The sequence below is a fragment of the Diadema antillarum genome, unplaced genomic scaffold (assembly GCF_040938485.1).
Source record: "Diadema antillarum isolate AM-2024a unplaced genomic scaffold, OU_Dant_1.0 seq00000636_RagTag, whole genome shotgun sequence".
In the NCBI taxonomy this organism is placed as follows: Eukaryota; Metazoa; Echinodermata; class Echinoidea; order Diadematoida; family Diadematidae; genus Diadema; species Diadema antillarum.
The window spans coordinates 6090-150268 of NW_027271553.1; the positions used below are offsets into that span (position 1 = coordinate 6090).

The following is a 144179-nucleotide window of genomic DNA, read 5'->3' on the forward strand; positions in this document are numbered from 1 at the left end:
TGTTACCTGACCCATGAGAGATGCTCTTTGTATATTTGTTCTGCGATGCAGTTTCGTAGGCAATCCGCATTTCATTATAACTAAGCACATTTCTTTTGTTTTTCCATATAATAATAATACATTTATAAAGCACATAATAAGCACATGCTTTTCTAGGCGCTGTACAATTCAGATGCAAAATACAAGCAAAATCTAATGACTAACAAGTATCACAATCAGCATGATAGATAAGATAATTAACAAAAGGGGTAATGAATGTTAATCTTAGTCAAGGCAGATGGAAAGGGTGGATTTGAAATTTGCAAAATTGGGTACACGTCGAATGTTTTGTAGGAGATTGTTCCAAAGAGTAGGTCCAGCAACTGCAAAAGATCTGCCCCCGTATGATGTGTTGGATGTGGGTGTGTGAGAAGCGCTTGGGTGCTTGAGCAAAGGTTACGAGGAGGGTGATACTGCTTGAGCAAATCTGCCAGATATGTTGGGGAAGAACTATGTTGTGCCTTGTAGGCAACAGGAGTTTGAACATTATGCATTTGTCAACAGGTAGCCAGTGTAATTCTTATATATCGATAGCACTTTGAAATTACTTTATTATATAGGGAAAATTTTGCCATAACCATGTTTTTTTGTACCGTAACGACTTTTGCACCACAGACTTTAATGACGATAATTTTGGGACCTGAATTTTTACTTTGTTATTACAAATTCTTGTTATAACTGTGTTCATTGTATCGGGTGTGTGCCGTACATACATACATACATACACACTGTACATACATATGTAACGTCAGTTCATACATAGATAAACACATATCTATTGAAGTCTGAAGGTAAAGACAAAATACAGGCAGGCAGAGGTAATTTCACCTGAAAAGCATGACTCAAAGATCAGAGGAAGAAGGGGAAAAACACAGAGCATTTTGGTGGCTGTAACACTGCTTAGAACCTTTGCAAGCTCATTCTCTCATCTCCACTCTAAAAAAAAAAAAAAACAGAAATGAAAGCTGCTATTTTTATGTTGATCCTTCTGAGTTGGTTTCTAGGTTATTATGATGATGTACCTGTTTGTACATGTATGCATTTTGTTTTTCACTGCCTGTTTTGTACGGTCTGTAAGTTTGCTGAACTGCAGTAATCACAATTGGTTTTGAAGAAGAAACATTATGCAAGTCAACCATGCATACAGATCTTGAGGCAATCTAGAAGTAACAGTTTTTATGCTTCCGCCACAAAGTGTCGCTAGAGGCATTATGTCTTCAGGTTGTCTGTCCATCAGTCCGTCCGTCTGTCCATAATCGATTTTGTGGACAGCGTAATGTGAGAAGATATCCAGATGAAATTTGGCATACCTCGCAGAAGTCAAGATGGTGTCGGAGGAAGTAGTTGTTATTTTGTGAAATAATGTATGTGACATGAACTAAACATGTGCAAAATATGGGGGTGATAGGGGCTGTTTTTCTTGAGTTATTGCAAAGAAAGTTGCAGAAAGAAAGAAATATCTCAATACATCGAGGATAAGCTTTAACTTCTACCAAGTTTTTTCACGTAATCCCGACATCGTAAGAAAAAACGCAGGGCACATATTCCATAGCGCAAAGTCTCAGCTACAACATAAATCTGGGAGAAATTCACCAAAGGGTAAGTGAGCTAGTGCTCGATATAATGTTGGCTCAATCTACAATATTTTGTATGATTTCCATTCAAAAATATATTAACAACGGCAACCCATGATTCAACACTGACAAAGATTAAACTTGCAAATCTACATACTATTAGAGTCAGATTGAGTTTATTAACAACGAAACATGTTTACAGGAGAAATGAATACATACATGTAATGTACATATTTTTTGCATGAGCATGCGAGTACAGTGCACTCCCGTTATAACGAACGAGGTTAAAATGAAATTCTGGTTACAACTAAATAGAAATCCAGGTCGCAAATTTATCAGCTATATGCTTTTGTATTGTTTTTTTGTTTGGTCATAACGAAATTCCGATACGATGAAAGAAATCTGCCAGTCCCGATGACTTTGTTATAGCGGGAGTCCACTGTATGACAATATGAATACAATAAACATAGATTTATGTACAAGTATATACATCTGTAAATGCCAAACAACCATAATTAATACAATGTACAGTAGTCACTGCATAATAGGGTATGCCTTAATCGGGTACAAAGACACACAATGTGCTGTAAGCATAAAAGGTAGCTATTACTTGCAAGCAATATAGCTTCAAGCACAAGCACAATCTTGTCAAGCAAAATATCAAGCTCAAGCAAAATTTTGCTTAAATCCAAATGCAGCTATTAACCTTTTGCTTGTATTTTAATTCAAAACCTTTTGCCTGAAACGCACAAGCAGTTGCTTGCAATTTCAATAAAAGGGACGTCATGCCTCTGCGAACACAAGAACAAAGGTGGGTTTGATAGATGTATTTGAAAGGGCATGTGTGTGCGGAAACATTTCCTGACATAGCAGAAGAACTATAAAATGACACTCAAAATGCACACACACAGACACATACATTGTACATACTGGCTGATTCCCATCATGAGTACTGCTTACAGCAGCCCGGATTTACCAGGTGTCTGTGCTCTCTGCAAATGCCAGACATCCTACCCATTTAATTCTCATCACATTTTGCATGCTAACCACTGAAAATTCCCCTCGTTGAAACCGAAAAGTTTTGGATACATCTTATTAGAAATTTCTTGTTGTTTTCTTGTTGATTCATACCACTCCTGCACAACTTTGGCCTTTCTTTTACAAATACGAAAATGATGCTTAAAAGTGAATGTCTCAGTTAAACAAAAGCTCAAGCTCTTTTTTGCCCGCCAAAGCTTTTGCTTGCAAGCAATTGCTTGTTTTTATGCATACAGATTCAAGCAAAAGGCTAGCACAAGCAATTGCTATTTATGCATAGGTCCTATACAGCTCAAAGTGAATAGACAGTTCCAATGCATGTTAAATATTTAAAGGATAATTGGGTTGGCATTTGATTGAATGGGTAAAAATCTTCAAGACAAAGCCTCATCTATTCTCAGTTTCCCACGGTTAGTCTTTGAAATGTGTGTGTAAATATAGATTCTGAAGAAATTGTGAGGTGCTGTGAGGCGGCAGATGGCTATGGGTTTACAGTTTAACATGTTTAATGTGCAGTAAACGATCAATTTACCTTATCACTATGTGAAAGGCATTTACACATGATGTGTAAAAAGCATTCACCAGCACCACACCACTAACCTAATCACACACACACAGTGACACACTAATCACTATATATGCATGTGCCTAGCCAGTTCTTGATAAAAACAAAGAATAAGCTTGTTCCACTGTAGCCTTTAGTCAAAGTCCTCTTGCGGTATGGTGAAGAGAGACCAGCCGAGTAGGGTTGCGCAAGTGCCTTTTGAGGTTTGCTTCATATCCTTTTGTTAGCCCTTTTACCGACTTTTGCTCCCCCGATTTCAGAAGCAGAATTCGACCAATCAGTGTGTTTGTCTGCCCAAGCCCGATTTGTATGCGGTGAATGTATGCCATGTGCAGACATCCACAGGTGGTCAGTAATGCATGCAAACAGGCTAGACAATGCCAAGACGAAGGATGTGGGGAGTGCGTCATTCCATTGGTTGACCGGAACCCGCTAATGTGACTATTCAGTAGGGTTCATGTGCATGTGAATAATGTGTGAAGCAGATCTCAAAAGGCCCTTGCGCTGTCGCGCTCGGCTGGGCTCGCTTCGCTTGCCCATTACAGCAAGAGCGCCTTGACAAAAGGCTAGCTCCACTGAGACTCTAGCCTCTCTTTGAAATGTTCGTGAAAAATGGCTACACGCAAAGTTTATGATGTCAAATTGCATTTACCATGTCATGTTAGTATATACTGTAAAACATGATATATTCGCGGCATGAATTTTTCGCGAACTGGAACCGACAGCCTTTTTCGTGGCATGAAATTTTCGCGAAGTGCCACTGGCGTTCAATGCATATAGTGTAAACAAGGACTTTCGCGTGCATTTTAATTTCGCGAATCTTGGCGCTCGCGAAATTCGCGAAATTAAAGTGCACGCGAAAATTCCTCGTTTTACAGTATATGCGAGTTTCAAGGGAACATCATGGAAGAAGCAGAACGAGATCATGACCAAAATGTGTGCAGCCTCTTGGAGAGATGCCGTGAAGTGAATCCAAATTTGAACAAGGATATGGCCAAGCTGATAGTATCACAGTTTCCCTTCATTATCTCCACCAAGGAGGTTATGAGTTTGTCGGCATTGGTTTGTTTGTCTGTGTGCAAAGTAACTCAAAAAGTTGTGAACGGATTTGGAGGAAACTTGCAGGGAAAGTTGATAATGACACAGGAAACAAATGATTAAATTCTGGCAGTGATGTGGGAAATTTTATGAATTTTTGAAAGATTTTTAAATCATTTGGCAAATAGGGTCTTTTGTTTTCGATAAGTATACATGATGTATGTATTACCCATTTTCTTTTTTCTTCTCTTTCAAGGCTGTCATATCTTCAAGCTATATGCTTATTTGACGACAGTCTTCTGCATTCACACTCCCAATACATGCGCCATAATTCAGTCAGATCATTTGATTCACCATATCCTGCGTGGTTCCCAATTGACATGTTTTTTTATTCTTTTTTTTTTAAATCTGTACACGTATATCTCAGTTATGTTCGGATGTACAGTATACCTGGTACACACTGTATGCTTTATTATCTTGAAAATAAAAAGAAATGACTGTATTTCATTTGTAATATATATTCAATGCAGAAAATTCCTAATAAGTTCATTTGAATCAAATTGAAATTGAAGAACTTATAGGGAGTTCAACTGCACGTATTTGAGCTTTGCATACATGCATAAAAAGAGCGTGCTCTGCTCCAGAGGAGGTGCCGCACAACATGCAGGAAGCTGATGAGTTACTAGCTAAATACAAGGCTTCTTTATCATAAGTGTGGTTCATACCTCAATCGTTATCCCACTATTTTGTATGTGTGAATGCGGCTGTAGGTAAATTGGACGATTTTTAGCATGCGTACATGGATGGAAATGAGCTGCTTGGAGAAGGTTGGTGCTCTTAGAGTGCTTTTCTAGCTGGTCATGTGGTGACATCACAAGGACTGAAACTGGACCCCAGCAAAGTGATAGCAGTCTTAAACATGCCAAACCCAACTGACATCAAAGGAGTTCAGAGATTCAATGGTTTTGTGAACTGTATACCTAAGCAAGTTTCTCCCAGGCTTGAGTGACAAGTGCAAGCTACTCAGGATATTGACTGAGAAGGAAGTTCACTGATGGTGGTCAGATGAACATGACAGAACAGTCCAAGAAATCAAAGAGTTTATAACCGCTGATCCAGTCTGAAAGTACTATGACCCAAAGAAAGAGCTCACCGTTCAAGCTGATTCTTCAGATGTGGGTCTGGGTGCACCACTGCTGCAAGAGGGTCAGCCAATTGCCTACCTGTACTCAAGCAATGCCCTCACAGATGCTGAGACAAAGCATACACACACAGACGATACTGTAGATAAGAAGGAAGCGTTCGGCAAGATGGTTAACAGAAGTACAAAATAAACAAACACGAACCCGGACAAATAGTGGTTAATTTGTCATTTATTTGGACTCGATCCTGTCAGATATATTGTCACGTGAGTGGTGACGAGGACATTATTTTCGTACTGTCAGAGACCGCTAAGCAGAGGAAATTAAGGCTCAAATTGACATTCCCGCCGTATTGAATTTTGATCCGCATGATTCCTTGGTTAGCTCACAAAGCTGGAACAAGTGGCTACAAGCATTTGAGCTGTATGCTGCGGGGAGAGGGGTGCGTGACAGACAACAAGCAGAAAAGGGCATCCTTGTTGCACTGTGCAGGCACTGCCATGCAGGACATTTTAATGGGCAAGGACAAAGTGGAGCTCGTGCTTACAGTACTGGTAGGAAACCGGGATCCAGTGGTAGTAGATTTTGTTGTTTATGTTGTGGAAGAAGGTCACATTGCAATGAAGTAACATTACAAGTGTGGTAAGATAGGGCATTTTCACAGTGTTGTAAGTCACAGAATTATGTGATAGGAAAACCACATGGAGTGAAGAGTCAGCAATCAGATAAACAAGCATAACACCAGAGAAAAGGACAGATTCACAATGTACAGTACATGAAAATAGAAAGGAAGAGGATTCAAATAGAAATGACTCTGACAATGAAAAAGACATCGCATGTTAATTATGACTCAAATGATGACGTGCTTACATCTTGTGCCAATAATATACAGTGCATTCCCGTTGTACTAAACACGGTTATAACGAAATTTTGGTAACAACAAAATAAAAAGCCAGGTCACAAATTATCAGCTCTATGTTTTTGTATTGTTTATTTGTTAGCTTATAACGAAAGTTCAGTAAAACAAAAGAAATCTGCTTGTCCCGAGGACTTTGTTATAATGGGGTACATGCACATGACTTGGTTAGTGTACAAATAGAGAAACAGGTTGTTGAAATTATTGTAGATAGTGGTGAAACAGTAACTAGTCACCAAAACTTTGTCTTCATGTTCTACAGCTCTAAGTACATCTGCATGTACTTGTACTTCTTCCATTGGGAAGGGAGCCAGTGTGAGTGATGTGACCAAAAGTACCAAAGTTGGATCAGGAAAGGATAAATCTCCAAGTGCTAGAATGACAACCCTAAGTTCAAGTGCATTCCATCATCAAAGAAGACAAGTCAACTGTTTGCAGGCACAAAGCATGCTGTGAGCAAGACACCTCAAGAAGTCACTGTAACGTCTAAAGCAGGTGCTATCTGTGACAAACTGACAAATGATGAGAACAAACTCTATTGCTTGTTTCTCCAGCACAACATTCTTTTGTTCACCAGACTGAATTTAGAACTGCAAGAAGAATCACCTAAAATTCATATCCTACTGGATAGACCGCAGGCCTTTCTTCAAAGTGTTCTGACAAGTTTTGTTAAGCCTACAGTGCAGATGGCATCACCAAAAGTTGAAGAGTGTGATTACACAAGTGCTGAAAATCAATGTGAGGATGAAGACCTAGTGATTGATTCCAAAGTGCGCGAGTTATTAGGAAAAACTGAAGAAGAGCATGATGCCATCCTACACAACCTGATGCGAGTATCCAGTAAACATGGACTTGTGTTCAATTGGAGAAAGTGCACGATCAAGCAAGAGAGCATTTGCTTCCACGGTTTAGAGTTTGACAAACTCGAAGCTTACCCCGACCCTCAGAGTAGCAGCAGTGCAAGCTATCCAAGCACCGACATGTCAGAGAGAACTACAAGAGTTCCTAGGCATAGTGACCTATATGTTGCCCTTCATCCCATTACATTCCAATGGTCACCTTCACACCAGAAGGTATTTGAAAAGACCAAAGCTGCAATATGCTGAGATTTCACCCTGGCATACTTTGACCCAAAGAAGGAAGTAGTGCTCGAGGTGGATGCTTCTTCAAGAGGTCTTGGAGCAGCACTCACACAGCAAGGAGGACCTATAGCATTTACATCCAAGTCATTGACAGACACAGAACAATGCTATGCAAACATAGAAAGAGAGATGTTGATGGTGGTCTACACTTGTGGAAAGTTTCACAGCCAAGTATGTGGAAGAAGCTTCACCGTCCTTTTCGACCATAAACGCTCGGAGATGATAACACTGAAGAATCTCAGAGCAGCACCCCCAAGGCTGCAGAGATTACTCCTCCGACTGCAAGGATACGATATGGTAGTCAGGTACAAGCCAGGCAAAAACATGCTCCTCTCTGATGCCATGTCCAGACTACATCCACTTCCAGATGCAGGAACAGAAGAGCCAATCCAGATCAATTCTGTGATGTTCTCAGACCAGAAGTTGACAAAGATACGTCAATCCACATCACAAGATCCAGAGCTTTGTGCTCTTTGAGATTAAATCATCCAATTTTGTGTTTGTGAGTGCTGGTTACTCAGACATAATGAGACACACGTCTGCACTCGGTGACTGGCTGATTGCAAGCGTTCTTTATTCTCAATCCATCAGTGTTGGTCAGTCTTTTGACCATCTTGATTTATTACAATGTATATGTACAATCACCAGGGCCTGTTTGGTGCGAATGATGCCCTGATGCGATTCGTGGGTAATGGCTAGCGTTCGAACCAAACAGGTTCTTCGCTCGAAAGTCTGGTGGTGCGACACTGATTCCAATGTCAAAGTGCTCTTAAAGCAGTGCAAAGCATGCCAGATTAAGGCACCCCCACCCCCAGTGGAGCCCCTACGCCCGTCTCCCATGCCCCATGCCTTATGGAGTCGCGTTACCATCGATCTTTGTGGTCCCTTACCCACACGGGCGAGACTCTCCTCGTGATCATCGACGCTGCATTGCGATGGTCCGAAGTTGAGATTCTACACGCCACGACGACTACGTCGATAATCAACAGGCTAGAGCGCATCTTCGCACAGCACGGATTCCCCAATATCATCGTCTTCGACAACAGCCCCCAGTTCGTGTTGCAAGAGTTCAGTGAATATCTATCTTCCATCGGCGTGGAATATCACCGTGTGACCCCCTACCATCCCAAAGTCAATGAGGAGGTTGAGCAGTTTAACACGGTTGTCATTAAAGCGATTCGCACAGCTTGCAACAGTGGCCCAGATTGGGGAAGGGCGATCTCCAACTTCCTCCTCACCAATCGCTCAACAGCGCATCCAGCGACGATGTCAACCGCTAAGCTACTACTGAATCACGAGCTGAAGACAAAGCTACCCTCATAACGCCCGCCTTTGTGATCATATGTGAGAGCAAAGAAGCACGACAACAACCACAAGAATGCCATGAAATCGACGTACAACAGCGAGAAGCGACATTACAGTCTTGTACTGCACCCTGGAGACTAAGTGATCGCAAAACAGCGAAAACGCGACAAGTTCTTGTCGAGATATGACCCCGAGTTCTTGTCGAGATATGACCCCCATCCCTTGATCATTGTATCTTCAAAGTTTGGTAGCATGAAGCTACAAAGGGGCTGATGGCAAGTGTATTTTATTCTCGATCCATCGGTGTCGGTCGGTCTTTTAACCACCTTGATTTATTTTTGTATATGTACAAACAGTTCACGTGGAATATGAGAAACTCAGGATAGGAAGTGATAGGATTACTGGACCAGATTGTGTTTACATCATAGGTCGTAAAATGTGTCTAGGTGGCTGACCAGATGACTTCGGGCTATGGAACATGAGAAGGGATAATTAAGAGAGGAGGTGATGGAAAGATGATAGGGAAATGGTTTCTACAGTGGTCAGTAATCTACACCGTACATAATACACATAGTCTTGTTCACAAACACAGTATCCAAGGATGGTCAGATAAAAGACGTGAAGTGAGTCAGAATCTTCGAATGTAATGGCCACATAGAGGCGAGTTATCCATTGAGAATGGTATACTGCTCAAGGGATCCAGACTGATCATCCTGGAAGGATTGAGAGCAGAATACTTGACCAAAATACACAAGGCCCATCAAGGAGTGTCTGCTGCGGGCCAAATCCTGCATTATCTGGAACGGAATGAACAGGGACGTTGAAGAACTAGTTGGCAAGTGTCCAATCTGCCAGAAATACAGCAACTCACAACTCACAATGCCCCATGAGATACCATCAAGACCTTGGCAAGTTGTTGCAGCTAACATCTTTATGCTTGAAGGAACAGAATACCTTCTGATAGCAGACATGCACTCGAAGTACCCTCTAGTACGGAAGATGCCTATCCATCCAACAAGCACAGCTGTCATTAACACCTGCTGATCACCTGCTGAGCTGATGTTTGGCAGGAAAATTTGTACAAACTTACCCGTTTACATTCGTAATCAGGACACCAGAAGAGTTGAAGTGAAACGTTTGATGGAGAGACAGGAGAGGCAGAAAGCAGACTTTGACAAAAGTACCAAACCACTCCCACCACTTCACCCAGGATAAAGTGCCCGTGTTCAGAACCAAGAAACCAGGAAGTGGGAAGAAGGCCACATCATCCACAAGTGGTCTGAGCCTAGATCATATGATGTAGATACCCATAGTGGTCACATGCTATGCAGAAACCGCAGACACATCGGTCAAAATTCGAGCTACATACAAACAACCCCAACCATACTCAGACGCAGACAGCTATGTGTACAACACTCCACATAGGCAGAACGCAAATGCAGATAAACCAAAACACCAGGACACACAGACACCAACACTCAGTACACTACTCAGTATGGACGCCATATTCACAAACCAGAAAGATACCATGACTCTGTGTGAGATTTGCATAAATACATGTCCTTACACTGAAGTAGGTGGAATAATGTTGGGAGTAATTACGGAATAGCAAGAAGTGTTCAACGTATTAATAAATATACTGTAGGTCGTTGTTCTTAAATCGAAAGGATAAGATGGTATGTGTTGTAGGTGAGCATATGCACATGTATGTGTATGTCCAGTAATTTCTGATAAGAAGAGATAGTACGCAACACATACAAGATGACAAGAAATGTATTTTGAACTAAGGTTTATTTCACAACATGCCTGTTTGGAAAACATAACCACACCTAAGCAAGTGTTATCAGAATGGATATTCCTTTTTTTAGAAAGGAAGGAGGTTGTAGTATGATGTCATTGCATACATTGGTGTTATATTTCATGCGCTCATGAACATCATGCATTATGTTGCAGTTCATCATCCCAATAAAAGAGCAGTAACCATGCTGCTCATTTTCTCAGTATTCGCGTCCTAAAATGGGTGATTTTGTGGTCTCGACTATCAGTGGAACATACATGTAACACAGAAAAGAAGTTTTTTCTCATCTGTAAGACAGTACTATGTGTCAGTCTGCACACCATATTTTAAAACCAAATTTCCAATAAAGGATCCACTAATATGCATGCTTGAGTGGCCAAGTTTAAGAGGCAACAGGAAACACCCTTTGGCCCGAATTCACGAAGGTGGTACAAATGAAACCATAGTTTAAACCATGGACAAAAACCATGGAGCGCCAAGTGTCGCACGGAATATTTCGTTCCGAAATTGGTCATTTCGTAGACAAAATGACTGTTTCGTTAACGAAATTATCATTTGGTGGACGAAATGTTCGTATAGTTACAAAATGTTGTCATTTTGTTACAATATAATCATTTCATCGACGAAATGACTGATTGAATACTGTTGATACCACTGATAACGTGCACAACAATGACTGCAAGTCTATCGTACCCCGTATTGACTGGAGTGATCCAGACAGGCCGAATGATATCAATATCTTTCATCTACTGTGTGAGCTTTACTTTTCAGTGAAGTATGTTGCACCTAACAAACAGGTGGACCATATTTTGCTTTTTGTGAAAGCTACAGGTCTAAAACTTTAGAACACATGGAGCCTCCCTGACATGGAGAAAGAGAATGCTATTACAAGTGGTGGGGAGCAAGTTTGAAACGCAATTCTAACCGAAAACTTCAGAGTAGACAGATTGTACCTCCAGCGATACATTCAACAGGCGAATGAGACAGCCGATCATTTTGTCACGATTGAAATTACAGTGTACAAGCCTACAGGTGTGATTTTTTGTGATGAAACTGAGCTTCAGGAGCAATTCTTATTGAGCAATTCATTGCTGGTACCCCGTACCAGGTATACAGAACTCCAGAAAGAACTACAAGGGAAAGACAAACCCTGTCACTCAACAAGACCTTGGCAATAGCAAGGACATTTGAAGCATCGCAAATCCTAGTGGCACAGCTAACTTGTGTGCAACCCGACAGTGCTGCCATTAACGCAATGTCACTACCCAGAAAGTAACATCAAAGAGCTGAGAGCTTTTCTGGGGACGCTGAACTACTGCAGCTAATTTCTGCCAAACCTTCATACCACATTGGAACCTCTACTCCTTCTCCTTCGTAGAACACGATCATGTGGATGTGTTCGCACGAGCAAAAGAAATGTTCAAATCAGCGAGTGTTTCATCACATTTTGATCTGAAAAAGGAGTTGATTTTGTGTTGTAATGCCAGCCCATATGGCATTGGGGCTGTATTAGCCCATTGGATAAACTTTGCATACCTTGAATCAAGTGGAACGTGATTATCCGAATTATATACTCTTTCATATATTGTAAGAAGTTTCTTATTACCTTACACACACACACACACACAAAAGCTGGAATCCTGAAGCCCCACCTCAACTTAAACTATACCATCCCTTTAAGATCAACTTAAGTTCTTTGTGAAACACCCCACTGGTACACTACAGACAAGCCACCCGCACATGCAGACACAGTTCAGCACACATATCCTGCAATTCCTAGATTTCTTTTCATTTCGTTGCTGTTAATGAATCTGTAAGAAAGTCTCTCATAAGAAAAATCAAAATGTGCAATAAAAAAAAGATAGCCCATTTCCATTCCATTAAAGGACAAGGTCACTTTATATACATTAGGATTGGGAGAATGCAGAAATATTAGTAGAACACATCAGTAAATGTTTGAGGAAAATCTTGCAATCCGTTAAAAAGTTAAGAATTTTTTATGCTTTGGTGCCGCCACTGATGGATGAGAAGACTATTGAAACTTTTGCTGGTGATGTCACCTGCGAAGACCAATGTACACAAAAGTGTGAAGAAAATTCAACACATTTTTACTTTTCTTGCATAATAGAAGAGCACTTGACTTACCTCTTTCAGAAGACTGGGGGAGTAATATTTCCCTTAACATACGTCAGCAACAAGTCTAGGGAATGTGTACTTCTTCAAAAAAATTAATTTTGTGGAATTCTCTTTATATTTTCCTCATATTGTTCTATGCATGTGACATCATAGACTGCAGAAGTCTTCTCATCCAGCAGTGACCGTGCAGAAACTTAAAAAATTCTAAACATTTCAACGGATTGTCTCAGTTTCCTCAAGCATTCACTGATGTGCTTTACTAATATTGCTGCATTCACTCAATCCACATGTAGAACTTGACCTTTACTTAAAATTTAAGTTAATTTACAACTAAACATATAAGCAATTGGCATTACATTTACACACACACTTTTCTGTACAGCAACAAGATGTTTAACACTGAATAAAACCAGGCAAATTTGAAGTATGGGCACGGTGAAGTTTAAACCATTTTCACAAGTCCTAACGGATTTGAGTATAAAATGAGCCTGGTTGATTGTTCTTGGGCCTGACTATGACACATTTTAATTTCTCCTTGGTTCATGTAGCTGAAGCTGCACTCTTGTTATGGCTTGGCTTTATAATACCAGTATGCAAGCGCATATGTGACCCTGCATCACAAAACCAACAAAAAGTCACCAGACATGGATTGTTAGTTACGGGTAGATTCTGAAAGAGCAGACCCTAAGCTTCAAAATGATGTATAACTCAATTCAAATGGACTCTCCTCACCTATCTAAATATTGGAAAGAAAGCACACACTCTGGAAAAGTGTGAACTGAGAAAAGAGGCTCTGAAGTACAGGGTCTATTCAAGTGCTTTAATCTTCACGAAACCTTGCTAGCTGTGCGATGAATGAGACAAAAAAATACAATGTAAACCAGCACAGCAACAACAAAGAAGGGATGATCAGATTAAGCTGAAATTAGGCATGCTCTATCAACACATTCTGTCCATGATTAATGCCAACTTTCAAAGCAGTAGCATTATCCTTTCAAATGTCATTAGAGTTGAAAGTGAAGAGTGTGCAACAGATTTTCAAGAAATGAAAAGGGGCTTCTAAGACATACTTGATCTCACTACTTTATATATAAAAAAAAGGTTGTAGAAAAACTGCTGAAAACACACTTTCCCATTCATTTTGTGATTCCAAACTTAGGAATAATGTAGAAGGAAAGCTCTTTCGGAACATATGAAAAACACAAGATTGACTTGGTTGACCAGTTTCATCTTTTTTGAGTCCTCATGTAAAATCAAGGGGTGTGACTTTCTGTTTGTTTTGTGATGCATGGTCACATATACAAGTGCTTGATGAATACCGCTCCAAAATACCTCATCCCACCTACTAACCACCCCTACGGTCTCTAGATATTAACTCCAGTCAGAATGACAAAACATTACTTCAAATCCAACGAGCAAACACCAAGGCAATTGAACGCACATTCTCATGTATGGTGGATCTGTTGTCTTGAACACTCTACCACAACAAACCTATGTGTCTCAGAAGAAATTTTTAAAAGGAAACTTAAGACTATACTGATTGAATTTTGATTGTATTGTTTGTATACTTCATGAATGTTGTATGTTAATTGTACAGTGCTTTGATCAGGTCCCTATAAAAAGTGCTACATAAGAAAGAGTTATTATCATTATTTACTGTTTAATATGAACAGGCAGCATCAGCACAATCACTGTATTCCTTCATCATGTTTGACGTCCTCACTTTAACACATGAACAAATCTCCCCATCACTGTCAGAAAAGCCAATATCATCACTTTCCTCCTCCTAAGAATAACTCTTTATTCATACTATTTAAGTTGAAAGTTAACTGGCATCCAGTAAATTAGTGTTCATATGTGATTGTGAAATTCAAATTGGTATTTTGAAACAAAGAGACACAGAAACACTTAAAGTGCCTGAAGCCAAAGTGACTTTATTCAGCATCCATCATTTAAAACTGCGAAATCACTTACTTGTCAAAAATCCAATTTGAAAAGAATTGTCAATTTGGAAATACCACTTTAATTTCTAGGTTTGCTTCAGCAGTTTTCCAAAGAGGGTCATGTAAACTACATAAAGCCATTGCATTTGGAATCCCCCAAGTCCCCCACCTCTGTTCACTGTCATGTAGAGTTGGCTCATGGCAGTAGTTGACATGAACTAAAAAGTCATGGACTTTGTATAACTACAATGCAGTTCTTGTCCACAGGCCCTGCATTTACCTGTGGTTGATATTTCAGTATTTTGTCGTTATATCTAAATTGTATGCTGTATGCATTCCTTGAAGCTAGTCTTCCTTACATGCGTAAAGTGAAAGTCTTTATGACCCATCAATATACTGAACACACTGTGCATGTTTGTATGGCATTAATCTTTTTAGTGTGCGGCATATTACTTATACACTTTCACCCCATCTTTTAATTGCTTTTGGTTTTTCAATTACCATACTGTTTCAAAGTATAGCACAAAGACTCACCTGTATCTATTTGAAGCAAATACATAATGGAATATTCAGATTGACATGAATCTCAAGCTAAGATCGAAAAGAATTGCCACCTACTGTGGTGATCATAGACCTTCATTCAATGCTGTGGAAGTGGGGTGAAACAGCATCAAAAGCCATGTGTTAACTACCTTTGGCAATTGCATTTTTTTCTCATCGGCGTAGGCTGATAGGAGATGCCATATATCCTTAACTACAAGAATAATATATGTTTTCACCCCATGATCAGGGTGCATCAAAATTGTCTATTCAGTGCCTTTACACGAAAGAAAACCCATGCAGCAGACCAGGTTCAGCTTCCAGCAGAGACCAGTAAGGCGTACCTTCAGAAACTCCAGGCTGGAGTTTTAAATGTAAAACTCACTCCAGCTGATACTGTTGCTTCAACTGAGTCTCACATCCATGCAGCTCCCTTACAGGAACATCAAGGTTCTTTCAGCATCTGCATGTTGGTCACTGGTTGATAGCATTCACTGCTGAAGAGCACTGAAGAGAGGCACTTTCTACTAGAATGTCCGCAGATCATGTATCACAAAGTACTGAAGAATATCTTTCCTGTGTTTTCATACAGAGCTTCGGAGAGTTCTTGCAGGTCATCACCTCTGCATGCTGCCATCACCTCTAAGACTTGACTGTGAAGGCAACCAACACATGCACAAAATTCCAAAATAACAAACTTTAATCTCAGTAAAAGTATATCACCAGATTGAAAAATTAAACTCTACTTTATCCTCAAAAAGGACAGTCCAAGTAAGGGAGAACTACATACTGTACAAGTGGATATTTTTGCGCAACTAATTTTTCGTGCTTGGCCGGGTGAGAAGAGGTTTGCGTGCTTTTAATTCCGCTGAATCAAGACATCACGCACAGGAACATATGGCAAGCAAAAATATTTGCGTGCTTTTATTTTTGCGCTAGTTTCTGGTTACGCAAAATGCGCAAAAATTTCAACACCGCAAAAATTTCCACTTTTACAGTATCCCAATACTATCACAATTCTGACTTCAAATTTGGGTGCAATGTCAAGGCCTCTTGGTATCCAGTTGCTATTGATTGTAACTTTATTCAGTGCATAGCCTGCCATGGAATACACACTGTTGCCATGTTTATAATCAATTGTAACATTGTCATAAAAATGGTCAAGTAAAGATTCAGAGTGGGAACAACAACTTTCTCAACGACAAGCACAGACTAAACTAGAAATGTCGCTATGGCGACTGGTATGCCTCTGCCATAATGCATGATTCTCCTAATAGGTCTAAATAGTACATGTGGACAATGTGTGATTACATTTTCACATAATTGGCAAAATATTAAAATGACAAGTTTATCACAAATGTGTTGAATGTTCACCTGCCTTGTCCTGGTTTAATTGGATGAATAGGAGAGCATGTATCAGGGATTTAAGGACTTTAACTTGACTTTGACCCATTCATACATTTATGCATTGAGTAATTTTCAAGGTATGGAGAAAAAGTGCAATTTCTGTATTGAATAGTAAATTGCTACCATTTTCATCTGGCCTTTTACCCTGAAATTGATAAGATAATCACTGTCAGGCAGAACATGCATACATATGTAGTAAGTTTCAAGATAACTTGAGCCACTTCCAAAATATGGAGGAAAAACTTAGTTCAGCATTTTCACTTGATCTTTGACCTTTTGACCTTTGAGGCAAAAACAAAAGAAAAAAAAAAAACTTTCCAGAGAATTTCTATTAGGTTATACATGTATACACCAAGTGTTAAAAAAAAAAATCCTGCTGGCATTGCATAAACATGAGGGAAATAGTAAAAGTTTGAAGTGTTGCCCTCGACCTTTGACCCGTGACCTTTGACCCCATGAACCCATAACTCTAAATAATTACTGCCAGTCAGTACATGTATACCATACTATGTTCCATGAAGATACCCTGAACAATTTCCAAGGTACGGAGAAAAAAAGTGAAGTTTTAATATATTTACTTGACCTTTTGACCTTTGACCTTTGACCTCATGACTCAAACTTTCCCTAGAGAATTTTAATTGGGTAATACATATATACACTAAGTTTCAAGAAAATATCTTCAGGCATTGCATAGATATGGTGGAAATAGTGAAATTCTATGTATTTGACCTTGACCTTTTGACCTTTGACCTTGAGCATGTGCACCCAAAAGTTGATAGGCACAACTTCACTCCCTAATACACATACATGCCAAGTTTCATTAAGATACCTCAAAAGGTTTTGATAGTTAACCTGTCCACAAAATTCATTACAGACGGACGGACAACCCGAAAACATAATACCTCCGGCACCACTTCGTGGCGGAGGCATAAAAATAAGCTACTACTTACAGCTAAAGTCAATTTATGACTTTAGTTACAGATATGACAACAGCTTTGCTTTCAAGTAGCCAAATTGTGACTTATGATTTCATAAGTTTACTGTAATTGCTTCCAATTGTATAATTTGTTCATCTGAACATCTGGTATTCCAGCTGCCAATATGAAACCAGGAAAAAAGAAAGTAAAACATCATGTTACCAGATAAAACACAATTCATGAAAGAAGAGGCACCTCACATATCAGCAAATATACTCACATGATGTGGCATGGTTCATTTCTCCCTTTGACACAATGATCCTTTTCCCATCGTTCCTTTTTTTTAGTTGGAAATTTCGTCTGCACGTGCTTGAACCCAGCATGAGTCGGCTTAACTTCACACCATGGGGCATCTGGCAGTGAGAGAATTTACATTATCAGTGAACGGTAGGAAAAACTACTATTCTCATGTCACATCATAAGGATAGAAGTCAAAATTTCTACGATCACATCATAGGCCCTAACTGACATCAGTATTTTGTTTTAGATAATGATTAAAAAAAAAAGAAAATCACACAGAACAAGTGAGAAATGAGATAAGCTGCTATTAACATGTTCACCATGACTCAGGCAGAGTGGTTGCCTCTCGATTCTGCACAAGCTACAATGTGTAAGATACACACATTCATGATAAACATGTGTCCTATAGATTAGGCATAGAGAACACAATAAACACACACACACACACACACTAATATTCAAAATACTAGAAAGCAACTTTCTTCTTATTTATTTATTCATTCATTTATTTATTTATTCATTTATCTATTCATTTATCGATGTTTGGCTTATTTTAATCTTTTTCTGGCATGTCATGCCATACAAAACACAAGCAAAATCCTAACAAAATCACATAAAGCATTTTCTTGAAGAACTAAAACAAAACTTACAAAAGCAGCTGACACTAACAAATATGTAGCCTGCAAGCTATCCCAAGTAAATTTTTTAACTTCTGACATCACTTTAAGTCAGTTTTTGTGAAGACACAAACAAGAAAAGACATTGGCTGTTATTGCAAATACCTACGCAAAGCAAAATGAAAACTAGAAATGTCGCTACGGCGACTGGTGTATGCCTCCGCAATAATGCATGGTTCTCCTAATAGGTCTATAGTACAATGTCCTGACAATGTGTGATGACAGTTTCACACAATTGGCAAAATATTAAAATGACAGGTTTGCCACAAATGTGCTGAATGTTCACTTTCCTAGAACTAGGTTCAATTGGATGAATGATTAAAACGTCAGAGTGCAGGTATTTGGGGGAACTGATGATTTTTACTTGACTTTTGACCCTTTTATAAGTTTATGCATTGAGTAATTTTCAAGATATTGAGAACTAGATATATCGCTACGGCTACTGATATGCCTCCGCCATAATGCATGGTTCTCCTAATAGGTCTATAGTACAATGTCTTGACAATGTGTGATGACAGTTTCACACAATTGGCAAAATATTAAAATGACAGGTTTGACACAAATGTGCTGAATGTTCACTTTTTCTAGAACTAGGTTCAATTGGATGAATGATTAAAATGTCAGAGTGCAGGTATTTGGGGAACTGATGATTTTTACTTGACTTTTGACCCTTCTATAAGTATATGCATTGAGTAATTTTCAAGGTATTGAGAAAAAGCATAATTTCAGTATCAAATGGGAAAATAGCATTATCTAAACCTGGCCTTTGACCTTTGACCTCACAGTTCCAAAGAGAATCACTGTTAGGTTGAACATGCATAAATATGTAAGTTTCATGACGATACCTTGAGTTACTTTCGAGATATGGAGGAAAAAGTGCAATTTAGCACTTTCACTTGACCTTTTACCTTTTGACCTTTGACCTTTTGGCAAGAAACTTCCCCAAAAATATATATTGGGTAATACATGCCATACATCAAGTTTGAAAAAAAAAACCCTTCAGGCATATTGCATTTTAAGGAAAGTAGTGATATTTTGAGGAGTTGACTTTGACCTTTGACCCCCTGACCTTTGACCCATGACCCCAACTTCCCTAGATAATCACTGCCCATCGGTACAAGCATATATACTAAGTTCCATGAAGCTACCTTGAACCATTAGCGAGATATGGAGAAAAACATGAAATTTCAAATTTTTTTTCACAAAATAACCTGTGACCTTTGACCTTTGACCCTGTGACCTTAAAATCCACACAAAGTATCATCCCCCAAGGATATACCCTCGTACCAAGTTTGATGTAAAACCACCACACGGTTCTTGAGATATCGACAAAAACAAAACGGGACGGACGGACGGACGACCCGAAAACATAATGCCTCCGGCCACTTCGTTGCGGAGGCATAAAAAGTATAATTTCAGTATCAAATGGTAAAATAGTATTATCTAAACCTGGCCTTTGACCTTTGACCTCACAGTTCCAAAGAGAATCACTGTTAGGTAGAACATGCATAAACATGTAAGTTTCATGATAATACCTTGAGTTACTTTTGAGATACTGTAAACCATGATATATTCGCGGCATGAAATTTTCGCGAATTGGAGCCAACAGCCCTTTTCGTGGCATGAAATTTTCGCGAATTGCCACTGGTGTTCAATGCATGTAGTGTAGACAAAAACTTTCGCGTGTATTTTAATTTCGCGAATTTTGGCGCTCGCGAAATCAAAATGCACGCGAAAATTTCTCGTTTTACAGTATGGAGGAAGAAGTGCAATTTAGCACTTTCACTTGACCTTTGACCTTTTGGCAAGAAACTTCCCACAGAATATATATTGGGTTATATATATGCATACATCAAGTTAAAAAAAAAAATCCTTCAGGCATTGCATAAATATATAAGGAAAGTAGTGATATTTTGAGGAGTCGACCTTCACCTTTGACCCATGACCCCCAACTTCCCTAGATAATCACTGCCCATTGGTACATGCATATATACTAAGTTCCATGAAGATACCTTGAACCATTTGCGAGATATAGAGAAAAACATGAAATTTCAACCTTTTTTTCACAAACTAACCTGTGACCTTTGACCTTTGACCCCGTGACCCTAAAATCTTAACAAAGTATTATCCCCCCAGGTTATACCCTCATACCAAGTTTGATGTAAAACCACCACACGGTTCTTGAGATATCGACAAAAACAAAACGGGACGGACGTACGGACGGACGGACGGGACGGACGGACGACCCGAAAACATAATGCCTCCGGCCACTTCGTTGGCGGAGGCATAAAAATATTTTCACTGTCTTCGTCAGTATTCAATAGCATACATTTGCTACCATACCTGTCTCAATCATAAGTCTGTCCATTGGTATTGTACACATGGCATCAATGTTCTCCTGGGTTTTCAGCGAACTAGCATAAGACACAAGAAACAACATAAACTTGTACATGAAGTTTCACATACATAACAAAATTTACTTGAATTTGTCAATCACATCTTCATCAACATTCTTTTCTTTACACTGTTTTATCATGAACAATTTCTATTACAGCGTTCTCATGAATGGGAAGAGTGTTGAGAGCCTGTCTTCTTTGGTTAACACTCCTACAACTACAGTAAACCTCGCTTAAGTCGACATCGCATAAGTGGACAACTCGCTTAAGTCGACACGATAAAAAAGTCCCAATTTTTGCCTTTGTTAATCCTTGAAAATTTCTTCAACTTAGTCGACATTTATAAGTCGACAACTCGCATAAGTCGACCTGATTTTTGAGAGCCAACTGAGCTGAAATACATGTTAATTCCCTCGTCTAAGTCGACATAATTTTTTCGGTCAAAATCTTATCATCATTCTCTGAAAAAGAATTGTTATTCCGCTCCAATTCGCAGCATTTCTACTCGGTAATTCGCTAGTGTACGGCGCGGTAGTGTTCGCACCATCCGTCCATTGTTTTGTACGCCGGAATAGAAAGGGCATACACTCATTTACATTGGAGAATTACATGTGTAGTACCCAAAGCAGTTCACTTTCCCCCTTTTCTCCTTGTCATTATTCTCAAAACGCACAAATTCTGTACACCTATAGGTCCTAGTAGAGAGTCATTATCAGAACATGAAATAGGTGTCTCGTTTATCCGAATATTCTAACGTTAATCATTCCGAAGCAGTATTAGAAACCTGGGCCCGTTTTTAGAAAATTAATTAAAATGCAACTACATGTAATTAAATGGAACTAAAAATCAAATGCAGGTGTATCAAACCACTAGCAACTTTGCACATAAACGTAAGTGCGTTGCTGAAAAGGTTTGCGTGTGATAATCATATGAAACTAGAAAAGAGTTGTATGAACCTGAAACTCAATTGCGTTTTATAAACGCAACTCTAAAAATCAAATGAAGTCCATCAAATCACGCACAACGCTGTATTTAAACGCAAGAGCGTTGCAGACGAGAAGACTTGCAGTTTTTGTAAGAAACTAGAAACTGTGTTTAACAGCATCTCTTAACATCTACGGAGGTGCGTTATTGTTGAAAAGTCTTGCATTATCTTTTATTTCGTACGAATAATCAAAAATTGAACGCAACTCTGAAAATCAAATGCAATTGCAAGTCCATCATATCACACGGAACGCTTTTAAAAAGACTTGCTTTTGATAACCATACGAAACTAGAAAATTGTAGGGAACTTTTTTTAAAAAACTCAATTGCGTTTAAACACAACTCTGAAAATCAAATGAAGTCCATCAAATAACGCGCAACGCTGTATTCAAACGCAAGAGCATTGCAGAGGCTTGCTGTTTTCGTAAGAAACTATAAGAAACTGCATTAAAAGCATCTCTAAACATCTATGGAAGTGCGTAAGTATTGAAAAGACTTGTGTTATTTTTATTTCGTACACAAAATTAAAAATCAAACGCAACTCTGAAAATCAAATGCAAGTCCATCAAATCACACAGAACGCTGAAAAGACTTGCGTTTGATAATCATCCGAAACTAGAAAACTGTCAAAAACTTAAACTCAATTGCGTTTATTCTAAAAATCAAATACAAGTCCATCAAATCACAAGCAACTCTGTTGCAGAAAAGACTTGCGGGTTTTGTACGAAACTAGAAACTGCGTTTAAACGCATAAAATCTATATGGAAGAGTGTTATTGTTGAAAAGACTTGTATTATATTTTATTTCGTGACGGAACTTTCGCCGTGATCGAACTTAGTTTGCACTAGCAGGGGAAAGACACCGCAACATTTACACGTTTCAAACTACCGAAACGCATGCTGCTTCACGAAATGTCAATGAAAAAATAGTAGCAAATTATTGTTACAGTTCGCTATGCCGAAGGTTTAAATCTCAGTCCAAAGTTAAATTAGTCCGACGATGGAAAGAGATTTGTTTTTACGAAAGTTAGTTATTTGAAAAATGTCATTTTTGGATTAACAAACTTTTCTTCTTCTTTCTATTTCAGACTGGCCCGTGCCGTATACAGAGCGGTGGTATTGTTGCGAATTGGAGCGCGAGAACAATTCATTTTCAGAGTATGGCAATAGAAATTTAAGCAAAACAAACATGGCGACTATGGAAAGGAAAATCACACATCCTATTTCAACTCGGTCGGCACTGAAAAATTATCTCGACAGAATCATACACATTCACACGCATATCTTCGCAGCAATGCACTTGAATTTAAATCGCAAAGTTGCATGCAATTTGGGGAATATGCATTTGATATTTCAAATCAAATTTAAAACGTACAGTGTCTAGAAACGGGCCCAGGTTTCCAATCCCGCTCTCTCAAAATCTCTCAAGGGATTTGGGAATTGTGCGTTGTCGTTACGAGTCTGCGCAAGATTTATGCATGAACTAAAACATAATTGTTGCTAATGTCAGTAGGTATGTTTTGGCGGCAAAAGGAGTAAGATTTGGGTAGCGATCCGCATCATTATCTTACTCTGTATAGGGGAAATTAGTTTTCATTTATAAGTCGACAAAATGTCGACTTCCGCGTAAGTCGACTTTCGCGTATAGTCGACGTGTTTTTCTCAGTCCCGATTATGTTGACTTACGCGAGGTTGACTGTATGTATGCATGTAAAAATCATATATGAGACTGAGCAAGAGTACAAAAGGGAGGGAAAAAGAAGCACTACATTTATGCACTACATGACAAAGAAGTCATACTTTATCCCCACTCCCAATGGTAGGATTTGAAGTTTGAAGGTATTGCTTTTAAAGCTTTCATAATACAGAAAGAAATAAAGCTGCAGTGTTCACCAAGAAAAGAAAGTTGGATAATTACCAGCCATTGATGCCTATGTGGAAGCCAAGTTCCAACAATTCTGAAACCTCCTTCTGAGTACCAGTAAAAGAATGCACCTGTAACAAAATAAATAGATAAAGGGAAAAAGTGTTACAATGCCAGTACACAATTGCAACTGTAAAAAGACTCTTTCATTTCAAGGGGGGGGGGGGGGGGGGGAGAGAAATCATTTATCACAATCCCACTAAAATTTTTCAAGTTCAAGTTCAAGTTTAAGTTGATTTATTTCACTTCCAACAAACAAATAAGAAATACAAAGAAACGCTCATATACACAGACGTCATGAAATCAGTACCACAATGCGATGAACAGAATAACATTGTAAGAAAAATATAGGTAAATTATCAACAGAGATACAAATAACTGTTACGTCACTGTGGTAAATGCATAACAATATTGCTGGAAATGGAGGGGACTGCTAAAAAGCAGAGCTTGTAGAATGCAGTCCCCTCATAGAGAAAAAAAATTGCAAAAAACAACAACAACAAATTTCCCTAAGCAGTAGCAAAAAACAAACAAACAAACAAACAAACTAAAAAGACAGAGTAATACACACATACATGCACACATACGGACGCACATTAACAAACACATGGTGGTTCTCTTGTAAGGAAAATATTGATGAGAGGATAGAAAGATATAAAGATATAGTAGTGAAGAAGGTAGTAAGTCCAAGGTGGACAAGGGGGGGGGGGGGAGGAGGGGAGAGGAGAGGAAAATGGTGGGTCATAACCAGGGCACTGGAGGCACAGAAGCACAGGCTCGCTGATGAAGAAAGAGTAGTGAGAATAACGAAGCAACAGCAACTTTGAAAATCAAAAGTAAAAAAAAAAATGAATTATGCTGCGTACGAAGTTTTTAGATGATTCTTTAACTTTAAAGAAAATGTATATAAACTTAAAGCTTCTTTTATATCATTATCCAGAGAATTCCAGAATTTTGGTCCAGAAAAGGAGAATAAAGATTTTGCGAAAACCGTCCTAGTCAAAGGCAAATGATATTCATGGGATTGACGGGTTGGATATGCATGAACAGTTTCATTCTTTAAAAACATGGAATCAAACACAAGGGGGAGAGAATGGTTGGTGAGTTTATACATGAATTGTCCTAATTGCAAACGATAAAGATCATGAATTTTCAAAATATTATTTTCGTGGAATAAATTATTAGTATGACTTCTCCACGATTCGTGACAAATGATACGAAGAGCTTTTTTCTGTAATAATAATATTCTTTCTGTATAAGTAGAAAAAGTGTTTCCCCACACAACACTGTATGATTCGTGTGGAAACCTAATAAATGAAATGAAATGAAAATGAAAGTTTTATCTTTATCTCTCTTTTTTTTTTAACTAAAACTAATCTGAAAACTGGTAAAATAAGTAGCCATCTGCCTTTCTCCTATGGAAATAGCAGCCAAACAGATTCAAAATTTGACAAAGTAGACATCAAAGGCACAACAGAAGAAAGTATTTTGAAAGATCAGGGCCCCATTTCATAAAAGATGTTATGATAGCAACTCTTGCTGGAATGGCAACTTCCAATAGCAACAGCCAATCAGGAAGCTGGATTCTTGCCATTACATTGTACAAGTACCATGACAATTGCCATTCCAGCAAGAGTTGCTATCATATCAACTCTTTATGAAATGGGGCCCTGAAGATGTTGAAAACATGAACATTTAACATGAACATGTATGGCATTATGTTTCTGATACTACTTGTGCTAACTTACTTGAGGGTACACTAATATCTGGATATCTGAAGGCTCAGTGCCTCATAGACTGGTTTGCGTTTGTGTGTTTGCTCCTAATTGAAGGAAGGACTTTTGTTTCTGCTCTTTCTGCATTTTATACTAGATGTGTGACAAATATAGTACATGAATGAATATCAATACTCAACAAAAAATTATATAAATTAACTTGAACTGTGCTTGCAGTATGGGAGAAAATAGATATGGATTATATATAGCAGCTAGAAAATTCAAATAGCCACTATGTCAAGCATTGCTTGAAGTTTCGGTGCAGCAGCTTTACCGTGCAGAGGACATTGTTCTTCATGCACATCAATGACACGTCTAACAGTACACATTTAAAGGGAACGTAAACCCAAAGAGCAATGTGGATTCCAGTGAAAGCAGCAGCCTAAGTAGAGCACATCAGTGAAAGTTTGAGGAAAATCGGACAATCGATGCAAAAGTTATGAATTCTAACATTTTGGTGTTGGAACTGCTGGATGAGGAGAATACTAGAGTTTATGACGTATGAGTGGACAACAATACAAAGAAAGTATAAAGAAAATTCAACAAAAATTCACTTTTCTAGCATTATGAAAGAGCACTTGACTTACCGCTTTCAGAAGGCAATGGGGATAATTGCTACGTAACCCTTAATATGTCAGCATCAAGTTGATGGAATTTGTAATTTTCATGAAAAATGAATTTTTGTGGAATTTTCTTTATATTTTCTTTATATTGTTGTCCACTCATACGTCATAATCTCTAGTAGTCTCCTCACCCAGCGGTTCGAACACCAAAACTTTAAAAATTAATAATTTTTGCATCGATTGTCTGATTTTCCTCAAACTTTCACTGATGTGTTCTACTAATGTTGCTGCTTTCACTCAATCCACATTGCTCTTTGGGTTTACGTTCCCTTTAAACTCTTGACCGAAATCTGGTTAATACTACAGGCAACCTCGCCTAATGTACAGTTATGTTACATGTACAGTTATCTCGACAATCTGCTGTTGTGTGAACGGCTGCCAAGAAACATCAATGTTTTGATCGCAATTATTGGTATTCAGTAGAATTCTGGCCCCCTTGAATAGTGATTTTAGAAATGAGACTGGGAATGCGATACAAATCCCACTCCTTCTGTCATTGGAATGCAACTACTGTATCGTAGCAGTGATCAAGTTCACGCATAAATAAAGTAGGAACAGATTAACATTGAAAACAAACCAAAAGTTAAATAGAGGAACGGGAACAGAGAAAGAATCAAGACTGACAAGATTGAAAAACTGGAACTCTGAGTGTACGCATAGCACAGCTCTTTCCCATGTGTGTGCTAGAGTTTTCCCATGACCAAATCGCAGGGAAAGACAATGCAACATTTACATGTATTGCAATGCAACTTCAAGAACATGAAAATGTGGGAACTAACAAACAATTGCAATTCCTTGTTCTGAAAATTCACTATCTTGAAGGGCTCGTCAATAAGAAAATTAAATAAAGGTTCATTATTTCAAAGGTTTGCTGATCCCAAAATGAAGAAAAAGAAAAAGGTTTGATATTTTCCAGGTTTGTAAATCCAAAAACAAAATATGAGATTTGTTATTCTGAAGGAGAGTTAGTGGACACTTTCTTTTTTGGACTTAAAGGGGCCTTATTTAATTGTCAGATCAATGAACCTTCAGAATAACGCTGCACATATGTGGATTAATGAAACCTTATTTCATTTTCTCATTAAGGAACATCAAAGTATGCAGAATTTGAGTGTTTCAGAATAACAAACCTTATTTGATAGTCAAATTGACGAACCTTCCGAATATGGAATATCACCCGTAACAAACACGTGTCTGCAAAGTGCATGGACAAAGGATGAGCTGGGGCATTATCATATGTGTTATAAGACAAATGGTATGCATAACTGACTGCCACAACACAGAGTATGTTTTGGATATCGCTTAGAAGGCAAGTATAATAGTATAAAGCATGTAATTTTTAGCGACCACACAAAAATAAATCTAGAAAATTTTGTTTAAGAACAATTTCCCGCTGTATAGTATACTCATGTTTTTTGCCCTTACACAGCGCGAACCACACCATACGATTGCAAGTCCGCAAGTGGTAATGCTGGGAATCAGAGTGCCAGAACAATTGTTTTTCAGAGTATGGCAATAGGAAATTTGAGCAAAGAATTATGTTGACCTAGGCAAGAGAATTTACACAGATTTCAACTCAGTTGACACTAAATGAGAATCAAATCAACACATAAAGTGAGTTGTCGACTTACAAATGCCAACTACAATGTAAAATTTTCAAGGGATGATAAAGGGAAAATCAGGACTTCTTTGCCGTGTTGACTTACGCGAGTTGTAGACTTACGCAGTGTTGACCTCTGCGAGGTTGACTGTACTATTTGTCAGCAGTAATACACAATGTGCCGCATCATGTACACTGTGATATCTAAATGCTCTATAACTATGAAAAAACCTGTACATGATTTGGCCAAGCAATACCCATCAGATTCTAACAAACAAGGCTGCAGTCATATCACAACATTCTTCACTATTGCAGCCAAAGCTAAAAATTCTCTTTCACTCTTTTTAGTAGACAGGATGTTAAATAAAAAACAAACAAACAAACAAACAAAAAACACAAGTAATTCCTTCATACTTACCACTCCTCCCTTGATCTTCTCTCTGTTTCTCCTCACAATATCTGAAAGTACACACACATACAGAAGAAAGGATACTGAAAGCTTGATAACCCCCACATTTGCCTCTATTAATTGTAAAAAAGGATACATTATCTTAAAGACAGCCAATCCCTTTTGCATGCAAATTTTTGAAAAATTGGTGAGAACACTTAGGTATTGAAGAAAACACTACTTGGAAACCTATAAATTTTGAACTCAAGAGGGTCTTTATTTGTTTAGTTAAATTGACCGTTAAGATCTGAATAATTTTTGCGAACTTCGCAAAAATTACAAATCTAAATACTAGTCTAGTTCTACAGACCTGTGTGATGCACTTAGTTGTACATGTAGTTCATGTAAATGGTGTGTTGTTATTTGCCATTGATAACAAAGTAAGAGAAGCTAGTGAATTCTTCTTTTCTGACAGCTTTGCGAAGTTCGCAAAAATTACAAATCTAAATACTAGTCTAGTTCTACAGACCTGTGTGATGCACTTAGTTGTACATGTAGTTCATGTAAATGGTGTGTTGTTATTTGCCATTGATAACAAAGTAAGAGAAGCTAGTGAATTCTTCTTTTCTGACAGCTTTAACATGCATATCTGTTGTTCGAAGTATAAGTATCGTATTACGACCACAGGAGGATTAATGTATGCAGCTGTGCCTAGTACACAGAATACGTTACGGTGAGCGTTTGGTGCATTATTTGAATTTCAACGGCTAACAACCTTCAAATATCACACAAATGTTATAGATTTACAATAGTCTTGTCATTCTGGTGGAATATATCATGTTCTGTGCTATTTGGGAAGGAATGCAAAAGGGAAGGGCCATCTTTAAGACAGGTATCTTGAAGACTTGATAGATTTGGGGTTATCAGACGACAGACTTTGGTCGACAAAAGTCTACTTTCTGAGCACAAGAACATTAATGTTGTATACACTTGTAAATGCAAAGTACACATGTAAATGAACCTGTACCAAATGCAAGTGTTTTAATTATGATATTATTAATGCACTGATTATCTAGACCCCCCCCCCAAAAAAAAGAAAAATTATGAGATGATCTGAGTATAATTTCTGGTATTTTGTTGCAGCCTTAATGTAATGGACTAACTGCACAAAATTATTTTCTACAGTTGCAGCGGACGACTATAATTAACTCCCCTGAAACCCACGAAACGTTTTGAATTTTCAATCGTCATCGAGGCAGTGCGAATCGGGCGTTCTCATTTTCACAAAAATTTCACCTTCTCATATTTCCGCTATACATTGACCAAAATCGCTCAAACTTTCAGTATCAATGCAAAATGATGATTTCTATCCACATACGAAAAATCACGAGAAACGATTGAGAACTTTTAAAGTTATTTAACATTTCATGTTTCGCTGTCTCGGAAAACTACCCTCTGATTATTTCCAGACACATCTGGTCGCACCACTAAATATTCATGAAACTCAACATACATATTCATTAGACATGGGCGGACGTTATCAGAGGGATGTTCGCTTGGACGATGACCTATTTTTGAAGTTACAAGTGAAAATAAATGAAATATCTTGTCAGAAATCTCAAATTTAGCGGGAGCAGCAAACTAGAATAATGACGTCATATTCTAAGAAAAACTGATTTGCGCTTGCGCAATGAATGGACTTTCCCATGCTGCTTCGATCCAGTGAGCTGATTGGTCGATGCAGTGTACTGTACCACACTGTGCTGTGCATGTGCGATGCGAGGTGGCTGCTGCGGATGCCTAGTAGTACACTGTACATGCTATAAGAGTGGGCCGCGGGGTGTCGATGATAAGTAGCAGTGTGCTGCAGGGGACTTCGCCACCTCAAAAACAAACTACGCACTTACGTTATCAGAACTGGCCTATTAAAAAGAAAGTAGCAAAAATTTGAATACCTACCAGCTATGATACCACTTGCAAATTCATGACATTGGATTATTCGGACTTTACGCAGATTTTACTGCACTAGTCAAAGTAACATTTTAACTACAAATTCCCGGTACAAGTTACGATCAGAGTACGGCAGTGCCGTACGGCACTGAAGTACAGGTGACGTGAGCGCCACAAAGATGTGGGTACGTGGGACTGTACCCTGTCTTCCCGTGTGTGAATGACTATGAAATTTCGTGTTCGGAACGAAGGTAGAAAGTCTTTCGATTATTTCCAGACATATCCAGACGCATGACTTCTCGAATGCGATATTTTAGAGTTCCATAAAGAAAAACATACTTAGTAATATACTTGAAAGTTTTTTGTTGTTCACGAAGTCAAAATGTGAAATTTTAGCAGATTTCTGACAATTATTTTCCGTTTTGAGAGTGAAGCTATGCTCCATTTTGGAATATTTTATCGTCATTATTTAAAAAAAGTAACATAATGGCAGGTTGAAATGAGGTTTTTACTATTCATAACTGTTTGGATAATTAAAAAATATGAATGAATAGTAAAGTTACTGCAGTTTTGCTGCGACACTTTCCTAGCGGTTTTCGTGCGAAACGTGTTCATTCAAGAGGAAAGCGAGGTCACGTCAAAATGAAAACAGCAAGTTAATTGCACCCGTCCGCTGCGACTGTCTAGTTTCCCATCCCTACCTTTTGTTAAAGATCTAAAAATTCAGTGTGATGGATATTATTAGACTGAATATTCAAGTCAGAAACCAGAGTTTGGGCATTAGGCGTTACTCTGCAGAACAATATGTCTACCACAACAGTTAGAAATGTTCATTGACTTGTCTTTGACCTTGTTTCTGAAATGATTTTTTTTTTGGGGGGGGGGGGGTTGCATATTTCATTACACTTACTCCCATTGTGACAGGTATACATGTATTCAGTTTTACAGTCACTTTACATAATCGTTTCCGATGGGCATAAAAAAGTTTATGCTGCTTCATATTTGTTTGGTATTGATAACTACTTTGCAAATCTCAAAATGCCTTCTCACTGACAGGCTTGGTCATTGCTCTCCTCGCACATGACTGTAAGTGTTCAAATGACTGGAACAAGCATTTATTGTGTATAGATACACCAGTTGACAACAGTAGCCTCGTCAGAAACAACTGCAGTCCCAAAATGGACACTTGAAAACACAAACTGAGAAAGGAATGGTCCCCTTCAACAAGAAAAATGTGAGCAGTATAACAGTAAATCTTACCTACAAAATCTGTATGTGATGCTCTGCAATGTAGAAACAATGGTAGGTTGGTTTCTTCTGCAAGCGTCATTTGTTTCTCAAAGTATCTGGAATGCCAAAAATTAACATCTTCATGAAATAGACCATTTCTGTAATTCATTACAATTTACGCATGTTTCTTTTCCTACATCCTAGTAATGAAGTACTTCATTCACCTACTCCCTCCCATTAAGTTCCATAGGTAGGAATTCATCTAAATTTTGCTAGGTAGGACAAGCCTCCATCAAGCTTTGTGGTTGTTAAAGGCTACTTTTGTGAACAAAGCATGCATAAATCTGAATACATTATTACAGAACTGGTCTATTGAGAAATTGTTATAAAATACCAACATAACTTTATCATACCAACACTGGAGTGCATTCTAGGAATGTCAATTGGTCTACGCATGGTTGACCAATTAATGTATGATGCATGATATGTTTTAAGCATATTTCATCAATGCATGAAATATTCCTCGGGAAGCTTTGTGATATGATCACTACATGTACTTGCCTTGCTTTCACTTAAGTCGTTATTAGAAAGTATTGTCTTCACAAGGATTGATTATAGCCCCTATCTTCCACTCTGTGGTCTCAGCTCTGGCAATACAGCACACCATGTATGACATGTCTATCACAGACACACAATATTATAAGGATCAAATTTTGTACAGTGGCTAGCTTCTCTGACATGGAGCTAATGCAGGAGACACACACAAGAGCAGAAAGTGTTACAAAACAAACGCATACAAGAATGTGCAGTTATTAAAATCAAGGCCAGATAGACTGATAGCATTGCATGAACAACTGTTGAATGTGCAAATTTCATGTCATTGCATTGCTGCCGTGAGTACCAATTTTTACTATTTACATGGTTTGTTTTTTGTTTTGTTTTTAACAGTGCATGAGGAGCTAGTACATTTACAATGACATGCACAGCAAGATACTTACTTTAGTTGAACATCTTTTGGGCAGAAATGTAATCTGTCATAATCTGAAAGAAAAAAAAAAATGCATAACACAAACCAGGGAGGTGTTAGAAAAGGAGTGGAATGATCCATGAATCTCTATCCAACGCGTGTAGATTAATGCATAGGTTCTACAGATTGACAACTAAATGCTTAGCATTCCACTGGCTTTGATGTTCCATGCTCCAAACCACTCTTCCCTAAAGTTTTGAAATGGAGATCTAATAAGAGGTTCTTGATTTCAAAAATTTTAAGGTGTATTTCCAACAGAAATGCTCAGCGAAATCCTGCCCTCTGTGTGTGAAACGTTTTGGTTATATCTCATGAAACAGACCCTTTCAGTTTTTCTTAAAAGCTTCTTGTATCAATACCCTATGACTGAAAAACTGGAACATTAGTTTCTCATTAAAAGTTAGTATTTAGCTATCTTGCGCACATTTGTGCATACTTGTTTGCCAGGTTTAGTACCTAAATGTGAAATCTTTCAGATTAAAAAATTGGCTTATGTGTGTTTTCACATGATTAATTATATTTTGCAGCCAAAGTACAACTGATCTTTGTTTGCATGTCATGTTCTCTACACACTCAATAGGCGTTTTCACATCAGCCCGACGTTTCGAAATAGCGCGCTATTTTCTGACTTGGGAAATTAACCCGATCACGAAATAGCATGCTATTTGATAATGTGAATACAAATGAGCGCGCTAATTTTATCGCTCTGATCGAGAAAATTTCTCAAGTCCAACTCGGGAAATTTCCGAAATAGCGGGATAATTTGCGAATTAGCGCGCTATTTGATAATAGTGAAATCGTCTCAAGAAATTAGCGCGATGCATCCCATCATACCAAGCATGTGTGACCTGCTAAAGAGCATGTTTTACTGGTACACCCGACACTGTTTGCGCATGCTCAGCTGTCAAATTAGTTCGGGCTAATTCTCTTCAGGCTGATGTGAATAGGAAATGAAATGGCACGCTAATTTGCTATCGCGAAAAATATCTTGAGCTTGGATTTTTATTGGGTTGATGTGAAAACGCCTATTGCTGCCAAAAATATTGAAAGGGACAGCAAGCTTGCTTGCTGGGTTTGTTGTGAATGAGGAAAGATGCATATAAGTAGAAATGCTGTCTTTTGTCGAAACAATTCATTAACACCTGCAACAGGGCGCATAATTTCTTGGCAGCACGGAGCATGGGCACAAAGGAGAGATTCTTATTTCTTCTCCTTCTCTAACACCTCTCTGCACAAACTTCTATCAAATTTCATAATTGTTCCTAATTACCCTTACTGACTCTGGTGTAATGACTGTTTTGGTAATACATGCACATTTGTACTAACGTCAACGACATGACAAACTTAAACCACAGGAGCAAAAGTACAATCCACCTAATAAAATGACGTGGTCACTGGCTCAAACACATGAATCTTTACTTCATTCAATTTGACCATTATCATGTACTGCTAGTACTATATAAAAACAGTGTAGACACTGCCCTTTTTCACATGTAGTAAATAAGTATGTGGACGAAAACAGGTGGACTAATTCCCTTGGAAATGTTCAATAATCTGGAGGAGTAATTTTTTTTTTTCATATCATGCCTGCATGGATTATTGCATTGAACTGCTTTAACACATTCAATACCCGCTGTGCTGCCACTTTGGAAATATCACATTGTGCTTTGTTGTTTCTGATAAATACTACTGTTCCATGGAACCATGTGGAGTTGATTTCTTTTCGTTGGATACTACCAGCTGTATAAAATAAAGTTTGAATCAGGTACAATAATGAAATGTCATTCTGATCTGAAATCTGAGATACAGATAATTAAAGGAAATTCACACATCAAACTATATGAGCTACCTACATACCCCTCACAGATACTTTCATCCACATTCTCAGATCTTGTATGAGACCCCGTTTACAGTGAGTGAAAGAGCCCGGCCTTCATTTCACTGTAAATGCTCAAAAGGTCAAATGCGGTACTAAAATCCGCCACACATTTGGCCAAGCTCTGGAGGTAGACCCCGTTCTAATACAGTGAGTGAAAAGGCCGGGCTCGGCCGCAGCTCGGCCCGGTCCTGCACTGTAAACCCACATTCCCCAACTAAGATGATAAGATTCATGCGTATATCACTTACCTAACCCACATTCCCCAACTGCCACCACCTTCTGTCTATTGTTTTGTATTAAGTCAAGAAGGTCTTGTAGGTAACTATCAGGGCCTGAAGAGTGTTTGTCAAACTCTGAGCATCGTGTTGGGTGACAACCAGCAGTGCTGAACAACATGTCTGTAGATCAATGAAAAATATGCATAAGATTCAAACAGAACCACTGTAAAGGTGGAAATTTTTGTGGATATTACCTGACGAGCAACTAGCGTGAAAATAAAAGCATGCAAATATTTTCTGCAGGAGTATTTAGAAACATTTGTTGCTATGGCGACTCGTATGCCTCCGTCATGAAGCATGCTTGTCCTAATAGGTCTGTAGTATGTCTTCACAATGTGTGACAACAGTTTCACACATAAAAATTCCACATAATTTTTTTTGGTTATTTTAATGAAAAGTACATGCGTACACATTCCTTTGAATTGCTACTGATATGTGGTAAAGGTAATATTATTTCCTCACCTTTCAATATGATAGAAAAAAAGAAGAAAGATGTTGAATTTTCTCTAAATTTTCTTTATACAATTTTCCATGTGATGTCAATAAGTGTTGTAGTCTTCTCATCCAGTAATGGCTGTACCAAAATTTTATAAATTCATAACTTTTCAATGGATTGTTTGATTTTCCTTAAACTTTGCTGATGTTTTTACTGACATTGCTACATTCAATATATATTCAATATATATTTGGATTTCATTCTCATATAAGAGCAAACTTTAGAGGACTCATACCTCATGATATCTTCAATGTGTGACACAGATATCCAGTATTCAAAATGTCAATATGGCATACACAATGACCTGTGAGGATAGGACACACATTGAGAATATCATAATTAAGGTATGAATTTTTACAAGTTTACTCTTAGAAGTGAAGAGAAGTTCTGTGGAGTTCTCACAGGTCATTGTGTACATCATCTTTATATTTTCTATACAGGATAACTCAGCTGATGGACTGAACAAAGACATTGTCCTCTTACCATTTGACTTTGCTAGTTCCAGTGCTTCTTTGCTGTCTCCCAGCGATCCCCCAGTGACCATCATCTGCATATTGCACAGTAAAATTGAAGGTGTATGGATAACCCCACTGCCGCTTTATCAGCTCAAACACCTACAATTTTAAGTAATTACCCTGGCTTTATTGTGTGCAATATCATGGTCATTCATCTACTTTCACTTTCTACTTGCGATATCACTATCTATCCTCACTACTGACATACAAGTGTATCTGCTCGTAACATCACTAAATCACTATCTACATTCAGCACATCAAAATACTGTTGTTGAGACCATATTTGCTTTTAATATTTATGCCTGAACATTTCTTGCCACACATTTGTACTTTTAAATCACATGGGTTTCAAAACAAATAAATGTAACACACAAGGTCAAAAATGATGAAAGGCTGTATTTACAAAGAACAGTTAAATATAGAAGGACCATAGTGCCTAGAGTAATGTATTTTCACAAATGGTGTAAAAAAACATCTGTTAGAGCAAATGAACACATCTTGATCTCTCATGTTAATCCTATGTTTGAGATTATTCCCTTTCATTAAATGTATTGTTAATATTGTAGGATTACCCCCTCTGCCAAACTGCATACGTTGCTGCTGTAGTGTTTATGCTATCACCTATGATATGGTGATGGCCTATATCACTGTGAAAGCACTTCTTCCACTTTTTATGTAATGTGAAAATATAAACAGATTGTTCATCATTACTACCAACAGCTCAAGATGACTAAAGAAGAGAAATCATCAGTTTCACTGTAATTTACCAGCCCTATGAATACTGCCTACTTGCTATCTCCCATGTTGAAAGATCAAATTTGGCTTGCATATGTTGCTCAAGTCAAAAGTCATAGCATTTTCAGGAGCAGGAAATGTGAATTTTTGAATATTATTGACTTATAATTGGATCATTTTGTGCAAGAGCTGACATTCTTAGCAAGAGAGAGAGAGAGAGAGGGAAAATAATGGGTTCATTCATGACAGAGTACCAACCTTTTTCATTCCTACATTCACAGCTCTTTGTATGACAGCTTGGAAGTCATCTGCAATAAAATAATATTCTCAAAAAGAATTGTTGACCCTCTTCTTATCATGTCTGCTGACTTAGTATCTGATACATGAACATTGTATACGCCACATATTTGGTGAGTCTAATTTTTCGCGAATCGAGACTTCCTGACCATTCTGTGAGTAGTTAAATTCGCTATTGCAAAGCACTGAAATGAGAACTGTCAATGTGGAGGCAACATTCATGTCGGGATCAGATTTAAAATTTTCATGTTTTTAAATTTGCGAATAGCATCCAACTCACAAAATAAACCTCATGAAAAACTCAGCTTATACTGTACAATAAAGGTGTCGCAACAAATAGATTGCAATGCACCATAATACACCTTCACAGTAGCTTGCCTCTTCTTGAAAAACAAACAAAAAGCAAAAAACAACCCACTACATATCCTATTTGCTGTTTATTGTGAACATGCACATCTAAAATTTAACATCTTGAACCATTTCAATCAGTACAAATATCAAACAAAACACAAACTTAGAAACTTACAAATGGAAGATGCATTTTATTCACATGTATGTAATGATATTCAAGGTTAATATCATGCAACACAACAAACAAAATGAATTGACTTCTGAAGTAAAGGATGAAGCATCCTAGAACTCTTCTTTTCCCACATGCCACTCCCTTTTTTCAACTCACCTTCATGTTTCTGTGATCGATGGTATAATCCTCTGAACATTCCATCTGTTGCAGAAAAAAAAAATCATGATGCTGAATGATGAAACAAAATAGAATGTTTTCCAGGTAAAAATTATTTTACACTGAGGTTCCTGAAGGATATTAGTCTTTGATTTCCAAATATTACATCAATATAAGATCTAATGGTCGAGATGACTTGAATATCACTTTCATATGCTGTCCAACCAGCCTCACAATTGACAAGCATTAATTTTGAATGAATGCCATTTACTAACAGATCCATATTCTTAATATGCTTTGTAAAACAATAATTCAAATCGAACTCTTAAATTCTTTTGTCTATGAAACAAACCTATGACATGCAGATATATTGCACAGTATGCGGCAACTGGTTTTGGCCCCTAGTATACCCTGGGTACATAAGATACTAGTGACATAAGCTTTGGTACAAGTTAGCGTCTATGTACCAAGCTGGGTCATCTTTGCTCAACTCATCCAAACAAGGAAAAGATAGATGCAGGAACTTTTTAGTTTGCACATATATCAATGGTGTACAGATGCCAAGTCTAATTCAAACTGGATGTCAATTTGCCTGTTTTTCTTTTCTTTTTTAATTTTTAATTCAACAAAACACTGTTGATAAACATTGTGTTGTTGTTCCTTCAGTTTTCACATCCACATGGAAATGTGTGTGGGTTAACTTATTGGTGATAGACCATGGTATCATTTATGAAGAATGTCAACATATAGCTGGTCATTGTCAGCCTGTCAATATATTATTTTACCTACAAGACTCGAAGCTGAATTTGCTGTCTGTTTATATTGAAAATCTTAGTGGAGGACAAGGCAAGTGCCATAATGTGTCTCGCCCGTTCACGTACAAGAAATTGTACGTGAATGGGATATAAAAGATTAAAAAAAGAGATTTTTCAGATAAAAAGAGATATAAAAGGGTAAAAATCTATGGCAAAAAGAAACGTGCCATAAAAACTTAATGTTGGGCCCTTAAACTTCGTTGACCCCTGCCTGTGACCTTTGACCTTGTGACCATCCACTCCCCAAGGGACATCTACCATCCAAGTTTGGTCACAAACGGACATATGGATCAAAAGTTATGACCCACAATAGAAACGCGCCATAAAAACTTAACATTGGGCTCTAAAAGTTCGTTAACCCGTGCTTGTGACCATTGACCTTGTAGTGACCATCCACTCCCCAAGGGGACATCTACCATCCAAGTTTAGTCACAAATGGAGTTATGGATCAGAAGTTATGACCCATAATAGAAATGCCCCATAAAAACTTAACATTGGGCTCTAAAAGTTCATTGACCCCTGCTTGTGACCTTTGACCTTGTGGTGATCATCCACTCCCCAAGGGACATCTACCATCCAAGTTTAGTCACAAACATACCAATGGATCAAAAGCTATGACCCATAATAGAAACGCGCCATAAAAACTAAACATTGGGCTCTAAAAGTTTGTTGACCCCTGCTTGTGACCTTTGACCTTGTGGTGATCATCCACTCCCCAAGGGACATCTACCATCCAAGTTTGGTCACAAATGGAGTTATGGATCAAAAGTTATGACCCATAATAGAAACGCACCATAAAAACTTAACATTGGGCCCTAAAGTTCATTGACCCCTGCCTGTGAACTTTGATCTTGATGTGACCTTCATGTACGGTAAAATGTGAAACTTTGTACAACCCCTCTTCCCTCGAAGTTTGATTGCAATTGAAATCCAGAGTAAAGAGTTACTGAAGTTTTTGTAGCGTTACGGACAGCGGACGGAAGGACGAGGGATGGACAGACGCCGCAGGCGATCCCTTAGTCTCCCCTCACTTCTGGTGGGCTCGACAAAAACCAAATGCAATTGAAGGAGCTCAAAACATCAACAATTCATGTCATACCATCCAACAACTATATATGTCACAATTTCACCATCAACTAATGAATGATAAATGTATGCATGACCTCTATGTAATTGCGTACAGATGTAACATGTCCAAACTGTCCATATTTCCTCAACTTATATAAAAATTTATATTCATCCAAGTTAACAGAATTTCTCTGGTCCTACGTGTATGCCAACTTAAATAAGGAATACTGTTTGTATATCAAATACACAAAAATTTGTTCATCAAACACTTTCTTTTTTTCAACAGTATTTAACCTCTTAAAAAATCACATCCTGAATTTTTAACACATTCAAACATCAATAGGAAGATTTTTGCTGCTTTTCATAATTTGCATTCATAGCCTCACTGCCATGTTTCCTCCAGCTTCAGAGACTAAAATGCATCAATGAAGCCAATCCACAATCATGCTTCTTGTGTACCTCTTTAAATAGATTTATTAATTTGATTTAATTTTTCTTTTCTTTTCTAATGACATGAATAACCAAAACAAAAGCTTACAGAAGCTGGGGTGCTTACCTGTCAGGTTGGCTCCTATATCTGTAAAGGAGAGGGAGAGAGAGGGAGAGGGAGGGAGAGAGAGAGAGAGAGGAGACTTTCACTAGCCTGATATTAGCATATAGCACAGGATTATGAAAAGCAAATACACTGTACCAACAGATGCTGAATGATTCCCACAAAACATTATTTTTGCTTTTCTTTCATTTTGGTCACCATAAATTCCATGTATTGGCTATGGAACCAGAGGGTGGGGGGCAGGGGACTGCAGTCCTCAACACTTTTGGCAAACCTTCCCCCTTCCCAAAGCTAAATCTTAACCCGTTGAGGACGAGTCCCGAGTATACTCTGGCAGGTGTCTATGGGAAATGCATGTTGTAGGAAAATCAGTCCATCCTCAATGGCTACACAGTACTCTTCACTCAATCGGGTACTCTGCTTTAAAATTATTATTAAAGGAAATCTCCAGATGATTTTTGAACAAGCATTTATAAATTAATTATAATGAGTACAGAGTTTTGGAATTTATAGTGACTGGAATGAAGGATAAGAATGTTTTCCAAATTTATAACAAATTGCAATGAACAAGGATGATAAAATGGCAGCCTCACCATAAGAATGCATGAGTTGGGGCTCAAGAAAGCATAACAAAAGAAGAAGGTACACATAGATTAGACACAGGTGAACTTGTTAAGCACACTGCATTGTAATGAAATCACACTGCTACATTTCTGAAATATGTGAGCCTCCTACGCGTATGTCATCATTATTGTTCAGTGTAATTTGTTCAAGGTTCTTCAAAGTATTGGTTTTTCTTCTCAAGGACCACAATAAATTCTACAAATCTATACATGGAGCTGTCAATTTATGTACTACATGATGTGAAATTCTGAAAATCGTCTAGAATGCCCCTTTAACTGACTTAAAAAGTGAAAAACATTTCCTGATGTGTGTTATATTTACCGGATAAATGGGTAAGAAATTTCCCGATTAACCCAGTCTACTTGAACCATGGTATCCTGCAGAAAACCTTTAGAATTTGTGTAAATATAAATTATGAAGAAACTGTGAGGTGCTGAAAGTTGGTAGAGATCTTAAGTTGACAGTTTAACATGTTGAATGTGCAGTGTACAAACGGCTGGCGGACGTACGACCGGTACAATTAACACGTTTTTGCATGCTGTGTACGTAACCTTGCATCGGCGCTACACACACTACCCAACATACTGACACTAACACACACACACAGTGACACACTGATCACTATACATGTGATTATGAGCTAAGGGTAGCTCTTGAGCATGGATCTACATGGTCCCTATAATCCTATGAAGAGAATGAGAAGAGGATTGATGAAAATCCCAAATCAGCTTGCTTTTCATGGCAAATTTTCGTCTGTTGGCGTGGTACGTGTAGCAGCCCTGATAGTCCGTGTAAACAGTGTTATCTGCTGTTATAAAATGGGTTCAAGAATGTAGCCAATTGGAAGCGATGAAATGAGTCATGTGTGCCTGCATTAAAGGGTGTGTACAGTTCTGGTCGAGGTGAGTATTTAGCTTTAAATATTTTACGAGATATTCAGAAGCAACTCTATGAGATGTCAAAGAGCATGCAATTTTAAGGTGCTACCTGAATGAACGAAAGTCTCCGTACTCAGTCGCCACGTCTGCACTCAAGCATTGCCGCGCCTGGCGACACTCACGCCAGTAATCGCTCGCATTTCAGCATTCGCATGGGTCGTTTGACATCGCATTTAAATCCATGATTTTAGATGATGCCTCGAACCGATTTTGCTCAAATTTCGTGAGTAACTAGGAAACTTGTGAAGCTTTATGGACATAATCAAGCGAATTGCCGCAGTCCTTTCATTTTCGCGTTGCATTGCAAAAAAGCGTGGAGATTCCTTATAAGGGGTGCCCCGGGGGTTACTTATAAGGGGGACGGGGTTACTTAAAGGGGGACGGGTTACTTATAAGGAGGGGCCCCCCTTGTGAGTGGGTTTCCCGAACTGATGTGTGTGAAGCGCAAAGTTCCTAGGGTTCATGTTCTCTGGTGATATCCGAGGCTTATTTTTTCAACATACGATAGCAATAAGTAAGAAATCCTTTCCACCGGGAGACACAGAGCCAGGGCGGGAGAAATCAAATCTCAAGCGGGAGAACGGGAGATTTTGCAAAAATGGGCTTTCGACGGGAGATCTTCCGTCGAAAACGGGAGAGTTGGAGTCTCTGCGAATACATGATGCAAGGGCCTAGCGTTACGAAGGAGAGGAAGGAAGGGACAATTACGGAACGCACTCCGAAGAATTTCTGTTTGAAGCAGTAAAAAGAAAAGTTAATTGTCATAGTATTAGTAATTAGTATGTAAAGTACAAAGTATTTGTCATACCGATAAAACGACGTGCTGTTCCTGCCACGGGGGTTGCCATGTTTTTATCGAAACGCTATCTATCTCACGTCTCATACAGTATACGTAGTCTAACCAGGGAGTAGCTACACGCAGCCGCTGTAGGGACAGCGTCGCTTCGCGACAGCGGCTGCGTGTAGTTAACCAGGGAGGTGAGTCTCACATGGTCTAACCGCGGACCGTACGCCGTACGGCCGTGGGTCTGACCTATGCAAGATGCCCACTCATCCATGCATCTAAAGCACTATTTGGGCACCCGTCCCGCTTCATCATGAATATTCATCAGGCAGTAAGATACTGTACTGTGCTAGTATATGGCAGAACGCTGGATACGTGTAAAACGTATCGCCGGGAAATGTGAAAATCTCGAAAAATTGCATCAACGGGGAGTGTTAAAAAGTCTCGCCGGGAGATGTAAAAATGTTCAGTTTTGCCGAGAAATGTAAAAACGCTGCCGGGAAATGAAAAAAATTATGTATTTCCACGGTATTACGGATACATGTAGATGATGAATATTCATGATGAAGAGGGACGGGTGCCCAGATAGTGCTTACCGCATGTACTAGTAAATCGGACCGGGCGGCGAACTACGGCACTGGGCGAACTTTTACAAGGCCGCCCTCTCGCTCACTTTGGATCAATACACCTTGCTCTCTCGTTGGTTGAAAGGAAGGGCATCTCTTGCAAGCACCTACTAGTATATATTGATTATAGCATGACTATCACCGATTATGTAGGTAGTTTTAATTCTAGTACAGGGCTCGACACTAACGGTGGCCCGGTGGCCCGGGGCCACCAAAACGCGCGTCGGGCCACCAAAATTTCAGAAATGAAGATTTTGGTGGCCCAATCGGGCCACCAAAAAGTCGGATAATTGCCTTTACTTTTGTAGATGGACAGCGGAAACAATCGGCCCCGTAAGATGCTAAAATAAATGTCAGATGTTTGCTTTTTATTTTGGAAATGAATAACGGTAATATTCGACTCCGTATGATACTAAAATAAGTGTCGGATGTTTGATTTTGCGTTCGGAAATGAATAAGGATAACATTCGGCTCCAGAAGATGATGAAATAAAATATACTGAGTAAACTAATGTGGAATGTTAGCTTTGACGTTCGGAAATGAATACTAATAACATTCAACTCCGTACGATGAGAAAATAAATGCCGGATATTTGCTTTTTATTTTGGAAATTAATAACGGTAATATTCGGGTCTGTTTGATACTAAAAGAAGTGTCGGATATTTGGTTTTGCGTTCGGAAATGAATAAGGATAACATTCGGCTCCAGAAGATGTTGAAATAAAATTGTGGAATGTTAGCTTTGACGTTCGGAAATGAATACTAATAATATTTAACTCCGTAGGATGAGAAAATAAATGCCGGATGTTTGCTTTTACGTTGGAAAGTAAATAACAACAACATTCAGCTCCAGAAGATGCTAAAGTAAGTGTCGAATGATCCCTTTGACGTTCGGAAATGAATAAACATGATATTCAACTCCATTTAATAGTAAAATAGATACCGGATGTTCACGTTCAGGTGAATGATAAGAATAATGTCTCATGTTTGCTTTTATGTTCGAATGTATATAGCAACAACATTCAGCTCCGGAAGATGCTAAAATAGATGTCGGATATCAATTTTGCTCTGACGTTTGGAAATGAACAACAATAATATTCAACTCCATATAGATAGTAACATAAATATCGGAAGTTCACGTTCAGGTTTGAAGTAAATAGCAATAACAGATCAGCTGCGGAAGATGCTAAAATAAATGTGGAATGATCCCTTGCCCTTTGACGTTCGGAAATGAATAACAATGATTATCAACCTCGAATGATGATTAAATAAATAATGTCGGATGTTTGCTTTTACTTTCGAAAGTAAATAGCAATAACATTCGGCTAAGGAAGATGCTAAAATAAATGTCAGATGATTGCTTTTACGTTCAGAAGTGAATAGCAGTAATATTCTGCTCCATACGATGCTAAAATGAATGTCGGATATTTGCTATTACATGTCGAAATGAATAACAGTAACTTTCAGCTGCGTTTGATGGTAGAATATTTAATGTCTGATGTCTGCCTTGACGTTCAAAAATGAAAAACAATAAAATTCGGCTCCGTACAATGCTAAATTGTCAGATAATTCATTTCACTTTCGGAAGTGGACAGCAGTAACATTCGGCTCCGTACGATAATAAAACAAATGTTGGATGTTTGCTTTTTTAATTTTAAAATGAATAACGGTAATCTGCTCCGTACGATGCTAAAATGAATAACAGATTATTGCTTTTACATTTGGAAATGACTAACGGTATCAATCGGCTCAGTTAGATGCTAAAATAAATTGGGGATGTTTGCTTTCACGTTACTGAAATGAATAAGGATAACATTCAGCTCCGTAAGATGCTAAAATGAATGTCAGTTCTTTGCTTTTACATTTGAAAAAAAAAAAATTAATAGTAACATTCGGCTCCGTACGGTGTTAAAATACTAGTATGTTGATGGATAATTGCTTTTACAATCAGAAATGAATAACGGTAACTTCCAGCTCTTTATAATGCCAAAACAGATGTCGGATGTTCACAAATGTCTGCAAATGCTCCCACTCTATCGTTTCAAACGTAAGTTTTGACCACCTAAATAGGCATCAACTTTTATAATAATCTATAAGCTTATTTGCTAAATCTTAGAACTCAGAATAACGGTAAGATGATTGAATTTTCTCTTCATTTATTTTAGACATGGGTACATGTATCACTTCAGTAATACTTAATATTTCATTTTCTACGTTCAGTAGGACCGATTTAGTATTTCTTATGTTTTTCTTGATTTTTTTTCGGGCCACCAGATTTTACTTTCGGGCGCCCAAAAAGTAAAAATTAACGATTTTGGTGGTCCGATCGGGCCACCAAAAATAAAAGTTAGTGTCGAGCCCTGTAGTAGTTAGGTATATGTCAGAATGTTGGGATGTTTGACACTCCAGGGAGTACTATTTGAAGGAAAAAACGTCACTGCTTGTTCTGTGACGTGCAAAAGATGTCACAAAGCAATTCTGAAATTGTGCTCAGCTTTGTACAGTTACTACTAGAGTATGTGAAAATCTAATGCGAACTCTAACAAACGATTGTGACTCCACTTTTTATAGGCAATATATGATGAACTCAGAAGAGAGGTTGCATATTTGGACAACTTCCAACAAAAAACATAGAAATATGAATTTTCAGGGAAGTGGTGGTGCATAGACCTAGGGCCTAAAAGGCGCCGGACGCGGGGTGGGGCAGGGGTGGCACTTGCCCTCCCCCAATTATTATCATTATTATTTTTTTTTTGGGGGGGGGGGAGGGGGGGGGGGGGCAAAAACTCGTTTTGCCCCCCCCCCCATGCCCCCTGTCACAAGTAATTAATAGATTATTTAAAGACCAAAATGAACAATACAGGCACTTTTATTGTCTAAAAGTCAATTTCATAACTGAAAATGCAAAATTTTGGCGAAAATCATAATTCATCATTAATATACATTATGATATCTATACACTGATATTTACTTATGAGTAAATTTAGTGTATAGATGGTATAGCCCTGCGTCCTCGAGAGTGCCCCCTGAAACATGCCTTTGATAAACCTTACATTTTCCCTGTCACATAAATGTACCCCCGTATGTTATAATCATAATCCTTCGCACTAGATTTTTCCACTCTGTGTCATTTCCTAGAAATTTTGTACTCTGTTTTTACAAAAAGTCCCTACCGTTTATAAATACCCCCGCTCGGTCGCTTCGCTCCCTCGCCGAGGATATATATCTAAGATTATTTCACGAAATATAGGTATAATTAACAAGATTAAATTTTGTCTTCCTTTGTCGTCCCTGCTTACATTATATTCATCCCTCATATTGCCTTATTTAAATTATGGTATTCTTGTATGGGGGAAAAACATCAAACACTCTTGGATAAATTACTTCTGCTATCATTGCGTATTATATGTCACATTGCTTTTTTGTCTCATATATACTGATCCGTTATTTTTTGAAAATGAAATATTCAAAATCAAAGATTTATATTTGTTTGATTTAGGACAATTTATGTATAATTATGATAAAAATAATCTTCCAGATGTATTTTAAACAATGTTTTCAAAAAATCAATCCGTCCAACAAGGCGATCCAATGAATTCCATTTGCCATTTTTTAGGACTTTACTGGTTCAGCACACCTTTTATCTAAGATGGGCCAAAGTATTGAAACTCACTTCCCAACGACTTATAGTATCAGCACAAACTTTGAATTCTTTTAAGAACAAATTAAAATTATCTTTATTGAAATCTTATGATATACAACCGAATTAGGTTCCGTTTTATTGTCTCAATCAAGTCATCTTTTTTACAAGCATTAAGAAATCATACAGAAATCATATTTGTAAGAAAATAATCTGTCAAACAAAGTTTTCCTCAGATATAACTTTTATTGTACCAGATAACAGTGTGTCTATTCTCTTTCTCTCTCTCTCTCTCTCTCTCTCTTTAATATCCGTTCTTCTGCATTCATACCGGTATATGTACCCAATATATTTCGCAATAAACACAGGGAGCGTTTTATCATTGCACTTGCATCATGAAGTCCAGTGTGCTTTTGTCCACGATGGCGCGTGTTGCACTATAGTCTAGTTGCTTTTCCCCTTTTTTCTTCTTTTTCCTTTTTCTTTCTTTTTTCCTTCCTAAGTTAATTTCATGTCAGTTGACATTGGTTTCTTTGATTTTGTGTATGTATTTTCCGAGGGTCCCATACCGTACAAGCTTTGCTTTTTATAGTGGGACCCTCCATTTCCATTTTAATCCTTGCATCATGCATAATATACTTGATAGAAAAGGAATTTATGTTGTTACTCGTAATCACATGTACGTTTTCTTTGAAATTGTTACAAGACACATGTTCTGTTAATGCATTGTATATATTTTCCCCTGTTTATTCGATGGAAATGGAAATAAAGTTAAAAGTTGAAAGTTGAAGGATTTCACACGGTCACATAATGTGCCCCCGTCGAGATTTTGCCCCCCCCCCCCCAAAAAAAAAAACAAAACACAACAAACAACCAAAAACAAACACACACAAACAAACAAACATTAGTGTTCCGGCGCGCTTGCCCAGGGCCTGATAGATATTGCGGTGTGTGTGTGTATGTGTGTGGGTGTGTGTGTGTGTATGGGGGGGGGGGTAATTATTTATAGACCAGTCCTCCCCCCCCCCCCAGTAAATGAGACGTCCATGGTGCCTAACCTGACTCGCTCTCATGAAACTATCTTTCTATCTCTCTCAGCCGTTTCGTGGAATGGAGTCAATATTAAGTTCAGCTATAACGCCAATGAATCGGGAAACGGGTGGGGTGGGGTGGGGGGGGGGGGGGGGAGGGGGATACCCGGGAAATCAATTTGTCACAGTTGTAGAGACTGGATTTTGTTTGTGTATGTGTAGTTTACTCACAAATTTTTTTAGCATTAACTCTTCTGTTGCATTTGGAGATTTGGAAATTTGGGAAATAATCAATACAGGTCAGATCTTTTCTATCATTACAGCCTTTGTACATGCAGAAATTCTGCCAAAACATTTTTTTTTTTTTGGGGGGGGGGGAGCGCCGGGAGAGAGGCATCACCCAAACAATCAACACCTCTTTAATATGTGTGCAGATAAACATAAAAATATGAAAATAACTCTGTAATATGACTAAAATATGATAAGGAAAATTCAGTCTCTTATATCAGGAAATTGCGTTCCTTAAATAGATTCTCTTGGGAGAATATGGTACCATGTACAGGCCTACCAATAGATATACCATATACATTATCAAAAGAAGAGAACCTCCTAATATATGAATAATGGAATAGATATTCATATCATTCGAATGATATTACATAAGGGGTCTATGCAGCCAACAGGGCCCGGTAAGGGAGAGTGAGAGAAGAGAGGGGGGATGGAGGGAAAAAGCGCTTTAAAAAGCGCTTTGTGAACACGTTTTAGTTAGGCCTGCACATACTTTCATTAGTTAGCTCGAACTTTGAGGGACAACAATCTGGAACCGAAAAGGCATTTCTTCAATTCTATATCATACTTCCTTAGAAATGATACTTCTGTATGATAAAACAAGGTCCTACTTACATCTGAAACCTTGTATGCCCCGTAAAAAGAAGAAAATGAAAGGGAGGCAGAATTTTCTCTATACGGCCACGTGTTACTAGTATACGCTCCGGACGATCCAGCGGCTTGCATCCTAAAATGTCCGCCGTCGGACTCCATTGCGTACTACACCCGTTTACGTGTAAAATCCAAGAAGGATGATGCTGAACTTGGTAAATATATAATAAGTCAGAACAACTTACAGTCAGTCGCATAGGCACAAGGAATAAAAGACAATACTTAGATGACGGTGCTGATGGCTAATTCATACGTCAACTTGGTAAAAATACAAAAGTGAAAAAGTCTGCCCTTAACAGTTTTGAACCATTCATAAAAAATTTATTACGGATCTGTTTCATTTTGTCCACGGAATATATTTCATCATGATTGTGGATATTAGTCTATACGTGAAAAAAAAAAAAAACACGGGTGACTTGAAAGCATAAGATGGAACTGAAATTCTCTTCACGGGCCAAATTGAAGGTGGAAGAAAGAGAAGAAGGAGGGGGAGGAGAAGAAGAAGAAGAAATTGAAGAAGAAGAAGAAGATTAAAAAGAAGAAAGCGAGAGAAGGGAGGCCAGAGAGAGAGAGATAGAGAGGGGGAGGGAGAGAAAGTGGTCTTGATAATCATGAGCACCCACGTCATTCTGTGCACACAAGCACTACTTGGCTAGGACACAATTAGGCTTGCATACGGTCATATAATAGCCTGTGAACATTGATGGACTATAGATTGGAAAGTAAAAAACATTATTCTTCAATCATATTTCATGATTAGGCAGGAATTCTACTTCTATATGCCATTATGAGGTTCTGAAATTCATCTTTTATCCTCAAGCCCCTTGAAATGAAACGGAGGCAAAAATACGCCCTCTATCGATCACCTGGCGGTTTGCATCCCAAAATGTACACCATCTCAACTAACGTTACATATCAAATGTACATGTACGTTCATTTCGCGCAGATTCGCGCAGATTCCCTATCCCGTGACATGACCGAAGTCAAGAGCTGCTAGCTGAGGATTTTCAAAGTAAACTCCTGAACTCGGATGTGATGGCAGGAATCGTACGAAGAATAGTACAGTGTACGACGTGTCCGCAGGCCATAGGGCCGTACAGGTTGGTGAAAAGTCAAGGTAGAATGCCTTGACTTGTAATTGAATGCTAGTTGTTACCGGTAATGGATATCAATGTACGAATATACCGAGTAAATTATGCCAGGGCAGGGGTACCGGTAGCCCCGGAGACCGCGCCGCCAGGCGCGGTCCTGGCGGCTTCCCCGCAGTTTCGCTTATGTTAGTTCAAGTATTCTGTGCGCTTGTGCAAGTGATTTTGAATTCTGTGAACATCGGCGAGCTGCTTATAAGACATCATTTTGTGCATCACAAGTAATGAAATGCATCAAACAGTCGCCGATGATAGTCATTTAGGTTTCATTGACCCATGTAAGTATTCCTAGTAGTTTCTGTTGAAAAATTAAGGAAATATAGCGCCGCAAAGGCACCCGTTTGTTCAACATGAAGATCTGACATGGGAGCACGGCGCAGCCGCCACACTCCGTGTGGCGGCTGTCGCAGTTAGGGTACCGGTAACTGCGACAGCCGCCACACGCAGTGTGGCGGCTGCGCCGTGCTCCCATAAAAGATCTTCATGTTGAACAAACGGGTGCCTTTGCGGCGCTATATTTCCTTAATTTTTCAACAGAAACTACTAGGAATACTTACATGGGTCGATGAAACCTAAATGACTATCATCGGCGACTGTTTGATGCATTTCATTGCTTGTGATGCACAAAATGATGTCTTATAAGCAGCTCACCGATGTTCACAGAATTCACAATCACTTGCACAAGCGCACAGAATACTTCGGAACTAACATAAGCGAAACTGCGGGGAAGCCGCCAGGACCGCGCCTGGCGGCGCGGTCTCCGGGGCTAGGGTACCGGGTATGGATGGGTCTAAAAAGCCCCGGCGCGGGGGTATTGGTATTGGTATTCAATTATATGAATTATTTAATTCAATTATATAATTATAATTATATTAATTATTAAATTAAATTAATTATTATTATTTAATTCAATTATATAATTATATAATTATTCAATTATATGAATTATTTAATTATTATATTCAGTGATTGGTATTGGTATTGGTATTGATTGGTATTGATTGGTATTGGTATTGGTATTGGTATTGGTATTGGTATTGGTATCCCCGATCGCTGCTGCGGTTTGGGTCTAACAAGTTAGACCTATGATTGTTCAGTTCAGTTCAGTTCCATTTATTCAAACCAAATCAAACATAACAAAAGTACAAGACATAACTGCAAAATTCAGAATGATAGGTTTGGGACCCCAGTGAAGCACAGCTTGTGGTCGGCCTTTACACAATACGTGTGTACTTATGGCAAGGTGGGTAAATTACAGAATACCGGCAGCCAATCACGGAGAGCGCAAATCGCTCTGAAAAGAGCGTAATTACGCTTGCCGATAGCAACCATCTGAAATATTAATCCGATCTGCGATACGGTCCGTGATTCGGCTGTCGACGATTGCATTTGTTTACGTGTGTTTTCTTTGATCTGTGCGGTGAGAAGTGTGGTATCTTACGTTGTTCTCGGGGGTTTCGGGGGTGTCCCCCGAATAATGTAGTTCTAGATCCTGACGATGCTAGTCTAGATAGCCGTTAAAATTTACCCGAATTTACGATGAATACTCACGTTTTTAGGAGTTGAGGATAGTCCGTATCCTAGAAATCGACAGCAATTTAGGTGAGACTAGAAAACAATCACTTATCTAATTGCTGGTGCTAGCTTACAGTAGAGCTTACGCACTGTGTGGGTTCTCTTGACAGCCCACCATGTTGACTCTATGCAGTCGTACAACAATACCTACACACAACAGCTTATGATGCGTACGTGTGCAGTGGTAGCGCGTATTGAGTCTGCAGAACGCGCGCATGTTTACTAGTACAGTGTACAATACGTGTAGCAGTTGAGTGCGCACATGTCTCTTGACAATACGCGTATACGCGCTGCCTTGCCAAACTAGTGAGTAGTGTGATTGATCGTGAATGACTTGTGTCGAAAAGAGATGAAGGAAGGAGGATGTCAGCTGTGATGACGTCATCAAGTTTAAAGTAGTTCCGCCAAAATCGGCTCGATTTTCTTTACCGACGATTTACTCGAGTTATCTTGATTTAGAGCAGTTTTCCTCTGAAACCACTCAATTTTCATAAAAATTGTGTGGTCAACCTACTTTTTGACGGCCGTCCCGTTCCCGGGCTTTTTGGGGCCCCCAGACGACGGGAAAGACGAATTTCAGCCCTTCGGGCTGAAATTCATCTCTAAGGGAGAGCCGCCGGAGGCGGGGCCTTCGGCCCCGCCTCCGGCGGCTCTTATACGCACTAATATGCTAATTTATATGATGCAAAACCGGTATTCTGTAATTTCCCCATTCTTTTTTCAGCGCTGTACCCTGGCTTACCAAAAAATGTGTCAAAATATTTGTAAAGTATTATTTTAGTAGAAACAAGTATTATGCACAAAAATGTTTTCTTATTTGTGATTATGCAACAATTAATGTATACAACTGATATACAACCTTGTATTGTTCTGCTCTGAACCTTTTTCCTTCGCATTTCATCTCTTATTATCGACCATTCGCGCAGGCGTAGAAGATTATAAAGATGGCAGCCCCCATGATCAAATTTTGAAGAAATACAGTTGATTTTGGGGTGAATTTTCTGGGCTTTCAGTGATTATTTTTTTTTTTCTGAAAATAAAAGTTACGGTAGATGATGTTTACAAAACGGTGTGGTGCTAGAAATTACTTCGAAAAACACCTATAGTGCTAGTTCATTGCGACGACTTTGCCGTATCCGAATTCGGAATCGGCGTATCTGAATTTGGATACGCATTATAAATAATGGGCACGAGATGGCGCTATACAACGCGGTACCCCAGTGTACGGCGTGCCGAATCATATGTACAAATTATACAACATAATAAATGCAGACAAGTACACGTATACCACCTCCCCCATACACAACACAACACACAACACTGAACTTAATGAACTTACTGAAGGGCCGCATCCGTCTTGGTAGTGTACCAATGTAGTGCGGCTAGGGTGAGGGGGGCTATTCGCCCGTAGTAACCCACTGTTTTGAGGCTGTTTATTGACGTTGCATGAACTGCTGCTGGGGGGAGATTGTTCCAGTCTTGAATTACCCTTTGACTGAACGTATATTTCCTGGCATCAACTCTTATGTGTTGCTTCTGGATTCTGAGTTGGTGTCCTCTTGTGCTCTGGTGTGTTGCAAGTTGGAAGATTTCCGTTGGGTTGATTCTATCGATCTTATTGAATATTCTTTAGGTTTGGATTAAGTCTGCTCTTTTGTGTCTATCTTCTAGTGTAGTGAGGTGGAGTTTCTGGAGTCTTTCTTCGTATGGAAGGTGTCTTATGCTTGGGATGAGTTTGGTGGTTCTTCTCTGCACTCCTTCCAACAGTTTGATGTCCTTTTTTAAATGTGGTCTCCACACTTGGATACAGTAGTCAAGATGGGGCCTGATCAGTGACTTGTACAGTTGCTCAGAATTTCTGTATTTAAAGGAGCGTTTTACCATGCCAAGTGTTTGGTTTGCTTTCTTGGTTGCTTCTGCACACGTGCATGCACACTTCACACATGGCTACCTCGTCTCATTTTCTACATTCATGTACCTATAATTTCAATCTATCGAAAAGGTGTCCTATACACAAAATTTTGAATCAAGACAGTGTAGTGGAATTAATTATATTACGGGGCAACAGACTATTCTGAATGAATTTGAGGTAGTTTGTGTTCTTGCATATGGCTGATGGATGAGGTTACTCTGGCGAGTATTATAACGATGGATGGAAGAATTTTCCACAAACACATCAGACAAAAATGTTTGGACCTACTACTCATCGACCACCTAATGTTTATTTGCTTGATAAGAACATTTAACGTAAAAATCATAAAAAACTTGACCTACGTGATTGAGAAAATCCAGCACTATCAAATACCGTTGTTCCCTTTTTGATTCGAAGTTTCAGTGCAAAAATATCGCCGTCGAACTTGCGTGGCCTCGAAAGGCCGGCCTTTCGGTTGGTGTAAACGGGCTCTCTAAGTTTACTCCCATATCTCAAAAGTTTTGAACTTAGAATTATAATAGACTGTGAAGACCACAATATTAGTATTCAGCTTTCAAGTCTAACGTTAATTATTCACAGCCCAGTCGCTGGTCAGGCTAGTCTAACGTTAGACAATCTGTACTATAGAACCGTAACATTTCAGGGTCTAACAATTGTCAGACCCTGTTTTATTAGTAGTGTTAGCATGATTATATAATCTAGGCACTTGGCATCAGAGTACAATGTAGCTGCACATGCTGGAGTATAAAACTACAGGATGTCACTGTCCCACTTCTCCCTTCATTCATTGTTTTGATAAAAACATGGATTTGAAAAAAAGGTAATAATTTTCTGTGAAGGACTATAATGGAGATATCACATCTGCAATAAAACTCTCCATTTTTTTCCATGCGTACATATTTTACACACACACACACACACACACACAAAGATAACTATACACAGCCCAGTCGCTGTAAAAATGCTTTTTTACAGTGACTGGGCTGTGTATAGTTAACACACAGAGAAGATGCAAGTCGTGAAAATAATGTATTTTCAATTATATGTTTTAGAAAAGAAGTGTGTGAAGGGAAGTCCATATTAAAAAACAGATCAAAAAGCCTTTTGTGTATCTTTAAAAGCCTGTCAGTATAATCTTGGAGCTGACCCCCAAGAAAGCAGCTCAGTCTAAGTTTGTAGATTAAATGTGACATTATCAATGTATTATCAAGCATAAATAAGATACTGGATGGGAGGAAGGAATCTGTCCTGGAGGATAACTCTGCTGAAGTATCTGTGCGTGTATTCCAGGGCAAATTCCTATCAATAATTATTCTAAGAAATTTGGTTGTATCAAGGAGGTGGAGTCACAACTGTCTTTATTCCTTTGCTAGATGTTTGATGCTGCCACTTAAAAATATTTGAAGCATATAGCGGTACATGTGCCAAACTGGATCTGCCACGCCAAATAGGAAGACAATCAACGCATGTCTCATTGCATATTCACCAGCCACTTTCTAAGGAAGATTTGTCTTTGTGATGGTAATTACTTTTCCCCATCCCTACTTCTAAAAGATAGGTGATACATTGGTAAAGACATGGGGATGCGCGAAGTGAAATTGCGCAGAAAAATGATGAACTAAAAATGAAAAATTACTAAAAGAGTGGGCATGTAGTTGACCATGGAAAGGGGACGAGTATCGCTTGACTGCTTTTGCACAGGTTGATAACCAACATGTCTGTTCTCTGTCGACCTGCAAGAAGAATCTTGCCTTGATAGGGCATTGAAGGCTCTCCAAGAATTGTGGGAAGAACATGTTCATTTACCTAGAGCTTTCGGATATTCTATACCGAGATAAAGAATGTAATAAGATATCATGATTTTTAACAGTAATCAAACAATATTAAGGAAGTGAAGGGGTTGTGTAGTGTGTAGGATGTGGATTTGGCAAGGAAATGCTAATAGAAATAGATGAATATCGTGCTTCTCACCATTCATTATTTTAACATCGGTGATACACTCCATGCTTCGGGACTGATAATTGTTCAATGAATGAAACACACATGTATGTATACAGTGCATACGTATTCATGATACACTAACGCACTTGCCAACATTTTCATTTGAGAAAGCGGTAGAATCCAGGATGCCTATGCGAGCAGCGCTAGCTTGAATGCTAATGAAATCTTTCAAAAGCGGTACCGGTAGTCTACCGCCAAATGCGGTCGAGTTGGCAAGTATGCACTAACATATAGGTACATAAGTACTTACAATATACAAGGTGTATGAGGCTACATACACAGACAATGCACACAAAAGTTGTATAGCCTGTCTGTAGCGGCCACCTGTCTATAACATCCACTATCTTTGTCTCTCATGGATGCGTGGCCACTATAGACGGTCTGGACAGGTTTGAGTGTACGTGTATACAGGTGTGAGACCTGCATACATTGTGTATGTTCCATGTACTGGTACAGTTATAGTTACTACAGTGTCATTATTGTGCACCACACAATATCACACAATTTAGACAATAATACTATGCAATTGTTATCATTGATAATGCCAGTTCAATCACATGTATGTAGCCTACTGTCTCAGTACCAGGTACTTGGTTAAAAGTTCATCTTGTCACAATCAGTTGCAAATTCCCTGTTCTTGATGACACTTTTACCTGCTTTATCTGTAGCCTTCTTCAGATGAAACGCTGTGAGAGAGTCTTCCCACTAGCCGACGTTTTTCCTACCCTTGGTAGGAAAAACAGATCACCATGTTCATAATTCTAATGACCTGGCAGAAGAGTTCAAACACATCACTCTTGAGGAGCATGAAGTGCTGGTCTCGTTCAACGTCGTGAGCCTCTTTACCAACACCCTGATCAACCAGTCCATCCAGATCATGAAGGACAGGTGTCAGGAAGACTCCAAATTACTCAAGAGGACCAATCTCACAGCTAATGACACTCTAAAGCTCCTCAAATTCATCTTGTCAACCACCTACTTCAGTTTTCACGGCAAGATATACAACAGCGCCAGAAGTTTGGAGCAGCTATGGGCAGCCCTGTGTCTACCAATGTCGCAAACATCTGCACATGTACATGGAACACTTAAAACAAGAAGCCATGGACTCCGCTTATGATGACATAAAACCTAGATTTTGGAAGTATTACAATGTATGTTGATGACATCCTAGTCATCGTGTAGGCAGACACAGTCGACAGACTTAAGGCACACTTGGACCAGGTTGATGACACAGGCAGCATGAAATTTACTCATTTACCCTTCCTGGACACCAGGATCACCAAAAGGACAGATGGCACAACCAAGATGGTCGTCTACAGAAAAAAGACATGGGACAGTACCTGAACCTCCAGTCACACCATCTACTCCACTAAAAATTAGAGGTTATTCACACACTCATCTTAGTACACCCTAAAGACAATTTTGATCCATCGATGACCAAGCGGGGGTAGTCTATCAGATTCCATGTGGTAACTGCAAAAAAAGCCTACATTGGAGAAACAGCTGGGAAATTTGGTACTAGAAAAAAAAATAACACAAACTAGAGGTGGACGCAGTTAGCGCATCCTACATTGTACATCACAAGAGGAATAAGGAAGGAATCCACCTCCCACATAAATGCACAAGTCAGCAATCAGTGACCAAGTGGCCAGTGGTTATAACCACATCAACTGGAGAAAGTGTTCCATCCTAGCCAGAGACTCTAATAAAACCTCACATCGGATAAGGGAAGCCATCCACATTCAAAAACAACAAGGGAAAACCTTCAATCGAGACCAGGGGGAATACTCACTTTCCTCAATATACTATCCCATTCTCTCAGATGGGCGTGCGCCAAGTACATGGGCTAGTGGGAAGACTCTCTCACAGCGTTCGATCTGAAGAAGCCAACAGATCCAGTAGGTGAAAGTCTCATCAAGAACAGGTAATTTGCAACTGATTGTGACAAGACAAACTTTTAACCAGTTGATATTCCGATCAGATGAAACTTTTCAGGATGCTTCAGTACTCGCTTGCTATGCAGCGGTACTCCCTTTGTAGGCATATAGGCCATGTGAATGCACCTATGTTCTGCTGAAATAAGCCAGCCACTGGGAAGGATTGTCAGGCTTTGGTATAAACAGATGTGGGACACATGAGGCAGTTTCCCCTTGGCCAGCAATGTTTGTTCACTCCTTCACTCTCAGAGCGACAAGAGAGGGAGAGGCAGACCCCTCCCACCCCCCCCCCCCCCCCAAAAAAAAAGATTTTAGCAAGGGGAATTTACAGTATTTGTCCAACAGTTAATGAGCATTGCAAAAGTCAGCATCCCCAGCCAAGTCATTACAGTGGCTGGCAAGCTACAATGTAATGTCAGACTGGTATTTAAATGAGGTAATGTTTATGGCAATTATGTCATGTATGGCCAAAGTTGGAGCCTGATCTCATAATGAGGCCCAAACATATCAAATATAGTGAACCATTCTGTAACATAAGGTATCACTGTGAGGTCAAAACTGTGCAATGCCCCAAAGTGCTGGATTGTCAGTAAAATGATTTATGATGATACAACCATGCACATTGTAAGATGTGAAACTGCTTCACTGGGATTGGCCTGTCTCATCACAGAGTAGTGCATCTGATACCTGAATACCACCAAAAACTTTGACCCCATAAAAAATAGAAAATAAAATGGTGCAAGTGTGGAACAATGAAACCATCAAAAAACTCTTGACATGTTTTCAAATTACTCCTTTCCAGGTCTTAGGTGGCATCAATGAAATAGCTGACACATGTATACAATTGATTATGTGACTTTTTATTGGAATCTCCAGATCCAAAATGAAACTTGTTTATGTTAGACCAACAGGTCTCCCAAAAGCTTCCCATGGATTCCTGTAAAACATGATGTATTTGTGGCAAAAATTTTCACAAATTGGAGCCGACAGCCTTTTTCGTGGCATGACATTTTCGAGAATTGCCACTGGCATGCAATGCATATAGTGTGGACAAGAACTTTTGCGTGCATTTTGATTTCACAAATCTTGGCTCTCACAAAATTCACAAAATTAAAATACACATGAACATTCCTCGTATTACATTAGATGGTGCTATCGGGAAAAAAAAAACACCCCGGAAACATATTTAGAAAAGATACAGAGTCATTTTCAAGCTAATGCGGAGGGAATCATGGCAGTGCCTGTTGTCCATGAAAGATCATAAGCCATGATGGTACCAAGCTTTTCATGATATTAGCAACCCTCTAAAGATAGCAGGTGAACTTAACCACATTTTATTGCCCATTTGATACCAGTGAATTTTAATGCCAGTAAAGCACAAAATGATGAACTCCTTGGTATGCCCAATGAACCAGTGAAGATTTAGGAGAGAGATGTTTACCTTCAATTTAGAAGAGTAAACCCCTGGAAAGCTACTGTGCCAGACAAAATCAGCAGAAAAATATTACGGCATTGTGCAAGAGATCAACATCATCACTCTTTTGTATGTATGGTGCGCCCTTTGCTCATGATATATATATATTTTTTGTCTACATTCAACACCATTTGACCGCATATGATTAATGGAAATTAATCCTTTGGATCGCAGATTTTGTTTTAATTTTATTTATTTATTTTGTGTGTGTGTGTGTGTGTGTGTGCACAGGCAGATGCAGTGAGTTGATGTGTGGGACACAATGAGCGAGCCTATTGTCATCAACACAGGCTCTCCTGCCATCAGCAGTGGCCTGATTGTTTGGTCTGGGCTGCTAAAAATTGATGATGTGCAGCAAAACTGCCAAATAAGTTAACTTTTAATGGCTTGATTGGGCCACTAAGATACCAATGAAAAGAGCCGCAAATAACTATAATTTTGGGTGCTTCAAATCTGAAGTGTCTGCTATATTCAAGAATACATGCATTCCTAGAATCTGAATTCGTTAAATATATCTATAAAAGTTTGGAGTGCAATATGGTGCTACATCCATGAAATGTACAATAATTTTTTTTGACATAATTGTTGAGAGACTCTTTATACCTCTTGCAAATTGTTTTATCAGGTTGCAAAAATTTGAATAAAGGGATGTCAAAAATACTGAATCAAACACTCTCTTATCCCAATAACCTTCATATATCAATGTGGTTGTTATCAGAATTAGCTTCATCTTCTCATATATGTGACAATTTCAGGTTTCCATACATGCCCTTGGCGTAGGGTAGCAAGCGCTGCCAAGGGATAAGAAGAGTGGTGTAGGTATGACATTTGTCCTCCATTGCAATTAACAGATAATTCTGTATGGGCATCACAGGCAAACTATTTCAGTTAGTCGTCAAAGACTTTTTGATCATTTTTTTTTTTTTTAGTAGGAATAAGAAGACCCTCCCCCCCCAAAAAAAAAGTCAAATGTCATATCATTACCATATGGAATTGCCCCATTACAAACTGATGAGACTGTATGAGGAATTAGAGATATGCTTTGAAAATGAAGTAACACTTTAATTGCTCACACCTGATTTGACAATTAACTTCAGTGAAGGTTTGACATTTGATGTTACCAATATTTGTTTTCATCCAGATTTCAAATTCAGTTTGTAGATGAAATTGTGTATGAATAGATATTGTTTGTTTGGAGATTCAAATGCTCATTTTTTTCTTGTCTGTGAGGAACTTAAGTCATGTTTATAGGAGTATCTTGAATTAATCCAGATGATATCACTTATCAATGCCTATACACACACACTTGTAGCATTTTTTTAATGTCAGATGTATGTCACTTATTTTTTCCCCCTCTTTGTCTAAGTTAGATTTTTCTAGTCAAATAGAAAAGACTGGTAATAGATAACCTGGTAACTTTCCTAATACATGTACATGTAGCTTGCAAAGAGTGTTATTTGGATCACTCTGTCTGTCTACACAAATGTATTGTTCACTGTGCAGAGCTCTGTGAATTTCAACTCCACTGTGCAGAGACGAAGAGAGGGGAAGAAAGCTATCCAGGGAAAGAGCCATTTCTATCAGTCTGCTTTAATCACTCTGATCTCTGAAAATCCTTCAAACAAGGAGCAAAAGAAAACAGTTGGAACTGTACACTGAAAGCAAGTCACTTGAAATATTTCTGACAAAGGAGACAGTGAGGAAATGGACAGGGAAAAGTCTGCTGCAACTAAAGGGAAGCTTCCACTGAGGTAACCAGCAAAGCATAGAAAAAAAGTGTTGTTGATAGAAATAACAGATCATTGCTTTATGCCAGTCTGTGTAGAGTGCAGACAGGGTAGTGTTTACTAACAACCAATACATGTACAAAATGTAGTAAACATTGCAGTATGTTTCTCATAGATTTTTCCTTGGTTGCCATAAAAATGCCCCACAAAATTCTTAGAATTGCAAGCTAATCAGCTACATTGTTTGAAGAGAAATTTAGACAAACCTATCACTTTATAGTAAGCCTGGATTGATGATTTTTTCATGGGGCCAGATATCATGTACAATGTATCTGCACTCAGAAAACTATGGGCACCACAAGGTAAGATAGAGCCTAGCTGCTGCTCCCTTTGAAGGGTACCTTCAGGCAAGGACTTTGTTCTGGCTCTATGACTGATAAACCATTTACAGACAAGGATATTGCCACTATTTTCATCTCAGAAGTTCTGACTGATCTCACAAATGACCAACATTTGTGCAGTTGTCTGCCAAATTAATACTATGTAATGCTAGAGGACATAACAGTTGTGTATTATCTGATTCTGCGTGCACCCTGTTCAGGGGCGGATCAAGGCATTATCTGTAAACTTGTGCAGCTTGAAATTCTCTGCGTTGCTGAAAGTACGAATGTAGGTGACTCACAAGTGATCACACCAACCTTTATATGAGTTTTTTCCCTTTTTTTAACATTTGTAAATTCCGGAACCAAGGTAGTGAAGTCTGTGAATTCACAGAGATTTGTACATCAGAAAATTATAAGATTTTGATATTAGTCAAATCAATTTAGAATTGGTCATTTATGTTAACAGCATGTAGGGTTTTTAAAGCATTATATAGTAGTAATGTTCAACATTAGTCTCTTCCCACCTCCCTGGTTCATACTTTTAAAATCACAAGTTCAGCTTCATCAAGATTGTAGGGAGGCACTGAACTTTTTTTTGTGTGTGTGATTTTGAGTGAAGTGTAAAACACATGGCCCCATAAATATGAGTCAGAATATGAGTCGAATGATATTTCTGTACAATACAAATGAGTTTGGGGCAAGCATAACCATTATCATCTCATCGAGTGCCAATTTGATATAGTGAATGTACTTTTGGTATGAGATGACCTACTGACATTTAAATTGTTGAAGTTGTGGAAATAAATCACCAACTTAGTCAATATCTTGTTCTGTTCCTGGTGCTATCTGTTCAACTGATTTATTATCTATTTTAGCTCATCTGAGCTGAATGGCTCAAGTGAGCTATTGTGATTGCTCAGTGTCCGCTTTGTATCATGCTTCGAGCATAAGTTTTTTAGCTCACCCGAGCCGAAGGCTCAAGTGAGCTATTGTGATCGCTCTTTGTCCGGCGTGCGTCGTCCGTCGTGCGTAAACTTTTACATTTTCATCTTCTTCTCGAGAACCCCTTGACCGATTTTCACCAAATTTGGCAGGTAGCATCCCTAGGGGGATAGGATCTCAATTTGTTCAAGTGGGCACCATACCCCACCTGGGGGCCCCCAGAGGGGCCCAAACCCCCCAAAATTAAGGAATCTTGAAAAATCTTCTTCTCTAGAACCAAAAGTGATAGAGCCAAGTTAATACTATGAATTAGTACATTGATGACTGTAGTTTCAAGTTTGTCCATGGCAGAATCAGGGGTGCCCCCCTTGGGACACAGGGGAAGGGGTGGGGAGGGGTCCTAATGGGGCCCAAATTGTACATTTTAATCTTTTTCTTGAAAATGCCACTATGAATTTTAGCCAAAGTTGGCAGGTAGCATCCCTAGGGGGAAAGAATCTTATTCCCATCAAATGGGCACCATGCCCCACCTAGGGGCCCCAGGGGGCCTAAATTTTGACCGAAATTGTAAATTTTCATCTTTTTCTTGAAAACCCTGTCACTAATTTTCACCAAACTTGGCAGGTAGCATCCTTAGGGGCATAGAATCTCAATTCCGTCAAATGGGCACCATGCCCCACCTGGGGGGCCCCAGGGGTCCTACCCCCACCCCTTCCCCTCCTGAAAGGAATCTTTGCAGATTTTCTCTAGAACTGGAAGTGATTGAGCTAAGTTAATACAATGAGTCAGTATATTGATGACTGTTGTTTCAAGTTTGTTCATGGGAGAATCAGGGGTGCCCTCCCCCACCCCTTGGGACCCAAGGAAGCGGGATGGGATGGGGGGGGGGGGGGTCCAAATGTGGGCCTAAATTTTCATCTTCTTGCTGAAAACAACATAATGGATTTTCACCAAACTTGTCAAGTACCATATAAGCATTCCCATAGGGATAAGATCTCAAAGTGTTTGAATGGGCACCATGCTTTCCTTGGGGGCCCCAGTGGGTCCAAACCTAAATTAATGAATATCAAATAATATTTTTCTGTAGTTCTAATCAAAAGTGATAGGGCTTTAAGTCTTTTTTCCTAAGCTGCATAATCCAACATTCTATAAAGTACAGTGTACTTGGTAGGTTTATTTACCAGTGTGATGGAATATATGTAAATGGACACCATGCCCCCATTCTCAAAGCTACCCCCACCATAAGTTTCCAGTGTTCTCAGGTAAGAGTCTGCAAGAAAGCATGGAAGGTGAACTTGCGATACTCAGGTGAGCGCGTGACCCCCGGGTCTCTTGTTTCAAATTTGCATCTTTTTCTTATTTTGCACTGTATACTAAATCAAAATGTAACAGACAGCAGTCCAATCAGGACAGAGGAAATCAAGAAGCAAGAACTTAAAACTAGGAAGTACATTTGTACAACTATAAATCCATGGTGCATGTCTCATGTATTTAAAAGACAATAGGCCCTATGTTACTATACATCACAAAACAATAGGTTGCCAGATTTTCTGTTTAATACTCATCAAACTTGGATATTCATATCCCAATGAGAGAAGTGTGATAAAAGATTCAACCTGTAGGACTGTCACTTTTGAGAAAACAAGCTTCAAAACTAAAGCTGAGTGAAGCCTTCTCACATACAGTAGTCTAGTTTTCATTGAACAACGTAGGAACTTAAATCTATGTGCAACTGCTCTGAAGGGATAGTGATGCACACCAATTTTGTATACTCAAAGACAAAATTAAAGTCATAATCAGTTTGAAGTACATTTACTGCTTTAATTTGGAGTTTATATAGGGTTTCCATACACACTCTCATGTGCCTCCAGTGAGAAAAATGGATGACAAACAGGGTCAGGCCATAAAAAGAAGAATACAGTGTATTCAAAAAGTTTAAAATCACAACTCTTGCTCAATTTTGTGCTCTCAACATTAAATTTAGATACAAGCAGGGTTGTTCCTTTAGAAATAAAGGAAGTCTTCAATCAACATTGTTATAGTTGACAGTCACAGACATTTATTCCAGAGTCATTTTGTTTTCATTGTGTAAAGAATTTGTGATATAACATATCAAATGTAAATGTATCACCTATTACCATGTAGTAGTAGGAGTGTTGCTCATTTCTTTGTCTTGTATTCACAGTCAAGCGGTCATTGCGGGCAACACCATGTACATATCTGGACAGTTGGGGTTGACCCCAGGCTCGAAGACAGTTGTTGATGGAGGAGTGGAGGCTCAGACAGAACAGGTATTACAGTGTACCTGGCTCTCTGATGGTACCATTTTGTATGTGTTTTTAAAGGGGATGGCTAGTAACTGATCAGTGGGAATCAGTGGGAATGCTGGGGGATGATTGTTCCAATTCTTGTGGGATTCATTTAAGAGTACATTATGTATCTATTGTTGTGTGAAAATTATTTGGTTCAGAACGGTCTCATATTTAAGTAATGTGCAGTTTAATGCCCCTTCACTGTACAGGCATGCTAACCTGGAAACATTAAACTGCACCTTACTTGAATTTGAGACTGTTCTGAAGCAAATAATTTTCACACAACAATAGATATAATGTACTCTTAAATGAATCCCACAAGGATTGGAACAATCATCCCCCAGCATTCCCACTGATCAGTTACTAGCCATCCCGGGCTGTAATTTGATGTTTGGTACCAAAAATAATCTTGTTTTGCTTGTCTTGTTCATCATTGCCAGAATTGATAATCCCAAGACCACTTACATTTATTTTGCTAGTTCCCTGTAGACCTATGTATAAGAAAGGAAAGTGTTGTGCTGGCATGAGATTGTACATTTCTTAGACAGTTGTGATGAAATACAGTCAACCTTGCTGAAATCAACCTCAGTATAAAGTTGAATACTCACCTATGTCACAAGTCCTTTCAAGTCCTCTTCTCTTTATTCTATTGATTTTAGTCCCTCATTACATGTTTAATTTTCTCTTTCAAATCAAAGCTGTATTGTAGTCCACATTAGATTCGACTTGGGCAAGGTTAACTGTTTATGAAATGGAACATACTTTGCAATATGTTTTAGTGTTTCTATGCAAAAGATAAACTGAGAAGTAATTAAACTTACAATTTGATGTTTGTCATTGAGTTTATAACACAGAAATTATTTTTGAATGAATTGTTTGTGTGAAATTTTTGGCCAACATGCTGGGATTGTAGGGTCTTTAAGAATTGTTTAATGAACACGTGTTCAGGTATGACTTCCTGTTTGTGAGCAAGCCTGGTCTTCTGAAAATGGTTTCCACACAGAAATTAAAAAATAAAAAATTGCTTGTTTACATAATATCAAATAGCCCTGACAGCTGTTACTAATGAGAAAGTGTTTATTACTGTGGCTAGGTTGACATCTGGATCCATTTTACAAGAATTGGAATATTGCGCAACAGTGATGTATGTTTTAAAGTGGAAATCAATCCACATTTTGTCCCATACAATTTCACCTTTTGTTATTTGACTTTGTGTATTTTACTATTTACCAAAATAAATCTACATGATAACCAAATGCACATAATGATAACCATGATAACATGCATAACCAGCATATTACTCTTAGCATAGCCAAAGACAAAACATGTTTTATCATGGCAGAACTGCCGAGTTGCAGAAACTGTGTATAACTATACTGATTACTATTGCTTCCCTAGTGAAAAAAAATAAAATGAAGCGTGTGATCCAATGAGTTAACATAGTTTCCCATAGATGATTTAACACTTTCAAGCCTCATGGGATTGAAGATTTTGTTCCAAATAATGAAAACTTATTCTCATCATCTTTATTTCCCCCAAAGGCCTTGAAGAACATGGGAGAGATTCTGAAGAGCCAGGGAATAGACTTCAACAATGGTAATACTTCATCATTATTGTGCATGATGAATGACAATGAATGACATGTGCAGTGTTTTGCCTTCATGTGTCTTAGCTGAGTGACACTTACATGTATGAAAGCCAGCAAACAACATTCTGTAAAATATGTTACTAAAAATAGGACACTTTTGTGAAATGTCTTGATAGAAGAAACTGAGAAAAAATTATTGAGTCAAAAAGCAGTTACATGAAAACTGTATTAGGGCAGGAAAGATTTTGTTTTACATGACTATGTAGGCACTTTTATGGAAGTGTGCCAGAAGTAGCACTGCATTACAAGTGTACGGTATGTCCCCCCAAAAAAATTACAACGGAGCCCTATGCAATGATATCTTTAAAAATATTGCATCAATCTAAATACAAATTCAGGGTATGAAACTATAACTCATTGCCCACATCTTACACAAAACCCCATTCGATTTGCTTCAGTGGTCAAAGAGAAATGAGGAATTTTGTAGAGGATGTCGGGAATCTCTTTTGTCCAAGTTCTGTCTATTGTTCACACACAAAATCATCGAAGTGCTAAACTTGGAAGAATCAGACTCATGACATGCTTTACTACAATCCCCATTTCTCTGTGACCGCTTAACTGAATCGAATGGGGATTTCTGCAAAATAGAGCTAAGATGTTATATTTTAAGACCCTGAAGTAGCATTGAAAAAAAATAATCATATTGGATGTTATCAATGCGAAAATCTTATTGTAATTTTTGTGGGACATACTGCAGTATGTCCCTCAAAAATTACAATCAAATTTTCGAATTGATAACATCCAAAATGATCGACCTGTCTAAGTGCTACTTCGGGGCCTTAAAATATAACATCTTAGCTCTATTTTGCTGAAAACCTCATTCAATTTGGTTAAGCGGTCACAGAGAAATGTAGATTGTTGTAAAGCATGTCATGAGTCTAATTTTTCCACTTTTAGCAATTCAATGCTCTAGTGCGTGAATAAAAGACAGAACTTGGACAAAAAAGATTCCCGACATCCTCTACAAAATTCCTCATTTCTCTTTGACCACTGAAGCAAATCGAATGGGGTTTTCTATAAGGTGTGGGCAATGAGTTATAGTTTCATACCCTGAATTTGTATTTAGATCGATCCACTATTTTTAAAGATATCATTGCGGGGGGTCCCGTTGTAATTTTTTTTTTTTGGGACATACTGTATAGTAGAAAGACTGCAGCAGTAAAGTAGTATCATATTTGTGTCTGTATTGAGAATGAAGAAGAAGAAATCATCACCTATATGAATCAATTTTTGTGCTTATGACAGAAAAAAAAACCCTCAAAAGCATGACAGCATTTGCATTTTCAAAAGTCAATTTGTTTCAAACCATATGACCACTTCAGTGCAATCTGGAGTTCCAATACAGTGCAGAGGTGCAGAGGTACATTTGTATATTGATACCTTTCATGATGTCATATTTTGCAACATCGTTGATATATTTTTTCTTCTTTCTCTCTCTCTGTCTCTCTCTCTCTTTGTCATAACCGTAGTTGTGAAGTGCACAGTCCTTATGGCTGATCTGAATGAGTTCCAGCGTATGAATGGTGTATATGCCAAATGTGAGTATACACTTCAAGGTATTGCATCAAATCCAAGTATCTGGAGATGCTGTGCTCCAATTATGTAATTATGTATCGACTCTACTTTTAAAATTGCTTTGTTCCATTAAAGTGATTCTCTCCTGGAATACATGGAAGGTGAACATGTGATATTGATCTTTGTGACGGCTATTGGGTCTTGCTTCCTTTGGTATGCAGGTCCATCATTGGTACACTGTTAAAGCCCATAGTTAACAACCTTGGGAATATGTTTCTTTTGCGTAACAACAGATATATCTAGTTTCCTGTTGAGAAGGAATGCTGAGACAAGTCAATAAATTGTGCATATGTTTTCATCTCTGTTATAGTCTTCCCAACAAAGCATCCAGCCAGAGCAGCCTACCAAGTTGCTCGTCTGCCTTTGGTAAGATGATTTATTTTATAACATGTTATTGCTGAGTTCTGTTAAGTCATAGTGATGCGTATATAGCTTCCAGCATTCCATGAGTCTGATTCTTCCAAGTTTTAGCACTTGGATGCTCTTGGAACTGCATATCGATGTGGGAATACAATGGACAGAACATGGAGGGAAGGGATTCCTGACATGCTGTAAAAAAGTCCTCTTTTCTCTTTGACCACCGAAGCAAATTGGATAGGGTTTCTGCAACATGTGGGTAATAAGTTAAGTGTAGTTTCTTACCCTGCAATTGTATTTGGATTGATTCTCTATTTTTAAAGTTATCATAGCGGAGGGTACCGTTGTATTTGGTGGTTTTTTTTTTACATAAGGGATATAATTATGAAACATGTACTTACATGTAAAACCGAAAATTTTTTCATGCATGAAACTTACTTGACTTTTGAAGAAGCCAAGATTCGTGAAAGAAAATGCTTGTGAAAGTAATTGTTGACACAATGCATTCAATGCCAGTGGTAAAAGATTATTCATGAAAGTTTCATGCTGAAAAAAAAAAAGCCATTTTCTCCAATTTGCAGAGTTCCATGCTTTGTTTGAATGTATCCAGTTTTACAGTAATAAATTGTCATGGCGGTTGGAGTGAAAATCAGTGTGAAGAAAATCGATATACGTGTATTTTGTAATAAGCTACGGCAGTGTATATCCTAAATACCTCCATCCCAATTTAAGTGTCTGTAAATATTTTGAAATTCTAAGCTTTTACAATGTTATTACAAAGTTATGTTCCTATTGGCCTATTTTCTTTTTGAAACTCTCAAAAGCCTTCAAAACCTGATGTGATTATTGGATCCTTTGTTTCTGGATTTCAAGAAATAAAGTGGAACAAAGTGCATATTTCTGAAGTTGAAGAGTTTAGAATACTATATGAAAATGCCCACATCAGAAAATTAATGTGCATAGACATGTCATGCTTTTATTGTGGCTAGTTATGTATATGTCCATATCAGGAATTGCTGATTAGATTATAAGCTACAGTTTGAATAGGGAGCCAAAATTGAAGAATATTGGTACTATCAGGAAGTTTTTAAATTTTGTGCTGTTTATTTCTTCCTACAGGATGCAGCTGTAGAGATTGAAGCCATAGCCGTCCTAGGCCACATTGTTGATGATGTCAGCCATCTTTAAGTGTCTCATTCCCAGTCAAGAACTGCCATACATTGTTTGTTCCAACTTTTGTGCATCAATATATAAGTGTGTACAATGTTGTAAAAGCAATTTAATTTTCCTTTGTCTTAGCTCATGTAATGAGTTAATGAAATATGAAATGCAGAGATATATTTAGGGAAAGATATCTACCTTGATACCTTAGAATTGTTAGAAGAGAAAATAATAATTCTATTGTGTTGTAACTCATGTCTTTCTGTTAATAGAATTGTAATACATTGTACACTGTACTCAACCTTTTTTTTTCTATGCCTTTGCCATGAAGTGTTGTCAGAAGCATGTTTTCGGGTTGTCCTTCCGTCCTTCTGTCATTAATGGATTTTGTGGCATTGTATGTACATGTACTTGAAGCCTGCTATGTGCATGTACGAGTGAACAAAGCTATGACTATTGACTTGAAGGTGCACATCCTGAAGGACAAAGGTCAAGGTCAAATTCTAAAATATCACATTTTTTTGTACACAACTTAGAAATGGCTCAAATTACCTTCTTGAAACTTAGTACGTACATCTATTGCCTGACAGTGATTCTTTTTGGATGTTTTGGGTCAAAGGACAGGGGCAAAGGGCAGATTGAAGTGCTTCAGTTACACTATTGAATGCTGGAATTACACTTTTTTCCATACCTTTGAAATGACTCGATATTTAAAAATTGATTAACTTTGTACATGTATATGACATACATTTCCTTACTTTGTTAGGGAATGATTTAGGTTATTTGGTCAAAAGTGAAGTGAAGATGTGAGCATTTCACAATTTTCATTATTTTGTCTCATTAATTTATCTCATTATTTTGGAAAGTGTTGCAATGAAAATTAGTGTATACATTGTGTGTGTATTATGAGATATTGATTATTTGGATAAAGTTGTGGGCCATCTGTTCAAAGGTCAAGAGTCAAAGTTCAAGTGGTAATACAGCTGTACTCAAATTTCAGTTGTTGCTTCACCTTTCTGAAATGAAAATAAAATCATCCTCATGATGCTGAAAATGTACTATGTTTTACCACACTTTATTATGTTTGGGACATAAATTAAAAATCAGGGTTTGATGGTCAAGGATGAAGTGTCAGTAGAATATTGTAGAAAATTTGAAGAAAAAAAATATACACACTTTATCTTGACAGTACAGTGTACACATCAGCTCCAATCATCATGAAACCTGTTAAAATTACCAAATAATAGTACAATTTGTATTTCCATCCAAATAAAACTTGGATCAAGGAATGCATCTATTGTATAACCACTCACAACATTTTGTGGTTGTGGCATGAAACCTTCAAACGCTTCATTCCACTTTCTTGCAAATCATGTGAAATTGTCATCTTATATGGTCAGTATGTACTGAAAAACCTATTGGGAGAATAATGCCATGTAGCGGAGAGCCCACCCGTCACCAAAATGATGGCATGATCCGCAATAAGAACAAAACCCAAACGAACAGATAACAAACAAACACAGTGGAAATACAGTGTATACTTCTGCATATACATTGTAGTTAATAATCCCTTTTACCACCCCACACCAAGCAATCCATGTTATGGAAAATTTAACAGACTGCACAGTAAAGCACACCTTCAAATTCTGAACCACATGGTTTTGTCATGCTGTTCTATGAGATTGTGATAATCAAGTTGGTACAAATGACATTATTTACTGCAGTTATGCTGAGGGTCAGCAAAAATGTGAACAAAGAATCTATTTTGTGACCTGCGTGAATGAACAGACCTCTGATTTAGAGTGATGATAATGTAGATGTTGATGACGTGAAATAATGCAATAAAGACGAGGATTAGAGTCGGAGAAATGTCTGACATTAAACCTTGCATGATTTCAAGCACCCATGTGTACACGTTCGTTGGCATAGTGTGACGATAAAATTTATGTGCTTGGTATTTTTAATTTCATTTACCTAAAGAGGAGAGAGTTTGAGGTCAATCTGTTTGTTTATAAGTAGGGCTTATCGAAAATACAGTGCAATGCAGTAATTTCCGTGTTGTCATGCACTAGCAGGGGTTGCGGAAGGGGGGGGGGGGGCTGCAACCCTTTCCCCACAACACTTTTATTGGCTTGTTCTCCCCACCCCCTCAAAAAAAAAATGTAATAAAAAAAAAAAAAAACACACACACACACACAAAACAACTATGCATTTCAAAAGGTCCTGTCCTAAGATTCTTCTCGTCTGAGTGGGGTGGGGTTAGGGGTACGTGTACTACTACAGGAAAAACTCAGTTTAACAAGATCTTCGGGACCAATACAATTTGTTGTCGAGCCCACTGGAGGTGTGGGGAGACTAAGGGATCGCTTGCGGCGTCTGTCTGTCCGTTGTCTGTCAGTCCGTAACGCTACAAAAACTTGAATAACTCTCTACTGAGGACTTTAATCTCATCAAACTTGGAGGGAAGAGTGGTAAATACAAAGATACATATTTTACCAAAGAGATTTTCCCCAGTGTGATGGGGAGGAGAAAAATTTCTTTGCATTTTACTCAAAGAGATTTTTCTCCTCCCATACCAAACATGAAGGTCACCTCAAGGTCAAAGGTCACAGGCAGGGGTCAATGAACTTTAGGGCCCAATGTTAGTCTTTACGGCGCGTTTCGATTATGGCTCATAACTTTTGATGTATATGTCCGTTTGTGACCAAACTTGGATGGTAGATATCCCTTTGGGAGTTGAATGTCATCACAAGGTCAAAGGTCACAGACAGGGGTCAACAAACTTTTAGGGCCCAATGTAAAGTTTTTACGGCATGTTTCGATCATGGCTCATAACTTTTGATCCCTTATATGTCCGTTTGTGACCAAAATTGGCTGGTAAATGTCCCTTGGGAAGTTGAAGGTCACCACACGGTCAAAGGTCATAGGCGGGGTCAATGAACTTCCGGGATTTAGAAAAACATTAATTTCTTCTACGCGAATGGACGAGACACATTTTGGCACTTGCCTTGTTCTTTATACATGTATCAGGTACATTTTGTTATACTATAGGCCTACATGTATCAGTAGTCAATACACAATACAAAGGAACATACATTCTTTGGGCCTGGAGAAATTACTTTATTGTTTATCAGATACATGTATTTTGTTATATACTGTATCAGATCTCCTTATATCAAGTTTCCACTTTAGTGACCTTGACCCGGTCCTGGGGCCCCTCACCCTGCGAAAAACGTTCCGCGGCCCCAGACTAGGATAACAGTCACAGATGACAATACAGTACAATTGTACATTGTAGTTAGGCAGGATATTTGTACATATACAGTAGTGTGTTATAATTAAAAATTAGACTGTATAGGATCTAATAACTACACAAACATTTTTTTTTTTTTACATTATAGGCCTATCTTGTTATGCTTGAATCATAGGTGTTCTCTGGTACACGTTGCTATATAGAAAGATACCTTAATGATTTTCATTTCCAAACTTTTCTTGATATTTGCACTCAGTACACGTTTTTGTCACATCTAGCCTAAAATAACATACAAAGAACATTTTGACCCTCACAGGCAAATGTGATTTTTTCCATGGTACTTCACTTCACTCCAGATCATGGCAAAGGAATGTCACTGCTATTTTCCACTTCTTATAAGAGTGTCACGCGCGACGTGCTCATGCGGAAAGACAGAGAAGGAAAAAAGAGAGAGGATTTTTTTCTTCTTCAATGTTTCCACATAGCTATTACAAATGTATTACAAACAACAATATTGATCATACTGGCAGAAATATAACCAACTTGGTACAAATTTAAGTGAAGGAAAGGCGAAAGCACAAAAGAGAGGCTTATTAGTAGATAGGGAAACATTAGATACAAGTGTATGCCAATAAAATTTCACAAAATATAGCATCAGCAATCAAAACCATCCTAAAAAGATATGATATTGAAGGATAAAGAAAAAAGACAAGGTAATTCAGACTGTAAATCTTGTGAATTACATCGCGTCTTCTACTTCATCGAATGTCTTTGTTGTCCCTAGAATGAATTGAATACTGTAATCGTATTAAGTGTAATTATGTTTGGACAATATGAGTAGTGTATCTAGCGTATATTGATATTCAATATGTGTAAACATGTATGTATGTATGTAAGTACTAGGTGTTACATAAAACATTTCCCATTTTTTATGCTTAATATCTCGAAAACTATATATCGGATAAAATTGTCATTGATATGAGTTATAGCTGAATAGTGTACAATTTAGTTGGAGGTGATTGAATGTGAAAACCTATATCCACATGAAATCCATGATTAATTTCAAAGTTAGGTTCCAGATTTTGGTCAAATTTTAACCCTCTGTACAAAAACACAGGAAACTAATGATGTGTATGTGAGTGTGTACTTACTAAGACCCTAAACAATGGACATGGATACCACCTTTTCAGAGCTCTACTGCAAGGCAATTACTTATTCATGATGGATTGCCATGGGCACTGCTAGTCTGAATTCCTAGCAAATGGTGAAATGCATGCGCATGAAAAAAAGAAAGCACATGCTTCCATGTGCTTGCATACACACACATTTCAGAGTGAATAAAGACTAGCTGTGATAGTGAAAATTCCTCATGAACAAAATAGAGCATTCAAATACTGGTCATTGTCCAGTACCATTGTCTGGGTGTCAACTACACACTCCCGTACACACCAATTGACTTCTGTGCTGTACAGAGGGTTGAAAATACAGCAAAATCTGAAACCTAACTGAAAAAATTAATGTTTAATTTAATGAGACTGAATTATGCTGTCATTTCAGAATTGCCCCCAACAAAAATTGTACACTATTCAGCTACTGCTCATATCAATGTCAGTGTTATCCGATGTATAGTTTTTGAACTAGTAAGGATGAAAAGTGGGATTTTTTTTTTTGTAACACCTATAGTACATAGGGCCTATGCATATAGCATAGGCCTAGTCATATGTTGCATATAAGTCGTGTTACAGATGAGGTCATATGCGTGAATGCACACTGGTACACATTTCCAACTGTACTGTAATTCATTAAATGCACACACATGCACAATCACACACGCACACACACACACACACATACACACACACATACAAAATAGGTTTTGGTTGAGATTGGAATTCAGGCCTTAACTTTTTTTTTTCGGAAATACAGTGTAATTAGAATTGAACCACTCCCGTGAAATATCTAAGAGCATACAGTTTAGGAATTAAAAGTTTATATGATGAAAATCGGTTTAGAAGTGGCTGAAATATCCAAAACCAAAAGTAAAACAATAGTCCAGGCTAGAAGACACCTAACCTTGTTTTTTGATAAATACAATGTTTTTTGATGGTTTCTTATCAATTCGAGGGTGCTCATTCCAATCCGATTGATGCCACTCACGTAACCTTGAGCATTTTTCGGCAAAATGCAAAAATCCAAAATGGCCGCCAAATATGCTAATGTCGCTGTGATAATCACAATAATGTACATATGACCAATTATTCCACCAAACTTTGTACATTTCCTTTCCTAGAGTTACTCCATCTGCATTTGCAAAGAGAATGTTCATTTCATATAGGTTCATTTAGTATTTAAAGCTCATTTTCAATTCAAAATGGCCGCCATTCCTATGCTCATGTACAGTATGAATGGCAAAAAAAAAATATGCATGGAAATAATTATAGAACAAAACTTACTGCATTTCCAATCCCGCACCTACATTTTTTTTTTTGCAACACAAAAATAATGGGTGCCACTTACAATATAGAGGGCCTACATGTATCTTTATTCTTTTAAGTGCAAAAATTCAAAATGGTTGACACTCTTATTCACCTGTACAATATGAATGGCAAAAAGATAATAATTATGTGGAAATGGAAACTGTTTGCGGTTTTTTCTGGCATGCAGCTACATTGTTTATGATGATATATCTGAAGGATGTTCTTCACAAAAAGTTATTCTTTTGTAATGCAAAAGTCCCCAATTTACCACATAAATTAATTAGGATGCTTACTAGGAATTATGAATGGGGTTTTGAGCATTTAATATTCATAACCCTAACGATGTTTAACACAATTTTCATAACCTTTTATTTTGTTTCATCAAAGAATAAAAGTGCACTATACACATCACGCTAAAAATCAATATACCATCATATTCTACACCCAGGGTTGAATACAAAAATGTAATACTAACAAAATATCACGAATCCTAAATGCGTGGTATTTATCAAATAATGTTGAAAATTGAGGGGATGCTAGAAAGCAAAGCTTCCTAATATGCATTCCACTGAAACCATTAATAGATAGGGTACAGAAAAGATAAGGAGTTGGGGGGGGGGGGGTCCTGAGTCCTTATTCCTGAGTTTGAAATGGATCATAACCTCCATCACTTTGATATAATATTATTAATTTTTAGAGAATACCGCCTGATATTATCGAACAAACTTGATTTTCTTCTTGAATTAAAGCACAACAACAAAAACTGGTGATGGCATGAACGAAACTGTCCAAACGCAATACCGTACAAACTATTCAAAAACCAAGGAGCAATGTGAGATACCTCTTTCACTTCTCTCACACTTCCAAGGTGTTGATTATATACACTTTGACATCATGAGGTCATTCATTCTTGTCATAAAACTAAAAACTGTCATTCTTATTGTCTGCAAAGATCTCTTTAATTGGATATTTGGCAGCAGGCGGCATCAGGCCCATAATTTGCAGGATTTTCAGGCTTAAGATGCGTAGCAGTCCTCCATTTGCCTTAATTGCAAACCACATCTGATGATGTTCAGCACCTCTTCGGGGGGTCAGAAGGTGATTATTTGCCATAGAAAACGGGATGAACACCCATTGGGGCCGTCTGGCTTTTTTGCCAGGCTAGAGAGGTAACTTGGGTGGTATCCGATGGCATCAGACCAGCATCTGCACCATCCAGTTTTGGGGTCAAAGCTTTCAGTGATGGGAGGGAAATCTAGATTGGCTTGTGGGATTTCAGACGCATTGATGACAGGTTGTTCAGAGGAGCATTTCATGAAGCGTTTTTGTCAGATATTTGTTTGTTTTTTTTTTTTGAAAAACTGTTATAAGCTAATAAAATTCTTGCATCTGATTGGCTGAGAGCAAATTTGTCACATCAAAATTTGTCAGACAAAATGCTTCATGAAATGCCCCAAGGTTACATGATTGGAAGGTCAGGGTATGCGTAGACGGCACTGGTGACAACGGTGACACTTGCCATCCTTTCCTTCCAGCGTAAGGAAGGAGAGTGGTCGAGTGCCAGTGAAGGAGGGTGGACTTCCTTTAATAGCCTATGCTTGGAAGGCTTGCCACAGAAGGCTACCTTGAACGTATAGCGTTGGCAAGATGGTTGCTAAGATGGAAGGCATGGGCCTAATGGTAATCTTGTAAAGGTTGGGGCAAAGTCTCCAGAAGGTGAATTACTCCTCTGTTGTCTTGAGATGGGTCAGTACTCGGCTGATGTCATCCAAGGACCTTCTATGAGACATAAGGGTAAAATCATCTGTACGAGCAAACTTCCTACATGAAGTGATTGTCATGTCACCATATTAAAAAGGAGTGGAGTTAGTTTGTAGCCACCATGGAGGAAACCATCATTCAGTGTCCTAATTCTGCGAAATCCTGAAACTGCAAGTGCTGAAGATTAAATACAAGCAGTGTGAAGTTGTTATAACACTGCTTTCAGAATGAGGCAGTACTTTAGAGATCTCAGAGGCTCCCTTGACATCATACGCAAATACATTCACTCCGAGAAAACTGGTGGTAAAATTCATCTACCTCGAGAACAGTGAAGTCACCTACCATGGCTGCATTTAGGCAACAATGTCAGCATGCCTATTGTCAGATAGCTCTGTGGATGGTTGCTGGTATAGGTTGGGCTTTGGATATTCTGTAAAGGAGTCCTCAAGCAAGTCCCTATTTCTTCACCTTCTCTCTATGGCAAGATCAGCCAGTGACTCCTAAGTACCTTGTAAGGCAATTGCAGGATCGCAGGGGTCGCGGTCGCGAGGGCTGGGCAGTAGCAGAGGTGGGGGAAAACAGGTGTAAAACAAGCCCCTTGACTAAAATGAACCCATCCCATTATATTCATCATTAATCACCTGCATTGTACTAACATTGGTAAATATTCCATAATTCCACAATTCATCACTGAAGGAAAGGTGTGAGCAATGCACTCATTTACAGACACAAAAATGTGTCAATTTTACAGTGGCAAGTACACAAGTCCATGCTGTTACATTTTAACCAGCCTTGAGCAAATAAGTGAAAAATCACGCCATCACAGAATAACATATAACGAGGCAGTTATTTGGACATTTCATTTGTGTCATCACCTAAGATTTTGCTTCACTTAATCAGAGTAAATATTATGATGTTGAACATCTCAAGGCAAATAAGGATCAAATATTCATACCAAATAATTCCTGATCAACGATCTTGATGTTGGCGTCAATTCAAATTTTGGTGTTTTTTCCCAATTCCTAGGGAAAAATCCACTTTGAGGTAGCAATTTTGGATTTTTGCATTAAGAATAAAAAAGCTTTTTGTTAGTCGTAACAACCTTCTGATTTCTAATCAGCACCCAAATCGATAAACAGTGTCGCTGCATGACAGGAAAAAAGGAGAAAATTCGTTTATTTCCATGTTGATGTTGATTTTGTCGCTCATATCGTAGAGGGGTATATGAGTGGCATCCATTTTGAATTTTTGTATTAAGAAGAACATATAAGATTATAAACAACGAATTTTCTGTTTGTTTGTTAGTTTATTTGTTTGTTGCATTGCACATGCAAAACTTGATAAAAGCGTTACGGTAGGTATGTGACTGGAAATGCAGCAAATTCATCTTCTTTTTCTATGCATATTTTTTACCATTCATATAGTACATGAGTATAGGAGTGGTGGCCATTTTGAATTTAAAATAAGCTTAAAATACTAAATGTACCTACTTCAAATTAAAATTTTCTGGCATGTGTAAATATAATTACTCAAGGAACAAAAATTTAAAAAGTTTGATGGAATAATCGGTCATAGAATTGACAAAACTGGGATTATCATGACCAAAATAGCATATTTGGCGGCCATTTTGGATTTTTGCATATTCCCGAAAATGCTCAAGGTTACGCGAGTGGCATCAATCGGATTTGGAATCAGCACCCTCGAATTGACAAGAAACCATCAAAAAACATTGTATATATCGAAAAACAAGGTTGGGTGCCCTTTCTATGGAGCCTAGCCTGGACTACAAAGTGGCCTTGATAGAAGGTGGACAGACGAGGTCAAAATAAAAGGTGGGTCCCACCTCTGATTTTTGATATCTCGGCCATTTCAGAACCGATTTTCATCAAATAAACTTTGAATTCCTAGGGATAGTATAGTATTGGTCTAGATGAGGATTCAACTATTAACTTTTTACGAGATACACGTACTTAAAAACCACATTATGAAATATCAAAGAGCATGCAATTCTACGAGGAATTCAAAGTTTATCTGAGGTAAATCAGTTTGAAATAGCGCGAGATATGCAAAAAAAAAGAAGAAGAAGAGATAAAACATAGCAATCTTAATAAAAGGGGTATGGGTCCCACCTTTTATTGGGATTGCTTTGTTTTGAACATTTCAGCCATTTCCAAACCAATTTTCATCAATTAATGAATTTTGAATTCCTCGTAGAACTATACGGTCTTTCCTATTTCATAAGAGGTTTCCCATTATTTTTAAAATGCAAATGTAGTCATCACCAAAAACAGTTGCATGGAAACTTGAAGCCCCAGCTCAACCGAAAATATGCCAACCCTTTGAGATAATAGTACATCTACAATGTATACTCTGATATTTCATCAAGTGGTTTCTGTCCAACAATTCGAAGAAAAGAAAAACACGTTAAAACCTGAATTCCCATCTTAACCACAAGATGCTAATCATTTTCCTTTAAAAGTGAATTCTACGCCGGTTAGAAGTAATCTATAAAATCTAAAGAGTAAAGTTTTAAAAGCACATCAATGAAAATTGGCTCAACTTTAGATAAAAATTACGGAAGTTACGAAATCGTGAAGTTCGCTGATTTTTGCTCAACAGTTCTCGAACAGTTGATGTGAATTTTGAAGATGTGAGTCCCATCTGCAATTGACCATCCATAACCTTTCCAATAGACTTGACAATAAACAGCAGATAGATGCAGCACTGTTAGACTTTTCAAAGGCATTTGACAAAGTGTCACATGGAAGACTCCAGGGAAGCCTAGGCCTATAATCCAGTGGTATCCAGGGTAACATCCTTTGTTGGATCAGTGCTTTCCTACACGATCTTGTAGGCCTATATACATAGTGTCGATTGTGCTTGAAGGAACTAATTCACACTCGGCTATGTCATCTCAGCCGCAGGCCTAACCTCAAGGGACAGTACATACCATGTGCTTGGTCTGCTTCTCTTCTTATATAGCTTACGATCTGCCAAGTTGTGTCTAGTCTGAAGTTCGAATGTTTGTAGACGATTGTCTTCTCTCTCAAGCAGACCCATACACACTCCAAGGAGACCCTACGATCTTCAAGAGTGGGAAGCCAAGTGGCAGATGTCCCTCAACCCATCCACTGTGCTGTGATCAAGTCCTGAGAGTGACCAAAAGGTAGAAAATGTCATCCGCTCGCTTAATTATTCTCTTCATGGAGGCGAGCTTCTAGTCGGAGACAATGGGGTGCACGTCACGAGACCGACACCCACGAGTCATACAGCCCACAAGTCATACAGCTCACAAGTCATACAGTCCACGAGTCATACAGCTCACAAGTCATACAGCCCACGAGTCATACAGCTCACAAGTCATACAGCCCACCAGTTATACAGCCCACGAGTTCGACACTGAGTAAATTAAGCCCATGAGTTCGACATTAAGTAAAATAAGCCCACGAGTTATACAGCCCATGAGTTCCACATTACGCACAAAAGGCTCACGAGACCGACACTAGGCAAAAGAGGTTCACGAGACCGACACTAGGCAAAAGAGGCTCACGAGACCGACACTAGGCAAAGAAGGCCCACGAGACCGACAGGATGAACAGCGCCACCTATAGACCAATTAACTGTATAGGGTGTCCAGATAACGGCATAAAGAAGGTATAAGAGATAGAAAAGGAGAGTTGCTAGGGTATTACCCCGTCAATTGCCCTCCCTCACCCCCTGAATGATTCAAGAACTGTAATTGTGTTTGCGTATGTGAGTGTTTGTGAAAAAAATAAGCAAAATTCAGTAAAGTGTATGAGATGTTCTTTCGAAAATGCCAAAACACCCTCGTTTCTCTATCTTCAAAGCCCAAACCGGTATACATACTAGAAAAAAAATAACAAAATGATGTGGCCATTCAGATCAACCAACTAGAAAAATACCCAGGTATGAAATGAAGTTCACTACAAGAAAATTATTCACAAAATGGTCAATGTTGTAGTGCACACCTGCTTTATATGATGGGGGGGGGGGGGGGGGCTAGTCATCTGAAAAGGTGTTGAAATAATTAAAAAAAATCACAGAAAATCATGTAATCGTCAATTAAGGCAGCGTTAAGAACTCGGAAAAAAGATGGATCCATGAAAGTCACTTTCCTTTTTCATGAAAAACGTACTGTTTTGTGAAGAACAATTTTACAAACACAAGCTACTGAATTCGAGGTGAATCGCTTCGATAAAAAAAACAACACGTTTTCATCCGTTGAATTTCATACAGTAAAGTTAAAGAGAAAATTACAAATTGAACTCTAGCAGGCGGGTAAAAGCAGGCAGAAAGGATATTTAATAAGGCCTACTTAACTTGTATCAAGCGAGAAAGAAAAGGGTGAAAAAAAAACTTAGATCCTGTCCAAGGTCTAAGTAGAAATTAGGAAAGCCTTTTAAATATAGCATGATGGCATCTAAAAGTAAACCCAGGGATGCCAAGTTCACAAATTTTGTATGAGTGAGGACAATACTATAAAAAAAGAAAAAATGGTAACAATGTCGCTCCCCGTAGCGTGACAAAACTGCCCCCTAAAAGCTACACGTGTAGAAATGCATAATGTCGTTGATATGTAGATGGTGCTGTTATTAGTTAGTAACAATCTTTCGCTGGACAGCGTAACGAATTTGCACCCGCCAGTAGGCCCTATGTAATTTTCCCCTTAAAGAACACCCTGTACAGGTACATATTTGTAATTGACATGTAGATGGCGCTGTACATCCTGTCGGTCTCGTGAGCCTTCTTTGCCTAGTGTCTGTCTCGTGGGCTTTCTTTGCCTAGTGTCGGTCTCGTGAACCTTCTTTGCCTAGTGTCGGTCTCGTGGGCTTTCTTTGCCTAGTGTCGGTCTCGTGAGCCTCTTTTGCGTACTGTCGGTCTCGTGAGCCTTAATATTTATATATTATAATATTGGATGGCCTTGAGATTAATACAAGGAAATATTGGACGAGCTATGCACAAATATTGGATGACTCGAAGACGAGTCCAATATTTTGCTTAGCGAGTCCTATATTTCCTTGTATTAATCGAAAATAGGACATCTAATATTATCATTATTATCCTACAGAGGATTTTAGCAAAGAATATTTTCACTTACCCTTTCTGTTTCAGAGTGCTGTATGGTCTCCTACTTAGCTACTGTACTTGATCCTGACATGGGGTATGGTACACTCTTCAGTGTTAGTTAATCTACTTCATTCCCTGATAAAACAGTGATCTAATGTATCCATGGTAGCAGTCATGTTACTGTTAGGCCGAGATCTAGCTAATTTACACCAGAATTAGATGTTCTTGTATCCGACATCTGAGACACAATTCACGCCACATCTTCCGTAGATCGTGAAAGATCGAATTACTCGTACTGTAGTCCTATGGCCTACTGTACTTAGTATACACATAACGTAACATGCACGCAAATGCAAGTGGCGGTGGCCGGCTACATGTATTTGTATATCGCGCGCGGGCTATCTAGCATTATTATCCTTACAGAGGATTTTTAGAGCCCAAATACAAGTGTTATTTTGTCGACGCACCTCATAACCTCCAACCCACTTAAAAAGTTTGTTGAACTCGACCAATATTTTTTGCCGAGGCGACCAATATTTAAAATATTGGAGGGCAAGAGGGGGATTCCCCAAAGTTTTTATAAACTGCACCGTGATTGGTTGAGATATATACGAGATGACCTGAAATAAGAAGTAAAAACGTCTGTGATTGGTCAATCACGAATTAACTAGAATATCGTTTCTTCTAAAATTCTGTGTTTATGCAAACAAATTTCATATATCAATAAGTTGAAATTATTTTTCACACAATTTTTCAAAATATCACTTTCATAACAGGAAGTTAAATTTAGGTTTGATGAAAACAAGTTGCATTTTTTTTTTTGTGCATGCAGGCGCAAGGCGACGATTGATCTGCACCTCTGCATGCTCAGCGCTAAACTAGATAGCCCGCGCGCGATATAATGTAGCCGGCCGCCGCCGCTGCGCTTGCATTTGCATGCGCGATATGCATATTACAGTTACTGTACATGTACGTACGTGTGTACAAGTACGTTATATACAGCACAGTAGGACTAGTTGTGGTAGTAGTAGCCTAATTCGATCTTTCACGATCTACGGTAGATGTGACGTGAATTGTTTCTCAGATCTCGGATACAAATACATCTAATTCTGGTCTAAATTAGCTAGATCTCGGTCTAGCAGTAACATGACGGCTACCTTGGATACATAGATCACTGTTTTATCAGAGACTGAAGTGGATTAACTTGCACTGAAGAGTGTACATGTACCATACCCCATGTCGGGATCACTACACAGTAGGAACAGCACTCGGAGTCGGAGACGGAAAGGGTAGGCCAAAGTGAAAACATTCTTTGCTAAAATCCTCTGTAGGATAATAATGATGATATTGAATGTCCTATTTTCGATTAATACAAGGAAATATTGGACTCGCTAAGCAAAATATTGGACTCGTCTTCGACTCGTCCAATATTTGTGCATAGCTCGTCCAATATTTCCTTGTATTAATCTCAAGGCCATCCAATATTATATAATTACTAGCGCTGAGCTGATCAATCGTCGCCTTTGTTTTCATCAAACCTAAATTTAATTTCCTGGTATGAAAGTGATATTTTGAAAAATTGTATGCAAAACAATTTCAACTAATTGATATGTGAAATTTGTTTGTATAAACACAGAATTTTAGAAAAAAACCCGATATTTTAGTTAATTCGTGATTGACCAATCACAGACGTTTTTACTTCATATTTCAGGTCATCTCGTATATATCTCAGCCAATCACGGTGCAGTTTATAAAAAAACTGTGGGGAATCCCCCTCTTGCCGTCCAATATTTTAAATATTGGTCGCCTCGGCAAAAAAAAAAAATATTGGTCGAGTTCAACAAACTTTCTAAGTGGGTCGGAGGTTATGATGTTCGTCGACAAAATAACACTTGTATTTGGGCTCTAAAAATCCTCTGTATGGATAATAATGTGTAATGTCGGTCTTGTGGGCTTTCTTTGCTTAGTGTCGCTCTCGTGATCCTTTTGTGTCTAGTGTCGAACTCATGGGCTGTATGACTCGTGAGCCGTATAACTCATGGGCTGTATGACTGTATGACTCATGGACCTATTTTTGATGTCGGTCTCGTGGACGGTATGACTCGTGGGTGTCGGTCTCGTGGGATGACCCCAGACAATGCCATGCATCTCGGAGTCACAATTCCAAGCAGATGAAGACACAGATAGACAACACATGCATGTAAGAAGGCCAACAGTACGCAATGATTCCTCCAGAGAAACCTATGCATATGTAGCTACCCCCAAAAAAATCAAAGAACAGGCATATATAACATAATACGAACGCCCGATCCATGAGTTTGCTTCAACAGCGTAGGATCCTTTCTGCCAAGACCAAATCTGGAAACTCGGCGAAATCGTTCAGACGGATGGATGCTGCTCGGCTCACGTACTCTTGGAGACTACTAGTATCACCCTCGACACAGCGTTACCGAAATGCTCCACTCGCTAAAATGGCAGTCCCTCGCAGAAAGAAGAGCCCGCCTGAAAGCCTTCATGCTATAGGTCTACCGCATCTTGCATGGACTCGTTCCCATCCAACCTGAATCACCTATACATCTATATACCCAGTAACACAATCATCTGGACAACGACATAATATAATTATGTTCAATATCCGCAACGACTCAACAGGAACTCGGTTTAAAAAACCCTTGCATCTTTCCAAGTGTCATGTTATTGGAACCAGTTCCCCACAAGTGTGACAGGCACTTCTTCCAGAACAGAGTTTAGGAGGCAGCTGTTGGTAGGCATGGCAATTATGTCAAACTTAGTTGGGAGAGGAGCTACTTTTACTTGCACAAGAAACACTTTTTACTTAATATATATACAATCTACATGTCATACACTTCGTAACCTCATAAATCTTTGAGGATCAAACATACAGTGCAGCATGGCACACTATAGTTTTCAGCACTGCACAAAGTGCAAAAATGCTTTTCCCAGAGAGCCGTACTTCATCTGGAAGAAGTAGAAGAATTATACAGCATAATACTGAGTTTATGATGTCATTACTTTTAAATTTTCAACTGCGAAAAACAAACGTTTAACAAAATAGGAAAATTAGTCTTTCTGCTAGTTAAGCGTAAAAGATAATATCATTCCTGCCTGCATATTAACTTTAGAATGATTAGTCAGATGTAAGATGTGGTATCTTACTGTTAATACTACGAAGACGAAGGTTGTTATTTTTTCTAGAGGAAAAGTGAGAAATATTCCGAAGTTATATTCAGCCTTACGGTGAACTTGGGCGCTACAAACTAGAAAAAAGCTGTCGCTAGTCGAATGCTAATGTTCTGGTATCGTCTCGTAAATGGGAAATCAGCTAAATTATCAAGCATCATTTATAGCTTTGAATTTTTCTCCTTTTCGAAAGGGAAAAATCAGATGGGTTCTATTCTCAAAGTGAAGAATATTCTCGATAGCTTAGGCAGGGCTCGACACTAACGGTGGCCCGGGGCCACCAAAAATGAAAGTCGGGCCACCAAATTTCAAAAAAAGGCAAATTTGGTGGCCCGCCTCGGGCCACCAAATTTTTTTGAAAAGTATGTCAATAAATTCGTAACTTTTTGCGCCGGAAATTAGCAGTTATGTATATACCTATATATATATAAGTCATGACTTCTTGTGCGAAGAGAAAGTATCACTCGGGTGTTCGCATGGTACAGCGGTATTAAATCACTGTCGCTACTGAATAGGCCCTATCATTCATTTAGAGATCATGAACTACAGTATTCTGGAGTCACCAGGGCTACTTTAGGTTCACGAGCACAACACATCATTTCGAATACTATAATCATTACAGATATAGGCTTCGTAAGGATCCAGATAAAATCACGTTTAATGTCCGATACATTGAGAGTATACATGTACTTTGAAATTGATTTCAGTGAATTTATTTGTAATTTATAAATGAACATATCACGTAAAATATTATACACTGCAAAAAGTCTGGTGTTAAATATGAAACGCCGAGCTGGTATTAAATTTCCGGTGCTCATTCATGGTGTTAGATAAGTACCTCCGGGTGTCATTTCAAAATTTAAAATTGTTTTTTGAATAGTTTCTTAGTTACTGCACTTCAACAAGACGATAAAGAATTTTCCGATAAAGTACTTGATTTTTGAAAAAATGTGTAGGCCTTGAAGGCCTAAACACATTTACACCACAGTAACACCAGTTGGTGTGGTCCCCTATTGAAGCTGGACGGGTGTTATACCATTGAAATTAATTTTGACCACCAACATCAAATCAACACCATTCGGTGTCATCATTGAATTAACTCTAGCGCAGTGTCAAAAATATCACCAGCCACAGTGTCAAATTAACACCACGAAGTGCCAGGCGAACACTTTTTAACACCGTCACAATACATTTTCAACACCTGTGGGTGTGGTACTCTATTGAAGTTTGATCGGTGTTAGATTTAACACCCATGGTGTTAAATCTAACACCGATGTTTTTACAGTGTAGAGTACAGAAGAATAATCAGTATGTTCTGACATGACACTCTGAGGGTGTAGACACGGTAGATGTAGCCGGGATAGTCAGACAACACGAAAGCCTGTAGAAACGGAGGATGGGTATCATTTTTCACATCATAAAACAAGTGCTTATCCATTTCTGCAAAATTTGACCCAGCTGAGTTTGGAGAGTCGCAATGTTTTCCTGAAGGTCCTAATGAATTTATGCGTGAACATAAAACACAATTCGTACTGATTAAACGACATGACGAACTAAGTTTGTTTGGCTCTCACAGATTGCCAGTGTACCGGTATGTACTAAATTGTTTGGCCTTATTCCATTTCTTTAAATAACCACATGTATAGGCCCTGCTAACATTTATACGTAAGTACATAGTGTATAAAACAGTCTATATATAGGCCCTACTGTAGGCATATGTAATACGTGTATCATTTATTCGGGAATGATATGCAATACACTAGATATCATACTATTAAGTACATGTCTATCTTGAGAGCTCCTCGAGGCCGATGGGGGAAAAATGCTCCGTTATCACATTGCAAGCCGTAATATAACACCACCTTCGTTTACACAGCGTTGTTGTTAATGGGTGCGGGGAGAGCGGCCGTGCTTGTGGGTGCGGGGTTCGGGGCGGCCGTGCTAGTGGGTGCGGGGTTCGGGGCGGCCGTGCTAGTGGGTGCGGGGTTCGGGGCGGCCGTGCTAGTGGGTGCGGGGTTCGGGGCGGCCGTGCTTGTGGGTGCTGGGTTCGGGGCGGCCGTGCTTGTGGGTGCGGGGTTCGGGGCGGCCGTGCTAGTGGGTGCGGGGTTCGGGGCGGCCGTGCTAGTGGGCGCGGGGTTCGGGGCGGCCGTGCTAGTGGGTGCGGGGTTCGGGGCGGCCGTGCTAGTGGGTGCGGGGTTCGGGGCGGCCGTGCTTGTGGGTGCGGGGTTCGGGGCGGCCGTGCTAGTGGGTGCGGGGTTCGGTGCGGCCGTGCTAGTGGGTGCGGGGTTCGGGGCGGCCGTGCTTGTAGGTGCGGGGTTCGGGGCGGCCGTGCTTGTGGGTGCGGGGTTAGCGGCCGTGCTCGTGGGTGCGGGATTAGCGGCGGTGCTCGTGGGTGCGGGGTTAGCGGCCGTGCTCGTGGGTGCGGGGTTAGCCGCGGTGCTCGTGGGTGCGGGGTTAGCGGCCGTGCTCGTGGGTGCGGGGTTAGCGGCGGTGCTCGTGGGTGCGGGGTTAGCGGCCGTGCTCGTGGGTGCGGGGTTAGCGGCCGTGCTTGTGGGTGCGGGGTTAGCGGCCGTGCTTGTGGGTGCGGGGTTAGCGGCGGTGCTCGTGGGTGCGGGGTTAGCGGCCGTGCTAGTTGGTGCGGGGTTGGCGGCCGTGCTTGTGGGTGCGGGGTTAGCGGCGGTGCTTGTGGGTGCAGGGTTAGCAGCTGTGCTCGTGGGTGCGGGGTTAGCGGCCGTGCTCGTGGGTGCGGGGTTAGCGGCCGTGCTTGTGGGTGCGGGATTAGCGGCCGTGCTCGTGGGTGCGGGGTTAGCGGCCGTGCTTGTGGGTGCGGGGTTAGCGGCCGTGCTTGTGGGTGCGGGGTTAGCGGCCGTGCTTGTGGGTGCGGGGTTAGCGGCGGTGCTCGTGGGTGCGGGGTTAGCGGCCGTGCTAGTTGGTGCGGGGTTGGCGGCCGTGCTTGTGGGTGCGGGGTTAGCGGCCGTGCTCGTTGGTGCGGGGTTAGTGGTAGGACTTGGGGTGGTTGTAGTTGATGCTGTTGTCGAGGTTGCAGATGTAGGCGTGGAGGAAGGAGTGGTTGTTAGACTGCAGGCTCGACTTTCGATTTCCCTGAGAATTGCTGTAGAAAACAGAACAAGACATTGACATAGTATGAAGACATAAGAAAAAGGTCAATTTACTCTGCAGCTAAATGTTAGCTTCCTCTACATGCATTAGGTAGGCCTACCCTGGTACTGTGATTATCATGAACATATCAGGGTTGCGGGGATTTGCTCTTATCATTACCATATTATGAGTTAAGCCTAGTATGATAATTGGGGCCTCAGGTTGTATAGTTTTAGGATGTCACTCACAAGTATCCTACCTCTTCAAGCTAGCTTATACAACCTGTCATTCTGTAGGCTTAGACCTAATTACGTACGTCGGCCTGGTCAAGCACTGAATATACACACTTTGTATAACCCGGTGAGTGTACCGGATGATAAGCCTACTTTGGATTCAGAAATTTAACATCCTTTCATCACATCGGGCCTGCGTATATACGACAGTTGCATACAGTGTTGCCTATAGCTACAAGGCCGAGCTTACGTGGCCCTTACACTGTGCTTACGCTGTACCAATCAATCTTGGCCTGTTTATAGAATACGGGTACTACCTTTAGCTCAGGGACCCAAAGGGGTTCTCGAGAGGGCTGAACACAAAGAAAAAGAAAGAATAAAATAAAATAGATATACATAGGGCTCATATATTGCCACACTTCGTGATTTTAAATATCGTCAAGTTTGGCACTTCCATTTACACGGCCCCAAACTTAATGAAGTTTCTGCAGAAACGACATAATTTCGCGATATTCAGGGTGTGATAGATACTGCGCTTGCGTGCGATGACTAATTCGGTTCAAGCAAATTGCTTTCGAAGCGCGGGTCGGGACAGGGAAATCGAATGCTCGCTAGTTCGAGCGTTCACTGTGCACGGGGCATGTGTGTGCTCTACTAGTGACATATTTGCTTTTGCTTTTGCTTTTGCTTTTGTGTCTAAAAAATAGATAAGGCGGATAGGTTGATTCATTGTAATGCCAGCCCCTATGTTCTGACCAATTCTGCAATGAAAATAGTCAATTCACAGCTCTCTCAATCCCAGATTCCAGATTACAAACTTTAAATGCCATATATTAGACATTGCACATATTTTTATAGTGGCTTAACCTAAGTGAAAAATGATTATTTTTAGCGTATTTCCTTATCTTTAGTTTCAGGAATGTATAATGTGCCTGCGTTTTCCTTTCGGGCAAGTAAATTAGAATATGAAAAGTTAGAAATATTCTTGCCAGAATGGAAACTGATAATAAAGTTTGTGTTGGGTCCTGTATTATGGAATGAAATTTGTTCATAAATACTAATTGTTGTCCGCTCCATAGCTTAGAGCGAATGCTTTATTTACAAGCTTTCATCAGAGTAGCGTTTTATATGCCCAGATGCACATCGATTACGTGTTTATAGATTCCCTGTAGTATTAGGCCTATGTATAGCACTGAATACCGCTATATTTGCAGACGCATTTCATCTACCTTTGTACACGAAAAGACTGGTTTTGAGGTTCTGCCTGTGTGTTACGATACAGACTCATTTCTCCAAATTAACCAAGTTTTGTACATCGGTTTATCATAGGTTAAGCTGAATTCCTATATATATATTTTTTTTTCCATGATGCTACCTAAAGTGGTCCGCATTGTTTTTAGGCTCAAAGGAGTTCATTGTACTTGAGTCCTTGTCTTGTGTACAGCTGGGCTTCATTTTACAGCATTTCAGCACAAGATTACATCGTTGATAATTATTTTTCAACAGTACTGACAAGGTAACGCAATGTAAACAGAACTTGCAAATTTGTTGTCAAAGACAACTAATCAATGTCAAGTAAAAGGAATATTCATAAAGGGAAAAACGCAGACCGCACATCGTGATCACATGATTACATTTATTCAAATTTGAAAAGAGGTTTATCAATTAAGAATCGAGAATCTGAAAACTTTTGGTGCAGTACCCTTGCTTGTTTCGCCTAAAAAAAAAAAGGATTAATCATTGTCTGCAGTCCATGTGGTTTCTTGTCTGCACTCTGTCCACATTTCTCGACGAATTTCATTCAAGTTTCTTCATTTCTGTTATTTCTGTGTGTTGTTGTTGTTGTTTTGCGTGCATGTCTTCTCTTTTGGTCACATTTTCCTGGTATACACGGCCAAATGAATAGTTTATATGCCATAACATAGCAATGTTAAGATAATCATACATTATTTGCATTCTAAAACAAGTAATGTTGATAGTATGGTTGTATATCAGAATCATAATATCAATGACCATGTTAATGCATAATGGTACAATAGATGAATTTAACATAAATACATCATTTAATTATCGGTATCATTGGTCTTGCTGTTTGCTTTCTTCTGAGTGTACCACCTCCTGCAGGCTTAGCTTTTTGGTGGAACACTCTTTTCCATCATTATATACTGTCTTCTTCTTTTTGTGTGTGTGTTATACAATGGCGAAGTGTGCATTGTTCCATTTTCGCTATAATACTATTCGTGCATTATTCAATTGTGTTCAATGAACTGTCCTTTTCAACTGGATGAAAGTCGAATCGACACATGTACCGCTTTGTATCATGTATTTTTTTTGATGGAAATAAATAATCTATATTGAATGAAATTGTATAGAGTTGTATTATCGGCAAATCTTGAACTCTATCATACAAGTTTCGGTTATGCTACCCCCATCAATATGTTATAAGGGTCAAAGGCCGCCGCTGTATATATAGTTAATATATATAGTTGACAACAAAATTATTCATACCCCTGAGAAATTATCATTTTTGAGCAGATTTCTTACAAGAGAAGGATGGAGTGATGGTGATTGGGTGTTAACTTTTTGCTCTTATTCGTCCTCTATAAATTGACATTAATTCCAGTTTCACCTCATTTGCATAACAATAGAAATGTTGAGATATAACACCCAATCACTGTCACTCCATCCTGTACTTGTAAGAAATCTGCTCAAAAACTAAAGATTTCCCAGGGGTATGAATAATTTTGTTGTTAACTGTATATGTTTATATATATAATGTCTGTGTGAGCGATATCATCCACGTTTCTCAATGGCTTCCAAAAACAATAACAACAATGACTATAACAACAACAACAACAACAATAACAACAACTCAATTTCAACGGCACCATAGTGAACTTTACGCCCTTATTCTTTCTGATAACGCTGCTTCCATGTAAGTGTTCCAGTATATAGGGCCAAAGGAATTTTGTGACAGTTTTGTATGCGCCTTATACCCGGATGATATTTTTGAGACGAACATTGTTGAACTGTTCTACTCCAAATTAATGATGGTCCAAACTCTAAATGTTGATTTTCTGCTATAACCGCAATGAACCAAGAGGTATTTTCCCTTTATAGGTCGCAACACGCAGTACAACTACAGCGTTATTATATAGGACCTATACTCATTTACTTCTTATCTCGATTTGTATATGTTGTATTGAATCTACACCTTTCGGAATAACATATCTCATGATAAGACTTACATTTGCAATTGCGGGAACTTACCTAAGCGGTTTTCATTGCCTGTAAAGTCAACGTAAAATACAAAGAAAGCACATGAAGTTATAAATAATAGGTATTATGTTTGTGGAATGTGACAAAAATGTTGATGTTCAAAGAGCCACTCGTATGTTTACATGAGGAATTTATTGCTGCCCATAACTAAATATAGAAAGATTATCACATTTGATAACTATGTAATATCATTAGTCTTTAAGAATCAATGTTTGTCTTCAAAAGTATCGATTGTCGCTCTTTCCAATAAAAGGATGTAATCTTCGTTCGAGTAAACGTGATGTGTCACAATATCCTGCTAAATAAGGATTTGCGTATTTACGCCTTTATTGTCAAATAAAGACCAGAGCTATTATTGTGTGCAGCACGGTATAGGCCTACGAATTAATGCATGTACCGTCTCATAGGCAGTATTACTGTTACTATCGAGAAGTAGAATGTCTTCAAGTTATTAAAATGTTATGCACAGTTACAGAGCACCGCCAATTATTGTTCTCAAGGCTTAGTTTGGTTTCGATATTTTTTTTTTCCGCAGCATAATGATTAATGCACTTCCAAGAATAGTAAAAATTAGATGAAATACAATCTAGCTTTCATGCAAATTTCAAACTGATATACTTTTGAATTCAGTTCGTGTGAAAACAAAGAAGAATTAAATGAGAAAGAATGCGTTGGACCCCAAAAGAAAAAAACAATCCAAGGTGCAACATACTGCTATTGCTGCAAACGGAAAAGAATGATGCTAACGATGATGCACTGGTAACATAGTGACCGCCATAATCGCTGCAGTTCAATGTCTCTCGAAAGCCTGCAAATAAAGTACACAAAGAACATAGAACACACGATGAAGGAACATTTTGGCACAAGTATTGTGTTCACAGAGTGGAAGGGAGTGTTAGGTATTTTCACTGACATGACTGATAAACATTGATACATGAGTAATCTATGCATACAAGGAACACTTTCGATATCGTCATCCAATGAAACTCCGTTGTCGCCTTGAGCTGTTAGGGGTCTTCAGAATCACCATTCTTATAACTATTGCCTAGTTATCAAGATATCAATACTTTAATCGGCAAGACATTTTGTTGTTCTTCCACTTTACAGTGGCCTACAAAAAGAAGCAGCGCATGCACTTGTATAGCTAGATGTCAGTCTTGTCAACGTGAGAGGCGTATCGCCAACTTCGGTCCAAGCCACAAGCGTGATAAAATATACATTTAGGTCATAGTAAGGATAGTGTGTTATTTTCCCTTTCAATAGCGTGTACCGATAAGTTTGAAAAAGGATAAAGATGGATGTTTTACCATTACTAGTGTAGTTGTCATTTTCATTACAAGGTTAGTAAATAGTAACAATGGTATCACACAGTAAAGGTTTCTCAAAGTGTTCCATAACAGTTTTCCTGATTGATTATACTTTCTTTTTCTTTTCTTTTTTGTAATTTCATCTTTTTGATTACCTAGCCCACAATTGTCCAGCAACTTGAAAAGTCTACGAGTCGAAAATTCAGGAAGTTTGGTGACATTGACCGCACATGGGCATATGCAGAGTCTCCTCCGGAGTTCCCGCAATATATCTGCAGAAATCGAGCAATCAGAACATCGGTATATGAATGGTCAGCAATACGCATATAATACATTATTCATACCAACATAAATGTACACACACACACACACGCACACACACACACACACACACACACACACACACAATGTTCACATACACACTATGGTCATGGTAAGTGTAAGGAAATAAATGTTTGATCAAACCTTTAACCTTCAAGTCAAATTGACGTTCACGCTGATGGATCAGGTCGAGCCGTTGGGATTGGGTAATTTTTATATTCTTATTAAGCATCTTTTTAATACTATATGTATCGAAGACATGACAATTTTTACTTTCAAATAGGTAGATGGAAAAACATGACAGTATATCAATGGTAGAAATAGTTTTAGATATAACTGGAATGATGTACATATTTCGATAGAAAGTCAACAGAAGTATAATAACTTACCTAATCGCTTTTGATTTCCTGGTAAAAAACAAAACATAAAAACAAACAGAGATCTCGTATTAACTACAAATTGCAACAGATATATTCAGTTAGAAAATTTGTCCCAGAGATACCTGTAAAAATATCTTCTCTTATAATATTTTGTCTACTGCATGAAGATTGAATATATAACACAATATAGACAGCATCCAACTTCATTTCAATAAACATGACATGCGTTACTCTATATAGGTAAGAGTTGCCCATTCCAACGGATAAATCTTCATAATAATCCTACATGAGCCACGGCCACGATTTTACGTACAGCTTGTTAGGTGTATGATGGGTAAAACTTTATAATCATATATTAGACGACAAATCAAAGTCACAAAGACAGATGAGGTCAAAAATTGATAATGAATATGTACCCCTTCAATCCGATTTCAAATGCGATTAGATTGGTAAATATGTCTACTGTTGTTAGTTTTTACTTTCAATATTGATATTACCTTTACGTGCAGGTCTATTTCAATTTGCAGTTGCACATGAAAATACGCACTTTTTTCAGATGAAAAATGAATGTCAACTTTTAAGTTTAAGATCATCCATGTGACAAAATCAGTGAATAAGAACAAAGAAACGAGGTGCCACTTCGCAAAAAAAAAATGAACGAAATAAGAACAAAACTTATACAATTATGGCGACTCACTGGCAGTACTGCACCCCACAAAAGACGACGCAATCGACGATGCATTAGCAGACCATGTACCAATGGAGTTGCTGCTGCAGTGAAGAGTTTGGCTATAATCTGAAAGTATCATACAGAATAATGTAGTACAGCTGTATACCACTAAAATCCACGTGACGATAAATTGATCCTAAGAAAGGTAACATATGGAAAATGTTTAGTCATTTCACTACTGGACTATCAAATGATTTTAAACCTTCTGACGCCTGCATATTGTAGGATACTGAAGAGATACTACAGTCATATTATGTAAAAATACTGTTAAAGTAAGTAATAATGAGCGTTCTGGGAGCTCATAATTTACGATCTGATATACCTTCCTGCCTATTTGATTGATCAAGGTAATTAAAGCATTTTATAGTGCAAGAAAAACACATTGCTTATAAAAACAGCATGTGGTAAATGGTGTTCATTAATGACGTCTTGTAGGCTACACAGATGTGACGTGATCGATGGTCATTGTTTCATTTCGTCAGGATTACTGCAAGATTATTCATGTAGGCCTATAAGAAATTAGTATGGTAAAACGTAATGCATGTAATAGATAAAGGAAATAATGTACATACTAACAAAGCAGACTTAGTTGATAAAAACAATGACCAGCACCCCTGCATAAATTACGTTATATGTGTTGTATACGTTGTGTGTTTTTCACTTCTTCTTAGCATGCATTTACATTCAAAAGTTCCTGTCAAAGATTTAATGTCTTTATACAGAGTTGATGGTGACCTTGATCTCCCGTGCGTGTGGTGCATATCTATACATCATAACGTCGAATTGAATAATGAGTAATGTTGTTCATAAAACTATCAATGTGTATGATTATGCAGGGGCGTCAATGCCCCCTCCCCCAACTGGAAATGTAAGTTTCGGGGATGTGCCAAAAATGACACCTAAACGGCTAAACAAAAATGGCATTTTGTAAGCAAACGTTAAGCTATTAAGCTGTTAAAACTTATCAAATGCTTTATGATATTCCATGTTTTATTACACCGAAAGAATGCACCAGATAGTGTTATAACAATTCCAGAAATGGAAAAGCTCCCTTAAGTAGGAGGGGGATCGAGACGCCCTTCCACGTATGCACCCTCCTCCCACCTGTCCCCCTCTATGGACTTTATACACATATTTAGTCAAGGCGCACACGCATGCAGAACAAGGGGTGACAGATATCATGATTTAGCCATTCACAATTTACCTGAATATTCATTTTTCTTATTTTTTTATCGAAGTTTCAAAACATTTCACTAAAAGTATGCCCAAATCGTAGATTCTCAACTCTCACATCCTCCTCCTGGTCGCCTCGCTCCCTCACACATACCCGCAAAGGTTTCGCAATCAATCGTGAAAATGGATCGACGCTCCTGGTAATTTGCACAGTGCTTCGAACAAAAACAAACAATAATGTAAAAAGCCCTTCATGGGGGTAAAGAATGCCAAGATACAGACTGTGACATCGCTTCACTGCCCGGAATTTGAATAAATGATGATAACTTAATGATAATAACTTTTTACACTTACCCAGTCCACACTTGTTCAAGAAGTTAACAAGCTTTGCATTAGACAGTTCTTCTATATTGTCGATATTGACTGGACAGTTGCAAGCGTCTACACAAAGACAAAAAATAGTAATAGCAGAACAGAGGAAATTCAATAAAAAATGTGCAGTAAAGAAATGAGTGATGAATGGATGACATGGATTACGAAATCTAGAAGAGTTTGAGCTGTTTCATGTTTCTACACCTACGATAGTCGTAACGTATGTCACGATCTGACGAGTCTTCAGTACGAGAGTTTCTATCTGTAAAGGGCATGGGCTTTTAAAGACGTATTCATTTCTTTGCATGCAAGAGAATGATTGAGGTAAGGCTGACCCATTTAATTTGTTCACTTATTTCTTATTGTTGATGGTAGTTAAAACAGGAGGCGATGAAGCAAGGAAGAAACAAGGAAGGGGGAGCTATTAGGAGCAAGTACCACAAACATCAACGAGAGGCGATAGATAAGGTCTTAAAATTCAAAGTTAGACCAGGTTCGATATGAGAACCAAATAAAACACAAAACCCCCCAAAACAAACAAAATCATAGACATGTATTTTAGCCTTCCGCAGTCATAGATATATAATAGAGGCTCATCCTCTGTGGCTTTAAGTAAGATAAGTCAACGTATTTTTGCGTAGACTATAGGAACTAGGTATAGAGATAGAATACAAGATATGATATCTCGCCTTCTCGACTTTTACTGGTCCCAGAAGACGAGAGCCGATGACGAGCTCTATCTCACCTTCACCCAGCCGAAAAGTTTGAGAAAGTGAGAAAATATCTCGTCTTGTCGCCTTCTTGGACCAATTAAGGAGTTCGAGATCACGAGATTTCGTATCTCGCCTTCCCTGGGTCACCTTCTCGGACTGTCGGACACAAAAATGTCCGGAATGCGAGGAATATTATCTTATCTTCTCTGTAGTACTCGTAAGCTTCCGTAAGCAAAGGTGGACCACTTCGCAAATCAGGAGTCATTTGGATTGCATGTTATGATCTGTCACTTTTAATCATTTTGATATGGGCTGATCCTGAAAGTGGTTACTGAGAGCATATCAAAATACCAAATTATGCCTTACTTGTGCCTTGGAACGGCCCTGCCGAAACAGCAAGAACGACCAACGTCGTCACGATGGCTGTCCAACCCATATTTACCGGAATGTTGAATGACCTAACCCTGCCAGTGTAATGGATCAAACAACAACAGTTCAAGTCTAAAACTCTAACTAATTTTTAGAAGCATGTATACAACTTGCAAATGTCTAAATTACAATGTCTTCAAACTTCGAAAGTATGATCTTTCGCGGTTATCGACAGATGAACGTTATATTGTTAAATAGAAGATTGTTAATATTTGGAATTAAAAGAAATAATTTCTCAAGACTGTCCTACATTCCACAACGATAAAGAGCATATCTATGACGATAACGCAGGCCTCTTAATGACATGAAAAGCGACAAACATTTAATATTGCATAATTACAGTGACTAAAATGACTTCCTTGCCAAAAGACATCACGTATAGCCGAAACATTGTACAAATAACAAAGCGCTAGCTTAAGCGCTAGCTTTACTATTCAAACAATTCTGCAGTAATGATATTTTCGTTACAACACCCTGCAAAACAACGCAAGAACGACACAACCCATCAGTTATGAAGCTTAACTCCTTTCGTGCCAAAAGCGTGACTGAACATTGACACCGAAGAAGAAGAAAAAGTAAAGATCTCGTAACGAGTAGACTGTTTTAAATAAAGAAAGGTAATCAGTCTTACGTGAACAGGCGAGTGTAAAACGTCTCGATAAGCGTTGAATTCTTCACTGATACTGGTATTGGTTTCTCAGACAATATACTGTCGTCCTGCTCACAGGGACATTATACAGTAGTCACGGTGCTTCCCACATTTATAACTCTGCTGCATTTACCATTTGTTCACTTGCATATTAAGAAATGTATTGATTTGCTTATGTAGAAAACATTTGGGGGAAACAATAATAAGCAATATTGATGTATTAGATTAATAAATTTCTGGCATCTGAGAGTACGAGTAGTGGCAATTTTTTGGATGAATGAGTAAATCTATATCACGTGAAACCTTTAATGCCAGATCAGCAAAGATGCTTATTTTTGGTCAGAGTTATTTCAGGCAATGTCTTATGGTAAAGAATTCGAAGTGAACAGTTTCTGGGAAACAATTGAGAATTCCATGGCTCTTTACATGACACAAATGAAATTATTACTAATATTATCATTATCATTGTTATTATTATTATAATTATTATTACTATTATCATTATTAATATTATTATCATTATTGTTTTTATTATTATTGTTATTATTATTACTATCATCATCATCATTTATTCGGTATTTCCAAGACAATACAAGTGATAACAGATATAAAACAAACAAAACAAGCAAATACAAGGATTATGTCAGGCTTTCCCTGGTGCGCTTCCTAAGTTGCCGAGTTGGAGAAACGCAATCAAAATTACTATGGCCCTTTGGGCCTCTCCAACCAACTTAAGGAAGCACATTCGGGAATAGTTGAGACACACACTATAAAAAAAAAAAAAAAACTTAATACAAATAATTTCACATTGAGCATGTACACCAGGTAAATTATTGTACACAGGAACTAGAAATATCACTGTGGCGAATGGTATTCGTCCCCCCCCCCAAAAAAAAAAAAGTCAGTCCAGTGTTAAAAAAAAGAAGAAAAAGATGTTATCACGGTACATCTCTAAAAAAGACTGCAGTGCTCTATTCCCGCAGTGTCCGTCGATATTCGAGAAATCTTAACGAAGGCTTTGTACCCTCTATCGTGTCTATGAAATGGCGTCATGTTTCACTGTCTCTTCCAAGAAGCATAGGCCACGTAATAAAGAAACCAGGACTTCAATTTCAACCATTCACCAATGTACATCATGATTATATCACAGTGAAACATATCAAGTTCTTCTTCCTTTCGTTACTTTTATTTTGGGTTTGCTCTTCATTGTCCTTATGATATTGTGTCTTCTATAGTTTTCTTGTATAAATAGCGCCAGTGAACGTATAAACACCCGTGGAAAGTGCCATATAAATGCGAATATTGGTATTATATATGTAATATATATCTTATACATATATATATATATATATATATATATATAGTATATATATATATATATATATATATATATATATATCCCAGATGATATACCTTTGGGAGACAGTATGCAAAAATATGGAACATACTATGGTGTCGATTTGATTTTTTCTTTGAATTTATTACAGTAAGTCTGCTCATCAGTGTTACAAAAAAAATGGATTAAAACATTGAATTTTTTTTCTATCAAGAACAATCAAAGGTGTTAAAATATTTGACTCTGATAGACAACTTGCTAATTTCATTTTTGTCTGAATTGAATATTCTAACTCCCATAGAAACCTTACGGAGAAAAATGGAAGAAATATCATCTTAAAGAGAAAGTTCATCCTGATATGTTACTTTGTATGAAAACAGACAGATCAGAGATATAATCATGAATCAGTAAAAATTGGGGGAAGAAATATGACACGTTGTGAACTGCTGTCGCTTAGAGAGTGAAACAAATTGTCAATTCTGTGTGATGAGCATGATGAGAGCGTGGAGCAGCTCTCCGTTTGTATCATACTAAAAATGTCACCAATTTTCGTTTTCTCCCGAAAAAAAAGGAAATTAGCCAGACATGTTCTTGGTATTTGATAACAGTAATGTGTTTTTTTTTTCTCTGTGCCCATTCTATACTTGAGAAAATTAAAAAAGTGAAATTTTTTAACAGGTGTTTGGCCTTTATGTGTTTCTTATTATTATATTCGATATTACTGGTTAGGTTTGTGATTGTTCTTTTTTTTTTAAGTGAAGGTCCAAAATTACATGTAACGTTTTCAGTCCTAAAAACAAGTCGTTCTTATTAAAAGAATATATATAATATCGGCTCTCCCGTCTTTTGCGCGCGTCACTGTGCATACTAATCGATTCTCTTAATCGATGAAAAAATTGGGTGGCGGATGTTGTTGTTGGTTTGAAGTAGTATCAAAATACAGCTGACTCTCAAAGAAAACAGCAATGCACTTCCAATTTATGCGCGACATCGAATAAACGTGTGCAATGCTATATTTTGAAGTACATGTAGTATGTTATACACGTTGTTGTGTTCTGAATGCATGAAAGTTAAAGAAGGCAGAATTTGCTTGTCACTTTCGACCAAACAATGACACTTGTAACTCTTTCAATTCGAGACGATATCCAAATTGAGATATCCACGGCATTATGACTGAAAAGAAAGTAATATAGGGAGTTTAAAAAGACAGTTGGTCGCTTGAGCTTTGTGGGCATAAGTTAATAATGATAATTCACAATATTTATAAAGCGCTTGTCACATTCAAATGTCTCTAAGTGCTGAGAAAAACCGTCTGTTGTGACATAGATTGTCGACCCAGTCTGCAAGAATCTTCAGTCTATTGAAGGAGGCAGACTTAATCAGAAGAAGAAGAAGAAGAAGAAGAAGACCCGTCATAAATTGTCGCCTGGCGACAATTTATGATGTCGCCCGCCCTCGAAGCACATTTTTCTGGGTAATATTATTGTTGACATAGTCATTGAAATACCAAAACATAACTTACATGGCTACATCCATGCAAACAAGCCATGTAAAAAGTCACGGTGAGGTTTCAAGGAAGTGTGTATGTGTGCGCGCCATAGAGATGTATACTATAATATACTAGAGCGCGGACTGCGTGTTGCGCGTACGCAGTGCTCGTGTGCCGAGATGAAGAGGCCGCGCGCCATCTTTGTCCGGGCAAAAACAAACATCGCGTCCGGGCAGCGCAGTAGTGGTGGACACGTGAACACGTATACAACAAGCGCTCAAACACGTATTGGCTTTCAGTAAGAAGATGAGGTGGTCGGAGATGAGAGAAGGAAACAACTCAAAAATTTTAAGTTGCTAGCAATCTCTTATTATGAGTGGTTAAGAAAATGAAAATGAAACAAAATTTTACTTTATTCTCAACGAGGTAATACTTTCAAGCCGACCAACACGACCATGGTCCATGCAATACAAAGGGTTCTCTTGCATGGTCTCTAGACAGCCGGATGCCCCTTGTGATACATTACTGCGTCAATTTTTGTATTTTCCTTTTTTGCAATTATATTTTTTTCTGTATGAGGGGACTGCATTCTATAGTCCTATCTGTGTATACGAGTGTTTCATTGTATTTCTATTTTTTTTTTTTTTTGTGGTGGTGGTGGAAATGGAAATGAAATCAATCATTTTTATAAGTACGTGTAGGCATATTGGTTCCATGACATATTATGTTCAAGCTCGAAATGCTAATGTTGAAGCTTATATAAACCCTAACCAAAATCATAACACCTATCCTAATCCTCACCCTGCCTTGAACCAAAAGCCCAATCAGACCCATGATGCTAATTCTATTTTCAGAAAGATATCAATGCCGGAGCATCGGCTGTCACCAGGCATATATTACGTATTATGAGCTTTTCTCACATCACCATAGTGAAATTAACTGCTGGTATAGCAAAGGGTGGAGGAATGATTTTTTTTTTTTTTTTTTTTTTGGGGGGGGGGGGCTCAAGGGCCAAATAGGGCACTTAGAAAAGAACACTTTTTAAACTTAAAAAGGGGATGGTTTTTGGGTGTTTTTTTTTTGGAAATGGGGCAAATCCCCCCCCCCCCGGTTTCCGCCGACCTTGCATAATATATGTACTGTATTAGCTATCTATATTAGCAATAGATCGAGAACAGCTGAGGGAGGGCGGAGTGCCCCTGACGAATTTTGCAAGACCTTCTCTTTTCTTTTCTTTTTTGTCTTGAATCAATCTGTTTGACACACACTATAAATGTAAGTTTAGTTACTTGTGAAAGGAAACTCCGCTCCCCTTCTTTTCTCCTGTTTCTACATCCAAAAGCAGCACATGAACCAGGCATTTTGCAACATAGATCTATGCTACTTTAAGTAAAATTTGCGAATTTAAGAACATTTTCGATTTCCAAACTCCGATGGAGACCTTGGCACAGATGCTAGCCTACTGCCGTTGCATCCCGTCGTCGATCTCCCTGCATGCTCCGCTAGCGCTACACGTTATCGGTACGGTCGCTAGTCGAAATTTGCCCGGACCAAAATGGCGAACGCCTCCTTCTATCGGTCACAGGGATTATAGGGCTCACACGGGTAAATAATTCCCCATAGAGACGTGTGTTAAAATTCAAATTTCAAAAAATTCTGTAAAATAGCTGGGAGAAATCAGGTGTTTCATCTTCACTAACCTAAATAAGTGAGATATTACCTTTCATCCATCAGATTGCCAGCGTGGGTTGTTCTGCTTTAATTCTGTCCAGGGGTCCGCAAAGCCAGACTACGAGTTCTTGTCACTCAAAAAATCACCTATTTTCCGTACACGTACCCAATGAAATATAGTCCCCTCAAATTCCATCAGAAAAGCTTTCATCTTCCAACCAAAATGCAGTTTGTAGAGGAATTCATACTCAATATCTACAGCTATTCAGTTTTTTGCCAAACTACATCACTGATTTTTAATTATTTTTTTTCTTCATTTATTTTGGTATCTTTGGTACGAATTTGTGAAGGGGTCTGGGACAGTCCATTTTATTTACAGGTGTGAGCCCTATAGTGGAGGTCATATTTCCTATTTGACTTTTAAACATCATAAATGTGTTTTTTATGATATTTGCCCCTACATCATATGAGAAATTACACTTTCAAGGATTATAAAGCTTCTCAAAGGGACACTTTTAGAAAATCATGCCCTTTAGGGTTTCTTTTTTAAATAAATCTTGCAGTTTTGATCAGTTCTTCATAAGATGAATACATAGATCCAAGCAGTTATCCTTGATTGTGGGTGTGTCATCATCACCTCATAGCCTACAGAGTACTTGATAAGACTTTGTTTTGTCAAACAGACTAACTTTATGTATTTTGAGCTGTTTCAGTGGTAGCCAAAACAAAGAAATACATTAAAATAACTCAGTCATTCAAAGTTGTGTAATACTGATGACTGACTGCTATTTACTAAGATCTAGTGACAAGAACATAATATTAAGAAAAGAAATAGTAGCAAGGCAGAGTTGAGGAGGGGGGGAGTAGAGGAGAGAGGTAGAGAGAGGGGGTAGGGAGGGGAAGGGGAGGGAGGAAGAGATCTGACACAATACAAGATACACAATACAAGATTAACACAGTCATTCAAAGTTGTGTGATACCTGGTACTGATGACTGCTATTTACCAAGATCTAGTACCACAAGAACATAATATTAAGAAAAGAAATTGTAGCAAGGAAGAGTGGGGGGGGGGGGGGGGAGTAGAGGAGAGAGGTAGAGGGAGGGGGGGTAGGGAGCAGAAGGGGGAGGGAGGAAGACATCTGACACAATACAAGATACACAATACAAGAAGACATTCAAAGTTGTGTGATACTCAGATGATGACTGCTATTTACTAAGATCTAGTACCACAAGAACATAATATTAAGAAAAGAAATTGTAGCAAGATAGAGTTGGGGGGGGGGGGGGGGGAGTAGAGGAGAGAGGTATAGAGGGAGGGGGGGGGGAGTAGGGAGGAGAAGGGGAGGGAGGAAGAGAGATCTGACACAATACAAGATCAACATAAACCAGCAGAACTTGTATGGGATGAATACTTCCCATAGACTTGCATGTATTGCGTGCATTCTCTATAGGGCTCACACGGGTAAATAATTCCCCATAGAGACGTGTGTTAAAATTCAAATTTCAAAAAATTCTGTAAAATAGCTGGGAGAAATCAGGTGTTTCATCTTCACTAACCTAAATAAGTGAGATATTACCTTTCATCCATCAGATTGCCAGCGTGGGTTGTTCTGCTTTAATTCTGTCCAGGGGTCCGCAAAGCCAGACTACGAGTTCTTGTCACTCAAAAAATCACCTATTTTCCGTACACGTACCCAATGAAATATAGTCCCCTCAAATTCCATCAGAAAAGCTTTCATCTTCCAACCAAAATGCAGTTTGTAGAGGAATTCATACTCAATATCTACAGCTATTCAGTTTTTTGCCAAACTACATCACTGATTTTTAATTATTTTTTTTCTTCATTTATTTTGGTATCTTTGGTACGAATTTGTGAAGGGGTCTGGGACAGTCCATTTTATTTACAGGTGTGAGCCCTATAGTGGAGGTCATATTTCCTATTTGACTTTTAAACATCATAAATGTGTTTTTTATGATATTTGCCCCTACATCATATGAGAAATTACACTTTCAAGGATTATAAAGCTTCTCAAAGGGACACTTTTAGAAAATCATGCCCTTTAGGGTTTTTTTTTTAAATAAATCTTGCAGTTTTGATCAGTTCTTCATAAGATGAATACATAGATCCAAGCAGTTATCCTTGATTGTGGGTGTGTCATCATCACCTCATAGCCTACAGAGTACTTGATAAGACTTTGTTTTGTCAAACAGACTAACTTTATGTATTTTGAGCTGTTTCAGTGGTAGCCAAAACAAAGAAATACATTAAAATAACTCAGTCATTCAAAGTTGTGTAATACTGATGACTGACTGCTATTTACTAAGATCTAGTGACAAGAACATAATATTAAGAAAAGAAATAGTAGCAAGGCAGAGTTGAGGAGGGGGGGAGTAGAGGAGAGTGGTAGAGAGAGGGGGTAGGGAGGGGAAGGGGAGGGAGGAAGAGATCTGACACAATACAAGATACACAATACAAGATTAACACAGTCATTCAAAGTTGTGTGATACCTGGTACTGATGACTGCTATTTACCAAGATCTAGTACCACAAGAACATAATATTAAGAAAAGAAATTGTAGCAAGGAAGAGTGGGGGGGGGGGGGGGGGAGTAGAGGAGAGAGGTAGAGGGAGGGGGGTAGGGAGCAGAAGGGGGAGGGAGGAAGACATCTGACACAATACAAGATACACAATACAAGAAGACATTCAAAGTTGTGTGATACTCAGATGATGACTGCTATTTACTAAGATCTAGTACCACAAGAACATAATATTAAGAAAAGAAATTGTAGCAAGATAGAGTTGGGGGGGGGGGGGGAGTAGAGGAGAGAGGTATAGAGGGAGGGGGGGGGGAGTAGGGAGGAGAAGGGGAGGGAGGAAGAGAGATCTGACACAATACAAGATCAACATAAACCAGCAGAACTTGTATGGGATGAATACTTCCCATAGACTTGCATGTATTGCGTGCATTCTCTATAGGGCTCACACGGGTAAATAATTCCCCATAGAGACGTGTGTTAAAATTCAAATTTCAAAAAATTCTGTAAAATAGCTGGGAGAAATCAGGTGTTTCATCTTCACTAACCTAAATAAGTGAGATATTACCTTTCATCCATCAGATTGCCAGCGTGGGTTGTTCTGCTTTAATTCTGTCCAGGGGTCCGCAAAGCCAGACTACGAGTTCTTGTCACTCAAAAAATCACCTATTTTCCGTACACGTACCCAATGAAATATAGTCCCCTCAAATTCCATCAGAAAAGCTTTCATCTTCCAACCAAAATGCAGTTTGTAGAGGAATTCATACTCAATATCTACAGCTATTCAGTTTTTTGCCAAACTACATCACTGATTTTTAATTATTTTTTTTCTTCATTTATTTTGGTATCTTTGGTACGAATTTGTGAAGGGGTCTGGGACAGTCCATTTTATTTACAGGTGTGAGCCCTATAGTGGAGGTCATATTTCCTATTTGACTTTTAAACATCATAAATGTGTTTTTTATGATATTTGCCCCTACATCATATGAGAAATTACACTTTCAAGGATTATAAAGCTTCTCAAAGGGACACTTTTAGAAAATCATGCCCTTTAGGGTTTTTTTTTTAAATAAATCTTGCAGTTTTGATCAGTTCTTCATAAGATGAATACATAGATCCAAGCAGTTATCCTTGATTGTGGGTGTGTCATCATCACCTCATAGCCTACAGAGTACTTGATAAGACTTTGTTTTGTCAAACAGACTAACTTTATGTATTTTGAGCTGTTTCAGTGGTAGCCAAAACAAAGAAATACATTAAAATAACTCAGTCATTCAAAGTTGTGTAATACTGATGACTGACTGCTATTTACTAAGATCTAGTGACAAGAACATAATATTAAGAAAAGAAATAGTAGCAAGGCAGAGTTGAGGAGGGGGGGAGTAGAGGAGAGAGGTAGAGAGAGGGGGTAGGGAGGGGAAGGGGAGGGAGGAAGAGATCTGACACAATACAAGATACACAATACAAGATTAACACAGTCATTCAAAGTTGTGTGATACCTGGTACTGATGACTAGAGGGAGGGGGGTAGGGAGCAGAAGGGGGAGGGAGGAAGACATCTGACACAATACAAGATACACAATACAAGAAGACATTCAAAGTTGTGTGATACTCAGATGATGACTGCTATTTACTAAGATCTAGTACCACAAGAACATAATATTAAGAAAAGAAATTGTAGCAAGATAGAGTTGGGGGGGGGGGGGGAGTAGAGGAGAGAGGTATAGAGGGAGGGGGGGGGGGAGTAGGGAGGAGAAGGGGAGGGAGGAAGAGAGATCTGACACAATACAAGATCAACATAAACCAGCAGAACTTGTATGGGATGAATACTTCCCATAGACTTGCATGTATTGCGTGCATTCTCTATAGGGCTCACACGGGTAAATAATTCCCCATAGAGACGTGTGTTAAAATTCAAATTTCAAAAAATTCTGTAAAATAGCTGGGAGAAATCAGGTGTTTCATCTTCACTAACCTAAATAAGTGAGATATTACCTTTCATCCATCAGATTGCCAGCGTGGGTTGTTCTGCTTTAATTCTGTCCAGGGGTCCGCAAAGCCAGACTACGAGTTCTTGTCACTCAAAAAATCACCTATTTTCCGTACACGTACCCAATGAAATATAGTCCCCTCAAATTCCATCAGAAAAGCTTTCATCTTCCAACCAAAATGCAGTTTGTAGAGGAATTCATACTCAATATCTACAGCTATTCAGTTTTTTGCCAAACTACATCACTGATTTTTAATTATTTTTTTTCTTCATTTATTTTGGTATCTTTGGTACGAATTTGTGAAGGGGTCTGGGACAGTCCATTTTATTTACAGGTGTGAGCCCTATAGTGGAGGTCATATTTCCTATTTGACTTTTAAACATCATAAATGTGTTTTTTATGATATTTGCCCCTACATCATATGAGAAATTACACTTTCAAGGATTATAAAGCTTCTCAAAGGGACACTTTTAGAAAATCATGCCCTTTAGGGTTTTTTTTTTAAATAAATCTTGCAGTTTTGATCAGTTCTTCATAAGATGAATACATAGATCCAAGCAGTTATCCTTGATTGTGGGTGTGTCATCATCACCTCATAGCCTACAGAGTACTTGATAAGACTTTGTTTTGTCAAACAGACTAACTTTATGTATTTTGAGCTGTTTCAGTGGTAGCCAAAACAAAGAAATACATTAAAATAACTCAGTCATTCAAAGTTGTGTAATACTGATGACTGACTGCTATTTACTAAGATCTAGTGACAAGAACATAATATTAAGAAAAGAAATAGTAGCAAGGCAGAGTTGAGGAGGGGGGGAGTAGAGGAGAGTGGTAGAGAGAGGGGGTAGGGAGGGGAAGGGGAGGGAGGAAGAGATCTGACACAATACAAGATACACAATACAAGATTAACACAGTCATTCAAAGTTGTGTGATACCTGGTACTGATGACTGCTATTTACCAAGATCTAGTACCACAAGAACATAATATTAAGAAAAGAAATTGTAGCAAGGAAGAGTGGGGGGGGGGGGGGGAGTAGAGGAGAGAGGTAGAGGGAGGGGGGTAGGGAGCAGAAGGGGGAGGGAGGAAGACATCTGACACAATACAAGATACACAATACAAGAAGACATTCAAAGTTGTGTGATACTCAGATGATGACTGCTATTTACTAAGATCTAGTACCACAAGAACATAATATTAAGAAAAGAAATTGTAGCAAGATAGAGTTGGGGGGGGGGGGAGTAGAGGAGAGAGGTATAGAGGGAGGGGGGGGGGGAGTAGGGAGGAGAAGGGGAGGGAGGAAGAGAGATCTGACACAATACAAGATCAACATAAACCAGCAGAACTTGTATGGGATGAATACTTCCCATAGACTTGCATGTATTGCGTGCATTCTCTATAGTGGAGGTCATATTTCCTATTTGACTTTTAAACATCATAAATGTGTTTTTTATGATATTTGCCCCTACATCATATGAGAAATTACACTTTCAAGGATTATAAAGCTTCTCAAAGGGACACTTTTAGAAAATCATGCCCTTTAGGGTTTTTTTTTTAAATAAATCTTGCAGTTTTGATCAGTTCTTCATAAGATGAATACATAGATCCAAGCAGTTATCCTTGATTGTGGGTGTGTCATCATCACCTCATAGCCTACAGAGTACTTGATAAGACTTTGTTTTGTCAAACAGACTAACTTTATGTATTTTGAGCTGTTTCAGTGGTAGCCAAAACAAAGAAATACATTAAAATAACTCAGTCATTCAAAGTTGTGTAATACTGATGACTGACTGCTATTTACTAAGATCTAGTGACAAGAACATAATATTAAGAAAAGAAATAGTAGCAAGGCAGAGTTGAGGAGGGGGGGAGTAGAGGAGAGTGGTAGAGAGAGGGGGTAGGGAGGGGAAGGGGAGGGAGGAAGAGATTTCAAAGTTGTGTGATACCTGGTACTGATGACTGCTATTTACCAAGATCTAGTACCACAAGAACATAATATTAAGAAAAGAAATTGTAGCAAGGAAGAGAGGGGGGGGGGGGGGGGGGGGAGTAGAGGAGAGAGGTAGAGGGAGGGGGGTAGGGAGCAGAAGGGGGAGGGAGGAAGACATCTGACACAATACAAGATACACAATACAAGAAGACATTCAAAGTTGTGTGATACTCAGATGATGACTGCTATTTACTAAGATCTAGTACCACAAGAACATAATATTAAGAAAAGAAATTGTAGCAAGATAGAGTTGGGGGGGGGGGGGGGGAGTAGAGGAGAGAGGTATAGAGGGAGGGGGGGGGGGGGAGTAGGGAGGAGAAGGGGAGGGAGGAAGAGAGATCTGACACAATACAAGATCAACATAAACCAGCAGAACTTGTATGGGATGAATACTTCCCATAGACTTGCCAGCGTGGGTTGTTCTGCTTTAATTCTGTCCAGGGGTCCGCAAAGCCAGACTACGAGTTCTTGTCACTCAAAAAATCACCTATTTTCCGTACACGTACCCAATGAAATATAGTCCCCTCAAATTCCATCAGAAAAGCTTTCATCTTCCAACCAAAATGCAGTTTGTAGAGGAATTCATACTCAATATCTACAGCTATTCAGTTTTTTGCCAAACTACATCACTGATTTTTAATTATTTTTTTTCTTCATTTATTTTGGTATCTTTGGTACGAATTTGTGAAGGGGTCTGGGACAGTCCATTTTATTTACAGGTGTGAGCCCTATAGTGGAGGTCATATTTCCTATTTGACTTTTAAACATCATAAATGTGTTTTTTATGATATTTGCCCCTACATCATATGAGAAATTACACTTTCAAGGATTATAAAGCTTCTCAAAGGGACACTTTTAGAAAATCATGCCCTTTAGGGTTTTTTTTTTAAATAAATCTTGCAGTTTTGATCAGTTCTTCATAAGATGAATACATAGATCCAAGCAGTTATCCTTGATTGTGGGTGTGTCATCATCACCTCATAGCCTACAGAGTACTTGATAAGACTTTGTTTTGTCAAACAGACTAACTTTATGTATTTTGAGCTGTTTCAGTGGTAGCCAAAACAAAGAAATACATTAAAATAACTCAGTCATTCAAAGTTGTGTAATACTGATGACTGACTGCTATTTACTAAGATCTAGTGACAAGAACATAATATTAAGAAAAGAAATAGTAGCAAGGCAGAGTTGAGGAGGGGGGGAGTAGAGGAGAGTGGTAGAGAGAGGGGGTAGGGAGGGGAAGGGGAGGGAGGAAGAGATCTGACACAATACAAGATACACAATACAAGATTAACACAGTCATTCAAAGTTGTGTGATACCTGGTACTGATGACTGCTATTTACCAAGATCTAGTACCACAAGAACATAATATTAAGAAAAGAAATTGTAGCAAGGAAGAGTGGGGGGGGGGGGGGGGGGAGTAGAGGAGAGAGGTAGAGGGAGGGGGGTAGGGAGCAGAAGGGGGAGGGAGGAAGACATCTGACACAATACAAGATACACAATACAAGAAGACATTCAAAGTTGTGTGATACTCAGATGATGACTGCTATTTACTAAGATCTAGTACCACAAGAACATAATATTAAGAAAAGAAATTGTAGCAAGATAGAGTTGGGGGGGGGGGGGGGAGTAGAGGAGAGAGGTATAGAGGGAGGGGGGGGGGGGGAGTAGGGAGGAGAAGGGGAGGGAGGAAGAGAGATCTGACACAATACAAGATCAACATAAACCAGCAGAACTTGTATGGGATGAATACTTCCCATAGACTTGCATGTATTGCGTGCATTCTCTATAGGGCTCACACGGGTAAATAATTCCCCATAGAGACGTGTGTTAAAATTCAAATTTCAAAAAATTCTGTAAAATAGCTGGGAGAAATCAGGTGTTTCATCTTCACTAACCTAAATAAGTGAGATATTACCTTTCATCCATCAGATTGCCAGCGTGGGTTGTTCTGCTTTAATTCTGTCCAGGGGTCCGCAAAGCCAGACTACGAGTTCTTGTCACTCAAAAAATCACCTATTTTCCGTACACGTACCCAATGAAATATAGTCCCCTCAAATTCCATCAGAAAAGCTTTCATCTTCCAACCAAAATGCAGTTTGTAGAGGAATTCATACTCAATATCTACAGCTATTCAGTTTTTTGCCAAACTACATCACTGATTTTTAATTATTTTTTTTCTTCATTTATTTTGGTATCTTTGGTACGAATTTGTGAAGGGGTCTGGGACAGTCCATTTTATTTACAGGTGTGAGCCCTATAGTGGAGGTCATATTTCCTATTTGACTTTTAAACATCATAAATGTGTTTTTTATGATATTTGCCCCTACATCATATGAGAAATTACACTTTCAAGGATTATAAAGCTTCTCAAAGGGACACTTTTAGAAAATCATGCCCTTTAGGGTTTTTTTTTTAAATAAATCTTGCAGTTTTGATCAGTTCTTCATAAGATGAATACATAGATCCAAGCAGTTATCCTTGATTGTGGGTGTGTCATCATCACCTCATAGCCTACAGAGTACTTGATAAGACTTTGTTTTGTCAAACAGACTAACTTTATGTATTTTGAGCTGTTTCAGTGGTAGCCAAAACAAAGAAATACATTAAAATAACTCAGTCATTCAAAGTTGTGTAATACTGATGACTGACTGCTATTTACTAAGATCTAGTGACAAGAACATAATATTAAGAAAAGAAATAGTAGCAAGGCAGAGTTGAGGAGGGGGGGAGTAGAGGAGAGTGGTAGAGAGAGGGGGTAGGGAGGGGAAGGGGAGGGAGGAAGAGATCTGACACAATACAAGATACACAATACAAGATTAACACAGTCATTCAAAGTTGTGTGATACCTGGTACTGATGACTGCTATTTACCAAGATCTAGTACCACAAGAACATAATATTAAGAAAAGAAATTGTAGCAAGGAAGAGTGGGGGGGGGGGGGGGGGGAGTAGAGGAGAGAGGTAGAGGGAGGGGGGTAGGGAGCAGAAGGGGGAGGGAGGAAGACATCTGACACAATACAAGATACACAATACAAGAAGACATTCAAAGTTGTGTGATACTCAGATGATGACTGCTATTTACTAAGATCTAGTACCACAAGAACATAATATTAAGAAAAGAAATTGTAGCAAGATAGAGTTGGGGGGGGGGGGGGAGTAGAGGAGAGAGGTATAGAGGGAGGGGGGGGGGGGGGAGTAGGGAGGAGAAGGGGAGGGAGGAAGAGAGATCTGACACAATACAAGATCAACATAAACCAGCAGAACTTGTATGGGATGAATACTTCCCATAGACTTGCATGTATTGCGTGCATTCTCTATAGGGCTCACACGGGTAAATAATTCCCCATAGAGACGTGTGTTAAAATTCAAATTTCAAAAAATTCTGTAAAATAGCTGGGAGAAATCAGGTGTTTCATCTTCACTAACCTAAATAAGTGAGATATTACCTTTCATCCATCAGATTGCCAGCGTGGGTTGTTCTGCTTTAATTCTGTCCAGGGGTCCGCAAAGCCAGACTACGAGTTCTTGTCACTCAAAAAATCACCTATTTTCCGTACACGTACCCAATGAAATATAGTCCCCTCAAATTCCATCAGAAAAGCTTTCATCTTCCAACCAAAATGCAGTTTGTAGAGGAATTCATACTCAATATCTACAGCTATTCAGTTTTTTGCCAAACTACATCACTGATTTTTAATTATTTTTTTTCTTCATTTATTTTGGTATCTTTGGTACGAATTTGTGAAGGGGTCTGGGACAGTCCATTTTATTTACAGGTGTGAGCCCTATAGTGGAGGTCATATTTCCTATTTGACTTTTAAACATCATAAATGTGTTTTTTATGATATTTGCCCCTACATCATATGAGAAATTACACTTTCAAGGATTATAAAGCTTCTCAAAGGGACACTTTTAGAAAATCATGCCCTTTAGGGTTTTTTTTTTAAATAAATCTTGCAGTTTTGATCAGTTCTTCATAAGATGAATACATAGATCCAAGCAGTTATCCTTGATTGTGGGTGTGTCATCATCACCTCATAGCCTACAGAGTACTTGATAAGACTTTGTTTTGTCAAACAGACTAACTTTATGTATTTTGAGCTGTTTCAGTGGTAGCCAAAACAAAGAAATACATTAAAATAACTCAGTCATTCAAAGTTGTGTAATACTGATGACTGACTGCTATTTACTAAGATCTAGTGACAAGAACATAATATTAAGAAAAGAAATAGTAGCAAGGCAGAGTTGAGGAGGGGGGGAGTAGAGGAGAGTGGTAGAGAGAGGGGGTAGGGAGGGGAAGGGGAGGGAGGAAGAGATCTGACACAATACAAGATACACAATACAAGATTAACACAGTCATTCAAAGTTGTGTGATACCTGGTACTGATGACTGCTATTTACCAAGATCTAGTACCACAAGAACATAATATTAAGAAAAGAAATTGTAGCAAGGAAGAGTGGGGGGGGGGGGGGGGGGAGTAGAGGAGAGAGGTAGAGGGAGGGGGGTAGGGAGCAGAAGGGGGAGGGAGGAAGACATCTGACACAATACAAGATACACAATACAAGAAGACATTCAAAGTTGTGTGATACTCAGATGATGACTGCTATTTACTAAGATCTAGTACCACAAGAACATAATATTAAGAAAAGAAATTGTAGCAAGATAGAGTTGGGGGGGGGGGGAGTAGAGGAGAGAGGTATAGAGGGAGGGGGGGGGGGGAGTAGGGAGGAGAAGGGGAGGGAGGAAGAGAGATCTGACACAATACAAGATCAACATAAACCAGCAGAACTTGTATGGGATGAATACTTCCCATAGACTTGCATGTATTGCGTGCATTCTCTATAGGGCTCACACGGGTAAATAATTCCCCATAGAGACGTGTGTTAAAATTCAAATTTCAAAAAATTCTGTAAAATAGCTGGGAGAAATCAGGTGTTTCATCTTCACTAACCTAAATAAGTGAGATATTACCTTTCATCCATCAGATTGCCAGCGTGGGTTGTTCTGCTTTAATTCTGTCCAGGGGTCCGCAAAGCCAGACTACGAGTTCTTGTCACTCAAAAAATCACCTATTTTCCGTACACGTACCCAATGAAATATAGTCCCCTCAAATTCCATCAGAAAAGCTTTCATCTTCCAACCAAAATGCAGTTTGTAGAGGAATTCATACTCAATATCTACAGCTATTCAGTTTTTTGCCAAACTACATCACTGATTTTTAATTATTTTTTTTCTTCATTTATTTTGGTATCTTTGGTACGAATTTGTGAAGGGGTCTGGGACAGTCCATTTTATTTACAGGTGTGAGCCCTATAGTGGAGGTCATATTTCCTATTTGACTTTTAAACATCATAAATGTGTTTTTTATGATATTTGCCCCTACATCATATGAGAAATTACACTTTCAAGGATTATAAAGCTTCTCAAAGGGACACTTTTAGAAAATCATGCCCTTTAGGGTTTTTTTTTTAAATAAATCTTGCAGTTTTGATCAGTTCTTCATAAGATGAATACATAGATCCAAGCAGTTATCCTTGATTGTGGGTGTGTCATCATCACCTCATAGCCTACAGAGTACTTGATAAGACTTTGTTTTGTCAAACAGACTAACTTTATGTATTTTGAGCTGTTTCAGTGGTAGCCAAAACAAAGAAATACATTAAAATAACTCAGTCATTCAAAGTTGTGTAATACTGATGACTGACTGCTATTTACTAAGATCTAGTGACAAGAACATAATATTAAGAAAAGAAATAGTAGCAAGGCAGAGTTGAGGAGGGGGGGAGTAGAGGAGAGTGGTAGAGAGAGGGGGTAGGGAGGGGAAGGGGAGGGAGGAAGAGATCTGACACAATACAAGATACACAATACAAGATTAACACAGTCATTCAAAGTTGTGTGATACCTGGTACTGATGACTGCTATTTACCAAGATCTAGTACCACAAGAACATAATATTAAGAAAAGAAATTGTAGCAAGGAAGAGTGGGGGGGGGGGGGGGGGGAGTAGAGGAGAGAGGTAGAGGGAGGGGGGTAGGGAGCAGAAGGGGGAGGGAGGAAGACATCTGACACAATACAAGATACACAATACAAGAAGACATTCAAAGTTGTGTGATACTCAGATGATGACTGCTATTTACTAAGATCTAGTACCACAAGAACATAATATTAAGAAAAGAAATTGTAGCAAGATAGAGTTGGGGGGGGGGGGGGGAGTAGAGGAGAGAGGTATAGAGGGAGGGGGGGGGGGGGAGTAGGGAGGAGAAGGGGAGGGAGGAAGAGAGATCTGACACAATACAAGATCAACATAAACCAGCAGAACTTGTATGGGATGAATACTTCCCATAGACTTGCATGTATTGCGTGCATTCTCTATAGGGCTCACACGGGTAAATAATTCCCCATAGAGACGTGTGTTAAAATTCAAATTTCAAAAAATTCTGTAAAATAGCTGGGAGAAATCAGGTGTTTCATCTTCACTAACCTAAATAAGTGAGATATTACCTTTCATCCATCAGATTGCCAGCGTGGGTTGTTCTGCTTTAATTCTGTCCAGGGGTCCGCAAAGCCAGACTACGAGTTCTTGTCACTCAAAAAATCACCTATTTTCCGTACACGTACCCAATGAAATATAGTCCCCTCAAATTCCATCAGAAAAGCTTTCATCTTCCAACCAAAATGCAGTTTGTAGAGGAATTCATACTCAATATCTACAGCTATTCAGTTTTTTGCCAAACTACATCACTGATTTTTAATTATTTTTTTTCTTCATTTATTTTGGTATCTTTGGTACGAATTTGTGAAGGGGTCTGGGACAGTCCATTTTATTTACAGGTGTGAGCCCTATAGTGGAGGTCATATTTCCTATTTGACTTTTAAACATCATAAATGTGTTTTTTATGATATTTGCCCCTACATCATATGAGAAATTACACTTTCAAGGATTATAAAGCTTCTCAAAGGGACACTTTTAGAAAATCATGCCCTTTAGGGTTTTTTTTTTAAATAAATCTTGCAGTTTTGATCAGTTCTTCATAAGATGAATACATAGATCCAAGCAGTTATCCTTGATTGTGGGTGTGTCATCATCACCTCATAGCCTACAGAGTACTTGATAAGACTTTGTTTTGTCAAACAGACTAACTTTATGTATTTTGAGCTGTTTCAGTGGTAGCCAAAACAAAGAAATACATTAAAATAACTCAGTCATTCAAAGTTGTGTAATACTGATGACTGACTGCTATTTACTAAGATCTAGTGACAAGAACATAATATTAAGAAAAGAAATAGTAGCAAGGCAGAGTTGAGGAGGGGGGGAGTAGAGGAGAGTGGTAGAGAGAGGGGGTAGGGAGGGGAAGGGGAGGGAGGAAGAGATCTGACACAATACAAGATACACAATACAAGATTAACACAGTCATTCAAAGTTGTGTGATACCTGGTACTGATGACTGCTATTTACCAAGATCTAGTACCACAAGAACATAATATTAAGAAAAGAAATTGTAGCAAGGAAGAGTGGGGGGGGGGGGGGAGTAGAGGAGAGAGGTAGAGGGAGGGGGGTAGGGAGCAGAAGGGGGAGGGAGGAAGACATCTGACACAATACAAGATACACAATACAAGAAGACATTCAAAGTTGTGTGATACTCAGATGATGACTGCTATTTACTAAGATCTAGTACCACAAGAACATAATATTAAGAAAAGAAATTGTAGCAAGATAGAGTTGGGGGGGGGGGGGGGAGTAGAGGAGAGAGGTATAGAGGGAGGGGGGGGGGGGAGTAGGGAGGAGAAGGGGAGGGAGGAAGAGAGATCTGACACAATACAAGATCAACATAAACCAGCAGAACTTGTATGGGATGAATACTTCCCATAGACTTGCATGTATTGCGTGCATTCTCTATAGGGCTCACACGGGTAAATAATTCCCCATAGAGACGTGTGTTAAAATTCAAATTTCAAAAAATTCTGTAAAATAGCTGGGAGAAATCAGGTGTTTCATCTTCACTAACCTAAATAAGTGAGATATTACCTTTCATCCATCAGATTGCCAGCGTGGGTTGTTCTGCTTTAATTCTGTCCAGGGGTCCGCAAAGCCAGACTACGAGTTCTTGTCACTCAAAAAATCACCTATTTTCCGTACACGTACCCAATGAAATATAGTCCCCTCAAATTCCATCAGAAAAGCTTTCATCTTCCAACCAAAATGCAGTTTGTAGAGGAATTCATACTCAATATCTACAGCTATTCAGTTTTTTGCCAAACTACATCACTGATTTTTAATTATTTTTTTTCTTCATTTATTTTGGTATCTTTGGTACGAATTTGTGAAGGGGTCTGGGACAGTCCATTTTATTTACAGGTGTGAGCCCTATAGTGGAGGTCATATTTCCTATTTGACTTTTAAACATCATAAATGTGTTTTTTATGATATTTGCCCCTACATCATATGAGAAATTACACTTTCAAGGATTATAAAGCTTCTCAAAGGGACACTTTTAGAAAATCATGCCCTTTAGGGTTTTTTTTTTAAATAAATCTTGCAGTTTTGATCAGTTCTTCATAAGATGAATACATAGATCCAAGCAGTTATCCTTGATTGTGGGTGTGTCATCATCACCTCATAGCCTACAGAGTACTTGATAAGACTTTGTTTTGTCAAACAGACTAACTTTATGTATTTTGAGCTGTTTCAGTGGTAGCCAAAACAAAGAAATACATTAAAATAACTCAGTCATTCAAAGTTGTGTAATACTGATGACTGACTGCTATTTACTAAGATCTAGTGACAAGAACATAATATTAAGAAAAGAAATAGTAGCAAGGCAGAGTTGAGGAGGGGGGGAGTAGAGGAGAGTGGTAGAGAGAGGGGGTAGGGAGGGGAAGGGGAGGGAGGAAGAGATCTGACACAATACAAGATACACAATACAAGATTAACACAGTCATTCAAAGTTGTGTGATACCTGGTACTGATGACTGCTATTTACCAAGATCTAGTACCACAAGAACATAATATTAAGAAAAGAAATTGTAGCAAGGAAGAGTGGGGGGGGGGGGGGGGGAGTAGAGGAGAGAGGTAGAGGGAGGGGGGTAGGGAGCAGAAGGGGGAGGGAGGAAGACATCTGACACAATACAAGATACACAATACAAGAAGACATTCAAAGTTGTGTGATACTCAGATGATGACTGCTATTTACTAAGATCTAGTACCACAAGAACATAATATTAAGAAAAGAAATTGTAGCAAGATAGAGTTGGGGGGGGGGGGAGTAGAGGAGAGAGGTATAGAGGGAGGGGGGGGGGGAGTAGGGAGGAGAAGGGGAGGGAGGAAGAGAGATCTGACACAATACAAGATCAACATAAACCAGCAGAACTTGTATGGGATGAATACTTCCCATAGACTTGCATGTATTGCGTGCATTCTCTATAGTGGAGGTCATATTTCCTATTTGACTTTTAAACATCATAAATGTGTTTTTTATGATATTTGCCCCTACATCATATGCCAAAACAAAGAAATACATTAAAATAACTCAGTCATTCAAAGTTGTGTAATACTGATGACTGACTGCTATTTACTAAGATCTAGTGACAAGAACATAATATTAAGAAAAGAAATAGTAGCAAGGCAGAGTTGAGGAGGGGGGGAGTAGAGGAGAGTGGTAGAGAGAGGGGGTAGGGAGGGGAAGGGGAGGGAGGAAGAGATCTGACACAATACAAGATACACAATACAAGATTAACACAGTCATTCAAAGTTGTGTGATACCTGGTACTGATGACTGCTATTTACCAAGATCTAGTACCACAAGAACATAATATTAAGAAAAGAAATTGTAGCAAGGAAGAGTGGGGGGGGGGGGGGGGGAGTAGAGGAGAGAGGTAGAGGGAGGGGGGTAGGGAGCAGAAGGGGGAGGGAGGAAGACATCTGACACAATACAAGATACACAATACAAGAAGACATTCAAAGTTGTGTGATACTCAGATGATGACTGCTATTTACTAAGATCTAGTACCACAAGAACATAATATTAAGAAAAGAAATTGTAGCAAGATAGAGTTGGGGGGGGGGGGAGTAGAGGAGAGAGGTATAGAGGGAGGGGGGGGGGGGAGTAGGGAGGAGAAGGGGAGGGAGGAAGAGAGATCTGACACAATACAAGATCAACATAAACCAGCAGAACTTGTATGGGATGAATACTTCCCATAGACTTGCATGTATTGCGTGCATTCTCTATAGGGCTCACACGGGTAAATAATTCCCCATAGAGACGTGTGTTAAAATTCAAATTTCAAAAAATTCTGTAAAATAGCTGGGAGAAATCAGGTGTTTCATCTTCACTAACCTAAATAAGTGAGATATTACCTTTCATCCATCAGATTGCCAGCGTGGGTTGTTCTGCTTTAATTCTGTCCAGGGGTCCGCAAAGCCAGACTACGAGTTCTTGTCACTCAAAAAATCACCTATTTTCCGTACACGTACCCAATGAAATATAGTCCCCTCAAATTCCATCAGAAAAGCTTTCATCTTCCAACCAAAATGCAGTTTGTAGAGGAATTCATACTCAATATCTACAGCTATTCAGTTTTTTGCCAAACTACATCACTGATTTTTAATTATTTTTTTTCTTCATTTATTTTGGTATCTTTGGTACGAATTTGTGAAGGGGTCTGGGACAGTCCATTTTATTTACAGGTGTGAGCCCTATAGTGGAGGTCATATTTCCTATTTGACTTTTAAACATCATAAATGTGTTTTTTATGATATTTGCCCCTACATCATATGAGAAATTACACTTTCAAGGATTATAAAGCTTCTCAAAGGGACACTTTTAGAAAATCATGCCCTTTAGGGTTTTTTTTTTAAATAAATCTTGCAGTTTTGATCAGTTCTTCATAAGATGAATACATAGATCCAAGCAGTTATCCTTGATTGTGGGTGTGTCATCATCACCTCATAGCCTACAGAGTACTTGATAAGACTTTGTTTTGTCAAACAGACTAACTTTATGTATTTTGAGCTGTTTCAGTGGTAGCCAAAACAAAGAAATACATTAAAATAACTCAGTCATTCAAAGTTGTGTAATACTGATGACTGACTGCTATTTACTAAGATCTAGTGACAAGAACATAATATTAAGAAAAGAAATAGTAGCAAGGCAGAGTTGAGGAGGGGGGGAGTAGAGGAGAGTGGTAGAGAGAGGGGGTAGGGAGGGGAAGGGGAGGGAGGAAGAGATCTGACACAATACAAGATACACAATACAAGATTAACACAGTCATTCAAAGTTGTGTGATACCTGGTACTGATGACTGCTATTTACCAAGATCTAGTACCACAAGAACATAATATTAAGAAAAGAAATTGTAGCAAGGAAGAGTGGGGGGGGGGGGGGGGGAGTAGAGGAGAGAGGTAGAGGGAGGGGGGTAGGGAGCAGAAGGGGGAGGGAGGAAGACATCTGACACAATACAAGATACACAATACAAGAAGACATTCAAAGTTGTGTGATACTCAGATGATGACTGCTATTTACTAAGATCTAGTACCACAAGAACATAATATTAAGAAAAGAAATTGTAGCAAGATAGAGTTGGGGGGGGGGGGGGAGTAGAGGAGAGAGGTATAGAGGGAGGGGGGGGGGGAGTAGGGAGGAGAAGGGGAGGGAGGAAGAGAGATCTGACACAATACAAGATCAACATAAACCAGCAGAACTTGTATGGGATGAATACTTCCCATAGACTTGCATGTATTGCGTGCATTCTCTATAGTGGAGGTCATATTTCCTATTTGACTTTTAAACATCATAAATGTGTTTTTTATGATATTTGCCCCTACATCATATGAGAAATTACACTTTCAAGGATTATAAAGCTTCTCAAAGGGACACTTTTAGAAAATCATGCCCTTTAGGGTTTTTTTTTTAAATAAATCTTGCAGTTTTGATCAGTTCTTCATAAGATGAATACATAGATCCAAGCAGTTATCCTTGATTGTGGGTGTGTCATCATCACCTCATAGCCTACAGAGTACTTGATAAGACTTTGTTTTGTCAAACAGACTAACTTTATGTATTTTGAGCTGTTTCAGTGGTAGCCAAAACAAAGAAATACATTAAAATAACTCAGTCATTCAAAGTTGTGTAATACTGATGACTGACTGCTATTTACTAAGATCTAGTGACAAGAACATAATATTAAGAAAAGAAATAGTAGCAAGGCAGAGTTGAGGAGGGGGGGAGTAGAGGAGAGTGGTAGAGAGAGGGGGTAGGGAGGGGAAGGGGAGGGAGGAAGAGATCTGACACAATACAAGATACACAATACAAGATTAACACAGTCATTCAAAGTTGTGTGATACCTGGTACTGATGACTGCTATTTACCAAGATCTAGTACCACAAGAACATAATATTAAGAAAAGAAATTGTAGCAAGGAAGAGTGGGGGGGGGGGGGGGGGGGAGTAGAGGAGAGAGGTAGAGGGAGGGGGGTAGGGAGCAGAAGGGGGAGGGAGGAAGACATCTGACACAATACAAGATACACAATACAAGAAGACATTCAAAGTTGTGTGATACTCAGATGATGACTGCTATTTACTAAGATCTAGTACCACAAGAACATAATATTAAGAAAAGAAATTGTAGCAAGATAGAGTTGGGGGGGGGGGGGAGTAGAGGAGAGAGGTATAGAGGGAGGGGGGGGGGGGAGTAGGGAGGAGAAGGGGAGGGAGGAAGAGAGATCTGACACAATACAAGATCAACATAAACCAGCAGAACTTGTATGGGATGAATACTTCCCATAGACTTGCATGTATTGCGTGCATTCTCTATAGGGCTCACACGGGTAAATAATTCCCCATAGAGACGTGTGTTAAAATTCAAATTTCAAAAAATTCTGTAAAATAGCTGGGAGAAATCAGGTGTTTCATCTTCACTAACCTAAATAAGTGAGATATTACCTTTCATCCATCAGATTGCCAGCGTGGGTTGTTCTGCTTTAATTCTGTCCAGGGGTCCGCAAAGCCAGACTACGAGTTCTTGTCACTCAAAAAATCACCTATTTTCCGTACACGTACCCAATGAAATATAGTCCCCTCAAATTCCATCAGAAAAGCTTTCATCTTCCAACCAAAATGCAGTTTGTAGAGGAATTCATACTCAATATCTACAGCTATTCAGTTTTTTGCCAAACTACATCACTGATTTTTAATTATTTTTTTTCTTCATTTATTTTGGTATCTTTGGTACGAATTTGTGAAGGGGTCTGGGACAGTCCATTTTATTTACAGGTGTGAGCCCTTTACGGAGTCCGCCCTCTAGTGTTCTTAGTATATATCTCTATGGTGCGCGCACATGATAACGGGGTGTCCGTTTGTGCGCGCGCGCGCGCGCGCGCGCGCGTGTGTGTGTGTGTGTGGTTAGTGTATATGATGGAAGAATGTGTTTATTATGTGTTTTGGCTGCGCATGGGGAGGGGTAAGCTGTTGCTGGCATAAACGTTATACACGTATTGATTTTATCAGCAGCTTTGAGTTTGATGAGTTTGTTTGACAGATTTGTACTAGTAGGCAGCGTACATGAATTCGGAGTGGTGCTTGCGAGCGGGTGGATGCTGCTTTTATGCATACGGTCCATTATGTCTTACGTATATCAACATTGGGAAGTCATTTCATCAGGAAGGAAGGTGATATCGGTTTGGGTGGGTGTGTGTGGGGGATGTGTGTGTGGGGGTGTGTGTATGTATGTGGGTTGGTGAATGTGGGTGTGGGATGATTAAGTTTTGGTTAATCGGGGGTTGGTGGGATGGGGATTTGATTTGAAGAAGGATAGTTATAAATGGTATGACAGAGTTTGGTAGGATTTAATATTTAGGATAGATGTAGATTTTTTCGGTGGGGGGGGGGGGTGGTCGGGTTTTTTATGAATGATTTCATTCTAGATTTGTATAATGTATTTGTTTTTTTTTATGTATATGCCCTTGTAAGTAAGAAGGAGTTACGTCATGATCCAAACCACGATATTCAAGGGATATAGGTTTGGTACATGTCAAAATATTATATAATATAATAACTTAAATAATTACTCCCCTTACTTATATCTTCAATCAATCTTTGTTAACTGGAAAAGTCCCTAAAAAGATGAAAATTGCTAGAGTCGCTTCAATATTTAAAAAGGGTGCTAAAGAATCGGTTAGCAATTACCGTCCAATATCTCTTTTAACTTCAATTTCAAAAATTTTTGAAAAGCTTGTTCACAAACGAACTCTTAGATTCCTTGTCAATTGTAATATTCTTTCAAATTCTCAGTTTGGATTCAGAAAACAGCATAGCACAACCCACGCTTTGTTAGCTTTCATTGATAAAGTAGCACATGCTTTAGACGACGCTTCCCATACCATCGGTGTTTTTCTCGACTTCTCGAAAGCGTTCGATACGATAGACCATGATATTTTGCTTTATAAGTTAAGCCATTACGGCATTCGTGGGACAGCTCTAGATTGGTTTAAAGACTACCTTACTAATAGAAAGCAATATGTTTATTTAAACGGTTACGAATCTCTCTTGAAAACAACTTCTTGTGGTGTCCCCCAGGGTTCCCTACTTGGCCCATTATTATTCATTTTGTACAGAAACGACCTCCAAAATTCGTCTCAGATTCTTTCTTTAATATGCTTTGCTGATGACACAAATTTATTTCTTTCACATCGTAACTCTAACACGCTTATACATAATTATGTTAAACAATGAACTGAAACTTGTTCAGTCCTGGATCCACGCAAATAAGTTGTCACTAAATATTGATAAGACGCATTATATGCTGTTCAGCAATTCTCTGCACTCTGTTTCTGATTATATTAAGATCAATGGTATCAATTTGAACCAGGTAGATAGTATCAAGTTTCTAGGACTTTACATTGATAGTGATCTATCCTGGAAAACTGATGTTTTTCTTCACATGTTCAAAAGAAACTACTCAGTTCACAATTATCCTACCTAGTCTTGGTGCCAAAGCCACTTTTTGGGCCTAACCTTGTTTTACCGTCCACCCACTGTTTTTAGATGGTTTTGCCCTATTTCGAGGGTGCTGAATCCGAATCTGGATGATGCAACTCTTGCATCCTTGAGGGTTTTGAGATATTCAAGATGGCCGCCAAAATGGCCGCCCAAACCGGAAATTCCCACGTAATTCCTTGTAAATGGTGAGAAATTAAGAACAATTGATGGTTTTACCCTATTTCGAGGGTGCTGAATCCAAATCTGGATGATGCAACTCTTGCATCCTTGTGGATTTTGAGATATTCAAGATGGCCGCCAAAATGACTGCCCAAACCGGAAATTCCTATGTATTCACTTCTAAATGGTGAGAAATTAAAAACAATTGATGCTTTTACCCTATTTCGAGGGCGCTGAATCCGAATCTGGATGATGCAAATCTTGCATCCTTCAGGATTTTCAGATATTTAAGATGGTCGCCAAAATGGCCGCCAAAACCAGAAATTCCCATGTATTTCCTTTTAAATGGTGAGAAATTGAAAACAATTGATGGTTTTACCCTATATCGATGGTGCTGAATCCGAATATGGATGATGCAACTCTTGCATCGTTGAGGGTTTTGAGATATTCAAGATGGTCGCCAAAGTGGCCGCCGAAATGACCGCCAATTAAAACCAGATATTCTGATGTATTTCCTTCTAAATGGTAAGAAATTGAAAACAATTGATGGTTTTGCCCTGTTTGGAGGGTGCTGAATCCGAATATGGATGATGCATCTCCTGCATCCTTGAGGATTTTGAGATATTCAAGATGACCGCCAAAATGGCCGCCAAAACCGGAAATTCTCACGTATTTCATTCTCAATGGTTCAAAATTGAGAACAACTGATGGTTCTATCCTATTCCGATTTCAAAATGGCCGCCTAAACCACTTTCCACGTATTTCAATTTTAATGTTTCGCAATTGAGAACAATTTTATTGATGATTCTACCCTATTTCGATCACTGTGCTGAATGCGAATCTGGACGATACCACCCTTGCATCATTGAGAGTTTGGAGATATTCAAGATGGCCGCCAAAATGCTTGCCAGAATGGTGATAAATTGATAAAAATTGATGGTTTTACCCTATTTCAGGTTTTCGTCAACGGCAAAATCTAAACCCAACCATACTCTGCTGATAAACGAACGCATATATTGTACATCCCAGTTTGAACTTGCTGTACAGTGAAACCAGCTTTACCGGATATCTTGCAGTTTGTAAGATACAGCTGTGCCAGGAATGAATCCTGCAAGACTACAGATGAGGTTGAATATTTGAAAGATTACACTGTTTCATCTACATATCATGGATATGTTTTGAACACTAACAATCAGTGGACAAGACATACCCATCTCGATCATATTGTGATAGTGATGTAGAGAAGTTTACTGAGATTCCCAACATTACCTGTTTTAATCCATGAACAGTTTTAATCGTTTCATCATGAACACTCACATTGGTTAATTGGTTTATATTGGTGGTCTAGATGACATTGTTGAAGACAAGAGTTGGACATTTTTTATAGTTCTGCTTTAAATTTTTCTTCAATATGATGTAATATCATAACAAACCTCGTATCTACAAATGTCACATGTTCAGGAGAGAAAAACAAAAACAGAAACAAAAAGCAAACAAACATCGCAGCCAAAGCACTATAACAATTGATGAGAGAACATAAAATATCGTCGTGCGCATGGCAGATTGTCGTTAGCGCGCTTCCGTGCGCATGGCAGATTGTTGTTAGCGCACTTCCATGCGCATGGCAGAATGTTGTTAACCCTATGCGCACTCCCACACCCTAACGACAATCTGCCATGCGCACTCCCACACCTGTAACGACAATCTGCCAGGCGCAGGGAAGCGCGCTAACGACAATCTGCCATGCGCACGACGCATTGTCGAGGGTGCTGAATAGGGTCTCAAAAATTTCAATATTGACAGTTATTTGGGCGGTCATCTTGGAATTCTCAAAACCCCCAAAACACAAGACTTGCATCAACCAGGTTCGGATTCAGCACCCTCAAAATAGGGTAAAACCACCAACTGTTTTCAATTTTACACCATTTAGAACGAATTAGGTGGCCTACATGGGAGTTTCCGTGTTTGGCGGCCATTTGGGGGCCATTTTGGCGGCCATCTTTACCATCTCAAAACCATCAAGGATGCAAGAGCTGTATCCTGCAGCTTCAAATTCAGCAAACTCAAAATATGGTAAAACCATTAATTTGTTTTCAATTTTTACACTATTTAGAAGGAAGAAGGGGGTCTACATATGAGTTTCCAGTTTTGGCGGTCATTTTGGTGGCATCTTTATTATCTCAAAACCCTTAAGGATACAGAAGTTTTATCAAGATTCTGATCCAGCACCCGCGAACCTAGGGTAAAAACCATCAACAGTTTTTCAATTTCTCACCATTTAGAAGGAAATTACAGGGGGAATTTCCGGTTTTGGCGGCCATTTTGGCGGCCATCTTGAATATCTCAGAACCCTTAACGATGCAAGAGTTGCATCATCCTGATTCGGATTCACCACCGTCGAAATTGCTTCGAACTATCAATTGTTTTCAATTACTCATCATTAAGAAGGAAATACATAGGAATTTCCGGTTTTGGCGGGGCCAATTTTGGCGGTCATCTTGAATATCTCAGAACCCTTAACGATGCAAGAGTTGCATCATCCTGATTCGGATTCACCACCGTCGAAATTGCTTCGAACTATCAATTGTTTTCAATTACCTCACCATTAAGAAGGAAATGCATAGGAATTTCCGGTTTGGGCGGCCATTTTGGCGGCCATCCTGAATAATATATCAAAATTCTCAAGGATGGAAGATTCGCATCAGCCAGATTCGGACTCAGCACCCTCGAAATAGCTTAGAACCATCAATTGTTTTGAACTTTTCACCATTTAGAAGGAATACATAGGAATTTCCGGGTTTTGGCGGCCATTTTGGCGGCCATCTTGAATATTCTCAATATCCTCAAGGATGCAAGAGTCGCATCAGCCAGATTCGGATTCAGCATCCTCGAAATAGCTTAGAACCATCAATTGTTTTCAATTTCTCACCATTTAGAAGGAAATACATATGAATTTCCGGTTTTGGCGGCCATTTTGGTGGCCATCTTGGATATCTCAAACTCCTTAAGGATGCAAGAGTTGCATCATCCAGGTTTGTATTCAGCACCCTCGAAATAGGGTGAAACCATCAATTGTTTTCAATTTCTCACCATTTAGAAGGAAAATACATGGGAATTTCCGGTTTGGGCGGCCATTTTGGCGGCCATCTTGAATATCTCAAACCCTCAAGGACGCAAGAGTTGCATCATGCAGATTCGGTTTCAGCACCCCCGAAATAGGGCAAAACCATCAAAAAACATTGGGTGGACCGGTAAAACAAGGTTCAGCCTTTGGCACCCCAGACTACCCCGCCAACGGGACGCTTATCACCTTCCACGTACTCGAACAATTTTCGCGATGAAAACAATTATGTATGCGGGACCGAAATACTGGAACGATCTCCCTCTGAACTCACAGGTTGTTTATCACTATCATCCTTTAAATGCAAATTAAGACAGTATTTATTGAATAATTACATTAATTCAGCTCATTGAAATCTGTTTTGTGCTGTACAGGACCATCTCGCTGTACTGTACTCCAGGGTTGTTGTCATGTTAAACAGCTGTTTGTGTCTCAAATTCTGTCACTGTGTTTATGGCTTATTGTATTATTCTTCCTTCTTTAAGACAGCTGGGGCGAGGTAACAGCTGGTATCATAATTCTCTCTGCACTGTAACTGGTTGTTGAATGTCTTTTTTTGGGGGGGGGGGGGGGGGAGGGGGGGATTTGCAGGTGCATGTGTTCCCTCCTTAATACACGCAATGTATAAATTTCTAATACTTTCTAAACCGTATCATTGTTACTATATATTGAGTCATATTCTTATTATTGCCAGAACGACAATGGTTCACCACCGCCTACAGCATGTGGCCTTATCCTACCCCAAATCTGCATTAGAGAAGAATTTGTTATGTAACTGTATAAATGTACTTTTTTTCTTTCCTCTATGTTTCGGTCATTGTTGTACCGTGCTCCCCATCTTAATCTTTTACTCGATTTTAACTGGGACCTATACGCTCAACAAGCTCGCTTTTAAGTAGGTTCCTTCATATTTCTTTAGCATTCATTCACAGATTCCAAACTACATAGATCGACCACTATATATTTTATATATTTGCAATATTTTATGTATGTCTCCAGCTTGATATCATGTACTTCATTTAATTTTGTTATATTTGATGTATTTTTTCATCGAGAAATATGAAAATAAATTGAAATTGAATTGAAATTGAAAACTTTCTCGTGAAGAAATTGTTAGTAGGGTTGATTTATAATCGAGTTATCTATGTTGAAGTGAGATTTTTTGTAGTATGAATTGACAATTGTTTGTGTTTTGAATTGCATTTGTAACGTTTTTGTTCGTGTTACACCCAGAATGGGTTGATTTATAAATGATTCGAATGAAATCAATAAATATCAAGGAAAAAAAGTGTTGAGGTAATTTATTTGCATTATGAGAATTTGTTTGAGTGTTTGTTGGTGTTTGTTTATAATACGTACATGTATGTGTTGGCGGTGTGCATATGACAAAGAGTAGTGATATGGAAGCTGTAGTTAAGACTGATGGAAGAGTATGACTGCAGTGAAAAAAAAATGAACAAAGACAGATAGCATTTAGGGAGGGTACCCTCCCTTGTATGCCTTTTCTCTCGGTCTCTCTCTCTCCTAGCCCGCCTCACCGCTGAAAGTGACACCAACATATTATTTTGAAATCAACGCTGCTGTGAACTCTATAAACACGTGCTCATACACGTTGAATGCATTTTCACTGCCACCCAGTAGTGCCTGCTGCTAAAAAAAAAAAAAAAAAAAATCGTTTGCACAAACATCAAAACACAAACACAAACAGACCACACGTACGCATACAGGCACACGTATACAGACAGACAAACAAACCACTACCACTATACAACCACCACCCATGCACATTTTCCACATTGTCTTATTATTATACTAAGTACTCCAAAAACACACACACACTGCTATACGCAACGCATACACAAGTCGCATATACACACCTACAAATCATACACAGCACATACTATGCAGCCCCCAACACACACACACACACACACACACACACACACACATACTCATACACACACACACACACAAACACACACACACACACACACACACACACACACACAATCACACACACACATACGCATAACTTACCAGTCATACCCACCCCACCAAAGCATAACACCGGAGCAACCACCCCAACCACATAATTCACAGAGCATGGCCGGCGACATTTTTTGATGGGGCAACAATTATTTTTGCCATCACAAATTGTCGCCATCAAGGTCAAAAATTGGGAACTGCTCAAGCATCAAAAATTGTCGCCAGACGACAATTTGTGACGGGGCGACAATTTATGCCGCCAACTCCGTGGGATCGCTGGATGTTAAGACCACTACAGCTCGTGATGTCGTATGTAGGTCAATGTAAAAAAAAAATATATATATAAAGAAAAATCAACATATTTTCACTTTTTTCGCACAATAAAAGTGTTCATGACTTATCTCTTTCAGAAGGCAGTGGAGTAATATTACAAGCTGAGGGAAAGTGTACTTCTTCATGAAGTGAAATTTAGTGAAATTCTCTTTATATTTTCCTTATATCGTTCTACGCGTGTGACATCTTAAACTGTAGTAGTCTTCTCATCCAGCAGCGACTACACAGAAAATGAGAAAATTCATAACTTTTTAACGGATTTTCCGATTTTCCTCAAATTTTCGTTGATAAGTTCTATACTTATATTGCTGCACAATCTCAATTCACGTGTATAATATGAAGGTGAGCTTGTCTTTTAAGAAGTTGCATGACTGTGTGTTCCTGCGCAAATTTTACGAAATAGAGCGTGTAAGTGACGTAAAGATTTATGTCAGTATGAACGTTTGTGTGTGTGTGTGTGTGTGTGTGTGTGTGTTTACTAAGCCTACATGCACAGCAAAACTTAGGAAAGAACACGAGCTACATCTCATTAGAGATCTAGACGTGATCTTTGTTGGCATTGAACAGAGGGGATGGGCTGTTATGGTTTAGGTAGGATTAAAGCCGAGTATAACATTAAAAGGTTGGAGTGGTAAAGTAAAATTTGAGATTGTTCATGGAGCCAATATTGTATGAAAAGTAATATTAATGTGCGGCTTCCACGAATGTTTGCTATCGATTGTCAGACCTAAGAACTTTGTTGATATAACTTTATCTAGAACTTCATGTTTCATACTCTTTTTACTGAGGAGACTTTTGGAGGAGTTACTGAATAATATGCACTTGAGAAGAATTAGAGACAATTCGTTTGATCTTATCCAGTAGAGCATGACCTGAAGGTATCCATCAAAGTATGAGAATCTGGAGTCGTCTGCAAACTTTATAAAAAAGACACAATGGAAGCATTTTCATGTCATTCATGTTCGTAATGAACAAGAGAGGTCCCATAGTAAATCGCCCTGAGGAGCGATGACGCAGTCGATAGATTGTTTGCGAGAAGACTGACCAAGTAGAGAAACATAGCTCCTGACGTTACAGTTCGTTATTCCGTATAGGTTCATTAATGTGAAAATGAAATGTAGTCCGTAATGCCAAAGAGCACCCTCTTTTAATTTTCGCATGAACTAACCTTTTTTTTTTCTTTACAGATAAACGGTTCTTCAGAGTAATAAAATTTAATTTTGGATTAACAATCCCTCGGGATAACGGTTTTCTTATGTTTCTTGATTTTCATTGATGTCATTTTCAAATCATCCATAAAATATGCATTATGGATTCATAGTAAATCTTTCAAATACAGTTGAAGACAAAGTCAACATCATCTTACAGTATTAACTGCCATTATTTCATACTTAAACATCAACATATCAATTAAAATCCCACCATCTTAACTAAAACATCAACAATTGTGATAAATCATTTTAAATCCAATCAACTAAACAATACATGTACTAATAAAACAATACTTTTGTGAATGCATCATAGTCCAAATAATATGTTGACATATGAAACGATATTTCACTTGAATGTGTAACCATGTAACTCACATTCCACCTTTATCAAAGTATGGGAAAAATGAATATATAACTAAAAAATGAAATCATTAGATAAGAGCCCTACACTGTAAATACATCGGTGTTAGATTTAACACCACGGGTGTTAACTCTAACACCGATCAAACTTCAATAGAGGACCACACCCACAGGTGTAGGATTGTGACGGTGTTAAAAAGTGTTCGCCTGGCACTTTGTGGTGTTAATTTGACACTGTGGCTGGTGATATTTTTGACACTGCGCTAGAGTTAATTCAATAATGACACCGCATGGTGTTGATTTGATATTGGTGGTGTTAATTTCAATGGTATAACACCCGTCCAGCTTCAATAGGGGACCACACCAACTGGTGTTATTGTGGTGTAAATGTCTTCACAGATTTTTTTCAAAAATCAAGTACTTTATGGGAAAATTCTTTATCGTCTTGCTGAAGTTCAAAATTAACAAAAAGTGCAGTAACTAAGAAACTATTCAAAAAACAATTTTAAATTTTGAAATGACACCCGGAGGTGTTAATCTAACACCATGAATGAGCACCGGAAATTTAACACCAGCTCGGTGTTTCATATTTAACACCGGACTTTTTGCAGTGTATAATCAACCCCGTCCCAACCGGAACAAATAATTATGTCGCATATGTGAATAAGAAATCTAATCCCATCCCCACCCACCCCAACACACAAAAACACCAACACATATACTCATACGCACAGACAGAAAGACAGACACACACACACACACGCACACACACACACACACACACACACACACACACGTGCACACGCCACACACTCACCCGAAACTGTCTTCAATCCTGATGAAACACTTTAATACCAGTTTCCAAATTACCATAAATAATTAAGGATAACATAACTACACATCATGATATTAACAACGACAAAGCCTATCTATAAAATGGGCTTTATAGAATCTTAGCAATCTGACTAGTAAATTATAATGCATCGAATTTATAGGTTCACATTGAGCCATGTATATAGTCTTGTAGGTGTAACGGACGCATGACGGGGAAAAGGTTAAATTTCATGACTGTATACGGGCCCATTTTTACGAAACGAATGATGCACAGTCCTTTTTCGTGGATCTGTTGGATTTGGATGCTCTCGTTGTAACTTTGGAAAAAGTCTAGAACCTACTCGCTTCTCACCAATCCACTCTGTCCTGCTCTTCGTTTGTGTAAAAATAATGTATCAAAAGAAAAAAAGTATTTTTCCATTTTATGAAATGTAATTTTAAATCATTTTTTAAAGCAATCCCCCTTTCCTTCATCTTATCTTCTTATGAATTTCCTCAATAGTAGGAATAACATCATCTAAATAGAAACATAATACATTTATTTCAAAATTAAAATCATTGTATGTTAACATTTGATGTTTTGATTTTGTTTAATTTTCCAAATGCTTTATTTCATAATGTCTGATGTTCTCTCTAGTTTATTAATGTAAATGCAAATGCCAATGTTATTTTTCTTGTATGATATAGGAATAAATGTATTTAAAAGAGAGAAAAAAAAGATTTCATATTAAGAAGGGCCTTCTCCTATAATCCCGATATAGATATCTTTCTACTTTGCATTTCGAATATCTGTCAACTCAAACGTGTCAATGATAATGTACCATAAAGGCTTGATATACGCACAATCTCAGCATGTAATGTTTATAATGTTTCTACCATTTGCTTACAAAAGGGAACCTTAATTTTTTTCCAACAAAGAAAAACTTAAAAATATTTTCATTTGTATGAATGATTTCATTAAAAAAAATGTACTGAAATTCTCTTACTTTTGTCAAGCGTTGTACTTCTCGGCTTAGAAAAATATTTGAAATTTCCTTCTTTTTTTAATGCAAATCATTGTGACCATCCTTAAAGTGTATAATTGCTGTGTGATTTTTATGAAAAGTTTCCTTGTGAATGGGACACCTTGAAACAAAATAATATTTTCACAGATTTTTCAACGAAATGCTGTAATCTTGATTAACCCAATAAAACATATATTTTTACCTCTTATTTCCCACTTTTTAAAATGGTATCACCTATCTTTCAAATTTTAACTACATTTTCACTAATCATAATCCTAAATTATAATATGTCACTGCTCTTGAATGACCGCTTTCCAAAATTTGCTTCACAAAATGAATATTTTCCCATACAAATCTTGATAAAGAAATCTCTGAAACTACTGACTTTGGAACCACCAAAGACTAAAGGCACTCACACACACGCGCATGCACACACACACACACATATATATATACACACACACTCACACCAAGCACATACACACACAGACATGTATGAACACACAATATACCCAAGATGCACGTATACCTACTGACGAACCGGAATACAATTGTAATCTGTAATTCTGTTATTGAAGAAAAATAAGTATTTTTTGTCCTCCTCCGTATGCCACCTTTTCCCCTGCTAATACATTATCATTAGGATGAGCGTGTGTTTAGGAATGACGGGTCTTCAGAATATGGAGCCTGATTTCACTTTCGGATTATCGATTATCGATTAGAGAACAGCACCCGAGGTGACTATACCGTCATGGAGCGTGGTCTTGCGTTCTAACTTGTTGATTTCGGCTGATCCTCTCTATAAACTGAAGCTATATCAGCTCTACAGGAGAGTCTTACACCTATTCGGTCCCTCAACCCTTCGATATGATTGTGTCACATCTCACTCCTCCCTTAGGAGCAATCCCTGTCTTGACTTATCGTGGGCCACAACCACTGAACGAACATGACGCAATTCCTCTGAAACAAATTGTAAATACATCAATTTTTATTTATTGGTTTATCATTGTCATTTTCATCATAACTATTGAATTGATACCACTTTATACAATCATCGTTACGCTTTTCATCATTCTTTTTACCAAAGAGTAGAATGTTGAGGCGGGGAAGCTTGTGACTGTCAATAGAAAATATGCTACATCAAATTTTGCTTTGTTTGTTTCAATTACCAGTGAATCGTGTAGCTAATTGGTATATACAGCGTTATCATCATCATGACATTACATAATACAATTGTACACACATCGACCGCAAGGTTATACGTACGATACACAGAACACATTATACCCTGTAGTTTTATCTACAATGAACCTACATGTTATTTCATGCATTCTACCGTAAGCATCATAAACGTTATATTCATTAAACAGCCATAATACTGGTTTATGGATGATGCGTTTTTCAAAGTATGTATATATTTCAAAGTGTACATAATGGATCATTTAGATTATTGAATAATTTTTATGACTTGACACGTCCGAAACACTTGAATGCTAATCATTGTTGTATATACAATAGTCGAGTGGTGCAATAAGCACTGACGCACTATAGTGCATGGTAGTTAAGGGATGGTATAGTATTGGGGGAGCCAGAGGATTCGGCTTTTAACTTTTTGCGAGATACCAAGAAAACACTAATTAAATATACTGCAGAGCATACCATTCTAAGAGGAATTCAAAGTTTATTTGATGAAAAACAGTTTTGCAATGGCAGAGGCATCTAAAAACAAACTAAAACAAAGCGATATTGATAAAAGATGGGTCCCACCTTTTATTAGGATTGCTCTATTGTGGATATCTCAGCCATTCCAAAACCAAATTTCATCAAATAAACAATGGATTCCTGTTGGAATTACATGCTCTTTCATATTTCATGAGAGGTTTCTTGTTATCTCACCCAAAAAGTGTTAGAAACGTTAAGTTAGGTCTTGACCAAAACTATACGATCCCGTTAAAACACTTTTGATCATTTATTTACTTATTTCGGACATTTATACAAAGGAGTTTGATAGGCGATAAAAAATGAAACAATACATAGCTCCATTGATAGTCACACATTAAAAGAGTGTTCAAAGGAACACATAAACATAATGATGGGTTGGTACATTAAAAAAAAAGTTTTGGTAGTCTTCCTCAACGTCATTTCATTAACCCCTTGCTTGCTTTCTTTGAGCGCCCATTGGCACAGAAAACCACGTACACACTGTCCGAAGTCAGTGGCACAGAAGATTGACCACAACAGTATTGGGTGACTTGTCACCAAAACAGCCTGATAGCGTCGACAAGTTTGATGAGGTGCATAATTTTGAACGTCAATGTTTTTCAAGTACATCATTGTATATTGATTGTGAGTTTCGGATCACAAAACAACTAACAAACATATCTCGGGAAATTTGTCGAAATCAGTCAAGAATTTCCGTACTATTCTGTCCAATTCGTTAAAATTATAAGAATCAGGCATTATGCCTTTGCGCACATTAACCTTCTGTTGAACTCTGGACGGGTTTTATGTAGATTTGGTGACTGTTTTCAGCAGTTTAAAATGTTGCGTGATCTCATTTATCCCACTTCAGATGAAACTTCCTGTATACGAACGCTTAAAAAGCATGATTAAGAAAAATCAGAAATGTTTGTTTTAAATATAATGTGCTTATAAGAGAAACTGAAGGCAGTTGACGAATACCATGTGATATTTCAAAAAAAATAATCACAATTCTTATAACAAAAAAATTCCATCAAAATCATCACTTCAACTTAGGAGTCTGTGACATTTTCACAGTACTGTGGCGGAGGGCAAAAGTTTTGAATTAATTTTCATAGTGATGTCATCGCCTCCAAGTCCCCTGTTAAATTGCACACTGATTTTCGTTTTTAAACCGACCTGAAAAAGAATATTTCTTATCGTTACTTCACGATCATATTAACCTATACACACCTTGTAGAGGTAAAGTTACGATGCTTTATTTCTATCATTTTGAAGACCAATCAGAGAGAAGTGAAACAATGGCATCACCGTTGGATTCGGTGTCCATGATGTGGTTTAGAACTAGATTGAGATTTCTTCCATGAATTTCTGATTGTGCACAGACAAACCTGCGTCCAGACATCTGTGTGTTGTTGATAAGCTTGCATAAAATGTTGCTTCTTTAACTCCGAGTGCCTTTTTAACATAACATTGGTAAGATACATAAATACAAACACAAAATTACACCCCCTTTTGCAAAGGGACCCAGAGAAAACTGGCTATAATGTTACACTCGTTTGTCTAGAAATTGTCTCATGGTAACGAAGCTCCCCTGATAAAGTGGCTCTCGGTAATTTACCGCCACGTCCAATTTAAAAAGATATGTCACAAAATTAGGTACGATTCCATCCTGCGTAATCTGCTCTGAATGAACCCAGTTGGAACTCGAGGACACCTAGGGATTTACGACTCTCATGATTGCCACACACACACACACACACACACACACACACGAGCACAGGTACAATATCACGTACATAACTCATTTGATGCCCACGCATCCCCATATATCAACCTATCAACCACTAGCTGATCTTCCATGGGGTGCAATTGGATCCCAATTTGAGTTGGGACTACTTAACCGGGTTATACACTGTGTTCTTTGCGATGAATGAATGAAGCGGATCTTTTGAGTGTATAAGTTGTGACTCTCTCACACACGGGGCCTCAATTTAACGCGCTCTCCAAGGGACAAAGTGCTTTGCTTCTTACTAGAAATAATAATAATAATAATAATAATAATAATAATAATAATAATAATAATAATGATAACGATAATAATAATAATAATAATAATAATAATAATAATTACATATATAGTTTTGTTCTTGCTGTAATGACATTTCTATTTCTATCTGTGTTGTTTCATCATTTGAAGTTTTCGTTTGTTGTTTGATGAACTTCAATAAGGTGATGATCTGCTATCATATTACCACCATTATCATCATCATCATCATTATTATCATTATTATCATTATGCATTACCTACATTTCATCGTTTGTAAAGGACGTTGACAATCACATTTCCTTCGTCTGACAATTCGTCCTCTCCTGTATGGCGATTTTTCTTGGCACCACGGAAGCCGGCGCACTCGGCATAATCATAATCGTTCCGCGAGGAGCTTCCCGCTGAACTGGCCCCGATGTCTTCGTCTTCTGGTACCAGTGTGTGATATTGCGCAGACTCTTGATGAGGATACTCATGAGATGTCGGCAGTCGGCTTTCCGGTAGCGCGGGACACTGCGCGTAGTAATTCTGCGACTTTCCTCTGCTTCTTCTCTCTGGACTCGCACACCGTCGTCTCTCCCTATTCACCCTCTCACCATCACGTTCAAAAGCCCCCTTCTCAAAAGAACAGTCGCTACCTCTGGAACTTTCCATTTTACTTCTATGAGGACGATTGTCATAGGTTGAAATCGAAGCATTGGAAAGGGATGATTGAATGCTCCTACTTGTCTGGACTTCTGTGTGAGCAATGTGTCGGTCTTGAAGTGTGCATGTTGACTGAGGAGACTTCGTCTGGTTACTAGTTTTCGACTCAAGTGGCCGTGGATTACACCGAGGGTTTTCGGCAATGCTGTACTCCTCTTCGCTCTCCATAATAACTGCAGGGTATGTGGTAAAGGCAGCAACACCAGCACGTTGAAAGTGGTCGTACTGTCCATTGTCGGTACTAAAGTTTCCCCCGTCTTCATTTAAATTTGTTCCAGGGGTTGAAGAAATTCGTGACTCTACGGCCGTTACACATGGGGAACTTTTCTGGCTTGATTGGAATCCTTTGTTTTTGTACCTGCAGGAGCAAGGAAATATTGTTGGCTTCATGCAGTTTAATAGAGGACAGACCAGCCCAAACTCAGCAAATTAAAAAAAAAAAAAATCAGTCGCATCTTCTGTCCTCTAACTGACCAAATATCGAGGTGGTAACGCTAACAGACAAAACATATCTTACGCCATGCAATTACAATTACACTTACAATAACAATTACAATTACAATTACAATTGCATAATTAATGCTGATAACATTTATATAGGGCTCTTGCAAAATATAGTTGTTAGTTTTTACACAGCGTTTGACATCATATCATCATCTTTGCCTATGATAAGGAAGATCAATAACATTTTCAGGTAATCATGCAATCAATCTTTTAGAAATAAGGATTTATAAATGCTGGATATTGTCATGTATCACAAACAGTTACTTAATTTCCATGGCGGCCTCGGGAACACGAAAAAATCGTACACCAATAAGCCAAAAGCAAGTGAAAGGGAGAACAGAAATCATGGGATGCGAGTGGGAGTTAAAAGTAAGTTATATGCCTGTCAGTTGTTTGTGATTGGATCATGCAAATTTTGGTAATACGTCGATTTCTGCAGTATTAAAGCATATTGCAGTATACGAAAAAAAAAAAAACATTGCTTCTTGCAAAGCATTTATGTTAATATCTAGGTGTCACTCTGGATCACAGTCTGATCTATCGAGAGCATTTGAAGAGGGTTGTCGGTAAGCTCAAGACCAGGTCTAACATCATCCGCAAATTATAGCAGGAAACTGCTGGGGCTCTGATGCGCATACTCTCCGAGCTGCATGCCTCGCCCTTGTTCATTCAGTTACGGATTATTGTTCGCCAGTCTGGGCTGAGAGCAGCCAGCCAGGCAGGTCGATACGATCCTCCACTCTGCAATGAGTCTCTGGCACCATCAAGTCAACACCTATAACCTGTGACTGCCAACTCTGTCACACATAGCTCGACCCCTTCCCCTACGACGCCGGAAATGATCCGTAAGGCTGCCCTTCCCATCTACGAGGACTTAAGAACCTTCCAAATAAAATGCAAACCTTTCCGGTAGGCAGCGAAGTTCCTCCAAGAAAGCAATTTTAACTTGAACAAAGAATGTCAAAAATTATTGGAAGGATCTGATTTCCCCCCAACGAAGAACTCATCGAGGATCCTTCGTCAAAACCACCTGGATCTGATCTTCCAAGGAACAGTGGGTGTCCCTCAATAGGATCCGCACAACCCATGCCAGGACAGTCCACCACCTTCATCGGTGGAAGCTAATAGACAGCCCAGCCTGCGACTGTGGTTTCCCTGCCCGGACTGTGCTGCACGTTGTGCAAGTGTGCCCCTTCAGGTGTTGTCTGGTGCCCTTGAGGGAATTAAAGAAGCAACAGACAATGCCCTGGTCTGGCTTGGTAGCCTGGACTTACAACTGTAACCGTGCATCATAAGAAAAGAAGAAGAAGAATATAGACATTTGGTGTTTAGAGCTTAAGTATGGGGTTTCAGAGTTGGCAAAAAGAACTAATAAGTACATGATTATGCGAAAACTTTCTTTGGGAAGAGTGGGAAACAGCGTGGTCAGAGCGTTGTGCAATGACAAGAAATTCTTAACGGGCATAGAAATAATCTTATTTCATAGATGATACATATGTCTTATGACATTGATGCTGCCATGTGGCCCATGTAATCAGGCATGCTAAAATGACTAAATGGAATGCGATGTGAGTATTTTTTAATCAGTTCTACGTAAAACTGGATTACTTCGAAACCTTACCTGTTACACAGGAAAATTGTGGCAATGCAGACGAGAAATAACATCAGCACAGCAACGACAATGGGGGCAGCAGCTGTGCGAGAATTGGATTGTTTGAAACAAATTTGGAAAAATGTGAATATACATGTACACTGAAATCATATTTTCATGTTATTGACCCATAATTATATACGATATGAGCAATAACGACGATGCGCACATAGCTACACGCAAACATACGCACAACGAGCGCACGCACACACACACACACACACACACACACACGAAGAAACACGTACGTACCCTATACAAACACCAACAACAACTCGAGGCCGTACCACCACGGAAAATTGATATTTTATCAATATTTATCTTACAATACGAGAATGTTAAGTTTTATATTATTGTTGTTTTTGTAATAAAGCCACCATAAGCACACTTCATAGTGTATCGAACCGCATTATTATATTACTAGTATGCCCAGGGAGGTGGCCCACGGCCCATCTCCCTGTTTGGACCTGTTATGCCCTACTACTAATGAGTGCAGCCAGTTTATGTACACACTCTATGTAGACCACTGAGTCATTTCATGAATTGCGTCTGCATAACATCCCTGTGCATGCCCCTGACACACTTTGCCATATAAGGCCACCGGCTAATGAAAATTGCGTGTTTACTGTACGTATGTGAAGCCGCTCCCTTTCAACCTTTTAGTTTAAAGTAAGATTGTATTATATTGTTCCAATATTTCACACTTACTGTGCACTAGATCAGTGGCGGATCCAGAGGGGGCGCAACCGGCGCACGCCCCCTTTATTTTTCGTCAAAAACAAAAGAAATAAAAAGAAAAAATGAAATGAAACCGGAAAGTGGAACCAGAAATATTATTTGCGCCCTCCCCTTTACAGAATTCCTGGATCCGCCCCTGCACTAGATTGTTTAAGTTCAATTCTGAAATTGGAAAATCTCTCTTGCTTGGGAGGGGATACCCCCTCCCACACCCTCCCTCTCTGCTCTCCGTGTCCCTTTCCCTTGCCTTAGAAGTGCTTACACTTTTCAGATTGACAAAAATTCTGTATAATTCTGAGTGCACAATTACTTATCACTTAAATTCCACAAACTAAAAAATTCCCTCATGTACAAGGGGAATATCCCCTTTTAATTAGCCCTTCCTCGTTTAGATTCCCCCATTTCAGATCTATATTTTTTTAATTTCCCAAATATTCCATCAAATATAATATGCATATACGAGACATCTCAATTTCAATTTCAAAAAGGCAGAAGCTCCCTCTTTACGGGAAGGGTGGGGATGGCACTCTTCCCCGCGCCTTCTCCTTGCTCGCTCCCCCCCCCCCCCTTGCATATACTAGTAGACTACGGCTATACTTTGAACATTATGAAACAGTTTTCCAAATTTTAAAGTATGCCACAAAATGTATACACCAGATCGTTTTTCATTCATTCATTCATTCATTCATTCATTCATTCATTCATTCATTCATTCATTCATTTTTTTTCATTCACAAAAGGAACATTTAAATATTTTACAGAAATTGAACACACTAAATATTACATCACAATATGGTACATTTATTTTGCAACAAATGCAGATAAGTGTCTGCACAAGAAACAAGATTACCTTGCTTGACTTTTGTGCCATCACCGAGGACTTCTGTAAAGAAATTAAAGGTGGTATCGACAGCTGCAGCGACAATAATCAAAATGGTAATGGTGATAACGAGGAAAATTGCGCATGTTATCATAATGAAGTATTTGAAGGGCTCTTGTTCGTAAATATAGGGCCTACTTACAATCATGAGTGATTAATCACGCATGATATGTCATTAAGAGTAATGTATCATAAGTATTATGTATTTTACGTGCTGTACGTGCGCCTGACGTTCCAAACTTTTTGTGATGATAAGACCTGCCTCTGTTTCGAGAGACTAGGGATAGGGAGGAGAGAGAAAGAAAGAAAGATCGGGGGATGATCTGGGTTGCAACAATATCGTAATGATATACGAAGCATTGCAATGGTATCGTACTGCTAACGTGCCGTGATCAGTCTGGCATCAAGACATTAAGGCCCATATGCAATATTAATGGAAGGGTTTCTGTTTCATTTATTACAGGTTTTCCCGGTCAATTTCATACTTTTGTCATTCCAATTCACGAATGTGCATTCAAATTCACATAGTGCACTTCCGCGAAAATAATCGGGCATTAAAATTCAGAATGCGAGCGATCATTTTATTTATGGGCGGTCTATTTCGTTTCCGTCAAATGAAATTCACGCATGTGTTCGGGTTTAATTTCCAAATGGCTGAGCACTGCAATTCCTACTTGTGCATTCAATTCACGCGATAGTCCCGATGACCTTGTTTGGGGGTTCAGTTTCATTTTAAGATGATCAATTTCTTACTTCTGCTATCGTTTATTTAATGAAGGAAATGGAATGTATTTTTGAAGGAGGGGCAGTGGCAGAGGATAGGGGAGAAAGGGGAGAAAGTAACTTGTATCAGCACACTGGTATAGGCACCACTCACAAAGGCTTCTTATATGATTACTCTGCAAAAAGTCGGGTGTCATATGAAACATCGAGCTGGTGTCAAATGTTAGGTGCTCATTTGTGTGTGTGTGTGTGTGTGTGTGTGTGTGTGTGTGTGTGTGTGTTAAATTTACACCTCCGGGTGTCACTTCAAAATATAACGCTTTCATTTTTTTTTTTTAAGAAAGGTAATTTTCCGATAAAGTACTACAAGAAAATTTTTGAAAAAAGAGGTTCATTTACACCACCTCATTGACACTGGGCGCATGTTACGATTTATACCATTGACATTAACACCAGCAATATCAAATCGGCACCATGTAGTTTCATTGTTAGATTAGCACCTGAGCAGTGTCAAAAATATCCCATCAGTGTCAAATCAACAACACGAATTAAGTGTCAAGTGAATACTATTCAATACCATCACTATTGACATTTGATCAGTGTGGATTAAACACCTATCGTGTTAAATCTAACGCCAATATTTTGCAGTGTATGTTTAAAGGTAATCAGTCTATATAACACTATTTTGATTAAATTGAATGCACTTAATTGGAACATGGTTGCATTTTCACGAATTTAAATGACCGACGAGATTCCATCGCCGCGGCGCGCTGGCTTGGATTTAATTTGAATGCTCATTGCTGAAAGCATGCTCTTATCTTAGATATGAATGACGCAAATTAAAGATTGGTTGCTCCGATAGTGAATTTGAGTGACCGGATTTTGAATTTTATTTTGATTGATGCTTCAGTGCAGTGAATTGACCGGGGAAAACCCTATATCAAGACATCGAAGTATAACTATAACAACTAAGACAAACGGTGGATAATTTGAGAGACATGTAAATCGTAACTTTATAGAATGCTATCAACCTTTAGGTTACGGAAGGTACTTGTAGGTCGGAGAGCCTCAATCAAATAAATAAAGGGCCTCACTGTACACTTGGATATGGGTTTGACCACCGCACTGCTGGTCGCGATTTCCTCCGCATGGAATACCGCACCACTTTTCGCAGTCTCTGCCGGCTGGTCCAGTGCAATTCGAATTGCTGCATTCACATCGCGTTCCATTAGAAAGTCCAGCATAAATAAAGCTTCGATTTGCGCACTCCGTCGTGCAATATGTGGTCGTCATATTGCTGTTATCAAAGCTGTCGTTTTTAAGCCTGCACGACGGTTTAAAACAGCCGAGGTATGCGAAACCTATATCAGATAGAAAACGTGGAAAGGTGACGAAATAAACAACGGAACGAAGAGCAATGATTGTTCTAACACTAAAAATGTACAATATTGTGTATCATTGTCACATGATTGAAATAGAATTAATCAAATTGAAGTCAAACTTAATACCAATTTGGAAATACGTCTAAATTGCTGAAGTGTAATCATTTAGCTCTAAATCCAAATAATGTGAAGCTATGATAATTGGTCCACATAAACGAGATAAAAAGCAACATACTAATGTAGTCATAGATAACACAATCATTGGACAAGTATCTTGTTGCAAATATCCTGGCGTTTACGTTGATCAATCCCTGGACTGGAATGAACATATTGATTATTTGTGCAAAAATACCGTAAAAATGTGTATTTGTTAAAAAATAATTCGGTCTTTTATTTCTGATATTGCCCTTTTGTTTTATAAATTAATCAATCAAAGTAAACCAGATTATTGCGATGTTGTGTGGAGCAACAGAAACAAATGTCATATTAAAAGACTTCAAATTCTTCAACATATCACTGCGTACTGTACTAAATGTACAAGCTATAGGTTCCCTACTGAACTTTTATGCACATTACTATAACCATTGATAAATTGGATCAGAGACCAAATAAACTATACTTTACACATTTTATTATGTATTTTGCACACAACTTTTGTTCAAACATTTGTCAGATATGTTTAAATTCAAAATTTTCAGATCTGATGTAAAGAATTCATCTTTAAAATTTGTGCTACCTCGGATTAAGACTTGCTTTTAACATGGAAGTGTGACGTTATACATGGCATATTCTGGATCAACAAATTAGAATAACTTACCTTTTGAACTAAAACAAAAACCAACGTTCATATGAGCTTTGAAAATGCACGTAACTGAAACTGTTAATAGATAACTTTCCTCAGTTCTTTGCATGCACTTCTACGGTAGAGACTCCACCCCAAGCACGTTTTGATCTGGAGATTCTCCTCCTTGATATCCCTAGCAAACGGAAGACTCCAACTTGATGTGCGAGAAGCGCGAAGTTACTTGCGGCCGGGGTCCAGAGCTCGCTTGGGCCCTGGCAGCTCTAGAGTTCTTCATGCTCCCTCGTGCTTTCTAAGGCTTATTTTTTAACATATACGATGGCAATAAGTAAAAAAAGAAAATCATTTCAAGCGAGAGACACAGAGCCAGGGCGGGAGAAATTAAATCTCGACCGGGAGAACGGGAGATTTTGCAAAAATGGGCTTTTGGCGGGAGATCTCCCGTCGAAAGCGGGAGAGTTGGAGTCTGCTTCTCTCCTTACCTCCTCTCTTTCCCGAGTGCTAGTGGAGTAATTGTATATGGATATCTTTGATTGATCATGTTTGCTTTTGTCTACATGTGTGCCGTAGTTTCATCACCATGTTTGTCTGTTTTCTAGGTTATGTTTTGTTTTTATGTGTGAGTTTTGTTTTTCATTTCTAATGTATTGATTTTATGCTGTGTATTTTCCTCACCGAAGAATAGTTTCCGGACTGAAATGAATGAAATGAAATGAAATGAAATAATAATTGAGATTATTCCTATTATTGTTATTCATATAGCTGATGATACGAAGATGTTCAATTTTAAGTATTGTTATGCCCTTACACTTATGCTCTTACTGCTAATAAATGCAGCCATTTCCTGTAAGTTATGTATACCAGCGGATATGTCAATGTTTTGATTTGGTACAGCTCTAATGAAGGTCTATAGAATAGTTAGTATACCGGAAGCTTGACAGTAAACCATATTTAACTAGCTACACGCCTATTGATGCTTCCTCTTCTCGCACTGTGCTATATGTGTATATATCCGATACAGGTAAGAGAGGCTGTATATGAACACGTAAAAAGAGAACTGTTTAGTATGCAAGTGTACATTGTAAATGGAGGTATACGGCAAATTTCGACGGAGAGGGAGACCA

At 38.7% G+C, this 144179-nt stretch overlaps 2 protein-coding genes across 3 annotated transcripts; one reads left to right on the plus strand and one right to left on the minus strand.

Annotated features, from left to right (window-relative positions):
* Positions 1–15726: 15726 nt before the first annotated feature.
* Positions 15727–42175, minus strand: LOC139736313 (deoxyribonuclease TATDN1-like). The gene is made up of 13 exons (XM_071647040.1): positions 42059–42175; positions 39692–39712; positions 37253–37297; positions 36535–36584; positions 35510–35573; positions 34501–34650; positions 32345–32387; positions 31377–31462; positions 28197–28237; positions 23775–23851; positions 20821–20891; positions 17781–17913; positions 15727–15829 (listed from the first exon to the last, which is right to left on the minus strand). Exons 1-13 carry the CDS (start codon positions 42096–42098, stop codon positions 15727–15729), a joined length of 924 nt encoding a protein of 307 aa, XP_071503141.1. The 5' UTR covers positions 42099–42175.
* A 7051-nt stretch (positions 42176–49226) lies between these two features.
* Positions 49227–69685, plus strand: LOC139736314 (2-iminobutanoate/2-iminopropanoate deaminase-like). 2 transcript variants are annotated; one of them, XM_071647042.1, is made up of 7 exons: positions 49237–49369; positions 59841–60088; positions 63575–63680; positions 65243–65297; positions 66819–66887; positions 67235–67290; positions 68401–69685. In XM_071647042.1, exons 2-7 carry the CDS (start codon positions 60042–60044, stop codon positions 68467–68469), a joined length of 402 nt encoding a protein of 133 aa, XP_071503143.1. In that variant the 5' UTR covers positions 49237–49369; positions 59841–60041; the 3' UTR covers positions 68470–69685. The 2 variants fall into 2 exon arrangements, with proteins under 2 accessions (XP_071503142.1, XP_071503143.1); XM_071647041.1 differs by lacking the exon at positions 59841–60088 and having other exon boundaries at positions 49227–49369.
* Positions 69686–144179: the final 74494 nt, after the last annotated feature.

Coding starts and splice junctions, on each gene's coding strand:
- LOC139736314 (XM_071647041.1), top strand. CDS start 49,305: ATGGCAGGAATCGTACGAAGAATAGTACAGTGTACGACGTGTCCGCAG. Junction 65,298..66,818: donor GGGAATAGACTTCAACAATG/GTAATACTTCAT, acceptor TCATAACCGTAG/TTGTGAAGTGCACAGTCCTT. Junction 67,291..68,400: donor AAGTTGCTCGTCTGCCTTTG/GTAAGATGATTT, acceptor TTCTTCCTACAG/GATGCAGCTGTAGAGATTGA.
- LOC139736313 (XM_071647040.1), bottom strand. CDS start 42,098: ATGGCAACCCCCGTGGCAGGAACAGCACGTCGTTTTATCG. Junction 36,585..37,252: donor TCGATCACAGAAACATGAAG/GTGAGTTGAAAA, acceptor ATTTTATTGCAG/ATGACTTCCAAGCTGTCATA. Junction 32,388..34,500: donor AGTTGGGGAATGTGGGTTAG/GTAAGTGATATA, acceptor TTTTTCTTTCAG/ATTATGACAGATTACATTTC.